At 39.7% G+C, this 144,179-nt stretch overlaps 1 protein-coding gene across 1 annotated transcript; it reads left to right on the top strand.

Annotated features, from left to right (window-relative positions):
- Positions 1-46,869: 46,869 nt before the first annotated feature.
- On the top strand, positions 46,870-98,116 carry sfswap (splicing factor SWAP). Its single transcript, XM_029444348.1, is given in 20 exon segments — positions 46,870-47,229; positions 48,884-49,047; positions 51,576-51,707; positions 55,349-55,425; positions 59,325-59,538; positions 59,661-59,761; positions 60,553-60,703; positions 63,619-63,755; positions 63,757-63,860; positions 64,178-64,309; positions 64,485-64,578; positions 71,991-72,075; positions 73,080-73,183; positions 73,291-73,420; positions 77,597-77,793; positions 84,234-84,661; positions 86,654-86,785; positions 87,212-87,352; positions 91,904-91,976; positions 97,367-98,116. Coding segments are annotated over 20 exon segments (2,862 nt in total). The 5' UTR covers positions 46,870-47,029; the 3' UTR covers positions 97,433-98,116.
- The last annotated feature ends 46,063 nt before the right edge of the window (positions 98,117-144,179 follow it).

Genomic DNA, 144,179 nt, shown 5'->3' with positions numbered 1-144,179 from the left:
GTGATGTAAATTTCCCCGTTATGGGACGAATAAAGGATTTCTGATTCTGCTACTGATTCAGGGACGCATTGCAGGTTGGCAGGTTATTTTGAAAACCTCCAAATGTTTGAAATCAGCTCTTTTATTATTTAACAAGTCTGTTTATTTACAAAGTTCATTAGAAAAGGAATTCATCCATCCATACTGGTTCAAGTTCATACTTTTTCTGTGTTTAATTACACTTGGTTGGGTGGAGGCAGCATTAATAGCGTAGTGGCGTACCACAAAAATAAACAAAAGAAGAAGATACTCTCTATGCGTGTATATTTCTCAGGTTATTTAAAAAGTGTACATACGTGCATGCACACATTCCGGTATAAAGCGACAACAGAGCAGAGGCAAATCAGCGAGACAGAGCTGACTGATAAGATGCGGGTTCGAGGTGAGCACCAAGAAATTGTATTAGTCAAACAACACTAGCATAACTACACTGTTGGCAGAAATTCATTATTTCAGAGTTTGTCCATGGTGAAAAAAAGGCACCAGCTGTGGCTTGAGAACCGTAATACTTTTGCCTCATCCCCGGATTCCAAATCGTAAAACTTGATCTGATGGTGTTGCCTGAGATTAGGTGGCTGATTGTCTGTCACTATTTTGAAGAAGCTGCTGGAGACTCTTTTATGCTGAGCCAAAGACGTATTTGAAAAAAAACAAGTACATTACTACTTACTGAGAAAGAACAGATAATAAAGTTTGTGAGTTGTGTCACAAGTCAATGATGGACCCAAATGCAGCACACAGGAAACCGAGGACAATTAGTAATGACTTTTATTATCAGTCAGGGGCAGGTTACGGCAGAGAAAAACAGATCCACAGCGGGATGATAATAATCCACAAGGACGAACCAACAAAAGAGATAAGTCGGGGCCAGGCAGAGGGTCTGGAAACAGGCCAGGCCAGGTTGGGAAACAGGCTTGGTCAGGGGCAGGCAGGATCAGCAGAAAAAGCGCCGGAATGACTTGCATAACTACAGAGTACAATCCCTACAAACCCTTGTTTGACAGACCAAGGTCTGTCAAACAAGGGTTGGAACTAATTAATTTACTTATTACTAGAGAGTAATAAGCACTGAAATTTTAAATTGATTTTCATTAATTGCTTTGATTAAGTCATGTTTTTCCAACTGGTCATGTACTCAATATCAAAATGTAATTATAGCTTTTTAATGACAAACATGGCAGACTCTGTCCACACACAATGGAGAAATGGAGGAAATAATTTTGACAGAGAGACTTCCCTCATCACAGTAAGGTAGATCAACCACCATGTTTTCTTTTCCCCTGGTCATAATGTTACGTAATGTAATATTAACTTAGAATTATATAATAATTACATTCTTACATAAAATGTAAGAATGCGGGCGAGAGACAGTGTGAGATATGGCAAACTCATGTAATCAATATTGAGAAATCAGTTTGCTGCATTTTTTATCAATCACGTTGTCAACATCATCATCAACAACATGCTAGAAAAGTGTGTGGGAGAAATAAGACATCTGAGAGAAGAGGATATTTCCATCAGTCCAGCACACAGCAGCCTGCCAAATCACCTCTTTTTCTCCTGAGGGTTAATTATTTTCTTTTTAAATAAAGAATTATTTTGGTTCAGATTCACCGCCTAACTGCCACATCAATGGAGACTTGCCCTGGAGTGTACACTGACACCGTTCCCAGATGTCTTGGCTGAGAAATAAGCTTATTGGAGAGTAAAGTACTATTTCTTTCTGCATGCCAATTGTTTCCCACTTACAGGTTACAGAGAACGCTGTGAGCCTTTTTTTGATCTGTCACACACTAAATCATGGAGGATCAACAAAAATAGAAATCTATTTCTTTTATATCATTCACTTCAAGCAATTTATAAAGAATATCCATGTCACTGCCTTGGAAAATATGTGCAAATGTAATCCAACTCTTCAAAAATGAATTTGATATCTCATAGAATCAGCAGCAGTGGGGGTTTTTTCAAGCTGTATCAATATTAATTGTGAGTGTTCATGAGCTATACCCTCTAGACATCCTAAATACATTAGTGATTACTATCAGATATTATGATGAAATACAAGTCCTTAATCTCTTTGCTTTTCAGATAAAAAAAGAGCAGCTTCAGTCTTTGCTTTTTTAACTAAGTTGTTTAAAAATACAGACAGTGCCTTCCATCTGTCCTGTGTCCTACTACTGTATGTCCTATGGTCACAAGAAAATGATAAGACAAGAAGAGTACATTTGTGGATAGTATTTAAAGGAACAGTAATGGTAATATTGTACAGCCTTGATGCACATTAATGTTGTCAGGGGTTTAGTGTTATTTGACAATGCCAGTAAGCTATTTTTTCACTTTGTTTTGGTAGAAATTCTCCAAGGTCTGATCACTGAAACAAAAATCTAAAATCCTGGAATTAAATCAAACACACAGATTGAAAATAGCAGACACACAGTAACACATTATCTGCCCCTCAGGGGGTTAACGCTGAAGGAATCACCCCCCTGAATTAGTTTACTCTCAATAATGTTTTTGACCTTAACTTAGTTTATTTTGTACCAAACCAAATGTCTATGTTTCTATTTATTAGTTTATTCAGTTCAAACAAGCTTCACCATCTGATGGGGTCTGTAAGCTTGACCAGCCTACAGGGTGCTTATCTAGAGCTAGGGCACACTGAGCTCCCCCGTCACGTTCCAGGACCCCCGTGGCTGTTTGGACCACAGGATGCCCCCCAAAGGCTGCTGGCAGCAGCAGAGGGATTTATTCTGCTAATGAGGCAGTGGAAAATAACATAATTACAAAGAGATTCATGATTCCTGACCCACTACAACCAATGACCTCCAGCTCACCCTCCAGACTTTACCTGGACCCTGGTGTTAAAAGATACTTACGTAATTAAGCTTATGGTTAAATAACATGGAGCACATGGTTAGAGACACATTGTCAGAAGCATAGAACAGAGACAAGCTTTTTAAAACTTAAAACTTTGTTCTATTTACTTATATTTCAATTTGGTAAATGTTCTTTCTTGCGAATGCATACACTGGATTGTTTGAGAATAGTTTTCTTGCATAAGGCATGAACGAAGCTATTTCATGTTCGCAGTCTCATTGTCAGTGATGAGTTGCTTAAACTCAGTCATCCATTTTTTATTTTCAAGCTAATCATGAAGAGTTTCTGACTGCACCTGCAACATTTATAAGCTCTCAGCAAACTCTGGATATGAATTACAAGTGGATTTCTTTGCATTCTGGGTCTGACACTGCAAGTGTGGTACTTATCGTGTAATTTAAAATTGTAGCCTGTAATTACCCTCAACACTTGATAAGCAACACATTAGTATCAACAAATGGTTATACACTGCTTAAGTGTAAGAATGGAACACCCAATTCAGTGCACGTACTCAAATGAGTATCAGTGGCGGTTCAAATATCTAATCTTTGTGAATAAATACATTTCAAGACTTGATTGAATGAGAATGCAGAAAGTAATGCAATTGTAATGAGGCAAGGGGACATTTACCCACAAAAATGAACAAAATACATGATATCTTACAATGCACCTGAGTGCTCTTTGAAAAAAATCAATGCAAAAATGTATCATTGCCCTCAGAGTTATTGTATAGATGCCTGGTTCATTAACATTTTTTCAAAAATAAAATAGATTTTCAATGGTAAAAGCAAGAATACCCACTTCAGCTCACAATCTTACAGAACTTTAAATTATTATTAATATGTTTTTGATTGTGCTACTCTAATGAACTCCTGAGAAAGAGCAAAAACAAGAAAGAATTCTCTAAAATCTTATTTTGACCTAAAGTTTTTACTTTTTAAACACCAATAATATCAACATAACATACTATACTGCAACAGAGACAGTGCCCTTCAAAAGATACACATACATAAAAAACATTAAAGTGTTTGTGATCCAAACACCATTTGCCTTGCTGACCTAGCTGTTGGCTGCTGTATCTGAAAACAGATATGAAATAATCCTGCTGTGGTTTATGAGGACAACTATTGAAGAGCAGGTAGAGAGAACAATATGTCTCTCTATGCAAGTTTTCTTATTCAATTAACCATTCCTTTATAAAGGTTGGATATATCTGATTGCAGATACATCTGAAAGACTTTTTGTATTCATCCTCTTCACATCTAGAACAGGTCATCTTGTTTGACAACCTCAACTAACGGCAGCGTTAGCCATTTATTTTTATTTTTCAGTCTCCAATTATTTTTTACTTTTAAATTGGTAATTAGTTATTTTCATGTTATCGTGTTAAAAACGTTGTTAGGTTTGTCCTATATGTCTGGAGGACACATTTAAAGTGACAACATGTAACTTCTAAAAGTCAAAATCACAGGATTGCTCCTCTCACAAATGGAAAGTTTAATTAATATGCAAATTAATTTCACCATTGCTCAATTCATTAGCCACAGGCTAGAGGTTTTGCTGCTACAGCCTTGTGTTATTGTATAAAATGTCTTTATAAGAGAAGTATGTGTTACAATAAATATTAAAATTAAAAAATATTACACTGTATGGAGGGTTTTAAGGGCCAAAACTAAATATATAAATACATAACTGATAGGGGCCTTGAGTATCTTCGAACCAGGTTACCTATGCCTTCGTACTACGGGAACAACAAATGTGAGCTGCTGTTTAGTAGACACCTGGAAGACTATAGCCAATCAGAGGCAGAGTAGGGGCGGGGCATATGGTCTTTAATACCTTTTCATTCACTAATCAGTCTTTAACTCGCCCTCTGACATTTAATGAATGAAGTAGACAGATTAATTTCTTTAGGTGCAGCAAGTTACACTATGGATAAATGAAAGTATATATGAATGAACACAATTTTAAATTGATAGATAAATGCGTGAAAAATAAAGTAAGTAAATACACAAACACATTTAACATGTACATATTTAATACCTTGTTTAATTGTTTTTTAATGTATTTATGGGGACAATTGAGCATTAAATTACATAAATATTTCTTCATTTATTAAATAATTTAATTATATAATTAGTTATGTATTTATACATATAGTTTTGGCCCTTAAAACCCTCGTTAATAATGTGACTATAACTGCATTATAATATAATGTAACAATTTAGGAAAATCTTTAGCTGATAAATTGGGGGAGGCGGGGATTATATCTGATCATGTAAAGCACTTTAAAAACATTCTAATAAAGTTAAGTTATTGTGATAATGACTTATTAGTAGCAGAAGCCATACTAATATGATTTATTTTAATATAATTTCTGAATATAAGAAATATGTTTTAAAAAGTGGGGATTGCAATATGATGCAAAGGGATTAGAATTTCTGGGGGAAATAAAATTATTTCTCTGAGAAAACTCATTGCTATGCTCTGCCTGTGCACCTCATATGGAAATGCATTGCTGTGACGACTGACAATTCATTGGAAAAATCACTCAGACTAAAAATAAAGCTCAAAGTCTCCCTAATATAAACCTCCTCCCTACCTCCTTGCTACTCTGCTACTTACTTGATACTTGTCATATCTAAGAAATGAAGGCTGCTCAAAGCCAGTATCTCATGTGAATCAACATTTTTAAAATATATGGATAACGTAGTCAATTATCGTCTCCAGGAATCTGTAAACAGACTGTTCTTTTTTGTCACTAAAGTCAAGTTGGCTAAAATTAGCATTGTCATTGCACTGGGAAGCACTGACGATGAATATTTTTCAGGAAGCTTCAATAACTGACATTTTCCTTTAGTATTATGGGGTTGTCTCATTGCATATCTGAAAATATGTTTATTCCCCGCAGTAGACCTTGTTCTGTGTACTTGTAAAAAAACAACGCCTACTTTCATACTCAATGGCTGCCTCTTCCTTTTCCTCTTTTATCTTCATCACATCCTCCTCCCTCTTCCTGTGGAGGTGTCCTTGATGATTTCCACTGCCCCTCCTCTCCTGGTGACTTTGCTGCTTGTCTAACAAAGTCAATTATAGGCAAATTTAGAAAGCTGGTTTGCATGGGAGTCAGGATCAGGGCTCGCTTAAAGACCCAGTGCACATGATTCATCAAAATTAACATCAGTTATAACTCTGCACTACCCTAAGCACTCCTAAATAGTTTGCTCTCTCCTGCTGTCACACACATGCAAGCACACACACACACACTTTGTCCCTATTTCATTTAAAGTTGACGTGATATGAGGGGACTTTCCTAGAGTTGCAAAGAAATGTAAAAGTCATAGTCTGGCACGGACATTATGAGACTCTCTCAATTGATGTCAGGCAGCCTGATACATAAATGTTTCAGTGTTTACTCTTTAACTAAAAATGTAGGTTCCGCCGATAAAAAGCAGTTTTTTGGAGCTATGAAGATGAGTCTTTGGTATAACTTGCTATAAGTGTCTAAACTGAAATGATACGGTTGCAGAAGTATGTCATTCAGCATCATAACTTCCCTGGCTGTTGACTAGCTATGTAATGCTGATGTAACTTTCAATCAGCTCTGTCAATCTTCTTCATTACTCACACATTTTTATTTGACATGCATACTGGTGTATCTGTCATGTTGATGCAACCTCATCTGAACACACGCATCAATTTAAAGTAGCACTGAAGAAAACTGAAACTTTTCTCCATGAAAAAAGCATGACGGTAGAAATATTACTGCGTCAGCCAGCATCTCATTTCAATCATCACAGTTGGTAATAGCATATATCAAAATCCTTTCCATTATGTTGGGTTCTCGTTTGATATTACCAGCCCAAGGTATGGCATATAAGGTATGAAAATGTCATATAAACTCGGTTCCGGTATTTTCGATTAGCTCAAACCTCATGGTTTAGATCAGGGGTCTTCAACGTCAGGCCAAGGACCCCCAAACTGATGTTGTATATATTGTATAAAATTGTGTTTTATATGAAACTGGGCATACTACCATGTATAAATATAGCTACCCTGTTATTGTGCATTCAATACTAAGCTATTCAATTAATACTGAATGTGTGCATTGCTGACTGAAAGATAACATATTCTGCATCCAGTTATCCGTTCACTACAAAATGTTGGATTCATGTTAATGTGTGGAAAAATAATTTGTTGGATTTTTTAAATTTATTTAAAGAAAATGTAAAACAAATGTAAAAGTCTAATTTACCAAAAATGTTGCGGACCCCCTGTTGAAGACCTCTGATTTAGATTATTGAAAACTAGTATTTGTTTTTTAACCATGGTGGCATATGGCTCTAGGGCAGGGGTGCCCATACTTTTTGGGCTTGTGAGCTACTTTTAAAATGACCAGGTCCAAGTATTCTGTATACCTGTATTCAAAAAAGCTGCGACGGGGGGTGTGCAAAGTTAACTCCTCTCCTTTCCTCCACTCTGTGTCTGACTGTAGATATGTGCGGGAGTGAAACAGAGTGGAGGAGGGAATGTGAATGCGCAAGGCAAGAAAAAAAAAAAAAGACTTTCATTTCTGGGGGCACAGGGTTCCATTGGGGGAATATGTATATTGTTTTTAACGGTGGGCGATCTACCCACACTACAATTGCGATGGACCTTTGGGCACCCCTGCTCTAGGGACTGCAATGTCAGTTTGGTCAAGACTGAAATACCTCAACAACTACTGGATGGATCTCCATGAAATTTGGTAAAGACATTCACGTCTTCCTCTGGATGAATTTAATTAACGTTGGTGATCATCCAGTACCATCATCAGATCAAACTATTAGTATCCAATGCTTTTTAATGCACAGCAGTGCTTTTAGCTAAATGCTAACATCAGCATGCTAACATTTGTCATATGAACCTCGGACAATATCTAGAGAATCAGGTCTGCACCTTGTCCAGAGTTTTCCTCTCACACATGTTGCACACAAAAGGAGATTGTTCGGGTCAGACACGTTCTCACTTGCTGGAAATACTCGAGCGAAACCCTGCTCTTCGCGAAACAGAGCTCAAAATTGTCTGCGAGCCATATGGCGTCATCGAAGAGCCATATATATATATATATATATATATATATATATATATATATATATATATAGAGAGAGAGAGAGAGAGAGAAAGCGCCATAGGTTCCCGACCCCTGCAATAGAGGAATCAAAACGCAATTGGAAATACACAGTTAGGGAGTAAAATATATTTTCTCTTTTCGTTGTTTTTTGGTCCTCACTTAAATAAGCAGACAACCTCAATGTCCTACCCTTCCTGTTTCACTTCACAGCTTTCTAAATATGCAGATAAGCGTCTCCAAGAAAGTTCTGCCATCGTAAAAAACCTATTTATTAAAGTATGTACCCCATGATAGCGAATGAGGTTCTACAGGAGCCTCAAAAGTCTTTTATGTAAAGGCAGCATTTGCTTTCATACACTGTGAGTTGCGAACCACCTTAATTCAGATGACAGTAAACCACCACCAGTTACGAGATAACTTTGTTAAAACATATCATCAAAAACAGAACCCTATTGCAGTCTTATTGGCCCAACAAACCATCTTTCATAGCCACTTATCAGAGGTCTATGGGGACTATGATATTTATGTTCTTGTTAGGACGTCTTCGCTGTAGAGTGCTGCCGATAGATATCGAGTAAGTCTCTCTTTTCAGTAAGTTGCCCACTTCTGCTTTCTGTTTTTTCACTTGCTGCCCCCATTTGGCCTTAGTTGAAGGAAAGACAACATAATCGAAAGGACGTTTGAAAGGACGTTTGAAAGGACGTTTGAAGAAAATGTTTTACGAATTTTGATAACTCTTTTACATCAAATATCTGGCTGATAGCTGTCAAGATCTATTGTTCAAATATTGGCCCGCCCACCATTAACATCCTTATGCCTGTCGCCAGCAGGACGAGAACAATGCTGAATTTATGATCCAGATATGGCAATATTTATTGTATATCTTCTTTAAATTTTGTCCGACAAACCGTTTTTCAGAGGCTCTAGCAGGCTCACTCTTAAAGCTAAACTAGTATCGCATGAAACTACACAAACTATGGAATCCATTGGTACCATGTCATGCTGGCTTGTCAGTAAGGATGTTAAATAACGCTCCAAAGTTAGGCGACATTTTGGCGGAGAAAAAAGTGGCATGCCCCCTCTGGGAGGGGGGCTTTGACCTCTCACCTCAAGATACCTAAATGAAAATGGGTTCTATGGATATGGACAAGCCTCCTCTTTACAGACATGCCCACTCTTTACTTATCCAATGCAGTTTGGGGCAAAATCAATGCAGTTTTTGTATGCAGTATCATTGAGTTGTTTTAGCCTATTCTAAAGATCGTTTCTGCATGTTGGGTTCCCTAAACAGTCTTGGAATTGCATACATTAGGTATGACTGGAAAGCTGATACTCCAGTCGTTTCAATGAGCCCAATTGTTAACATATGTAATGTTGTTTCCCATAGTAGCCATTTCATTGTTGTGAGACCATTTTTTAAAAACTTAACCTCACTGTATATAATTAGCTGTTTTGCACTGTAGGATAATAACAGCCTCATGACACTTCAGAGTCACAAACTGGAGACTGAGGGCATTAATGTGTGGCTTTTTTCCAAGGTATATTGATAATAAAGAGGGTTTCTGAGCAGCTTCCAGAACAAAAGTGCTTGCCATCTAATTGCTGAAAAATGCAATTCTTGCAGAAATCTTCCAATGTCAAATGTTTTCGATACCAAATCCCAGTGTAGATTTTTTATGGTGTTCCTCAAGGTCTTGGTCTCTTAATGTGATGTTTTGGAGGGATATTTGACCATTTTTATTAATTCTCGAGTTGTAGAAAATTGTTAAATTAACAATGGCATCAACCCAAATATTGCTGCAACAACTTATGAGACATAATGGAGCATGGCAATGGATATTATATACTTTTATCATTATGTTCTACGACCTTATACACATTCCCAATTTATGCTAACGTGTTAATTATTATGTTTGATTTATGACTAGAACAACTTAACACACTGCTAAAATGTATCTGTAATCTTCAGGCTCTTAGCTTTCAGATGATGTACACCACTTCTATGTGGTATATGCTACTTTATATCTTCTCCTGTTCCCCACCCCTACCATTCTGAAAAAAGGGCAAGGAATGGTAAGAGGCTATAGCTAGACTATTCAACAGGGGGAAAATAGCATGATAGTATCACACAAATAATGCAACTTTTTCCTCTCAAAATCCTCTCATCTCTCTTGAGCCTTCTTGACCATCTTTAATTTTCTCTGGGCATCTTTACCTCTTTCTGCCAGTCCGTCTCACTCTCTCTTCCTTCTTTCTCTATTTTGCATTCCCTCCTGTGGCAGTGAAAATCCCAGAGGCAGACTGCTGATGTGGAGGTCTTGTGCAGTAATAGCATATTACATCATTTCTCACACACACTGTCACTGGTTCCAAGCCAGCCCTGTCACTCAGTCAATCTATGAATGAAGACATAATCAATAGAAAATGGCCAATTCTATACACACACACACACACACACACACACACACACACACACACACACACACACACACACACACACACACACACACCCTCTTGTGCGGAATTTGTGAATTGGACTTCTTTGATCTCTTTTGAGAGCGACTTCAAATAATCCTTTGAAAATACATCAGTCTCACTCAGAAAGTAGAACAAAATCATTATTCTTTGCTAAACTGTAAAGAAAAACTGGTCATTGTAGTTTCTCAGAAAGGTCTGGTATGTTCAGTTAGCTTTGTGATAATAATGCCACACACCTTTTATACTAATATGCAATATCTAAAGAATGAGAATATGAATTGAAAACTTTCTCACGTTGAGATTTTCTATCAAGTATTCAGTTGTTTTCCCCTGTACAAATAGAAAAACAATATAATCAAGGCTTATACAGATTTGTTTTATTAATTATTGAAACCCCATCTCAAATGTCTTTACTGCTCTTTGCATCTGTCTCCCCAAACGCTCACCCATTCTCCCTCATATTTATTTCTTCATATGTATTCTCTTTGTTTCCTTTGTCACTGTGTAACTTCCCCACCACAAACCCTCCTCTCTCCTCCTCCTCTGCACACTTTAGATGTAATTGAACCTTCATCAGCACTCAGTTCAGTTCATTGTTAATAAATAATTCACATATTATTAATGGGTGACATCCTCCTCTGGTTTCAATTACATCTACACTGTCTCTTTTCTTAAGGGATAAAAGGAAAAACAAACAAAAGCAACTATTTAAAATGTTTTCCATTTTAACACATCAAGCACAGGACCCCTAATAAATGTGTTTAGCAGAGCACCTCGGCCACGAAAGTATCACACTTAGTCAGCGCTTTAAAGATTTGATCATTTCTGTCATTGAGAGCGGGATCAAATAACAAACAGATCCAATACCAGAGCATCTCAACTCAACATAACTCAAAATGTCATCAGCCGTTTCAATCAACATTACAAAAAGCACTATCACCTAGCTTAAATTAACTCATATTCAAAACCTATAGAGAATCAGCATTACAGAATACAATTCTGAATTTAATTTCCTTCTCTTCCTTCTCCGTCCCTACTTTATCCCTCCTTTATCCCTCCCTATCCCTTTTGTTCTTGTGTTGCCTGTTATTAAATACACACCCGACTGTCATTATACTGTCATATCAGTGGAGGTACATTGAGGCTTTATTAAACTTCCCTCCATACTCTCTGCTCAGGTGCATTAACAACATAAATTTAAATCTGCTGTAAATGAATACCATTAAATTAGGATGAATAATTGCTTCAACAGAACAGCTGAGTTTCAAATGAACTGTACAGATGGTGACGACTGGGCTCAGGATTACTTTACTTTGCACTTCCTTGACCATCCTTTTAACACCCTGTGGCCAGAAATTACACCGTTCTTTGTCACATTCGATCCAAAGACAAACACTTAAGGGCAATAATTAGCTCCTAGGTGATCTACGCTTAAAAACTCAAGCATTTGAATAGATAAATTAAATCATAAGACTAAAAGAATGATGTGATTATATGTCTGAATACAGCAGGGAAGGGCTTTTTGTCAAATACTGAGTTTCAAATCATTTCTTTTCTTTATACTGGTTCAATATCCTGATAACAGAAATCGCAGAAATATTTTGCATAACTACAGATCCTTGCATATGGAATATTTGAAACTTAAAAATATTTTGGGCTCTAACTTGTGTTCATATTGTTGCTGGAACATGCATGTAGTCACATCTCCGTTGTGGATATGTCTATGTGATAGGCAATTGATCACATTGTGCTCATAGCTCCATCAGAAAATCCAGGGTTGACACAAATTGATTACAACCTTCATGAGACCAGTTTACTATGATTGATGCTGTTTAGTTTTGTGAAGCCAGATATTGCAAAGATAAGACAAGCCCTTGTGTTGCGACACGTGACACAAACACAAAGATATCAACAATATCACCAACAATCTCTGCTGTACCAGTTTCCTCACAGTTTTGAAAGACTCGTATTAAGAACTACGGACTATCAGACAAAAAAAAAAGTCCTCTACAATTACTGTAAAAGGGGTATTTGGGAGGGGAAGAACACAAAACAAAGTGTGGGTGGGATGACAAAGTGGGCACACAGATTCTTCCATCTGAATAGCATACCATGGTAATGTTGTTTATCAAGAAAAAAAACCCATTAATGATCCACTTGAGGGACTTAAGGAGTGCTGCTGAAAGACTTACTAATGCTTCTAAAACTACACAACTGAAATCGACTAGTGTGTCATCAGGGGAACATCTACTCAAAACTGCATGTGTGAAAACCGCATTGTGAGAGTCACATTTGCTGCCATTTTCAATAGACAATGGTAGCTGACCAAGAGGGCTTTGACGCACATTTTTCTCATTCACACTTGTCAGTCCATCTCCACTTTCCCCCTTTTTATCTCGCTATCTATTCAGAGGTCTTGGTACCGCGGCGAGTGCTACCTCTTATCTCTTCATCTCCTCCTCTTCACTGGTGGAACAATGTGTCCTGACAGTCGACAAGACTCCGTCCCCTCAGGGGCAAAAACAGCTGTGACTGGTAACTTGATTAAGAGGTCAAAGATAGCATTGCATGTGGAGATTGAAATAACTCAGAGATAAAGAGAGAGAGAGTGAGTGAGTGAGTGAGTGAGTGAGTGAGTGAGTGAGTGAGTGAGTGAGTGAGTGAGTGAGTGAGAGAGAGAGAGAGAGAGAGAGAGAGAGAGAGAGAGAGAGAGAGAGAGAGAGAGAGAGAGAGAGAGAGAGAGAGAGAGAAATAAAAAGATAACAGCCAGAATGATAAATGACCAGCAGCCCCAGCTTTTGGTCCTTGAGAACACCAGATTGAGTGGGTCTCTTGGTACACATTCAGGCATTAACACAACGTGCTGAGAGCTCTTCAACATACAGTATAATACATGTGCAATCATTTTGGAATCAAACTTACATGGATTAATATGTTTTTCAATATCTATTGTTTTTGTTTGTTCTACTTTGCTTGGCTTAATACTATTGTCAGGGTCATGCATTCAGCTGTAACAAGAATGATTCCACAAAGTAATTTTTACGAGATGAGTTGACCTTCAGCTTGTGACATTGTGTGTTTTCAACATAACATTCAGAAAATGTACACAACTTTAAGGTCAAAACACTGTCTCCCACTTGTAATGTCAGCTCCTTTCTTCCTTTTTCTTTGTCAATCTTCCTTTTATGGCTCCCTAGAAAGATTTACCCCCCCCCCCCCCCCCCCCCCCCCCCCCCCAAGACTTTATTGTGTTCTCAAGTGTTTATTAGTATAAAAAAAAGGAAACCTTTGATAAAAGATGGAGGTGGTAGACCAGTTAGAATGAAAGATAAATCCTCTTCATTTCAGAGTCCTGAAACCTAACTGGTGTAACATTTTAATAACTTAAAAACAAATCAAATAACTCTGTTAGCCAGTGACACATAACAATCAATATACATAACAAGTGCTATATGTTTCAAATGTGTTAAGTCTATCCTAAAGCTACTTCTTGACAGAGACACTTGAGTGCAGCAGTGTAACATTGGATCAACAGTTAAGTATCAACACAATAATGATATCAAGGCTCAGGGGGATCAGGGATGAATGTCCCCCTGCTCCTTGATTTCGAGTCATTTGATGTTCAATTGAGACAATGCTATAGAAACTGCTAAATATGACACATATATGGTCACAAATATTTCACTCAAAGCCATCAACTCAATATTTTGCATTACCACAAGAACTATATTAGATAACTTGTTTAGTTGAGCCCCTTCTGTAGCTGGGAACACTAGGCTTCAAAGAAACACCTACCCTCCCTGGCACCCTACCAATACAAAAAGGAAAAGACGAGATAGATACTTTCCACAGATCCAAAAAAATAAAAGTTAGGGATACTATCGACGCTCTTTTAAAAATACTTTTTTAAACTGACAAGCTTCATGAAGAAATCATTTCACCAAGATTATGAGGCCACTCTTGAAAGTCTTGCTGTCTGCGCCTCAACGAATATGAAACTCCTTATGTCTCAGTTTCAGTGTTTGGCCTTTAAAATTAAACTGCCTTGTCAGTGATGTGAAGAGGACTTTTGTTGTCAAAAGGTCTCACATCCATGGATTAAACAATTGCCTGTGCAACTGTTATAATAACTATATCAAGGCCTTGATTTCAAAGGTCATACCTAATCATAACTACTACCAAACTGATTGGTCTGTTTGGCTATAATACTACAGTTCAGTATAGAGTGTATTGACCGATGTTTAATTCTAATCCCAGAGTACATAATTTGCAATTGATCAATACTGATATAAACAAGATATATCCCCAATTGCCTTCATGTGAGGAAACACTACATCCTTTTTTATTCTTTCGTACAGCTATATAGCTTTCCGATAAAAGGGAAAACTGTGTCTCATGTCCAACATTTCTGAATTGTGGTAATCCCCAAGGCCCAATTCTGGTACCTCTTTATTTGTTCCTCCTGGGACATAGAGTTAGGATTGATAATACTTCGGGTTTATGCTGATGACACCCAGCTTTACCTCTAAATCCTACCAAAATAGATGTGCTGGACACTCATGAATATTGTCTAGTAGGCAACCACAGGAGGTCACAAGGCTTTGTGCAGTAATCGTACAACTCAGGTTATGATTTCAAGACATCATGTTTTGACCTCCGAAAGCTGCACATAATTGTATCGATTCTGTGGGCAGTCTTGCCAATAAGGTAAAGTCCTCTAACTTTCTTATGTTTGTAGCAGCTTATAAATATCTGTCAATCAGTATTATGAGAGAGTTATTGATGCCTTCATCATCTCTGGATAGGACTTCTAGTTTAGCCCCTTCAGGTGTTTCTAAACTTTTTTAAGGCCAATACTTAAAACTGGTCACCATGTTGTCCACAGTAAAAATTGAATATGAAGTTGCCCCACTTCATAGAATAGCCTTCTTTATTAGTCTTCACCTTCCATGATGTCTTGACTTAAAACTCACTTTTATTCAAATGCCTTTGTGCTATTTAAAGCTCTATAAACTTAACAATATTTTATTCATTTGAACTTATTCTAATATTTCTATTTTTCATGTATAAATAATGAGTGTTCTGGTATGTTTTTATCATTGTAATATTTTTCTTATTTTCCAGGTACAAATAATTTTATATTTAATTCCCCATGGTCCATATGGTTTCTTTTTATTTATTTATCTGTTTGTTAAGAGTACCAAGTGCGTTTGCTTGTTTTTCACAAATAAAACATATCTTGGGAATTAACTGTTGCTTCATGTCCCTCTACTCAGAAATAACCAGCAAAGCTGTGCCAGACTTTTGCTGGCACAGAATACCACCATGCATTACACATTCCAAGAGTGGTCCTCTGAAGTGGTGAATCGTGATTTTACTCTTCAGTGGCGGAAGGGATTTTTACACTTTTATAGTTTATTTGATGGTAGGCCCAATAGTTACATGCCAGCCAAAGGTAATTTAAAAATTAGCCTCAGCTAATTATTTCCTTGCAGGTGATCTCCCTGGCTGTTTTTTGTCCTAGCCTATGTTTTTGGCCATTGTTTTGCTTCAGCTTTGCCGTCTGTTTAACACATAAGCTCTGCCTTCCCCATATCCAGGTCTTCGTGTAAACCAACGGGATCCTGTGATGGGCAGAATGAGGCTATGCTGGATATCCTGTGTTGTGTCGTACTGAGTCTGGAGACAGTAAAAACCTACAGTGGGGGCTCAGAGTACAATGGTTCTACTTCTCTGCATGGCATCATGTTACTTGGTCACTAACTGTTGTTACTCACAGTTGCAGTGTGGTGATATTGCCATATTGTAGCAAGAATCAATAGTGGATCAAGACCACGAAAGGCCCAGGTGCCAACTGCTCTATTGGGTCCTTTGTCCAAACCATGTAATTCCCTTTTTAAAGATGGGCACTTATGTTGCCTATGCATACAACAGGATACCAATTATAACATGCAATCACTTATCAGGATTAACCTATGGAAATCACCTGGAAAGATCCTAAAACTAACAAAAGCTGGCAACAATCATTTTAAAAAGGTGTTGGGCGCTGTTGTGGATGTAACATGCATATATACATATATAGCAAAAATAGTGCATTTTCAAAGCAGGAAAGCATGTGTGTCTGCAGCACAAACACATATACTAAAGCTAAGAGCCTGCAGTTTTTTTGCACACATCAATGTGCACACAGGCAACATTATGTTGCTATGAAACACTGTTTTTACTTTACCATGTGGGTTGTTATAGTCTTTAGTCACCCACCATTGGCTACTCATCAATTTAAATAGCATTCTGTGTGACTTGTACTCTGAGATTTCTTCAACAATCTGCTTTTGGTAAAACTCCCATTCCGCTTCTTAAATTGTTTCTCTTCTTTGAGCTTGGAGAAAGAGAACTTAGCAATCATAGCAGCGACAGGGATCTTTAAAAACAGGCTGTGTTTACCTCAGTGAAGGTAGAAGTCCTCACTGGATGATCCATCATGAGCATTTTTGCCAGACATTTTGAACATGTGTTGGCTGTGGAATTTGATTTGTGTGACTGGCATGCCCCCTGAGTTGTGCATAAAATCAGTAATAATTAAGTGTTCAATAATATAGTCATCCCTAATTTTAATGACATTGTTGTACATTGAAGTGCTGTTCACAAAGTAATGAAGTTAACCATACCTGGGCCTGGGTTAGGCCATACCCCCTGACACACTGAACCCCGCCCAGATCCTTTCCCTTACTTTCACCTGTTGTTGGTTATGCTCAATCCCATGACAACAAGAGCTAACATTACATCTGGATATGCTTCCAAAAAATGAATGGGCCACTGGAATGGTACCTACCACAGGTCTAGTCATGTATCTATAGTTCCTTTTTTTAAATGGTGAGTTTCTTTACTACAGTACTTTTTTGTTGCTAACGCCTCTGTTGGTCCTGTGAGGATGTACACTGTTCTGTGTATCCTCCAACACAAAAAGTTTTCACTTTCACATGCCTTTTCCATCTTTTGCCTGGACACCCTAAGGAGAACATTCTGCAGTGTGGTCTAGAATGTAAGCTGCAGCAATGCCATCAATCATTTTATATCTGAGTAATAGCAGTCACGCTATCCCCAACACGTCCTACCATAGTCCTGTAACCAACCAGTAGGAGTTTCTTGTGCTGTGACAAGGACATGATCCCTCACCAGCTTCTCATCCTGTCAGCATTGCCCATTGTGATTTATGGAGATGCCATAAGCCAATGCCTCATGTGTAGCTTTCCATACATTAAACTGGCAATGTGAAGCAAAACCTATGTACTGTAGATATGGATACTTGTCAGTGTCAACAATTAGGATATAAACATTATGGTTACATGTAGTTTTCAGACTGAAATACTTTGTTAGTCATCTACAAAAGGTGGTTAGATGACTAACTGTCATGACCCTCTGTCAATCACCCTGCTGCCCAACAAGCTGCTCTTAGGATGGCATGCAGGAAAATGGCTGATAAGCCCTGGCTGAGAGACTTTTTAAACACCCCGATTGCCAGCCTGATTCGCAACCTGCCTCCCAGTCAGCTAGCCAGCGGCCTGTTAGCATTCATCCACCACTTTATAAGCCTTAGTTTCCTGACTGCAGCCCGCCAGTCCTCCGGTTCCAGCCCCAAACCCATTCCTGGGAACTTGCCAGGCCCTGGAAGGTCCTCGAAGTGAGAATGTGAGAATTCCAGGCTTTTGGGAAAGAAACCCAGCAAGAGTCTCGGCTGCCCAGAAACCCTCAGGTTGGGAGAAATAACTCCACCATTGAAGAGGGAGTGGCTAAAACCATTGTGATGACAACAAGTCTGAAATGAGTAATACGATGCATTGCCTATTGTACTGTATGTATTTTCTATTTGAAGTATGCCAAATGCAACTATAGGATTAAGTCCTCATGAAATGTCGATGGGGAGGGCTATGTCCACAGGAGCCAGCCCGCCTTTGACACCCCACAAGTTTACTTTGCTATCGACTGATGAGTATATCCCAGGTGAAAAGTCCCGTAACAGGTCCTACTGACAACCAGAACAGCCTTTAGGTCGAGATAAGGACAGAACGGGTCAACGTTTCGAGGTGTAGGTTGGCTCCCCCAACCACCCGTGAGGAGTTGAGAGACCAAGGCGAATAAAGAGGGGTTTCCTCCTCTTCACCCTTCTGCTGAGTGGGCTCAAGGTTCGGAGCCCTCCTTTTCTGCAACTTTTGGAACTGTGCAGGAAGCTGTAGCGCTTCCAAAAGCTGCAGAATAGGAGGGCTCTCTTTTCCCAGGCACTAATCAAGTGCAAAGTGAGGAGCTGACGGGCCACAGCTGCAAGTTAAGAGTTAAGATGGGCCCAGTGTATTCAGACTGGCGAGGTCAGGGAGATGCTATGACTGAGAATGTGTTGACTAGGATTTGAGGAGCCATCAAGGTGATCCATCTTTAGGTAAACAAGCGATGGCATGCTTGTTTAGGATACATATCGAGGGAGAATGGCTGGTTGGCAGAATTGATGATGGCATACAATGGGACTACATCTTTGTATTTGCTTGTACTGTTAATTATTTATTCTCCTTGTACAAGTTATATCAAACATACAGTGTAAGACATAACTTTGGTCTCCATCAGCTTCTTTGTTTTCCTGTACTCTGATCATTAAGATTTTCCCTCAGTTTGTTAAATGGTTTGTTTCAGAGGCTGTCCGTCTTCAAAAACCTCAGCCTTTGTACACTTCAGCCCTTTACTGACACTGGCTGCAACAGTTGATGGCACAGTATGAACCGCAGTAAAGCACTATGAAGTGACCACACTTTTGCTTTCTTCAAAGGAAATAGGAGCCGCTCAAAGCTGGGATAGGTAAATGTGCTAAGGAAAAGCAAAATTGTCGGTATGTGTTCATTCTGTCCAGTGTTTCATTGTCACTTTTGAATCACAAACATTGATTTTTCACACATTAAAATTCATTGAAATAAAACATGACTATAGAAGAAGGTGAGTAATGGGGCTATGTAAACCAGAGTTTGCATTTAGCAGACAAGATATCATAGTTGCCCCAGATTGCTTTACCTATAGAGAAGGTTTGTGCTTTACATTTTTAAATGAGACTGCTTAAACTCAAAACTGTTGTGGTTCCTTCTTGTACAAGTATTGACTTTCAGTTCCCAGAGTGACCATTTGGAGCTTTTGGAATCCTCCAAAGTTAATGCACTTACATCCCCTGTGGGAGGAAATGACAATTCAACTGTTTTGCAGACCATTGACTGATAACTGCTTGAAAGCTTGTATTTCTAACTTTCCATTTAGTGTTCCAGTTATGCGCCTTGTAAACATTGAACACTTCTAAATATACTGCAGAAGAAAAGTGATAACTTTTAATAAGGATAAGGATGACACCATAATTAGATGACAAACAGTAGTTGAGAAGAAACCTTTTTCCCAGTTACTGCAAGTACTGTTTGAAGCAAACACAATAACTTTTGTTTTTAATGCAGCCATATGTCTAGGTCTTTTTTCAAAAGATCTTGATGTGCCAACAAACATCCTGTACAGTATGTGGCAAGCTGTATACAAACACCCTGTACCATGTGAAACCGGTACCGCTTATGCCAACACAACAAAGACATTGCTGTTCAAGCAGTTCTGAACAGCTTGTTCAGCAAAACAATTGTGGATTTAAAAAAAAGTGCTGGCAAAGGCTTCTCCTATTTTATTAATTACTTACTGGTGGTCATGTATGGATTAGTGAACAGGCCCAACGGGCACAGGCCCATGGGGCCCTTGACACTTTGGGCCCCATGGGCCTATGTGCATACAAAGTCACTCAAAGGGACACGTCCTAACCAGGAAGCGCCTCAAAATGACCACAAAGAAACATAAAACGACTACAAAGAGACACAAATAGACTACAAAGAGACCAAAACAACTACAAAGAGATGCAGAAAAGCTGCTAAGTCACAGAGAGACCACAAAGAGCCTCACAACAACAATAAAAAGGGGGGGGGGGAAACCCACAAAGATCATTTCATGTTTCAAATATTGTCTGAGTATTCGTTGCTTTTTTATTTTTCAATTTGCCTAGAGAATTGTAATAGAGGTTAATACCAATTAGAAATAAGGTACATTTTGGTTTTCTGTTTGGTGTTAGGAATTTGCCAAAATATATGAATAGTTGGATTAAAAAGCTAACATATTGGTTGTATTTAGAGTGTTAATAAATAAGATGCTATAAACAGATTTCCAAAATACTTTTTTATTTTGTTTGGGTCTTGTTGATGTATTCTGCTCCCACGTCTATCGATTGCTTGTATGTGTTTTATTTATGGTTGTATTAACCCATTATTGCTGTTAAAATTAGTTTTCAGGCAAATGCATATATAAAATAATAGAAATTAGCATGAAAAGTAAATGTCGTTCTCCCTGGGCGAGCATGCCCCCTGAACCCATAGATGTTGCAGGTTTTCTCTATCAACAAAATTTGAAACTTTTTTTGCCCCATATCTGTTTTGCATCCCTTATAATTATAATGAAGCATTTTGAAATGCTATAAAAAGTCATATTAGAACCATTATGTGTGTCTGTAGGCGATACAATAATGTTACTTAGTGCAGGTTTTAGGAGATCCTTCTTATTGTAAACATCGCTTTTGTGTTCAGTTGTTATGGCTTAAATGGAATACGTATCACATCAATAAAGCTGTATGTTATTTTTCTGTTTGCAAATTATAGGGTCTGCAGCTAAAATGCTTTTATGAAAACTGAATGTCCTTTATGTGTCTCTTGTGTTTCAAGGACGGATCGCATGCAATGCAAAATTTGCAAATTTGCGAGCTCCAGTCAAGAGACTCTTCTAAAACATTGTCCCTTTTGTCATGAAAAAGGTGCACATTGGCACTGTATTCACACGGACTGTGTATGTGCATTTAAAACACCTGGTGCATTACGATCTCACCTCAAGATCCTCACCTCAAGATCACACAACTGAGGTGCGGGGCAGTGCAGTGGCCTCCCAGAATTCCATAAGATTGTGACTATTCTTGTCAACACAGAGGAAGTGACATTCATTTGTAAAAAAAAAACTATTTCTTGGTATATTGAACCTTTCAGGTCACAGTGGTTTGTTGAAGGCCACTGTGCAGACATTGTCATCCTGGATCCAGATGTGCTGATGGATTATCACCCGCAGCATACTCAGTTGGTGGAAAGGTGATGGTGACCACAAAGACATTCATTCCCCATTAAAGCAACTGATGTTGTCTTGGGCCAGCTGTTTACTCTGAAAAGGGTCTATCAAACAAAACTAGAATCTTATTTATTTTAAACATGTATCTAAAATTGAAAGTATTATATCCTAGTGGTGCTGGAACAATTACTTGATTATGTGAGAACAAATCGATTAATTATTTTTGATAATTGGTTGTATTAGTGTTTTATCAAATACAAATATAATCAGTAGATTAATCTTGGAAAACCCAACTTTAAGAGAAACTTGAATGTGATTTTTCACTACAGTTTGAGGATCCAGAGTTTGGAAATGCACTGCAATGCAATGTAACTTGACAGCAATGTGTGAATTGCCAGCTGAGCGTGCAGTCCTGCATATTCTGTGGGACTGTGATTCATCTCCACTTCACCAATCCAGTGACCGTTCCATTTGTTCAGTCTCCTCTCTGTATTCAGCCAGTGTTCACTCTGCAGATATCAGGTGTAGCTATATCGATTCTATTGGGAGAAGTTGAAGGCTTGTCGCAGAGTGGCAATCTCCATTCCCTATCCATAAGTTCTTATATGATGTTGAACTGAAATTGCGTAAAGCCAATGACACATATGAAAAGATAAAACAAGGGCCTTGGTAGCATCGCAGGCTACGATGGATGGAAAAAAAGTATTAAATACAAGCTTGGAAACTACAGGTCAAAGCTGTATCATGCGGGCTGCATTGAGGTAGATGTAAACGAGAAAAGAAAAGGGGGAGATGAGGATGACAGTGTGTTCACACTGAAAAAGTCCAAATGTGGAGAGGTCAATCATGTCCCAGATTATCCACAACACCATGATGATTCTACTCTTGAGGAGGAAAGAGTTGCTCTGCTCGATAAAATGAATAGGAAAAAAAGAACATGACATTGATCACAAGATGGAGCTGAGATTTTCCCTTAGGCTGAGAGAGGTAGTTTAGCGGCAGCTATGGTATCAGAGGTCCAGGAGAGATGGCCTGCACTGTCTTCATTTACTAATTGTCTTATTCAAATGCTCATTGCAGCGTGCGTAATTGGGCAGGAGTCATTATAGTACATTGACTGTAATTAATAAATACAGGTTCTGCTGTTAGGGGTGGACAGACAATTGGCAAACTCTACTATACCCTGCCCTACCACTCGACTACAGGACCATCCAACACACTGCTCCCCGCTGCACCATCAGTCCCCACATTTTTAATACAAGTTTTTTATTGTTTTAGCTCGTCCCAAAGAGTGTCCCTTAATGCAACTGTCGTACTGAAAACAATGGATGTGTTATGGTCCGATTTTTATTGAATTGTCAATCCTCAAGATTCATGTTTACAAATGCCATACTTAGTGAAACTTTTTTGCCGGAAGTAAATCATAGTGATTTGGATGTTGAGTGTATGAGGTAATTATCCATAATCAGTGTATTACCTGCAGTAGATGGCGGTCGGCACGGCCCCAGTTTGGAGAAACCGACAGGAGTACCAGCACAGAAGCAAAGTAATGTACTGCTGTGGACAAGGTCATCAGCAAAATGTATTTTAGACACCTAAAAAAAATCAATATCAGTTTAAGTGAACGCTATATTTCGAATATTTTCACCACTTAACCTTGCCATCAGACAGCCCTTTGAAGCCGTTATCTATGCTCTGGTCAAAGCCACCAAGATGTTTTCCTTTTGACAAAATCAGGATTTTGACCTTGCAGATCACAGTAGTTGCTGGTCTACAGCTGCCTCCAACAATTACTTTGTGTTATTGTGTGACTTTGGTGTATCCAAACTAACTTGTAAGACACACAATAAAACTAACTTATCTATCAAGGCAGCAGTAGACCAGCAGTTCTGCAAGTTAAATTACTTTTTTTGTCAAAGGAGTCTGGTGCCTTTGAAGAGAGCAGAGATAACGTCTTCAGTTACCCGTTAGAAAGGACTGTCTGATGGCAAGGTGAAGCATCAAAATATTGTATGTAATATATATGTATATAGTGTATACTTAAAGATATTGCCCCTGTAATCAGCACAGTACTTAACTTCAGTGCTGGTACTGCCTCTTTTACCAAACAGGGTTGGGCCGACCGCCGTCTACTGTAGGTAATACACTGACTATAAGTACATCATATAACCCCACTTCAAAAAATCCAAACTATCCCTTTATGATAGCACAGATTTTGAACAAGACAGTTAACCAGGAATTTTCTGTACAGAAAAATCCTGACATTGCGGTTACAATCAAACTACATTGTTTTGTTATTGTGTTGTTCAGATATCTGAAGAATTTCATCAGATCACCAGCAAAGATCTCCTGGGGACTTTCAGTGCATCCCTTGACAAACATGTGCCTTGCCTGCTCAAACTGTACTGGGCTAGGAAGGGAGCTTTTGGACAAAAGATGGAAGACCTCCTGGAAAAGCTTGATAAACAGGTGAGTGAAGTGCCTGAAGCTAAGAGCAAAAGTTGAGGGAAAATGGCCTGTCACTTGCTTTGTTCAGCAGCCTAAGGAGCCGTGTCCACCAAAGTTGAAAATATGAAGTGTTCCTTCGTCTGGCATTTTTTAGGAGAAAAAATGCTTTGATGGAAAGGCATCAGTAAAAATGGATTCTTAGTCGGCTGTATTTGATCACTTAATCAATTTTTAAAATGGTTAGATTGTTTTTTTTAGGTTTTCTTTTGCTAGTCTTTTACCTAAGCATCTTACTGTGATCTGACCTGTGCTTTAGCCTCCTCATTACTGTAAAGTGTCTTATTTTTTATGCATTCACTACGGCACTATGCTAATTGATTTATTTGTGTGTTTTCCGCTGGATACTCAATAGACATCGGACATTGTCTCCCACCGATAGACAGTAGCACCAAATGTCTTCTAGAGTGTTTGGTAAATAATAGTAACTGTAGGAAATAAACTTACACAACAAGTAATATTGTTTAATGTAGTTAAAACATGTTATGGTTTGACAACTGATGCTAATCATTTTATGCATAATATACTTTGTGGGAGATTTCATTTTGAGCCCAGAGATGTTTTCAGGGATGAATTGGCCAAAATGAAAAAAATAAGAAATACACCTCCCACACCTCCCCCAGTAAGGTTCATCAGTCCAGATCATTTTGGTGTGAGGATTGGGGTTTTCTATGACTTTCACTCCTCTTTCTCTGCCGAGGGGCAACAGCCAACCCAATAAAGCTGGCTATTGTTGGTGTTTTTTGCCAGATAATACTTCTTTACTGAACTTGGCACAACAAGGTTGGTGGGTGATAGCAACCGTGTGCTTGAGTCGCAATTTTAACAATTACTTTAAAAACACTTCCAAAAGCTGAATGACAAGAGTCATTAGCATGGTACTAAAGCTAAAGTTGGAATCAGTGGAAATGTATTTTGTCTTTTAGTTGTTCATAGCACTCAATCATGGATCTGTTACTTTTCCTCAGGACGCTGAGCATATAACAGTGCTCAGAGGTGTATCTTTGGCCATCCTTATCGTCAATGAAGATGATGATACGACCATGTCATCAAATGTGCGAGATGTAGCTGTTGTGTTGGAAGGGACCATTGTACTGCATGACCTACCAGACCTCTCCACTGCCTTTGCATACCTCTTTGGCTTACTGTATGCCATGAACATTGATTATCCAAAGAAGATGAGGTATACATTTGAAGCAATTTCACACTATCTTTTACCAGCTTGGCTCTCGATGCTCGCAGCGCATAAGGTCTCTGAAAAAGAGCTTTTGCTATGAATGGGGACCTGACTTTGCCTGTTCCAGTGCATTGTGGTTAGTGCTCATGTAAAACTTCACAATCACTAATTTCAAGAATGTGAGTCCCCTTCTCTTCTGAAATACACAATCCAGAAATGTGTAAATTTCTGGAAGTGTCAGTTGCCACTTCACAAAAGGGACATATCCTGTGTTTCAACTGTTTAAGTTCATTGTCAGTGCTCAGGTAAAACTTTAGTGTATGGGTACACTTGTGCAGCCAATCATTTTCAGAATGGATGTCCTCTGTCTAAAAAAGACATTTGTGGCATTATCAGTATTTATTTTAGAAGCGGCTCTGGATTTAAATTTGACTGTGTTCTGTAGTGGTTGAGGCCCAGTAGAATTTGTCACTATATTCAGTCATCGAGGAACATTTTTTGAGCATCTTGTTTACTGTGAACAATATTCTAATGTGACAACAGATTTATTTATATTATTATTATTTTAATTATTTATTTATTTATTGAGCATTCCTTAAATACAATTACAGCAACATAAATGCAATTCTTAATTTATAAAGGCAACATTCTATCTCACTGAAGCAACTCAACAAGAATATACATTTGTTGAAGGTAGAAATACATAGCATTGAATCCCAAATTTGTAACATCCCGTCATGTATGTTAATTTATTTATATCAAGTTATTTATCAGGTTTATGTTATAAGTTTCATGTTTAGTTTATAGTCTATGTTTCGATTTATGTTTAGTTATGTCTCATTGTTCACTTGTTAAGTTACAGTCACTCATGTCTAGTCTCGTCATGCACTGTCTGTTATTGCACTTCCTGTTTTATTTTGTAGTTACCTTTCTCTCTCATTTCAGAGCCCTTCTTGTCATTGTGAGTTTTCCCACCTGTTTGACTGTTGCCACCTGTGTCCCATTAACTCTTGTGTGTGTATATATAGTCCTCGTCTCCCTTTGTCCTGTGCCAGTTCGTCTTGAGTCTTCAAGAAAGCCAGCGTTTTCGAACAAAGAACCATTGTAGCATTCTTTCCCTAGTCAAGTTTAGTTATGTTTTTTACAGTTCTCGTCTACTACGTTTTTTCCTCTTAGAGTGATTTTTTTGTTGTAATTTGTATTTATCAGTAAAGACCCTTTTGATTTTTGAAACCTTGTCCTGAGTCGTGCATTTGAGGTCAAGCCTTTGTGTCACGTTCGTAACAAAATGTCTTTGTTAGCCCCACAGGAACATCATAATTAGGTGAACAAGAAGTTGGCCGAACTTTTGTTTAAACTAAAAAACGTATTTAAATAAACAACAGTAGTCAAAAAGAGAAAACTTAAAAATCTATTGCATCATGTTTCCTTGAAAAGTTTTAGATTTTTCTCAACATTTTCTTTTTTAAAGTGTGGTAGCCAAAGAGCTTGTTAATGAGCCAGTGATTGTGTAGCATGAATGCTACTCATGGGGGTTAGTTATGATGTTGTTTTTATTTTCACAACACAGTGCAAGATTTCTTTAAATATTAAAACGCCTACACAGTGTCAAACCTTTCATTGCCTCGTGAGTGAATTATTATATACACTCAATAAGTGATGGTAATATTCCCTATTTGTTTATTTCATTACTGAATACCATTACTTCTGATCATTAAATCCCAGTCACATTTTACCACCAACAATATTTAAACTGTGTTATTCCAAAACCGACTGTAATTGCTGCACTCTGGCAAAACCTCTGACTCATGAGCCATCTCACTTGAGGCTGCCACAGCCCCTCTTTGCAGAGGGGGTTCTGCTTTAATACCATGTACTATTAAATAAGATGCTTATTTTGTTCTCATAGGGAGGTGAGCCCAGCGGGTGCTGCTCTCCAGCTGCGCCTCTCACATATGCCTCTCCTTTTCCTTCTTTTTCCAATCCCAGTAATGGGGGTGTAGCTGTTCATTTTACCATCAAGTATAGATTGACGGGGGTTATGGGATTTAGAAGCTGTGCAAAAGGGGTTAAGAGGTAGCACAGAGCGTAGAGCTAGCACTGTTTGTTTATATGAGGCTGCAAGTCACATAAATATGTAAAAATATGTCTGTGAGCATCCATTTGAAAAAGGCATGGGTGGGTGCATCTGTACATTAATGAAAGGGCTTTTCCTGTGAAACAGAGCAAGGCTGTGGCTCTTGACAAATGCACGGCTCATTGGATGAGCTGCAAGTTCAGCTATGATATAAGAAGGGTGGTACTTCTTTTAAGGTGGGAAACATGAAAAATTGAAAGACAAACTGAAAAATATAAACTCATCATTGACCTCTTTTGAAGTCATATGACTTTCATTTAAACATTGAAATGACACCTTTATTCCTTTTCATAATGTTTCCTATCGAACAGAAAACACACCCAGTGGTAATTCCAGTCACTCGGCTTCTTTCTTTAATTCTGTAAAAATGTGAGGTCAGGTAATATCTTATTTACAGAATTATCCGTTTATTAAAAACACCTACATCCCAATGTGACGTACTGCAATAACCTTGCAATATCTTTGTGAAGCATCTAATGCTCAGCTTTTGTTGACATAAGGGATTCAATAAGGGATTGTGATTCAACTCTGAGTTCAAAACTGGAAGAAATGTGTTGTATATACAGAGAGATGTTGGCAACGTTTGTGTGGAACTATGTTGAAAGGTATTCTGATATTTACTTTAGAATGACACCTGTCAGTCAGTCAGAAACAAGTAGCCCACTGTGATATAATATAGCATCAGTTCTTTATTCCAAGAGAGCCAGCCTGACCCAGTTTGTGAATCATCCCAGGCATCTATTTATAAATGTTTGATTATGCCAGCAGAAAATTTGCATTGTTCTTGTAATGTCGGATATGTAAAGACATGTTCCGGCACTGACAAGCAACAATAATCAGCATGGATTTACAAGGAAAACAGAACAGCTGGAAACTACAAAAGAAAACATCAGCACAGTTTAATACTTTTCCTCCAACTCTCTCTCTCTCTGAGAATCAGACAACCCATGCTGCACACATTTCCCTGGGCCTCCATTTATTTGTTTCTTTTTTAGCACAGACGAGTGCACACACAATCAATAACTGCTTTCAGCTGCTGCTCGTTCTTAAGCTTGAATTTTAGAAAACGGACACATTTTGTATTCTTGAGCTATCTAGAACCCTTCATTTAAACACAGCACATTATTTGCTTTCACAATTAAGTCTTACATTCACCAAAAGCTTGTAATGCAATGTTGTAGTAAAGCAATGATGTATTGCTGCTTGTTATAACTGTGTCCTTTACAGAAGCTCATTAAAGAGATGATCTGGAAGAGTAGAAACCCGAGCAATTTGTTTTGACAGTTTTGACAGTGTTGACAGTTTTGACAGGCCTGGTATTTGATGCCCAGTTGATGCATCGTGGTTGGCATAGGGCCCCTCCATTAGCAGGGCGCCAGGAAAGTCATGTGTGTGTGTGTTGTATGGAGGCTGTTGTTCGACATCGTGATCTCATCCCTACTCATCATATTTTGTCGTTTGGGCAGAAGCCCCCTGCTTCACTCTGATCACATCGGGGGTAGCCTTTTGCGTTGTATCTTGACGCAGAAGGTTTGCGCGTGGTTAATGTTGTCACACGTGACATAACCTTGCAATTAGTTTTAGGCAACAAAATCACCATGGTTAGGTTTAAGCAACTAAACTACACTGTTAGTTTTTGAATAAAGATCATGGTTTCAGACCTTTTCATCGGCTGACCACCATCATTTTCCTTTACCGCCTAGAGCCAGCTTTCTGCTCATTCATAGGAACTAGTGAGTTTCATTGTGCAGCAAAGGGTACCTGAGTATGATAACCAATAGTAACAGCTGCTCCATATGGAGTCAACATCAATTGACAAAATTAATCCCCAGCTATTGCAATTGATAGATAAAGTATCTTAAACTCCACAGGCACTGTAGCATATTGGCCATATTTCTGGTCAGAAGCTACTGGCACCTTCATACATCATGGCTTGACACATCATCCGAAAATCAATATGTGAAAGCTTTAACTGTAATTCAGAATGTCAAGAAATGTTAACTGTTAATATTATTAGCTAATTAGTAGAGAAGAACCTCAGATGGACCTTCTGTAACATGTTATCGAACAGATACAATTACATCTAAATTCTCCAAATAATTATAGACAGCAACTGATATAACTTTTTGGTAGAACATGCTGAATGTGTGTCAATGATGCATACATTCAAGCATATAAACTCATCTTCTTGCAAGGTTAAAGGTAGCAGGATTGAAATGTCAGCGAGGCTGTTACCTTAGAAACAGAATAAGGCTCTGCATGCAAACATATGCTGACAATGTGCTCTTGCTTATGTGCTGCACAAGCTTGTGTGTAAATTAGCATTTTAGGACGGTTGCTCATGCTGTGCTCTTAAGTGAGTCACATTGTGTGACACTAATATTTAATCAGGCCTACAATAATTCACAATGTTGCAAAGTTTAAACGCAAACACAAGTTGAATACCCTCTTCATATATACATGTGATGTGGGTTCATTCCACTCACATTTGATGATGTGCCTTGTTCATTATGTTCATTATATATGTTTAGGGACATAGTGCAGGTTTAGCCCAGGTACTAAAGGGGAGATCCTGTACAAATATTATATGGAAACATGCACCTGAACTTGGGTCCAGCTCCCTGTTTACTCACCCAGAGGCTTTAATTATCTTTCTCGGAAAGAGCCAAACCTTTTGCCCTTGTGGAGCTCAACACTGTGGAGACCAGATATGCTGAGATAGGACACCGCAGGCACTGGATACGCAATACACTTTTTCACAATATACAGTATCAATGAACACACTGTCAATTCCTTTGGGTTTGCTGCACTCCATTACAAACACACATGCAGTATACATACCACCATATGTATAATACATTGTAAGAGGCACATGCAAAGATGGAATTGAACATGCACACTGACAATAATTAATGCATGTATCCTTGTTATTGTTACTGTAAATAACAAATGAGCAATTAAGAGATATACAGTAGTGATGGAAGATCTCATTTTGCCAAGGGTGCAGCACACACTAGGATTATATGTGAATTTCCTTGAGGCAAAGCAATTTTGTCAGAGCACTACTTCAGAGATAAAATGTCTCACTCAACTTTCTTTCACATTCTTTTAAAATGGCCATCCCATTGTTTCTTCTGTAAATGCTCTGACTGCTGCTTAGATACAGCGCGCACACAAATAGGAAGAGAGAATGGAGAGGCAGAGAAGTAGCAAGGGGAAATACAGATACAAAAAAAAGACCACAAAGTAAGAAAGCAAGGAAAATAGGAAAAGACAAGAATGTTGAGACATTCAGCAAATCTGAAATATTTATCTTGATTTTCTGTTAAGAAAGAAAAGAAATCAACTCCAGATGCACCAAATGTCTTAGCTATCAAATGATGCTCTCACCCAGGTCTGATGAATGATTAATCCCACTTGATCATAAATTGGAGGTGTGTGGCTGATTATTAGCATAGGTAACACCCCTAAACACTATATAAGGGCAGGTGTTGTGCTGTGTGCAAATACTCAGCACATTCCCAAGAATTGTAGCGACACCAACCAAAAAAAAAGCTGTAAGAAAAAGAAGAACTTCATCAGTAGTGAAATGGAGGTAGTGTTCAATAAACTTAAACAAAGTAAACGTTTGATTTTCCAGAGCGTTTGCATTGGCCTTACAGGAAAATCAAAAAGTATCTAAGAGTAGTATGTATGCAATAATTGCATGGGTTTTAAGTCTTTATTGGATCAATGGACCAAAACATTTCTTTAGCCTGCAAATTTAATCATCTACTACTATTTTATAAGTTGTTAATAATATTAGTTTGGACATAATTGTAAATCAGATACAGTATCTGTGGCTTTAAAGATGTTTTGTTTTTTAATCTTAAGGCCCTGTCACACATATCCGTATGATAGAAACGTATGCCGGCGCATACGAAATATCGGCAATAGGTTGATATAAATTAAGGTTAAGTTGTGATCGTTTGAAGGACGCGGATGATATGCCGAACACGCCAGACATACACAGTTCCGTATGGCAGAAACATGCCGGCGTATATGAAAATTAGCTCAAAATGTGTCAGAGTTCAAATACGTCCAACTTTTCCACAGCGGTGTTGTAGCTGAAATATACATAACAAATACATAACAAATTATTATACGTATGTCAAACATTGATAGCGTATCACTTACTTATTTAAAACGTATCAGAGCGTCTGGCCAACGGAGCTGGAAAAGTGCCATCTGGTTCACGTCATGCTGATGCTGGAGAACGGCTAACATGCTGAACGCTAGCTGTACTGTAGAAACACGTTTAATAAGTTACTCCGTCGTCAGGCATCATCTTAACATAGGGTCGGAATAGGGTATCCACTCGTTATCAATAAATTGTCAGCCGACGTAGCCTATATCTAACGTACCTCTAACGTAGTCACGTAGGTATTTACGTATTATATTTACGTAGGTAAATATTCACGTACTGTATTTACGTAGGTAAGTATTCACGTACGTATTCCGTATTCATGTATGTCTAACTGTCACGTAAAGTCTGCATATCTTATGAAGCACACGTCGGGTACGTCCGGTAATTTTGAACATGCTCAAAACATCAGCGTTCAACAACGCACCCCAGCGTAACACCGCCTGCTCTTAACGAATATTGCTTATACCTTCCCTTATATCAACGTAAACCAGCGTGTTGCCGATATTTTGTATACGCCATATTTTTGTATATCTTATGCATTCGTCTGATACATTTTGTATTAGTAAGTGATACTCTATCAATAGGTTAGACATGCGTATCTGTATATGTCCGATCCGATCCGATGAAAAGTTGGACGTATTTGGACTGACAAATTTTCGTATGCGCCGCCATACGTTTCTGTCATATGGATATGTGTGACAGGGTCTTTAGCCAAGGATAACGAGGAGTTTGTTTGTGTGAGCATATATGTATTTCATAAATGTTTCATGATAACAACACAGCTGTAAAATAGAAAGTAATAAACACTCCTGCTCTCATTTAGAAGTGAAAAAGTACATCATTAAACTTTGTAGTATCTTTTGACTTTCTTTTCCTCTACACAAAAAAGAACAAGCTAGCCGTATATCACATTTCCATAATGCATGGCAAGATTAAGCTATTTACAAGACTTAATTACACCATCAAAACAAATTAAAAGTCTGCTCTCCATCAGTAACGAGAGGTGTGCCTTCCAAAAATGCATTATTGACAACAGAAGGAACAAATTAAGTCATAAATCAGCTTCTGTGGGGGGCGGCTGCCATGTCTAGCTGCAGGCTATAGATAAAAATACAGCAGGACGAAGAACAACAGGTGAAGGAAATACAGCAAAAAAGACAGCCGTGTTTTTATATCTGTTGCCATGCTGTGCATCATGTTGTTAGACAATTGACAGTGAAAAGCATCAGAAGAACATCATTAGAAAGTTTTCACTACAATCTGGAGTTTGAGACAGAATAACTCTCTTGCCTTAATCTTACCCATCTGAGTAGAGCAGTAGAAAAACATCATCAGCAGTCCACAAACATTTTTCCTTTCTGCCCTCTCTCTGGACCAACTATCCAATCTCAGACTTATTAGGTGTCAAATACTGTGTGCTTAATCATCACTGCTAGTCTTGTTTTCTCTGTGTCATTTTGACAAATGAAATACGGAAAATTACTTTACTTTATTCCAGGTGATTAATTCCACCATTGCTGCTCATGCTAGGATCAGCATTTGCTGACTGATTGACGCCCTGTAGGCAGCAGTGATTACAGTGTTTCCACTGCTTGCTCACTCATTACATGTGCATACTTCACCTCTCACCGTACAGTTCATCACAGAGAGACTGAAACACATGTATAAATTAATAAAATAATAGGATATTTTCCTCCAGTCATTGGAGTGTCCAAGATGCCAATTCAGTGCTAATTGGTGAGGTACTTTTTCAAGCATACAGAAAATAGCATGTGTTTACCGCATATTGCTTATTGAAGGAAATAGCCTCGATGATGCAGGGAGATATAGCTGCCCCCTCCATCTCCTGTAGCCCAGAGGAGATGCTGCTTCTGTTGCCTCTGGACGCAGACGGAGCCTGGGGGACTGGGGGAAGTTCAGATTCCACAAACATGGTTATTTTTTCCTCCTCTTCTCCTCCCTCCAACTCTTTCCAGCCTTGGTGGACTGTGGTGGAATCGTACACTCATTACTAGCCTGTCTATACAACGCCATGCAGCATCCTGCACAAATCCACATAATTGATCATTTGTCATAAACTGCTTGGAAAGGAAAAAGAGAAGAAAAAGGAGGAGATATGAGCGGAGATTTAATCCTTTTCATACATGTTACATTGGTGCCCATCAGGGCTGGTAGAACAGAAACCAAAATAAATATTATGATAACTGCTTTCACAAAGCAGCGACACAAACAAACAGGCAACTTTGTAGTCAGACAAGTACAAGTAATAAAAAAAAGGTTGCAGTGGCTAATGATGAGGCAATTTGGATCGTAGTTTTGTTAGAATTTCCAACCAAAACTTAGTGTGTATCGTTGAGGCTTAATGACGTTTAATTCATGTCTTACCTCATAAAACATTTGTAAAGCCTTTTTATTTATTTTAAAACCTGCTGTGTTTACATCAGCTTGCAGTCTTGTTCCTCTCCTTTTATTGGCCAATTAAAATACTTTGAGAGTCATTACTGTTGACGAGCAATATGCCCACTCGGTCAACTGAAATGTGTATCATGTAACTCCTCATTCCTAAAACAACGCTTTGCCAAGTGGTCCAAATATCTACTATATACTTTCAAAAGTACCCTTTGGAGATGTTTATCTCTAGTAGCGGTATGGAGCAGTGAATCTCTGTTTTGTTTATGTCATGCAGATGAATGAGGACGCATATGAACGAGCATGTGCACATGAACGAGCATGTGCACATGGGTGACACAATTCACAGTTCTGCCCATGGTATCTCACTATTCCACTAATCTACAGGTGCCAGGTGCCAAGAAACGCAGAAAAGAAGTTAGTGAGTACTTTCAAATGTCAGCTTTGCAAATGAGGAAGGAGATGCATTCAATGCATAACATAACTTTTGTTTGTTTCCAAGAAAACTTCAAATGGTACCTTTTACTACAACTGAATATTAGAATTAGTAGTTTTTTTCTTCCAGTTTTCCTCTTTGATGGCCTTTGGTCAATCAGTGTAATGTAAGGGCCAGCTAAATTCAATAAATCAATCAAAGTCCAATCAGTGATAAGTGTTTTATGAACATTATTGATGGAAAAGTAAATGAAGAACGATCAATCCATGCTCCCATTTCAGATGCATTTTGGGGAACAACAAATTACAGCGACCAATTGAAGAAAGGATCATGTATAGCAAAGTATCTTTGTTGAACAGACGGGTTTGAATGAGACGTATTGAGTAATAAATTATCAAGACACCAAGCTTACTTGCTCTATAGGATTACAACAAAAAGAAGTGGAGAGGGATAAAGACACACTGGACACAACAATTGGCTTTCAATTGATTGGTTCTGAATAGGATCTTATATATGATTTGTAAAGATACAATGCAGCCATTAAATAGTTCTCTCTTTTTATTCGTTTACACTTGTACAAAACAAGCTCTCAAGCCTGTCAAAGGGAGTCAAACCAAAGTGGTAAAAATTAATTATTTAGAAAAATATTCCCTTCAGCCGCAGCTGTGCAGAGACACCGGTGGCTGCTTTATATAAACAGTGTAATAGAGTGTGGATGCAGGACAATAAATCATTTTCCATGACAACTTCAACAGGTTGCAATCTAGAGTTGTTTGTGGAGGACAATGTTTCTTTCAGTCTTTCTGTGCCCTCAGAGGAAGTGTAGTGCTCTTTTCTATTGGGTCCAACTGGCGTTACCTTCTGTGGTTGTGCACTGTTTCAGTCTATTAACGAGCATGAGTTGTTAATGGAGATCTCAAAAACCTTTACTAGCGTTTTTTTGTTACTCATGAGGGATTGGACTTTGTCTGTTTTGGCTGTGTTTACTGCAAAATAGTTGCTTTTGAAGAAACACTGACCTTTGGCTCTTCCAGACAGGCAAATGCTACCTCACAAAGCTGGTTCCACACCTCTGAATTGCCGCCTTTATCTCAAATTCAAATGTGGCTTGACTTATCTGTCTGCTCTGTTTTCATTACTATGGACAGTACCTCACCCACTAATTTAGCCATAATCAATTCACCATGGCACAATCACACGTGCGACAATGTAGGTGAGTGACCATCACCTGCTCACGCGAAGCAAAGTTACAAATTTGCAGCACCAAGCAAATGTCTTTTCGCCTCCTCACCTGCATATAATGGAAGGGAAGTGAATGGTAATTTTGCGCATATGTGACCTGCCCTTTCTCAGCACAAACGCTTACTTTCTTAGCTGTTATTATTTTTGTTTTTATGCACAAATTAAGCCGTGGGTCTGGAGTTTATATTTATGAAAAATAGTGTCAGAAAAATGGCAACAAATCTGGATGGAATTAACACAGCTATTCAACTATAGAAACCGTTACCAGAGCTTTTGTGTCAACTGAAATCACTCTCTTCTAATTAGTTTTGGCAAAACAAAACAAGAACTCAGCTAATATGAACACAAATTCAGGCTATATGAGTGAAGTAAAACAAAAAGGCAGTTCAGTATGATGATTATCATCATCATGAGAGAGTGAAAGATGTTAAGTGGTTGGAAGACAGGCGTAATCACTGTTATCGTGGGCATGTGTTATGTGGACATTCACACGGTATTCTGTATAAGGCATGCTTACTTTATAGGAAAACCAAATCTTACTTTACTCAGCATCACCCTGTTGTAGAAATTGTGTCAGACTCAAAATCTCTGCTTTTCTGTATCAGCAAGATTGTGCGGATGTGTTTTGATCAAAATTACTGGACAATAGCATTTTCTATGACGGCGGTCCCCATTCCCATTCAAATTCAAATTGGCGTGTATAATTATCTGGCGTTACCTTTTTTTCCACCAAGGCCTCGTCCAAGCAGTGAAAAGAAGCACAGACAAAACACAAATACAGAAATCACTTCAAAAAAGCAGCATTGTTCAAACTTTTGTCTGCTCTTGCAGACTCATTACTCACAAACCTTAAAACCCTTGTTTGGTTGTAATACTTGTATGTACAATAACTGTGGTCCTAGAGCATTTTGATCATCTATATGTCTTGAATATGTCTTTGACTGTGACAACAAATCACAGAACTTAACACATTAAGCATTTCTTAACCACTCAACAATGTACTGTACTGTAGATGTCAAAACTAATAGAAGATCTACCTTCTAATTTGGTTACCTTGCTTTCCCACTCAGCAGTATTGTTGCCACTATGTGTCCGCCACAGCAGGTCATCACACAGTGATTTACTTACATAAGGTGATTAAGATGTAAACTGAATGATTGAATCATGTCCAGTATTTGAAATATACCACCATTCTGCCCTCCAGTGCTCTCTCGATCACAGACTGTCAGGCTGTCATTCCATTAGACTCCAACAAGGCCACGATGAAGGATGAGCCCTTTGCAGTGCACTGACCACAGCCCAGTCAGTGCCACTGAATTGTCCTATTTATCATTTGCTCAGGGAACGGCTCACAGTTTCCGCCACTATCTGTCTGCTGGCTGTCCCAGTCTGGTGATCATCTTTTGAATTCTCTGTCTGTCTCTCCACCTATATTTTTTTCTCTGCAATTTTCTACTTACAAAAATAGTTTTTTGGCAGAAGCAACAGAGACAGAACGTTTATTTTCCTTTCTTGTTCTCTTTCTGCTATTCTGCATCTCTGTTTCTATAGGATGAAAAAACAATATTGTCCGAAGATTGATTATATATTACAGACGTAATTATTCCCAAATTCTTTAACATTTTAACAATAACTCGCAATATAAAGAGATGGACATACTGTATGTATGCAGTGCGGTTGAGGACGTGGAGGTTATGGCTGTTACTAGCAAAATAATTATTGATACAAAATAACTGGAGAACTCCCACAGCCCAATCCCTAACAAAGCAAAATCATTTTATAATCTCCAAAATTAAGACAAATATGTTTGGCTGGTGGTACTACTCGAAAAGTCAGTAGGCTTTACCCTCTCTCTGGGGACTATGCATTTTTGCACAAAATGTCCTGGTAATCCGTCAAATAGTTGTTGAGATATTTCAACCCAGACCAAAGTAGTAGACTGATAGACCAACCAACCAATTGACTGAGATTGCCATCTTTAGATAGAAATGACTTCCATCCAACTTGAACTCAAAATGGGGAAACGTTTTCCTCAGTTGCCTGCTCTGTGATCAGTGTCAAATGAGGTGTTTGCAGTCACAGATCCTTCCTGTGATTAAATTCCTTGGACTTGCTTCTCAGCGAGTGAAATGCCAAGCCTGGGCTTCATGGAGGCATATATATATATATTCTGAGACAGTGGTCAGGATAAAAGGGGCTTTACTACGGACTAATTCGATCCTACCAAGAGCTACTGTCACATAGTATTTCAATTACTCATGGGAAAAGGCCACAGGAAAAGGTCATTTTGTTGAAAGAAAGCTTCCTTTGATTATTTAAATGTTACCTCTAAATAATAAGTTTTGATTACTCCCAAAATAAAACTTTAAAGTTCATGTTTAAGATCTGCTGTCTAGTAAAAGACAATCTGGATTAAATTGATGTATCTAAATGATTTTGACTGTGAAGAATGGATCATTCTGAGCCAGAGACAGGAACTCAAAGTGCAGAAGTCCGGAAGGCAATGATAGCTCTTTTTATTTTAGTGTATAATTTATATCTATTGACAAAAGCATTACTTAGGATTCCTTGCCCAATCCATAAACTACATCCTTCCATGAATGAATTGAAGTGCAAATATTGGTTGATAAAATGAATAGAACTGGATGACAATGGATACTGAGCCTCATGTTTCAAAGATTACCTGATTCTCTGCTGAGAATCCAATTAGCAAGTAGAAACTTCTATAACATTATTAATGTATTCACTTTTTTTTTAACAAAATGAATACAAAGTTCTTCTTTAAGCTGGAAAGTTTGAGATGAAAGACATAAACTTGGAGAAAAAGAGACGTACACAGAAATTTACAGAGAAATGTAGGACAAGTCTGATTTAAGGGATTGTGAAAAATAAATGAGAAAATATAAAATACCTACACCAACAGGAACATATCAATTTACAAGGTTAACCCACAGCCACATGAATCAAATAAACACACACCCTGTGTGTAATCTGACAATTACCTTGGTGAATAAGAGCGAGACTATCATTCAATGTGTCACATTTTCCCTTCAAGCCACATTAACCTAATCACAACAGAGATCACATATGGAACATATTTAATATATACCTATTACTCTTCCCTCGGAACGCATGTCATTTTCCTTTCTGCAGCCAGACTGCATGTCATTCTGCTGAAATGCTAAATATGTGTATAAGGTATAGCATAGTATGTGCATATGGATGATTGTGTTGACTGTCTAAACACACAAAAACAAAAACACAGACCTAAGGTGCAAGATATTGATTCATCCTCTCGAGAAGCTTCTCATCTTTCTCGTTTTTCATCTTCTCATTATGTCTGTGCACACGGGCACTCGCTGGAATTTCTGTGTTTATGTACACCGTGAATCACTTGAAGACAAATCATAAACACCTTAATGACAGACCTACGTGGCTAATAAAAGCTCAAATCTTTCTTGGGTAAGACTTAATCACTACATTAATCATACCAGATATTGTGAAGAAAGCAGATAAACAGCGCTAAAGGTACCAAGCTCAAAATATCTCATTTGCACTATTCACACAAAAAAGTCCTGATGGATTAGCAGGGCCTCATTTGAGAGGGACATAAATATTCATACATTAATTTCATACTTTGTTTAACCCCACTTTCATGGGTTGGCTCTGTGTGAAATACTGATAAGAGCCCCGGGGTCCCATTAAGCCTCTGAATAATCCAATAAATCCACTTGCCTCCGCAGTACAATCAGTAGGCCATTTGTTCATTTTTAACAGGGGGAACGGACACAGCTTGTTTCGTTTACCTGCGACGAGCAAACCGCTAGTCCAAGATCCCAGACGAAACAGACAAAACGTGCGTGACTCAGAGAAAGAAATCGCAATTACATATCCATCTGCTACTTCTGCACAGTACAGCGCCATGGATTTATCAATATACAGCACAATAAAGGCGCAGACTCACCAGGGATGTCAGGCCGTCGGTGAGTGTGTGTTACCCTCGTTTTTCGAGGTGTCCCGCAACGTTGGCACCAATTGGCCCTTGTCGGCAGCTTTTTGGCCAAATGAGCATGTTTAATCGGGAGTGGAACCTTTCAGGGAGAAAAATAATTCCGATTGGCTGTTCGGCTCAAGCAAATTAGTGCCCGAGAAAAGAAACGGAAGTGAGGAAAGCAAGCAAACGACTAAAGTCGAGAGGGGACACACAGACTGTTCTTCTCATCTGTCATCTTCATCTCATCATTCATCGTCATTCCAATAAACAAATATCTTTTACAACGTCATTGTCATCTGCAATGAAACAACGGAGGACCAAAAGATCAGCAAGATTCAGGAGAGACCAGCTGCTTTGTTTCATGTATGTATAACAACAACGGTTTGTATTTCTGCATTCTTAGGTCTTCCTGTTTCCATTTTTGAAAGACCAATACAGACTAATGTCACCTGCTGGTATGGAGAGATATTTCCTTTCATGCAGGGGAAAAACGATTGTGCTAGTTGGCCGTTTGATGTAGTCTTTACGGTGTATTCAAGTGCACCTTTTGGCCCAGATACAGGCGCCATTAGTCGAATGCTAGTTTTTTGCTGTCAGTTTGGTGTGTCATGGTCTAAAGGCTGCTGATATTTCAGAGCCATCGTTGGGGCCATACATTCTAACTTGCACAAATCTCAGTCAGATAGAGGATCAATGAGTCAGGCAGGCTAGACTAACATATTCAACTAAACAACCCCTTTGCCCCTGCAAACTCTCTGCTACTGGGGAATGAAGAAGGAGGATGGCAGGTCAGCAAGGGTGCATTTCGGTAATTTTGCTAACAAGGGGGATGGCAGACTCGTCTTGCTCCTACAGTAAAGTGACAGGTGCCGCATCAAGACATTTATTCCTTGCTGCCCCATGTCCTGTCCAACCTGTCACTCATAGAAGGGATCACCTGGATTGATAACACGACCCTTGACCCTTAAGTAGCGCATGAGACATGTCTGGTATCTTCTATTGGTGTGATACTGCATAAAACAGGTGATCAGGAGAGACAAAGGATCATTTCTAATAGCGTTGACTGAAATGAAATCCGACTGTTCAAGACGGAGAAGAGCAGACTGTGCTTCCAGCAGTCGGCTATGATCACCGCGTAGGTAAAACAAAGCATGCTTAGTCATAAGAAATTGTTCAATGCATGGATGCGCTTTGCTGCAACAATAAATTCAATTTTCATATACAACCTTTTTATGCAAGGCCGTAGATTTTTCTTTCCCGTCACCCAATTGAGTTTTGACAAGCTGTGCCAAGCAAAACAAGAAAAAACTAAGTGTCTAAATGTGGAGGGATTTGCATTTTTCATTCACGCTGTCATACAGTCGGTTATAGATATCACTGTGGGGAATTGGAAGATTTATATTATTCTCTGCAGATGCAAATCTATCTAATATGACACTTTAATCCTCTCAGAGGAGGACTACTCAGCAAGATCAAAGACTAAGAGCATTCAAAATTTTCCATGTTGTTGCTGCAGTCTAATGCCCTAATTCTGAGAGCTGATTACTGAAGCATTAGGTTGTGAAATGAAACATTAATACCATTGTTTAGATATATTCTCCAGCTGTAAGTATTTAACAGCAAGTGGCAGAATAATACATTTGGACAATGCAGTGGTCCTTTGACTGCATCTTTTGATAAATATAAAGAACTGTAAAGAGAATATTTTTATTAAATTGCATTCCCAGTTCCTCAGCGTTGACTCACAGCAAAGCCTTGTTATTGAAGCTCTGTAGACTGACTATAAAGAACAGGCACTTGGCTGAGTCCAGAAATCTTGCTATAATAGCTCCCTTTGAACTGTACCATAGGGTTTATCAAGACAGAATGGAGTAAATTACTTTTTAAGATCCTCCACAAATACATTTTGTGTAATTTACCTATACTGAAGAGTTGATGCTTTAATCCATTGGGGTTTTAATGCACTGTGTGAATGTATACAGAGGCCCACTTCAGATACCATATAAATGATGCATATCCTTGCAAAAGGAAACTGTAGAGGATACAGAGGTGTGCTGTTAGCCCATGGGACAGGAAGCACCATTCACCTGCCACCTAGTCTCAATGCTGAAGTGGTGATTGGATATATTTCAACAGGTTAGAATGTAGCCAGTGCTTGAATGGCAGATTGCTGCCAACAATGTGTGAGTGTGTGTGAATGGAGAATGAGAGGCTTTGGATAAAAGTGCTCAATAAATACACTCATATTTACCATTCACTTTCAACTTTGAAAAGTTACACGGATATGTGTAATATTAAAACCTGGTCTTGTGGGGTTATTTAAAAAAACAAAATGTAAACAGATACAGTAGAAAGCATGGCAGAGTATACATACATACTTGCTTTTAGACTGTGTTCTCTGTTAATGCTGCACAATAATGGAACTCTATTTATATACAGGTAACTTCTTATGTCTGTGGACTGTAATTGTTACCTATTAATGTAGCACAATGTTGTCTTGTATAGTGCATATGTCTATTAACATTACTATTCCCAATTTTATGTTTTGCATGTTGTAATTAGAGCCTGACAATGTATCTTAATGATGTCCTTTATATGTACACTACCTAATCAATTTCTTTACTAACTATATTAATCAGTTTATATAACTGCTGCATCAACAGTATTTTGGCTAGCTCTGTTGTATTTACAGCAATTTTTGTTAATATGCACTGTTCCTGCCAAATAAAACAATAAATAAAAAAACTAAACCATGCCTTCAAAGCAGGTAAAACAAAATCCATAAATCACTAAGAACGGTATGTCCACATTTACTTCACGGGTCTTACAATCATGGGATGAGTAAGATGTGCACCATTGCAATGACATTTAATCAATAATATCAACGTGCAATCTTCCCATCTGTGTGTGCGTGTATGTGTGTGTGTTTGTGGGTGTGTGTATGTGTGTGTATGTGTGTGTCTAATTCCTGTCCTGCTGGACCCAGCCTACCAACACACCTGCTTGCAATCAGCTGATCACCTCTCCTGGATCACCCCACACCTGGTGACAATCAGCTCATGAACCCACAGTGCATCAGCCCGGGCTTTCGTTTCACACATTGCCAGATTATTTTTGGGACTTTTTGGTTGTTGCCTATGATAGATAGTACAGCAGAAGATAGACAGCTAAAGGGGAAATAGAGAGAGGGGATGGCATGCAGCAGAAGGGCTACTGGTTGAATCCGGGCTGCTGTTAAGGACTCTATGTGGGAGCCCCTTTGTTCCAGTCTCAATGCTATGCTTAGGCCCCTACTCCAGTGACTCTAGTAGATTCTACTCGTGTATTTGTTTCCTCGTCTAATGCTTGTTTGTTCCCTGCACTCCAGGAATCCTATTTGCTCGACTGCCTGCTTGCCAACTTATTCCCTTTGCTTTCTCTGCTGCCACGCTGACTAGCTACTCTCCATTCCCCCCTCTCTTTCCTGCCATTTTCCAGCCATTCACTCACCTTGGTCAGCTTCAGTAACTCTTGCAATAAACCTGTTACATTGTACCTGCTTTCTGTTTTGTGTTCTGCGTTTGGGTCCACTTGTCAACAACTCCGAACAACCACAGGGTTAACTTAGCCTATGTAACTGCATGTCCTATATTCTAGTTACACACAAATATTTCATAACAAACAAAAATATCCATTGTGTATTTGTACAAGACACACAACTGTTTCCACTGCAGCACTAAACAAAACATTTTCTGGATTCTTTGCTGCTTTCTGCTTCTCTTGCTCTTTGTCCTACTTGTTTTACACTTTGCTTTCAGGATTGTGTTACTCTGAACCTATGGACAAGTTTTAACAAAACACTGTGGGGGTTGTAAATAATAGAAGGGTGAGATAAAAAGCTGCAAGGGCTACAAAGCCGATCTTCTCTATCTCCTTTGTGCAGAAAACCAGCTCAGCTGTATTGGCTACTTCATTAGGCTTATTCAGGTTTTATGCAATGAATATTTTGACATTAAATAGCACTATTGTTTGTGTGCATGCATACAAACACTAATTATAGTATAATAATCTGTGTGTGTGCAGATGTCAAGGTACAATTCTCTGAGCTTGTTTAGCTCAACACAAACTCATTTACTTTCTAGGCTTCTCTGCACTTGTTGACAGACCATTTGGATTCTCCGCATCCGAACCCACTGCACTTCCTCGAGTTTAAAAAATCTCCCTGCTCCTCTCTCTCTCTCCCTCTCTCTCTCTCTCTCTCTCTCTCTCTCTCTCTCTCTCTCTCTCTTTGGATGTCTTTAATGCTTGTACTAAAACCCAAAACAGGTCAAGTTTAAGGTGTTCTTGAGCTATGACCATTGAAATGACGGGGGTAACTCTCCAGTTCACCTCCACAGTAAATGACACCTGAAATTATTTTTAACCTGCTGTAATCCTCATAAATGTGGATGAAGTCGTCAGTGATATCACCACTTTGTGTGCTGAAGTGGTTCTTTAAATGAGAAAAAAAAATAAGAAAACTGCTTTTCCCCCTGCAATTTTCATTATTTATTCACACACTGTGTGAGGAAAGTGCACAATTCAGTCGAGCGAGTGTCTTCCTTGTGGCTGATATGCTTTTTGAAGCACTACTCCAACAAATGAGCGTCTTTACGGAAGTGTATAGCCATTGGCTCACTTTAAATATAACATGTTATACATTTAGTATGCTGATGTATACTCTGGCTACAAACTAAGCTGAATTGCCACTCGGTTCAGACAACTGATCTGAATTCACCTTGAGTGTAAGTACATATCACATTCACTTAGACAACAGACCAGAATGGGGAGTGAGACAAATCAATAGTCAATTAAAGATTTATTTTTGTGCTTTGTTTGCAGTGACAGGTTATAAGGAATCATATTATTCAATTTATTTTAATGAGCATAATAATTGACCTTACTCGCCCTCAATGAAAATGAATCTTGAGTGTTTTGTAAATGTATATAATATGCATGTAGTACTTTCATACATTCTACCTTTATTAACTGGGATTGTTATTCATGTGAACACTTATTCAGACCTCTCCTCCGTCACACATCCTTTGGCTGTGTAGGTCAGGAGCTGTTGCTGATGAAAAGCATTTCAAGACGTAAACAAGAATGGCAGTTAGAGAGTGCACTAAATGCATAATTTCCCCGAGTTGGGAAGTCATTCTTCCGACTTTGATGTGTTCATGAGCTTTAAGTCGTAATGTGGATAAAACATGAGATGTGTTTTATTTTATTGCTCAGAGCATTTAAATTACACCTTGAGATCTCATTCCGAGTTGTTGTTCCGACTTTTCATGAAAATCGGGTCAGCAATTTTTCCATAATCCTAAATCCAAACAAACCGAACCAAAAAACAACCTCCTTGGCATAGGTTACAAAATAAAGTGAGCAATGAGAAGATGAACAATAAGTCCATTAAAATCATATTTAGAAACCGGTTTACACAAGTCTTCTCCACTGTGCTATTCATTCCCAAATATTGTTGGCTACATTGCATTCATCAGAGAAAACAAAAGACAGTGACTGCTTCAGTTCCACCATGTGCCCTGCCAGATTTGTGTAAAAGATTATTGGTACAGTTGCATGCTTGAAAAGGACATGGACAGAATTGGTAAGGCTTAAAATGTTTTCCACTATTGATCTTAGTTTCCATGTCTAAAAATACAACTGAAATGAAACTCGATTGTTTATTCCAATTTAGGGACACAACTCAATTACAATCCAAACAAATCTAGATCCAAATTTTCTTCAGACGTCTTCTGCATCTGAAAACAATCATAAAATCTACCGATCGTCTGCTATTAAGGTCAGTATTTCTCTATACACTCTTGGCTCCTCTTGTCTAAAAATTACAGTTTGCACTCGTTTCCAAGCTTTTCCCTGCTCTTCAATAGTCAGAAAAAGTACCAGTCCATTGCACTCGCTGATTAGCCCTCTCTTCAGTGCACATCACCTATCCAATGCTGAAATAATCTGCCCAACTAAGGATGGAAGAGTACCGTTTATGATCTAAAGACACTTTGTACTCCACCATGGAGGTGGTAGTCAACCTAAACACATGGCCTCAAAAGCAGGGGCATCAACATGTTCAAGACTCAAGAAAAGGAGAATTGTCTCTTTATATATTTGATCTATTTATGATAACTAAAACATGTTAAACGGTTTACAATATTACCTGATATTACCTGGTGTCAGCATGTTGACATAGCCCGCTGACATGAATAGATATCATACTGCCTGGAAGATAGAAAAAACAAGGATGTTTTAATGAGGTTTTGAAACATGGAAGTCTATCAACTCCAATTAAAATCCCTTATATGGTGCTATGCCAACAATGATAATGAATTCTACTTTGACCCTTATCTTGAAATGTCACTCTGTGCCAACTTTAGGTGTGACATGATCAGCAGTTCCAACATTGACCATTAGCTTTTTCCAAAAATTGTTGCCTGTCCTGGAGGTTTGGAAAATTCCAAATAAACACATATAAAATCAATTATGTAGTTGCCTATGCAGTAAACTCGTTATAACATTTAAAAACAATAGGCCTACTAATATAAGTAGTCTACATTTTTTCATCACTTCACTGCCGGCTAGGTATACCTAATGCCTATTAAGCGTGTTCTGATTGAAACCCAAAGCTTCGTATTTATGTACAGATTTACACTACAGATGTTGAAATGTGGCCTCAAACTCATTGGAATGTGGGTTGCTTGATTAGTTCAGTTCCCCTGTAACAGCACAGTGTGGGTTCATTTCCCACCAGCACATTCGACAGATGTAAAAAAAGACTACACTAACAAAAATACGACTCGTATATATATATATATATTATATAGCTATATATAAGTCGTATTTTTGTTAGTGTAGTCTTTTTATATATATAATTTGTATTTTTGACTAAAACCCTACGACTGTACAAATAATAATAATAATAATAATAATAATAATAATAATAATAATAATAATAATAATAATAATAATAATAATAATAATAAACAAAGTTACTTGTAGATGTTAATATTTCACATAGCGGTAAAACTGTCGAAAAAGTGCAGACCTCACCGGATACAGTTTCATTTACTTGCTTTCCAACATGGCGACCGACGGCACGTAGAATTTTGTTTTGGGGTATAACACCACGGATTATCGTAACATTTGGACTACATGAAAGCTATTTGGTTCGCAGAAATCTATCACTATACTGTCATTGCTATTTTATCTCGCTAGTCAATTTGTTTTCACGAGTAATTGGGGGATGTATCGTCGTGGAGCGGCAAAGAAGGACCACAACAACAAACCGGTGAAGAAGGACGTCAGTGACAGTGATAAATATGCCGACCTCTTGGTGTTCGGCTATGCCTGCAAACTGTTTCCAGACGACGAAAGGGCCCTTTACCACGAAAATGGAAAACATCTTATTCCATGGATGGGGGACAAGAGCATCATGATTGATAGGTCGGTTGAACAAACTTAGACCGAAACATTATGCTAACCATCTATCCTGTCCGTTAGCCTGTTTCAAAATGCAAGGGACCACTTGGAGTTTGTCTTGCAGAAGCTTGGAAATACCTGCAACTGGCGACCAATGTTTTATTTCTTGCTTGCTAACTTGTTTTTGGATGTCCTGAACTGACTACAAATATATCTGAAGTTTCTAGAATAACATGTGAAGATGCAAATCCCTGATAGTGTTTGCTAACATTAGCCATGATGCTGAACTATCAATATACACTTAGTTGCCAATTTATTAGTCACACCAGCTAAAACTTCTGCAGTGTAATACACCATTATTACAAATGTCGTGGACAAGGCTTAGTTAACATTACTGTAAAACCGTTAAAACAAAAAGGAAACGTAGTAACCTTCATGAAGTTTTTTTTGCAGAGTTTTTCTTAACTGCATTAGTTTGTGCTGTGTAGCTCCTAAACTGGCAATGCCATGTATTTTGGAGACAAAAACGAAGATATTTTAATTTCATAACCTTTTAAGACTGCACATGTTAGCTTTTAGGTGGGCTTTGCATCTTGACATGTTGGGAGAATTTCCTCTGGAAACCTTTACTAAAATGTCTGTCAAAATGGAGTATAACACAGAAGATGTTTCCTTCTTTCTGTCCTTTTCCAATTAAGTTTAGCAGAACATGCCAATGTGTAAAGAAAGCAAATGACTTGGGTTTTTATTATGTGGTGCTAAAATCCACAAGGCCAGAGCAAATTCTAACCAAGACTAAAGTTGCAGCAGTTAAGGTGATTCAAAATATCACAATGCCTATGTGAAGCAGTTGGGTTCGACTAACTAACAAAAGCTTTAAAAGTGCGTACAGATCTTCTACAAAATATTGCTGTTTTATTACAACCTCAATCCAGAACATCTACTTACCTACAACAGTAGTCTAACCTTAATATAGAGCATTTATTCTTTTGAATCACCTTGATCTACAGTGGCCCAACTTGTCTTTCATTTGTACAGCCTCTGTATGTGTGTCTTTATCACATAACCCAGTTTTTTCCCCAGCAAGGTAAGCTAAGGGTCCTGCCAAACCCCGAATGCCAACTACAGCACCCCATTTCTTTGTCTTCATGAAGAAACTGCAACTGAGAAGTGGCGTAGAGGGACGAACCCTGGAAAATGTCGTCCATTTGGGTTCTTACGGATAGGTATTTATGTGCTCGGGTTTGTGTGAATGTAACTCTCTTTGCAGATGTAGAAGTAATGATGAGTGTTACAGGGGGGAATTGAACCCTGTAAGGTAAGAGGCGAGTTGCTTTGTTTGTTTCTCTTTTGTTTTTCCTTTTGATGTAGGGTTGTTGGTTTGTAAGTCTTGTCCAAGAAGGAAATAGCAGCAGAAAGCTTGCTAGGTATCTTAAGAGCACTATCGACAATTAAGCCCGAGGACTTAATTAGTGCATTATTGTGTTGTCTGTATTTTGAGAAACTTTCCCCTTTTAAGTATTTTACAAGTATACTCCCTCATTACAGACTTACAGAGGTAGAACATTTGTTATGTAAATGTTGGGTTTTAGGTCCCCCCTTCCTTGGTAAGTAGGTCCATTTTGTGTATAAAAGGCTTTGTCGACTTCCCTCTCTAATCCCGGTTATCACCCAACAGATACGATGGGCGTGGTCATTTACATGACCTTTCAGAGTATGACAGCGGGTCATGGAATACATCCTACCAGCTGTCGGAGGAGGAGGCCAGGATTGAGGCGCTGTGCGATGAGGAGAGGTACCTGGCCCTGCACACTGACCTGCTGGAGGAGGAGGCCAGACAAGGTGGGCAGGCTGCTAGTTCACGATGACACATCTTAATCTGCTGTTAATGGGTCACGCTGGATAATATTTAATTATACATCTGCTTTCATTTCCTGAAGTATTCATGGTTGTTCACATGTAATAAAGGCAGCTAGCTTGCAGAGGATGTCGTAATCCTTTGGGTATTTTTGTGGGCCTATCATTCATCAGTCATTGCTGTTTACTCTGTATAATATACTTTTATAAAAAAATATGTATTCATACTATTCATTAACCATTCAAATAAACAGAATGGAAGGACTTCTAGTTAAAACATAGCAAGAAGAATTATGCCTAAAGGCTTGGTAAAGTGCTGCAACATATCCCTCTGTTGTTTCAGTGGCATATGATAGTAAACACGGGCATATGTTGCTACTTTCATTATCATTAAAAAAATATATATATTTTACAATAACTTGAAACAGATGTGCTGCATGTAGTGTTTCTAGCCAAGGCTAATTTGCGACCCTTGTCCCTGGTTAGACCTTTCTACTAAAGAAAACGGTGACCTCATCTTCCCCAAAAGTACATCAATACAAAATAATAAGTGAATCGCTTTATAAATAGTGAGATTCATGATCACACAAAAATTACAATATTTCCATCATATTACACTCATTTGATGTGTTGCGTAAGTGAATGTGTGTATGTTCCCTATCTGTCATTATGTGTCTATATGCATAATGTTTATAAGTATGTTTGTGCATGCATTCACATACTAACCCTAACCCTAGTCCTTTTGAGTTGTATGTATGTTTGTCTATATCTCAGTCTCCTTGTACATGTCCATGTGTCTCATACTTCCTGCTCCCAAATCTTTGGCACGTTTTTTTATTTCTGCCTTCATTACGGATGTCTGGCTCTACTTTTGAAATTCAAATGTTTACTCTCTTCTCAGGCATTCAGTTTTTGAATTAATGTCCTGAAAATGTTTAATCTCGGTATCCTCTTTTAACACTTTTCCCACACACTAACACCTAGCAACAAAACGAGAAGCCTGTCTGTACAGACAGAAAAGCAATAGCTTTACACTTCAATCGAGGCTTCTTCGCAACATATTTTTTCCAGGATGAATTTTCAACAGAGTGACATCCCCTTCTATGGCACTTTCAGCTTTCCATCTCTTTAAAAAGAACTGACTTTGATTGTAGGCTCCACAACTGCTATTTCTATGGAAATCACTTTCAACTCTTGGATGCTTGCATCTTCGTCGTTTTACATTATAATGAAACAGGCTGTTTTGATGAGAAAGCACCCTTCTGAAAGACACACTTAATGACTGTAATTGAATTTATAAGCCACAGTTTTATGTGAAATATGGTGTCTTGTGCCCAAACTGACAGGACAGAATGAGTCGGTTAATGGTTTTTGTCACACACTCAGTGCAGAAGGTTCATCCCCCAGGCTAGTTTGCCCTTGAATTTGTAGGACTGACCCCATTCACTTAGGCTATTACCCATCTGTGCACGTAAGAGACAGCAGGAAAGCATTAGAAATATTGATATTTTTAGTGACAATTTTGCCCTTGCTTTCTTTAATAAAGATATGGTTCGCCATGAATTTCAATAGAAAAGGGTTCGTGTCTGGGGCCAAATAACCATGTACGTATATTTCTCTTTCTAAGTTATTCTCTTTCTGTCTTTTCTATTGATCAGTGTGCTTGTACAAGGACTTGCGATAATAATAATAATTTTAAAAAAATCTGCTCGTCATATGTCATCAACAACATTATTATTTTACTATATAATGGCTATTGTCAGTTATAATAAGACTATTTGATCTAGTTATAACTATATAAATGCCAATAATAGAAAACCTGCGTTTTGGTCACAATAGCAAAATATCTTACTTTGGAAAGTATAAACACATTTTTTCTACAGGACCCTATTTTTTCAAGTATACAGAGTTCTCTACGGCCTCGGTGTGTAACGTGATCTGACCCAACTAAAAGGCCACTTTGCAAGTTTAAAATAAACAGGACCAGGTGCGATTTACATACCGGGATGTGGATGAGTGAAATCAACAGTTGCTAGCAGCTAGCCGGAATGAGTCGCGGTCTGATCTGGGCTCGTAATGCATAATATTGCCTCCTTGATATTTGGACGGATGCGACCTTCTTCAGGACCTTCTTCCTGTGTGGGCTTTGTTTGTTTTGTGCCATTTTTCGCCTTTTATTAGACAAATGACAGCATAGAGGCAGACTTGAAACGGGGGGAGAGAGAGGGGTTTGACATGCAACAAAGGTCTCAAGGCAGTATAAAAAGATAGTGAACCAAAGGGAAAATGCTACAAGTTTTACCACCTCATCCACTGATTCAGGCCAAAGAAGAAAACTATACTGTAGGTTTGGAAGTGCCATCAAAATGTCATCAAACATTTGGTACCACACAATGGATAACATTCCTAATGAGGGTTATATTGAAATAGAATATCATGATCAGTTTCTGCGATCTGATTAAAAAAATTGTAGTAAATGTTTCTCCATTGTGTGTTTCTCTTGTTTTCCACAGAGGAGGAGTACAAGCGTCTGAGTGAGGCTCTGGCCGATGAAGGCACCTACACTGCAGTGGCCTTCAAATACAGTGCTGACTACTATGATCCCTCTCAGCCCACTGAGGAGGAGGATGCTAACAGGGAATCCGGTGAGAACACATCACTCACAAACCCTCCGATGGATATGGAGTTGTTTGGACAAACACACAAATACTTACATATGTTGTGTAGGAACAATGCTCCACAATGCAGCGTTTAGTGGTAAAGCTAACACAGTGGTGAGGAACACAGCAGGTCTGTCTAATCTATTTCATAAATTCTTTTTTTTAACTATTCTAATCCATGCGACCATCTGCAGACACACATTCTCCAGGGGGCTGCTGAAGTAAGATTTATACAGAGCACACGCGTGTGAATGTGTCAAACATATTTATATTAAATTCAATATTACACAACGAGACCATAAAAGTTTATTAGAACTATTTGTAACAAACTTCTATTGAGGACCTGTAGTTTGTTGGTACACCTCACGCCAGTGTCACCCTTATGTACGGGGTTCTGGTATATGCAAGTCTGGTTATTAATAAATATTAATAATAATTAATATTAACAAACCTATTAATATTTCTAAAATCATAAATAGGGGTTGATGATAACAATACAATGAAGTAGGTGCGTTAGTTCAAACAGACATTAACATGGCTATCGTAAGGAATTCATAATCATCGACACAATTATTATTATTATATTTAATATTATAAATGATATTAATTAGTATAGTTAATTTACATTAAGCCCCCTTAATAGAGGCACCATCTCCTCATCACAAGCTCTGAATCTGAGGGAAATGATAGCCAGTTAATGTAATCTCATAAAGTCTCATAAAATATACTAGACAATGAATTAGGAAATATGATTTATAATTACATGTATAACTATAAACAAAATTAACATATGAATAGCAATTTAATAGCAAAACAATTTATTAATAATAAATGTCAAAACACACAATATCTAATCCTAACCAATCAAAAGGGAGTATATACACGAATGTGAGAGTGTGTGTGGAAGAGAGAGAATAGAATGTGTTCGAGGTCCCGTGAGCGTCTCTCCGTGCTTTGTGTCCGCATGCACAACCGTGTGTAGAACCAAGGGGACAGCTTTGTGTGTGTGTGTGTGTGTGTGTGTGTGTGTGTGTGTGTGTGTGTGTGTGTGTGTGTGTGTGTGTGTGTGTGTGTGTGTGTGTGTGTGTGTGTGTGTGTGTGTGTGTGTGTGTGTGTGTGTGTGTGTGTGTGTGTGTGTGTGTGTGTGTGTGTCGCTTTTGTTGAAAGGGCAGATTATTGTTATTATGAATTATTGCGAGATTATAATGTGTATGATAATGGTGCCGGGTTAAGAAGATGGTTAGTGTGCATTCAACTCTGTCTGTGTTTACAATACTAACACATCACTTGGCGAAACAACCTGATGTTACTCAGTAGCTCAATGCAACAGATTACACAATACAGTTCAGTGAACGAAAACCTAATCAACACATGTACATACATTTACAACAGTATAGCAGTTCTATGCTTAGTTAGTCGTGTGAAGTTAATGTATACTAAATAATATACTGTGCCCAGTGGAGGTTCAGTTCATGACTGGAAAGGCTACTTAGCTCTCAGCTCTTAGCTTAGCTGGCGAATCCTTTGAGTTGAAGAAAATGAACGTGTTTTCTTTTGTGGTGGCGTGTTGCCAGTTGAGTGGTTGTGTTATTGGGTGCAGATCAGAGGAGACCAGTCCGTTTGTTATGTTGCAGAATACAGTTAGCTCCTTGCTAACTACGGGTTGCTCCTATTGTGAAGGCTAGTCGACTGTGGAGAGCCGCGGCTACTAAAATAGTTTTCTTTTGGAAAGACGCTCGCATCCTCTGCCATTAAAGGAGAAAGTCATCCGATGCTGCGGTGGCACCAGGAGGGTCTGTTGAGGGAGGAGATAGAACACATGGCTGTGTTATGGTTTTATCAGCTGAGTTTTTACACCTACGTGCAAAAGGTGACGTCAGGTTGCAGGATGTGGAGGAGGGTCTTAACACAAAAGATCATGGGAAATTGAGTCCAATAGCTCAACATCCATACTGTGAGGATCCTAACAAGTTGTAGCATAAAACTATTTTAGCCATTAGTGGGAGGAAGTTTGACATTTAGACTGCATATCACCTGTGAACCAGGTTTTGACGCTGGTCTAGGTCGGTTGTCATACATCGATTTCCAACTTGACACACACACACACACACACACACACACACACACACACACACACACACACACACACACACACCTTTAAATATTTGATGTGGCGATAGCTGGAAGCACTTTGTCCCAGCCAGTGGCCTGACAGTTAAGCATACTTGATGCCTCTCTGGAGAGTTTGTAGAGCTGAGTCCAGAGTATGAATACATCTGCCACAGCTCCAGACACCAGTTGAATCTGTCCTTTGAGAATAAGTCAATAAGGGTCATATCACACTGGCTATTAACATTTTAAAGCTGGTTTCAGTTGAATCCCTTGCTACAGTGTGTGTTTGTTGTCACAATGTTCGCCTTCCTTCTCTAAAGTCTTTGACATGATCACAAATACAAAATCATGAAAAAGTCTCACATTACAATGCAAATGTTGTAACCTCAAAAAGAGTGTTTGGGGTGACAGATATGGAGACACTTCATCACAATATTAATCCAAAATATCTCCTGAGTGAAAGCCAAATAAGCCATAAGGTTAATTGCAGTATAATGTATATCCTGTTGTCTGTCTAATTTTGTCTAATTGTTACCATCACTTCACAATACATGCAATAATTTCATATCCAGTCAAAACAAGAACTTATTTATTTAAATGTACCCACTTCACCTTCCCTGTAATATCTGAATCACGCATATATATCGATCTATTTGGAACTATTGGCGTTCCTATCCAGCGAGGCAAGCAGAGTGTCTTCTTGTCTCCCTGTATGGAGCTGCTGAGTCATTGTGTGGCCATTCTCTAGCGTTTTAACAGTTTGTGACTTGGTCACAGGGTAAATGGGAAATATGCTACCTTAAAAAAAGAATTAGAGTGCACCCATTTAGTAAAGTGTGATAAACATTGAGTTTTACATAATACGCCACTTTAGAATTAGCAGTCAAATACAAGCTAGTCGACCATGATAATGATCCTGTTATATAACTGAAGTGATGATTAAGAGCATGTGTTCTTTCAAAATTGGGGCACAGTTTGGAAGTACATTATCTTATCACTTAATTGGAGTTGAGACGTGACATAAGATGCGGTGAACACTTAGACACTGCGTGACTTTCAGGCCCTTCCAAAAACTGATATTAAAAGTGTACCCATGGCACACCTTTAACAACAAGCCAAGTGAAATCAGTAGGAATGGTGAGAAGGCTGACTTCTTCTCATACATGCTATGTCTTAAATTAAGAGACTTGTCTCCTTCATTACTGTGAATAACTGCCATAACTCCACACAGTACAACATTACAAATATTCATCTAGTTTCCACCTGACCTGTGCATTTGTATCAAGTGCAGATGAAGTGAAATGATGGAAGGTGAAGAGTGTAGCTTTGTACTGTGTTATATTTTGTATAATGGATGGAAATGTGGAGGGCATGTGGTTCATCCACTTTAAAAAAATGTTAAGCACTCTGAAGTTACTGCTCAACTGGTTATATATCCAGCAGGGTATATTTACTTTTTGTTATAAAATAGTTAATGTCATTTTTTCTGTCCTAATATATCTTCACATGCATAGAAGAGGCAGAGGCTGAGGAGAGTGAGGAACCGTTCGTTGCTCCCCCGGGGCTCGCTGTCCCTCCCGATGTGGAACTGGTGAGTATTTAAAAGCCAGCTGGCTAAGTTATGTTGATGGTCTATTGTGCTCTTATACACAGTAATAATATGCAGAATATAAACATGCATATGTTTTCTTTTTCTTTTTTTATAACCTTTATTTTACCAGGATAGGAGATTAAAAATCTCTTTTTCAAGAGCGTCCTGGCCAAGATAGCCAGCAGCATAGTTACAGACAAAAAAAACCATTCACAACACAATCACAACATTAATTAAAACATTTACAGACATAGCGGTCTGCTTCAAGAGTTGCTTTAAGTCTGTTCAGAGAGACCAGCTCTCTGAGTTTCAGCTCATTCTGCAGCTGGTTTCAGGCAGCCGGGGCAGCGTAACTAAAAGCTCTTTTCCCAAGTTCTGTACGGACTTTTGGGACAGTTAAAAGAAACAAGTCCTCGGAGCGAAGCCGATATGGTCCACTACATTTCCGACTAATGTAGAGTGAGTTGATGCATTCATATAAACAACATCTCCATAGTCCAGCACAGACAGAAACGTCAAAATAAAAACAGGACTTTTTTCTAAAGTAAAAACCTCATTTTATTCTTCATTTTTTCAAAAGTTCTAAAATGTGAGGTTTAAAAGAAAGATAATTGTCAATGATAATGCCAAGATATTTGAACTGAGACACAGATTCAATCTCAGAACCCTGTGAAGTGGTGATAGGACAGAGTGTTTGGTTTTTGCTTTCGAGATCATCATGAGCCTCGTCTTTCCAGCATTTAAAACAAGTTTCAAATCACACACAGTGTTTCCTCTAGGTTTACTGCTTTGGAGGGGCGCTCACCGTGCGACGGGGGGGGGGGGGGGGGGGGAGATTGTGTGTGTGTGCGCACGTAGGTGTGTGCGCCAGCTGCGAAGCCCCGCCCTTCGCAAAACGGAGACGAAGGAGAGAATGTGAAAGCGCAAAGTAGACAGCACAAACTGAAACGTGCACATAAATTAGATTAATACCATAAGCGTTTCGTTTATTTAATAAAAGAGCACCTATCAATGTGAAAAGTGAGTTGTGAATAAAAAAAATATTATTTCTTTTGAAATTCGAGAAAAAAGAAAAAAAACATCTTGAACCATTGTCCACCTTGGTTCATTGTCTTGGCAGGGCGCTGCACCCTGCCAGAACAATGGTAGGGGAAACACTGACACAAATTACATTGTACAATGTTACAGTCTGGAGCTGACCAAGAGCCTGATTTGGGAAGGACGCAGAGCAGTAAATTACTGTGTCATCAGCATAAAAATGAAAATTTGCATTTAAAACATTGTGATTAAGATTATTTATATAAATGATAAATAACAATGGTCCTACAACCGATCCCTGTGGTACACCCTTGGATACATTAAGAGAACTAGAAGTTATACCTTCTGCCCGCACACACTGATCTGCCTGATAAATAGTTTTCAAACCAACAGACAGCTTGATCTGAGAGACCTATACTGTAGAGTCTTTGTGACAATAAGGCATGATCTACTGTATCAAAAGCCTTGGATAAGTCAATAAAAAGTGCTGCACAATGTTCTCTATTGTCTAAGAAATTTATAAAATCATTTACTACTTTTAAGGCGGCCGTTGTAGTGCTGTGTTTTTTCATAAAACCATATTGAAGGTCAGATAAAATATTATTAGTCGTTAAAAAGTCCTTTAGTTGACTTACCAATGATTCCAGCACTTTATTTAAGACAGACAATTTGGAGATAGGTCTGTAATTGTTTAGGAGAGTGGGGTCATCCCCTTTCAACAGTGGGAGAACAAAAGCAGATTTCCAAATAAGGGGAATTTCGTTTGTCTCCAGGGATAGATTGAAAAGATAGGCCAGGGGCGAGGCGAGGAAATTAACTTTAAAAAGTGTGGCTCCAGATTGTCTGGACCTGCTGATTTTCTTGTGTCTAAACTTTTAAGGGCTTTATGCACTTCTGTTCAGTAGGTTTACACAATAACGGGAACATTGGCAATCATTCTCTTATTGGCAACTTGGATACTTAAACTAGAGCATGCTGGGAAATACTTGGCTTTCCCCTGATCTAAGAGCTGACTATTGATTAATGTTTTGATTTGCTTTAGTTTGACAGGGACAGGAACAGTAATCAAGTCTGAACAGTCTATTTATATACAACGGCAAACTGATATAGTGACATGCCATACATTGAAATCAAAATGTATATGTAAAATAATTGAGTAATATGGAGGTTAAGCCTTGAACATCGTCGTTATGATTACAGTGTGTGTGTGTGTGTGTGTGTGTGTGTGTGTGTGTGTGTGTGTGTGTGTGTATCCCATTATTATTATTAGGCTACCCTGTCATACAAAGAAAACATAATTAAGACAACAATTACTGGAGACTGATCACAAGCTGAATAGATTGGTCTAACGTTGTTTTAGAATCGGGATGTCTACAGGATGTAAAAGTTTCTGTGACTTCTCTGAAACTGTAGAACGGTTGACTGTTCAGGGTTTCTCCAGAAATAGTTTGAGGTGGTGAGCCACCCCGATCCTGACACATCTCGTCATTAGATGACAGTCTAATCAATAACCGTTCAAGCATCCACTGCGTGACATAGCACCTGTTCTTCTTTCCCCTTAAAATGAAAAGGTTATGCCATAAAAGTGTATTAGTTTTTATGATGTTACAACGCCTCTGCTACAAAACGGCACACATTCGCTGTATGTAGAAATATACATCTATACATAGAGGCGAGGCTTCACATTCATATAACATCCAACGATAGCAGCAGGTAAGAAATAATAGATTGAAACATGTTAAATTCATTGCTGTTGCTTTGTTTTGCAGTTTTTTCTGTCAAGATAATCTTCCTTCAGGATCGGCTAGTCCACAACCAGAACCCTTAATGACCCCCTTCAGCTGCCACTTTCTAATGCATGAGAAGAAAGACGAACTTTAATGTTATGGACTGTGTGCATATTCAGTATGTAGCAAGCTGGGTATAAAACAGCCCAAACACCCTTGTGCATACATAAAGAGCATAACATAGATATGCTGTACATGATATGCATATAATAGTAGCGTCTACTCCGAAGATTGTGAGGGAATAACCAATTCATACTTTCAGGATGCTGGCATGCTTTACGACCATAAAAGGACAGTTATGTTTTGCTTTGGGTCTTTGGCGTGGCAACACTGTAGCTCAATTATATAGGCGTGGCAGAGGATGCTTTCCTTGTGTAGATCACGTCAACATAAAACAAGCATTTAACACACCCTTTTTACCTAATGGTTATGTCCGTAAATCGGAGTGTGAAAGGCCCTTGTATGTCAGGAAGTCCTTGGCAGCACGGAACACAATAATGGTCTGTTACTGTTGGACACTGGCATCTTCCTGGCCGCTGTCCTGAAAGGTAGTATTTATTATGACTCTCATCTTGATGAGATATGCGTGTTATTTTGGAGATTGCTGCACTTCTCTGCACTCTTTAGGTAATGACAGTGATTAATCATTAAAAGCACACAAGGGGGACAATAATGAATGAATAATGGACTATTTCTTGTTCCGCTGATTACCACCCCATGTGTATTTTCAGAATTAATGTCAGCACAATGAACATAAGAGTGCCTGGCATGAAAATGCCTCAGAGCCAAAATGTCTTGTGTCCTTGGTATAAAGAAGCCATTTATAAACTGCGCATTGCTTCCTAATGTTATGTGCAGCTGTCAGGTTCACTCGCGCTTATGTGTGGAACACATTCTTATTTTTTACTTTTGTTGATGAGCTTCATGAGTGCTTCTACAGGAAATATTTCCTGTTTTTGCACGTTAAAAACTTTTTTTTTTTTTAAACCAAGAAATTGGTCATGGAATCAGTGCTTGCATTAAATATGTCAGTTTAAAACATATGCTAATTGTTTAAAACCTTTTTTTTTATAGCCGGCAACCATCAAGACCCACAACATCATCGAGAGGACAGCTAACTTTGTGTCTCAGCAGGGGGCTCAGTTTGAGATAGTCCTGAAAGCCAAGCAGTCCGGTAACTCCCAGTTTGACTTTCTCTGTTTTGACCATTACCTGAACCCTTATTACAAGCACATCCTGCGGGCCATGAAGGAAGGTCGATACAACCTTCTCAAGAAGCAAGAGCAGGGTGAGTTATTGAACGCAGACACCGAATCCATCCACAGGTGTCGTGTCCTTGCATACACAGTTCATACATACAGTATGCTCATTATTTTTTCTTTTTCTTTTCTTTTTGCTTCCCCGCTGTAGAATCCCACTCGGATGATTCAGATGAGGATGGGGATGGCAGCTATCTCCATCCCAGCCTGTTTGCCCCTAAAAGGTGCTCCCGCCTGGAGGAGCTGGTGAAGGTAATGTAAATAGAGTGTCAGCCACCCAGTGTGGAGCTTTACTTGTTGGATACAGTTGCTACTCTATAATGCGACACTGTCCTGTACAATCCTGTGCACCTTTATAACATCACATTTTAACGAGGAGAGAAAAACCGCACAGTTATTGACCTCGAACATTTTGCAGGGGATTTCTTTCACGACTTATGTAGCTTAAGAAGTACAAGAATGGTTTTGTCCAAACTGAAAATTTATCATAAAGTATGCTGTGTTTCTAACTGGTAGGTGCACTGCCTGCCATGTCAATTCCATGTACATGCTGTTAGTACTGCCCATGTCTGTTACTGCATTCTCTCATAACTATTCTGTTTCCCTGTCTTCAGACTGTTAGAGTGTTTTGTTAGTTATTTTATGTGCATTGCCAGGACAGCCATTAGTCTTTAACGGAGCAGCAAGATTGGAAATATGTCTTTTGAAGGAAACATAATGAGTTCATTTTTTATTAGCAAGCTGTCTGACAGTTGTCTTCCATCAAGAGGGCTTTCCTTTTTAAATCAGCTCTAAAATTCTACTAAGGATTCATTGTTCATGTTTTACTGCGTTAACTGTTAAATTCTGCATACATGGCACTGCATTTAATGATTTCTGACTTCAGAGAGCCTTGAATATTTGGAGTATGTGTTATATTATTACTGTAAAAATGAGTCTGACTCCTTTAATACGCATGTGGTGTGATCTCAATGGCTTAAGTATTCCTTTTTACAAAACAAATACAGACTGTTTTTTACCAAACTGGCCTTCTTCCTCTGCAGCCTCTAAAAATAATGGACCCAGATCATCCTCTTGCAGCACTTGTGAGAAAAGCCAGACAGGAAAGGAATGGCACAGCACCAGTGACAATCAAACCAGAGGAAGTGACAGACCCAGCTGCATCCAGCGCACCAGCGCAGTACACTGCTGACTGTGAGTATAGATTTGATTTTTTTGAGAATAAAAGGATCTTGATATATGAAGACTCTTATATTGATCATGCCATGTTGGATCTGGTGTACTGTTTGTTCCCTCTTTACCTTTTCATCTGAAAAGTAGAGTTGCTCTTGTTAGTCCATCACTGAGCACATTAAAACTGCATTTCTTTTCTGAGAGTACATTTAACCACAGAATACTGGCATTTGACTTCCTCCTTTTCGGACCATCTCCCAGCGACTTAATGCTGAGAGTAGTCTGTAATTGATGCAAAGACATTTTCAACACCTTTCAGCGAAGGGATATTAAGTTTAGAGTTGTTCCAGGAGAGCTGACCTGAACTAGATGTCAGATCCACACTTGGGTTCTGGGTCAGGGCTCAGGTTACACCTAAATTGATGTATTTTCCTTGATGTTTGCAACATTTCAATTACACCTGCCTGAGCCTGAGAAGATTTGATAAGACAGCGAGTTATTGATTTGAATGTATCTTATTTAGTTTAGAAATTGTGCATGTTACATGAAAGGGAAAAGTATAGTCATCATAGTCCCCTTCAAGAATTGGACTCTCACCGCTTTGACAAATGCTGAACGTGCAGTAAGTTAAACGGATATACCAGAATATAAATGTAAGGCAAAACCTATACACGGCACCAGAGCAACAATAAATGCTCCCAACATGAGTTTAAAGTGTAGCACACAATTCAAAAGTATAGTAGGGGTCACATTTCTGCGTGACACAAAGCTCTCTCCCACTGTCACCACAAAGTGTCGCTAAATTCAGAAATGTTAAAATCTTACACGTAGTGATTTGAAGCATCTCTTCTAAATTAACATTGCAGGTCTTTGGCACGCTCACCATATTTAATCGCCTTCAGATAGTCTTAATTAAAATGTTCCCGAACTTAACCGCGTCCTTTAATAAGCACTAGATCCACAACTACTTGTGCAGTACAATAGTGAACCTCTCCGGCACAGAACTTGACAAATGTGTTATTACGAGCTACTCCATAATAATCACATAATATGACTCACGACATTCAGTCTAATGTAATGCCTCGATCGTTCCTGTGCATGAAGTGCCGGATGAAACGTCATCTGAATGAATGACGAAAACAAAAGCACTTCCATTAAACACAAAATAATGCCTGCCTTGTGTAGTACACACTGTATGCAAGGCCATATGTGTATCCGTCCATGATGAATCAATCCACCCCCCTCTCCATGTTATTCATCACACTTTCACTTAAGTACTCTTTTCATGTACTGTACGTGTTCATCCTCCCCTAAAACCGTTGATTAAATAAACCCATTGTCCCTTCGAACAAGTGAGTGTTAACTTGCAATTTATCCATCCTTGAGACAGATGTGGAGGGTGTCCTTTGACCTGATCGTTGCTAAAAAAAAGAATAGGGTTGTTGAAGTGAGTAAATTGGTTGTAGATGAACCAGCTGCTTAATTTTGTTGATATGCGTTATTGCTCAAAACTGGGGCTGCTAATTGGCCATCCATGTAGCTATACTACGCTTGGTCCAATGAAGCCTTCTCTTGTCTTTTGAACATTTTTTATTTTCTACTTATGGTGGTAATACGTTTTTTTGTACTGGATTGCCTCCCTTAATTTGTCGAATTGAATCACTCTCTCGGACACTCGTGGATATGAGCACGCTAAAGACCTAACAACAAGAGCAGCTCCATAAAACTCCGGTTAACTTCAACATTAAGGTCAATCTTTGAAATATAGCTGATCATCCATCTATCTAACGGAACAACCATTTAACTAAATTAATTTTTTAACCTTCCACTTACACACCTTAAGTCTTTATCTCAACTATAATACCTGTCACGTTTGTAAATGAAAGCTCCTGCTGGGGTTTTTTTTCCTGACCGGAGAAAATTGGATTTGTCATTGAAGTCAACCAGCTCAATGACTAATGTGCTAATATCACACTGTCTCCACTTTGACACTGACTATTTATTCTGTCACTGTCCCTGTATCGCCCTCTTCCTCGTCACCTCTCTCTTTTCAATAAAGGGTCTGTGTAATACAAACCCACTGATAAGGGAGATGACCCTTCCACACTTTGATTTCTATTCTATTCCCTCCACTGATTTAAATGAATTACTAGAGACAGACATATTAAACGTAACATAAAAACATAGCTCGACAGTGAACAGGACAGTACAGTATGTAAAACAGCCACGACAATAAGCCGGCTTCAGCAACAGAAGACCCCCACACATGGCTCACATTTATACGTAAAATTCAAAGAGACAAACCATGGGGTTTGGGGTCAATTTAATTCTCTTAAAAGGGAACTGTTGCTATGGTCATAAAAAGGCTTTATCTTTGTCCAGCTTTTCCTGCCATGAAAATGTAATTTCAGCGCCGTGACTGAGCACAACTGTGACATCTGTGTTATTTATAGGCTCACTAAACAAGCCTGGTTTTTGACAGTTTCCATTTCCAGTGGCAGGCAGAAGACATTGCCCTGACCTGTTGATGTTCTTCACCAAGGTTGAAATAGAAATATTGCCAAGGGAAGGCTCCGAAATGAATTAGTAAATCATCCCTTAACTCTTTGTGAACACACCATAAGTTCACATGAAATTGTTTCTCTGTACATCTCACTTTTCAACTTCACTAGAGGGGATCAACACAACAGTAACGTCCTACACTACAAGTCATTACAGCACCACACAAACTATTGCCTTTTAAGAACCCTGTAGAGTTGAATCAACAGCTGTGAAAGTCAATAGAAACGGAACATTACGAATCTCTCAAAGCTAATATTTCCTATTGCATGGCTGTGGCATTATGTTATGCAGTTTCTGTCCACATGGATTAGGTACAATTAAAGCATTTCTGGAAGGAAATGAATGTTATACGTCCCCTCCCCATTTCTTTACAGCGAATGCAGCAGCGATGTACTACGGATACTACATGCTTCCTGATGGAACGTTCTGCTTGGCCCCGCCTCCCCCAGGGATAGATGCCAGCTCCTACTATAACAGTATACCCTCAGCTGTCATAAGCTCCCCCCACTGTGTCTTCTGAGGCTTTGCCTACACCCACCCCCCCTGAAACTGCCACGACACCACCTGCTACTGCCCCTTCACAGCTCACCAGCCCTGCTGCTCCTGCTGCTACCAGGTAGGAACTAATGGACATCCCTGTGTAATACCAATTTCTCCTGATAGTTTTGGTGACATTTACTTTGAATTTCTAGTCTTTTCGCTATTATGCTTGGTCATATATTGATACAGTAATTTCATTACAGAACCTGATTTCTAGTTAGTCAATGTTTTTAACAAAACATCTTCATGTGTGTTGTTTGCTCTAGGCTCAGGATATGAGGAATCAGTCACTTAAATTAAACACTGTCATTTGATAGAGCATTTAGACCCAGGTAAGAGTGTTCTAATAGCTGAAACTTTTCTCTCCACATCTTTAATTTCCCCCGAAAACAGTTCCACACCGGCAACACAAGCCATCATTCCCCCACCACCTGACACGCAGCCAGTCATAGACAAGCTGGCTGAGTACGTCGCTAGGAACGGTGTTAAGTTTGAGGCCAGTGTCCGTGCCAAGAATGATCCCCGGTAAGTCTTACCAGAAATAAATCTGTTGCACTGGTCACATCTTGTTTGTTTTAGGACCTCTTATCAGTAACTTTCCCTTCAGATTTTGCAGAGCCTCTTCATCATCCTCCGGCTTATCGTTTAGTGCTCACCTCTCATCTTATACAATATGTGTTCTTCCCTCTGTCTACTGTAGGTTTGACTTTCTGCAGACTTGGAATCAGTACAACACCTATTACGAGTTTAAGAAGAATTACTTCATGCAGAGGGAAGGAAGAGGCTTTCCAGAGGTATTTCAAGCTTTATATATATATTTATATACTTGTGTGTGTGTGTGTGTGTGTCTGTCTGTGTGCGTTTGTGTGTTTTTATGCTTAAGAATCAGACAGACCCACTCCAGCTTCACTTAATATTCAGATTCTCATCTTGCCACCTCGGGTCAAAACAATTTAACACTTAAATGTGTTTATCACAGTTGACTAGTACAGCTACCACATTGGCATGAACTTTGGTGTGCCCCACAGTTAATGATGGATGGATGTGGTGACTGTTTCGCGCAGTTTTATCACAGCTGATACGAATTATACAATCTACGTCAAGCACTTATTAGCTTAATAACGACTTGCCAAATGACCCATGAGTAACGGCATTGGTGCCATGGATATTGTTGAAGAGGAGTTTTTAAAAAAGCTGGTTAAATACATTTTCAGTAAGAAATGTCAGTGTTATTAAAAAATAATATAGATATATGGAGGACAGGAATATTCACATTTAGATAGAAAATCTCTTTTAGTAGGGAGACCTGGCCTAGACATCAGCATAAACATTTTCATAGAAATGAACAAACAACAAACAACAGACTTAAAATAAAAAAGCCAAAAACATATACATAAAAGAAACAAGCAACAGACTTTAAACAAAAAGCTAATTACATCCAACAATAAATGAGCATCTCTTATTAATCTTCTATCACTGAAAAAAAAAAAAAAGATAATTCTGCATATACAACCCACAGAACCAAAATCGCATGCAGTGCCGTAATTAAATGATATTAGTGTGCACAATTGTTGGAGGACTAACACGCATGTGGGAATCAGCAGAAATGTGGCTTTAGCCCATCAAATTAAAAATGTAACCCTCATAGAGTACGCATTATTAAAATGTCCCTGACTTTCCTAGAGAGATACTTTCTTCATATTTTAGAATTAATCATTAGGTTTATTTTATTATCTTAATGTTCTATTCATTATTTATTTATTATATTGTCTGAATTCTGTTGCTCAGTAGATGCTTGCTATTGGCAGATAAAACCCACAGATGACCTTCACACGTAGGAGAAACACTGTTCTCCCATTTGTCTCCTGTCATCACTGTTCCCCACACCTGTATGTAATTATGTTCAACAGCATTTGCAGCCAACGTTTAGACATGGGAAAAGGTTGCCTAAGCATTCACTGCACTTACAGTCAACCTTGAAATTAGCTGCTTTTTGTTGCTGATAAGCTAGAACAGGGGTCACAAACAGGCGGACCGCGGTCCAAGTCCGGACCCAGATGCCGACCTATACGGGCTATTTTATTTGAATTCTTTTAGCTTTGCGCATTCACATTTGCTCTGCTCTGTATCACGGAGGGCGGCGCTTCGCACACGCCTACACACACAAAAAGAGTGGAGAAAAGGAGAGGAGTGAACTAGAGAATCACCGTCAGTGTTGCCAGCTCCTCGGTAAGGAAAGTTGCTATTGGCTGTCCAAAAAGTCGCTAGAAGTCGCTAAATGACATCATCGCCTAATTTGCATAATTTACCATTTGCATGTAATTGTAATGGACGCTGAGACAAAAAGTGACTAAAAAGCACCCTAAATATGTTTCGAATTACAAATTAAGTTTCTTCTGTTGATTCTTGTTTTTTAATTTTGCCTCTTGAGTCAATTGTTTTACTCATTAATGGCAGCTTGCTATGGGTGGAACGGTTATAAGGCTTTTGTTTGAGTTGTCGTGTTTTTTATATCACAAATTTTGAGGTAGAAATCAGCTTTACAATACAGGCAGCCTTTGAATTGGTGAGCTAGCTATATGTTTAGCTGATGTCACAGAGAGGCACACACACAGTGGACGAGGGGAGTAAATGACTGAGGCTGTGTGAGTCAAATGCAGTGATTTATTTTAGTAAGACAGTGAAGAAACATTTACAGCGGCGGCATTGCGCATGCGCGATTCAATTGCAGTCTGGACGCGAGAAAGTGCGGGTCTCTTCTCTGCTTTGACTGCAGCTGCTGCGCGAGGCTGTTGTGACACTGACCGCCTGTGAGCGCTTTGGGACTGCGGAGGGTTCACGGCAGCACCCGCTGCTCAGTGAGGACAGTAACTGCAGAACGATACGTGCTTCAAGTCTCCAAAAGTCTTCATTAACACCAGAAAAAGTCGCTAGATTTGTCGCTAGTAGCTTTTGACAAAGAAAAGTCGCAAAGAGGGTTTGGAAAGTCGCCAAGTTGGCAACACTGATCACCGCACTCGTTTTTAAGGCAATGGTTTAGCGGTTCAGTAAACTCACAGACCAATTACATGCGAGTTAAGCCATGCCACGTGATGCTACACAGCCAATCAAATCTGTGCATTCCAACCGGCAAACATTGCGACTCTGAATACAAACAGATGAGAGGCGAGTGACAGACGGAAATCGAGTTAGCGATACAGGGAGAGAAGACGGAGAAAGGGAGAGACACAGAAGAAGAGACGAGTGAGCGGCAGACAGGGAGAGAAAAATAACTACTCATGGCGCTCTCCAAGAAGAGAAAAGTCAACATAGCTTTCAACCCAGAATGGACTCATTCATGTTCATCCTTCCCACTGGGAGCACAACACCAGCGTCTCTTATACTCAGAGACCGTGGTGCTCATTAACAGTGGTGATGTGAAACGCCACTATGAGGCAAAGCACAACATTTTTGACCAAACAAACTCACTCAAGTCTGAACTGAGGGCACAGAAAATAAGCACTCAGAGCCCAATATGATTTTGATTTGTATTTGTGACAAAATAAAGCAAATAGGCCACCTGTCAGCATCATCAGCCACAGAGAACAGTTTAACCCAGGATGAGCTAGCCTGGGTTAAACTGTTCAATTGTTAAGATGTGTTGAGACTGATTTATTCTAACATTGGTTCAGAGTTAAATCAGGATGTGAAACAATTAAAGAAAAAGGGAAACTCAAGCTGCTGCTACACTTTATTTTATTTTTCTACGATTTAAGCACTTTATTATAAGATGCACAATTTTTCAAAAGCTATTTTATTTATTTTCTCAATTTTATTTTTAAATGCAGCCCGAGAAGAACATTATACATATCTACAGTAATATATATCTGTATAGTTCAATGTTAAGTGACAATAAATATTGTTTTAAATGTTTTTAAGTTGTACTTTCTTTATTAGATTTGACAGTCAGTTGATGACGTGCAGACGTTGATACAGCTACTAGGCTATTTCAATATATATCACACTAATTCATAACGCAAGTTAGACGTTATGATGCTCCGGACCTTTGCTCGTGGAAAATTTCTCTAACTGGACCCCTACAATTAGAAGTATGCTGATCTAAAATATTGAGTATTGTGAATAAACCCTCCTCCATCCAGTATTGTTTTCAACCAGTTTTTAACAAGTCTCTCTTGTTTCTGAAATCTTATACAATCAAAGTTCAATATCTTGAAACAAAGCAGATTGCTGCATCACCTCATTTTTTAAACAAATGGATTGAGTGACTGCCTCTTTGCAGACTTTATACTTGGTGGCGTATCAAAACCTCAATGACCTTAATTAGCATCAATACCAACAGACATGCAGCACGGTCACTGGCTCTGCTCCACACCGGCACATGCCTCGTATGCCATATGGTGTATATGGGAATTTTGTTGAAATTTTAAATATTTCTAATACAGACTCAGTTTATGGTGATAGGAGGATATTGCACACGATGACCAGCTTCCATGAACTATGTATCCCCTTAGTCAAATCAAGTTGGACTTTCCAAACTTAGTCTTTTAGGTAAGGAACTTCCCTCTTAGTGTTTTAGTGGACAGTGGTGGCAGTAATGACAGTAACACAAAGAAGAAGTTTTTACTTAAAAAGACAGTAACATTGGAAGATACCCACTTCATTGGACTAACTCCGACTGTTGAAGCCTCATATTCCCTCAGCTAAACTTAAGAACTTCAAAACCGGTTTGGTTGCTTTAAAATGAGCTGTTACGACCCGGCTCGGCAAGGGAAAAGGGAGTAACATATAACCAGATGTTTATGGTAAATAAAGTATATTTATTAATATAATATGGACAATTGGCAATCAATTGCTTTTAAAGAGACAAATAGAAAAAAGGAGGGCTCTTAACACACGGGCCGCGAGGCGTCAAAGCCAAACTAACAAAAATTAAAAACAAAACTCAGGGTGAAAACTGGATCAATAAGAAATACATACAAAGGCATAAACAGCACCGGAGCACCTAGCGTGCTTAGCAACTCTCTGCAAACAGCTTGTTCAACACGCTGAGGATCAAACTTATCACAATCTACAGACGGTGAACAGCTTGCACGAAATACGAGACACACTGTGCCATGTTCAATACACAATATACAACATTCAATACTCTATATAAGAGCACTATAGTCTCAGACCAAACAGAAATGGATATGGCTGTGAACACCAGCAGCCTCGACTGAAGAGCTAGCCAGGCAGTTGTAGTCTTCTGGTCTCTTCAGTGTGCCTCGGATTGGTGGACCGGAACAGGTACACGCCAATCCAACTCTGTCTTCATCAAGTTATCGCTGCAGCCAATCAAGGGGCGGGGGTCACACATTCTAATCTGCATACATAACAGGGAAACAAGGTGCATGCATCCACAAAGTAATCCCCGCAGATAAATAAGGCCGTGGCCGTAACATGAGCACAACCAAAGGAGCCACTCATTTAATTTATACAATTTCATTAATTTCATACACGCAAGAACAAGAGATGCATCATATTTTCCTCCGTACTGGTGATAAACCGTTTTCCTGCCAATGTCCCTTTTAAGAAACCGATCTAATTACACCATTGAAGATAAATGGACTGTGCGTATTGAAGCACATTCACCTGGTATCCTAATTGTTTCTCTATCAAGCCATCATCCCTCTCAGACAAGGAAATTATATATTATTTGAGCAGCCAAATAGCTGGCTAGATAGATGAATAGAGGTTTCTTATATATGTATGCCTATGTATACTTGCATATATTCAAGGTTTGTTGAGTCTGCTTTGTGAAAGGAGAAAGCAAGAAGTAAGCTAAAAAGTTTTGTAAGGAGCAAATTTGTTTTCTGAGGTGCAGAGGAGTGTGGCCCATTATGACACAGCTCAGGCTGCTCCAACAAGCAGCTGCCCGGCTTTTTCCATCAAGAAACCTGCCTTGTGTTTGTGATTTGCGCTGTGGGTAATGGGATGCAAATATCGCTGCTGTCGGTCAGTGCTATTATTTAGAGTTTCATAGTTAATGAAAAAGCGAGAAAGGGCTGAAATCAGTCAAAGCAGACAGCAGCAGGATGTGTGGTTGCTGTTGCATTGTATCATTATCAATACAATCTTTAAAATCTTCAGAATGAGGCAGTTTTGGAGTGGATAAATGAAACGGCTGTGTAAAAGAATTAGCATTTTGTAAATAGGTCAAATCATCAAAAGTCAGCTTCCTTCTTTGCTCATGAGGTGTGTAGGAAGCCTCTGGTTTATGTTGTTGTGCTGGGTTTAATGTCATTTAAAACGATGCTTTCAAACTGCCCTGGCATCTAAACGAAGTCCTGCTCCACTTCAGCAACTCTTCCTTGTTTGTTTTGTTAGCATTCAGCAGTGATGTGGCTTTGACTCTGCGTTTGTGGCTAGTATGTGAATTGAAGCCTCAGAAAAAGGATTGCATTTTAGCCAATGAAAAATAAATAATTATGTGAGAATATTATAACCGGAAGACAAGTTTAAACGTTCACTAAAGGCTTTGAATAAAGTCTCAACAAGACAATTGAATTTGAGCACAGCAGTTCTCATCCCCTCTGCTGTCAGATTATCCCTGAATGATTACATTTAACACATAAAGTACAATGTTTCATATTTGACTGGACATTTTTCTATAATCTGACAGTTTTTCTTTTGCACTGAATTGACTTTTTTTAAATGTAACAATCACAATGTTATTGTTGAATTTATTTTTAAATTGAGCTGACAGTTTAATTGTGTTGGGAGGAAAGACGTTTTTGAACAAATCTCTGCAATGAAACAAAGCAGAAGTCCCATGCACAACAGTGTAATTCAGTTAGAGAGGGGGCAACCACAGGCTACGAGGAAGTGTCAATCCACCTACCAAATGGTCAAGCTGCTTTTGTGTCTATTTCTTTTTCATCTACATTTTTAATTTGCGGCATGCATTTTTTTATATTCCTGTAAAGCTTGTGATCTCTAACCAGCACAGGTTTTGCAGCCCCGCTGTGCCCCGGTGCATGTTTTCATTCAAATAAAAGGATTATTCCTTCTGAACTGTCCTGTGTCTACAGCAAAGCATGCAAATCAATTAACTCAAGGATTCTAAAGGCTAAGCTAAAGACGTGAATGCACAATCAAATTCCAACTGATGATGCCGGACGCTTTGGAGTGAGTTTCCTCCCGCGTCTTTCAGAGTTATTTTCCCCGCGGCCTGGGTAAAGTGCTTTGACTGTTGAAAGCGCACTGTTCAATTACAGCTGCATAGAAGGAAGCTGCCTTTGAAGCGTTCTTCAAACATGGTAAAAATGTTCCTCATGAGGCATTGGCCTCATCACCGCTTTTCCCTTTTATTCCATCAGAAGTTTAGATTTGGTATAGCGGCGAAGGGCACTCGATACACAGGTATTACTACAGGGGGTTTCTCATTATCTGGCCTGTACACACACAAGCCAGCTCTAAGGGCTTTGTGAAGGTACTTTTTTTGATGGGAGGCTTGACATACAGTGGGATATTAGAGAGCCAATTGGAGGCGTTTGAAGCTATGTAAGCAACTAATTATACTTCTGAGTGGCAGAGAAGAGAGTAAGAACTAAAAGCAAACAAATAATACTGAAATGAATCCTAAGAAGCAGGCTGGTTTGAATTAATGTTCACATAGATTTGTATGTCATATTATGCATACAAGCGTTATCTTTTTTTTTTGTTCCAATAAGACGATGTTGATCACAGTTCAACATAAAGAAATGTCTTGTTGTAAAGCGTAAGAAAGCAGATGAGTGATTTACAATATTTAAATACGATGGCTTTAGTTTGAGTGGAAACATTTCACATCAATCTGCTGGTGATGCTATACAATAAAGCAGCATTCACACCAAACAAAATATTAAAATATTTTGAGAGGTTTCCTCACACCTACGTTTTGTACATAATTGGACGTACATTATGTTAAAATGAAGGACAGCCATGGAATCTCATTTTCAGCACCATCTGTCTCTTGTCAAAAATCCTCCTGGTTTACCCATAATGAAACACTTCAGAAAAATACAATCAAGTTCTGACATGCTATGTAGAAATGGTGTTGCCTCTGCTACTGGCTTACTTGCTAACAGTGTGTACTGGAAATGAGAAAATGGATTCAGATAAGTTTACAGTGTATATTTTCTCCTCTTTCTATCTCTCTACTTCTCTCTCTCTTTCCTTCATCCAGAGTGAGGCAGTAGTAGATGAGGATGAGGATGTTGATGATAAGCTTCAATCAGACGCATCAGCCCAGGACTGCAGGCTGACTAAAGGTACTACACTAAACACGAGAAACAAAAGCACAGAACATAGTACAACTTTTACTTCCTCTTCTTTAATTCATCCGTTCGGTAAATGAGATGCAAAGCCTGCGGGTAAATATGTGTAGATGTGAGTCCACGTGCACATATTTACTCTAATGTGTGTGTGTGTGTGTGTGTGTGTGTGTGTGTGTGTGTGTATGTATGCGTCATGTGTGGGTGTTTACACTATAGCTGCCTGTGAGTGTTGGTATTTATTCTAGCAATTTCATTTTGGTAATATCAGACTGGAAATGTCTATGCAAAGATGAAAGAGTGTTCTTACCACAACTGCATCATGCACATGCAAATGAAGGCACGTATTCTCACAGGCTATTTCTTGGGTCAACAGGCCAGAGAAAAATAATAACTGGGAGAAGTGTACAAGTAATCTATCCTGACTTCCACAATAAGCATCAATGTCCTATATTAAGGTTATTTCTTTACTCCTACTCGACTCTTTCATCTCTCCTACAGCAGACGCATTTGATTACACAATAGAAATCAATATGGCGCAACAGTGCAGCCTAATATCTAAATAGTTGCCTGTTTGTCTGTCTGTTAGGGTTTCTCTTTCTACATTGTTCTCTGCGTCTTGTTATGTTCGTTTTTGTCGGTCTCTTTTATGTTTCTTTTCTTGTGAACTCTCTTTGACTCTTACATGTTCTTTGGTTCCCCCCTTCTGCTTCTTCTCCTTCCTATTGTTCTATCTTTTTCTTCTCTCTCCATCCATCCCTCTCCTAATCCGTCACCCAGGCTCTCCTTTTCTTCTTTGTCCTGTGCCTGTTTTATGCAATCATCATTGTGAGGAAGCGGCCTAATTGCTTTAGTCGATGTATTTTTCATTTTACTCTGACTTTGTCGAACAAAAGAAGGGCAGGATGCACTTGTCTACCTGTTATTAAGATGTACTCTTCCGAATCCTTTTTGTTCTCTCTAAATTTGATGTCTGCTTCTGTCTCTCTGTGCCATCACAGCCTCTTTTGCCCCAATCTGTTTTGCCATCAAGGCGAAGGAAAATGACATGCTGCCGCTGGAGAAGAACAGAGTTCGATTAGATGATGACTCGGACGAGGACAAGGTCTAGATCAGTTTGGTCTATTCAATATGGATTGAAAATAGATTCTTAAAAAATATATGTTAGTACCCTGCCATTAACAATACATAATCATATATTTCTGTCTGCAGTTGTTGGAGGAGCAGGGCCTGAAAGCTGTGATGGGTGCGGCGGCTATGGTCGACAAGGACCCCGCTTCAGCTGGTGCACCAGAAGAGAAGAGACCCTCCCTCAGTTTGGAGGAGTTGGGGGCAAAACAAGGTAACATTATTAAATAGATTGTTGAGAAATGCAACACTATACAGGAATATTCTTTTGATTTTGAATGTGTAATTACTTTATCAATTGACTTCAAGTTGAAGTTCAAATTTAACCTGGAGACATTTAGACTCTTATTTCCCCGTTTCTTTTATCACTGTATAAAGAGAACTGGATACAGCGTGGGGGGTCGGGGCCCCGTTCATTCCTAAGAAAGTTGTTCAGTGGCGCATGAAGTTAAAATAGCTGGAATTTTGAGTATAAAATTACCAGATCTTCCGCATCCATGGGGCACATAGAGCATGCACACTGGTGTTTGCCTTAAACCCTCTGTCTCGGCTCAGTCGCATTAATGGAGGAGGGAAAATAACTCTGGATTCAGCTAGTGGCACATATTACAATTCTTTTGACCTAATGATTGAAATAAGCGCTATGCAAGTGTTTGTACTGGGAAGTTGATTTACGGGATTTGCAATTCCACGGTTTGGCCACTACGAAAAATAATAAACCAAGCCCCGAGGAAGAGCGCCGAGCTTTGATTCAGTCTGTCAGTTTGTACGGCCTCATTCTGCCCGTGTGATAGACAGACTGTTCATAAAGCATCTGCGCTTTGTTATGACCAAGGTCGTTCTTCCCCCTTAGTTCTGTGGCTGTTTAATGTGGGGGAGCTAGAATTAAACTCTCTGCATCAGCATATAAGTACAGGTGCTTACGAGACATCTCCATTACACCCACCGGCATGCTGTTGCTTTGTGGGAGTGTTGCAATTGCAGGGAAAAGCAAAAGGGGAAGTGTGGAGATGATAAATCCATTGAGTCTGAATTATAAATTCTCTCAACAGGGTGTACCCTGCAGTAAGACACGAGCAGTGTGGTACAGCAAACAACAGTCGTGTATCTCTCTAAAGGCCTAATGGAGATGCATTCTCTCTATTTCTGTCTCTCTTTTTGTTCAGTATTTTTTGTAGAATATTTCACACTGGCTCTCCTCAGTCTTAAACTAAAGTAATGCATCAGTGACTTTGCACTCAGAAACACTTGACATATTACATCAGAATGCATTAAAGCACAAAAAGCATTGTTTGGTGCTGCACTCTGCTCGCTCTGATCAGGATTTTTATAGGACCTATAGCATTTTAAATATAGTAACAACTCTCACTGCGCCGATATAATAAGATCACCGCCTGGTCGGTGAGCTTTATCATTTCTGTCAAAAAGCTCCTGCAAAAGACACTGAAAAAAACCATTTCTCCTAATGCATGTTGCCAATGTTATTTCCAAGGTTAAAATCTCTAAAATATTCGTATATTGCAATGTATGGCTATTCATTTAAAGAGTAATAGTCTTTTGTACTGAAAGCCAGAAGCAATTGCACTTGAAGTTGATTCATTGCACCTTGTTATACTTTTACACCTCAAAGAATGCAAGCGCACCCTTTTAGCTTAAAACTAAATATTGGACGGCTTCACCTTCGTCTGCGTGCCTCTTTAAATGATCGCAAAGCAGCTGAAATATAGAGACTGATATTCCAAAAAAGACATTTCAACATCTCTTGTCAAACACAAACTGACAAATCGCAAATGTATTTTGCGATTATCAATTATCCATAGGCTCGTACTTGTTAACCAGACGCAGAAGCCTTCTATGTCAAAGGTGTAAAAAGTAAGATTTGTACCGGCATCTCTCAAAATAACCATCATATGTCCGTGTGAGTTGATCAGTACTGATGACTCAATGATCACTTGAGCAGGGGCCAGGGTGTCTGCGTCTCATAGCCTCCTCTGTAAAAGCCAGACATCTCTGTTGGATCACTTATTGTCTCGTTGTGTATGTGTCTTTCATCATCTTTGGGAATTTAGTACTTTGCTCTGTGTGGTATGCAAGCTAATGCGATTTCATACAGTAAGTAACTGTATAATGAGAAATGTCTGTGTTTATGTTGTTGTCTGGAGTTGTCATAGAGTAACCTGTACCAGCTTGTACTTGAGGTAACACTATTGTCTTCAGTACGTAACGTACGTATGAGGCTCCCTTGCAGAGACACATGATCAAGGTGGCAATGGTTCAGCCAGATGCCCTTAAAACAGTGTTGGTCTTTTAAAGACACTGATTTCAGCCTTTCATGAGCTCTCGAATGGCAGAGCAAAAGTGTAGGAATCTCCCGTGGACCAGAAACACATGTGCAAAATACAACTTTGAAAGACGGACGGACAGACGACATCGAAGGTCCTGACAGGTCCCATTGAGGTTCAGTGGAACAATCTCAGACTGTAATGTTCTGTCTCTGAGCTGACAGACGGCCGGAGAAAGAGGCTGTAAAAGCCTAATAAATAGCTGACTGAATTGGATTTGCTGTGTGGCAAAGTGGCTGTCAGTCAGCAGGCCTAACTTGATCAGATAGCAGGAGAATCAGTGGCAGACAGCAGAACGCTAATCTGTATTGACGGTCTGTGAAACAACCACACACACACACTAAATGCAGTTTCCAGCGATAAGTACATGAATCGTTTAGGTCGCTGCCGACATTTCCTCGTGAATGTTTCCTAGTAGTGGTAGAAGACTTAAAATACCAGCATATCTTCATAAATCAATGTGGAGATTATTTCCTGGGATGATGTTAGATATACTCTAAATATATACTTTCAGTAGTTCATTCATTGAGGGGCTCACAGAGACTGTCATTGGATACTAAAACGGCTGATTTCTTTATACCTCAGGCTTATGTTTACATATGTCTTCTTATTTACACAATTGTCTCCTGAGGGAGACAATAAAAGTAACCTTAAAACTTTAAAACCCCACCAAGACAGATACAACTTTTGGACATATTGGAGGATTTAGCAGCTATTTCTTAGAGCCAGATAGATAGATACTTTATTAATCCCGAGCGATATTTACCTAGGAGTTGGTTGAGACCAAACATAGAGCTGAAAGTAGAATGACTATCGGTGGTGATGATAACTGCCTCCACACGACCATGATGCCTCCACACGATGTTATTTTAGGTTTAACTATAATTTTCATCAGTTGCTTTATATGTTTTCTTTTTTACTTATTACTACAATAATGCAAAACAGAGAAAATCAGAAAATTCTAACATATGAGAATCTGGAACCGGAGACTGTTTGGCATTTCGCATTATAAATGACTTAAATGACAATAGGAGCGAATTATTGTTTTTGTCGTTCGACTTATCAGTTAAGCGTGTCATCTGTTCAGCACTTCATATGAAATTATAAATGTTTTACTGGATAATACTTAAGATAAGCAAGATTGTCGTTTGTGATAAATTGCATCAAATGAATCTATTAATACATTAATACAGAAGTCAGACTCAGGACTGTGTATTGTGTCACTGTCTGGGTTTCAGATTGATTCTGCTTCACTTGACTATTGTTCACACTCTTCTCAAATATGATTTGCCTCGGCAGCTGGCCTATTTTTAACCCTGAAGAGATAACAGTAGCCCCAGCGGTTGCATAACTTAAAACAACTTGTTTTCAGCGAGCATTTGCTTTATACTTCACTGTCTTGTTTGGTTTCCTCTGTCTCTCTCATCCTGTTTCGCTCTGTGATGCGTCTCATTGTTGTGCTCTCTTTACCGATCTATCCCCCGCCCGTCTCTGTCACTTCATCTCTATCCCTCATCTCTCACAACCGTGCATATTTTCCAGCCCCAATTTCCCTCGGATGTCTGTCTCCTCTCCTCCGCCCACATGTTCCCTCCTACTTTTGCCTTTTCTGTTAAAAATAAAAAATAAAAACTTGAATTGCATGAAATTACTTACCACCAGAGACTTAGTCAGGCCTTATCATTTAAGGCAGGAACTTTGTCAATCCACAGCAAGTTATTTCACTCTTCGTCCTGACTGTCTCTCTGATATGTTTTAGTTTCCTCACACTCTCATGTTTCGCTCTCTATGTCTCTATTTTCATCTTTTCTCCTTTTTAGTTCTTCGCCTTCCAAAGACAATTTACCTGAGGTTAGCAAAAAGCTGGCAGAGTGAAAAGCAGATTATAACCTCTCTCTCTCCTTTTCTCTGTCTTTTCAATCATGTTCTCCTCTCTCATAGCACTGTATTAGAGGTATATCTAGCTGCGGGTCAATGACTATGATTCTTTTCATTCACATCCAACAATCTCGCTCCTGTTTTTACCCTCTCATCTCCCCCGCCCTTAGCCAAGCAGAAGCTGGAGGACCGTCTTGCGGCGGCAGCCAGGGAGAAGCTGGCCCAGGCATCCAAGGAGTCTAAGGAGAAACAGCTACAGGCGGAGAGGAAGAGGAAAGCAGCGCTCTTCCTACAGACCCTCCGCGGGCCCTACGCTGGGGAGCCTGAGGCCAAGAGAGCTGAGTTAGACTCAACTGCACAGTTAGAGGTAGGTGAATGGTTGATGGGGCAGGAGCAGTATTTTTCATGTGTTTTATGCGTCTATATGTTTTAATCGAGAAGCTTAACAAAATCACCCTTGCTCAATTTGTTGATCCCAAATCACAAGCAAGTCCCAAGTGTCATTTCAAGTTAGGTGTTGGAACAGGCACGGTGTGTTCTATTGCTTTCTCCAGAGCGTGAATAAAAGTAATGCTGTAGTGAGAACGTTTGCATTTAATGTCTTTCTTGTAAAGGGACACTCGTTCCTGCTAGGTGCTACACTTTTGAAGACTGGACCTGGTGTCGTGTGCCAACTAAAATAGCCTCTGTTTTTGAGATATTTAGTTGAAGGAAATGTTCTTTCATCCAAGCCTTTATCTCCTCAAGGCAGGTGTTCAATGATGATGATGAGAATGATGAAGATGTCTACGGTGGGGCTGCATGTGGCATCGGGTCGGTTTTTATATATAGCTGTGTGTCATCAGCGTAGCAATGGAATGGTATTCCATGCTGGCTGATGACACGGCCAAGGGGCAGAGTGTAGAGGGTGAACAGAGTGGGGCCGAGAACCGACCCTTGAGGGACACCACAGCTTACTGGGTGCATCTGCGAACTTGCACCTCCCAAAGATACATATTCTGTTCTTCCAGAGAGGTAGGACTGGAACCAACTCAGAGCGGAGTCAGAGAGTCCGATGGTGTAGTGGAGGCGCTGAAGGAGGATCTGATGGTCGACCGTGTCGAACGCTGCAGTCAGATCCAGGAGGATGAGTAGAGATGGGAGAACCAGCGTCAGCCGCCATCAGCAGGTCGTTTGTGACCCTGACCAAAGCTGTTTCGGTGCTGTGGGCTGAACGGAAACCGGACTGGAATTTCTATGACTTATGGTGGAGAACAACTGCTTGGAGTTTCCAGGGTTTTTATTGATGATATTGGAGTAGAACTGTGTCCGTGCGTTTCTGAGTGACTCTGAGTAGGCTTTTTGGTGTTCTTGAAAGGCTAATCTATGAACACGGAGTCCAGATTTTGTGAAACTCCTCTCCAGTACACGCCCAGCTGCCTTCATGTTCCGTAGCTCTGAAGTGAACCAGGGGGCTGAGCGTGAGAAGGTGACTGTCCCGAGTTTTCACCGGAGCGTGGAGATCCAGGATATTGCTCAGTGTTCTATTGTAGAAATCCACTGATTCACTGACTGTTGTGAAGTTATGTGTCATGGTTGACAGGCCCACTGTTTTCCTCAATATGCAGAAGTATGTCATTTTAGCACAGAACATACCAAACATTTTGAACTATCATACAGACTTCCCTGCACATTTGACATAACCTGCCACTCTGTGTTTTAATTTCGTAATTTAAGGTGTTTTGTACCGCTACAATCATAACATTTCGTTCTAAAATCCTCGAATATGAACAATGCAGCTGATTTGCGTGAAAATGTGGTTGTTTTTTTATATGTAGTTGGATAACTTAAGGTAGAAAAATGACACCCGGCAATGCCCCAATGATCCATAAAAGTCAAAATTCAAACATGGAGCCTTCCACATGAAATTGTTGGCTCTACTTTCGTCCGCTTATTTATTTTTTGTTGTTGAACTGCGGTCAAATCTTTGGTCAAAGTAAATGTTCAGTAAAAAGAAAAATCACATTTCCTACCGATGGCTCAGTAACCTCGTACTAAAACAGCCTCAATCTTTATGTATGAGAAAAAAATAAAAAACATGTACCAGATGGCATATTCTGTTCATATCTTTTCTATGATGGTTCATTATTAATTATGTGCATATGTAGTTGCAGCAACCTACAGCTACAGTTTGATGCTGTCTGTGTGTGGCTGTATTGATGGAAGCTTTCAGTTTACGTAACCATGCAATAATAGATTAAGAGATGAATGTCTGGTTGCAGAGATCTTCATGTAAATCAGTCACATATACGTCGTGGATATTGGGATACGGAGTACATTTAAAGGTTCCATATTTGGAGCAGATAAAGTATATCACACATTGTTAATGTGCTGCTATTGAGCAGAATCTGTGCCGAGGCTCACATTAGACTGCTTTGTATGTGTTGTACTGTATGAGCAGCTTTATACCTGTGCTGTGACAGCAATTTAAATCAATCATTGCTCAAAAAGGAGGTCGGATTTGTTTGCTGAATACGTACATCACTATGCAGACTAGTATATTTTCCCAGAGAGGATTAATTCTTTCCAAAAAAAAAAAAAAAAAGCTTTTTTTGTGGTCTTTGTTGTAGGTATCAGTTTTTCTTATAATTTCATCCTGCAGAAAAAATTGTATGCAAGTTCTATTAACGCCATAATGTTGTGTGGTCTTGACTACTATCAAGGCAAGGCATCACAAGAAATTGGGGCAGCGACAGGTGAAGAATTGTTTTGCTTTAATTTGGACGATTTTATTTATTTATTTTTATTATGTTTTAAAGTGATTAAACAAGTGCAAACCAAAAGTTTGGAAATATAATATATTTTAATATTGTCTGAAAATGATCCATTCCAGTAACTATCAAGAATAATCAAGATTATTATTGGAACGTGGGATGTCAGTGTTGTTACATTTTGTTTTTGATTGAGGCTTTTGAACAACTAACTAAAAGGTTAATTTTGTTAGAAATATAAAACTCAAAATGAAGAGAAAAACAAAAATCGCTAAAGTCCGACGCCCCTTTGAATTGATTTGCTTTGGCGCTGCATTTCGAAGCGCTATCCATACAGAGGTGCTGACATTTTAATGTTTTGTGTTGTAAATGTCTTGCCTTTTACTTAATTTTGTGTTTTTTATGTTTATTGCTGCATTTCTATCAGGTCTTCGTTAAGTTCCCGTTCTAAATAGTTTAATTGGTGGTCTCTATGAATGCCGATCAGATGACGTGTCAATTCTGAATTGAAATGTGTTCAATACTCATTTACCTGCTTTCTCGCCTGCTCTTTAATTTGACCTGAAGGGGAAATGTTGCTGATAATAAATAAATAAAGAAAGATAACAATGGAATCAAAGAAAGCGACGTTATTCAGTCCATCAACTTCCCTGCTCTCTGTGTTGGTATCTCCCCAGAGAGAACGCAGGATATCTCTGCTTTGAAATTCTCCTTTGTCGAGTATCATTTGAGTGCATCAATAATGTAAATTTGAAAAGGCCTTTTGTCTATATTTAACACGGACAAAAAAAGGCACGAATTTTGAAGAACGAATGTTACCTGAAGGGAGATCAGAATGGCTTTAAGTTGATTAGCCCTAACTTGCAGTGAATATTCCGGCAGCAGTATTTTGTAAGTAGTTGATGCTTTATTTTGGAAGGTCATAAAACCGGATGGTGCAATATTTCAAGGCTTTAGATACTATAGGTTTGAGGACGAATGTGAATGTTGATGTCTTTGTAGTGTTGGCAAAAATGCGCCAACTTGGATCTGTTGCCATAAGCTCATCATGTTGTTTATGTGACAGCACTGTCGTAGCTAGAGTTAGCTGTCATGAGTACAAATAAAACCTGGTAAATAAGCTGTACAGGCCTAGACCTCTTTTCTTTTGTAAGTGACTCTTCTAGTGTGTCTGCATGGCAGTTTTTAAGGGGAAATCCACATATTTTATACTCGTCTGTTTACAGGTCCTGGGGAATAGAACTGCTTATCTATAAAGAAAAATTGTATAAAGCCTTTTGTGAAATCTGATAAAATGTGTGTGGTGAAGTCACTTGAGTCGGATGGGGCTGAAGACTACAAGTTACTACAAAAAAATACATCTTAGGGTGTGAAGCTTAAAGCACGTGAGCTCACCAGGCCTCTCCTTATCTCTGCTTGAGGCTTTGGGCTAAAAACATCCGGTACCAACATCCATCTTTTGCATTATGGGTAATCGAGGCATCAGATTTTGACAAAGAAGAAGGAGGCATGGAATATATATATATTTATTTTTATATAAAAGACGGTACCTCCAGTTCTGCTGCATCGATTTTGATAATTGTTTTTTTACTGTCCGTTGTAAATCGATGGAGCACTCTTTCAAACCCCTTTCAGTCATGGACATAGCGGCTTCATCTCTCTATTAAAGTGATGATTTTTTTTCTCAGTCAGGCATAGGTGACTTTTTACATAAATTGTGTGTTCGTTCAGACACGACAGGACAGTTACCCAAAGAGCCCCAATGCTCAGGAGAGCAGCGGTGGCACTTCTGAGAACAGCAACAAAGGGTATGAAGGAATACGAGTGTTCTCAGCTCTCACAGGCTGCCGTCAGTGATGGATTTGAAAACTTATTTTGCAGTCGAAGCCTTAATTAATGACCATTGTGAGCATAAGGGAGGCTCGTCTGCTCCTCACAGTGAATTTGTTCTAAGTTAAGTTAAGTGCTTTAGTAAAATACAGAGAGGCAGGTCTGATTTATTACTGTGACTGTATGAGCTGTGTTTGTTTGTGGGACATATCTAACATGAGAGGAACCTCCTCGTCTCATTCACAGTGTTTTATGGTAACTGCTTTTATTTACTTTTGAGCATTTGGAGATTTTAATAAAGTGATGCATTTATTGCTGTAATTGTAATCACGGCAAAACAAATGTGTGTTGAATATCTCGCTGTGAGTGTTTGACCTTGTGCTGCGTTCAATACAGACTTGTGCCGCGGTGAAAGTGATATTGAAAAGTCTGACTTAGTAAGATTGCCCTCCTTGATAGAAGTAGTAGCTGTAGGTATGTTCTCATTATATATTATTATCTTCCTCTATATTGAGAGAATGTCACTCCTGGGTGTTTCTCATATCTTCTCCTCTCCTCAGTTTTCCATGTCTTCTCCTCTCATACCACAGGACTGCACCTTTTTGTTATTGTTACTTCTCTTCCTGTCCGAACTTCCGTATCTTGCCAGAGCAGGTGTGAGAGCGCAGACATTTTCTCATCGCGGCGTTGGGATAAGCTTCCCATATGTCAGTCCTAATTTTAAATCAAACTCTGCTTCCTATCACTTCATTATCTCTCCCATAGCCCAGACACCAGATAGTGTGCAAACAGAAAGGTGTAATAAATATTCTTCCTCTCTCTCTCTCCTCTTCCCTGCCTGCTTTTAGATACTTATTGATTGTCTTCTGTCGGGAGTACTTTCTCTCCTGCGTGTACTTCTTCACCTCATTTGCTTTCTGCTTTCATTTTCTTTTATTATCCTCCGTACCCCCTCTACTTTCTTTCTGTCCCTCCCCGTCTCTCTTTTTATGCTCCACCCATCACCCATTTTAGCAGATGGGGATGATTGAATTGAAGAGATTGGTGGAGATTGGTGGCCCACATTCATTTCCTTTCTGTCCTCCGTGTTCATCACTTATCTCTGGGGTAGTCACATCATTTATGTTAATGTTACCATATAAAGTATGCCATTTGATGTATTTCTTTATCTAAATGCCCTTTTAGTACAATGAGTGCATACATATGTACCATGTGGTGACCCCAGGAGCAATCTGAGACCTAACCCTGGAAGATAAAATCTGACCTTATGAAGATTTTGTGTCACATTTAATCCCCTGATGGCCTGAAGCCGTCTTTTCAGAGTGAATCCAGCAGCAGGCCAATCTAATATGAGCAGACAGACCCACATTGGTGTAATTAGAGGCACTTTGCAGCTGACAGTTGTAACTCAGCGTGTAGCCAAAGGGCTGCACTATGTTGTGTCATCCACACTTTTTAATTAGCTGAGTAAGGATTTTCTTCCTTTTTTTTTTTTAAAAGGATATGATTAATAATTTCCCAAGAGAGTGTGGGCTATGACTTTGCCAACTAGTTTTAACCCCATGCCTCCTTTTAGTGCATGAAATCTTCTTTTTTTTAAATGTCCTTTTCTCCACCACTTTCTTTCATTGAAGCTGAGAAGAAATCAAGCACATAATATACGTATTGTTTGTATTTCATTCCATTAAACGTTTTTAACCAAAGTATGTGTGACAATAAATATTAACATTTTACAAATACCGATTTAGGAGGAGCACCCAAATAAAAAACTAGAATCCCATAATGAGATAATAAAAGCAAACTGTTATGTTCTCTACAAGATAACTGAGAAAACGTTCTCCTTTCACTCATATCGAGTATTGCTATATTTTATTTTTTTACCTTTACCATCTGAGTTGTATTACCCTGTAACATTGACAAGGCCACGGGGGTGTTGCATAAATACATCTCTAATCTCTATACACAATCAACCTTGTGCATCACCTGCATCTCAGGAAGTAGACGAGCCCCCATATTGATTTTCCGCAGATGTACAGAGAGATCAAGCATTTGGGAATTCATTCAATGTCCTGCATGTCAAAGAGGGAGAGCGACTGTTAAAAAATAATCAATACGTGCTTTAGTTTTTTCTTTTTATCTTTAAACCAATTAAAAAGAGAAGGTCAACCATCCAGATGTGTCTGTCAAAAACAATTCCTTCACTGATATTGTTCCTCTCTGTTTCTAGCTGCAAGAAGCCCTCTCTGTCCTGTCTGGCCCTGCGCCTCCTCAAGTGTCCTCTGCTCCGGCACGTCAGGATCAAAGAGCCTCCGTGGAGAACAAAGGAGCGCATCGCAGCAGGGAGGCCCCGTCCTCCTCATCCACTCACACTACCTCCAGAGGAGCGGGAAGGGACCGGGACCGAGACCGAGACCGAGACAGAGTTAAAGATAGAGACAGAGACAGAGTTAAAGATAGAGACAGAGATAAAGAGAAAGACAGAGAGAGAGAACGAGAAAGAGAGAGGAATAGAGATAGGGATAGAGACAGGAACAAAGGGAGGGACAAAGACAAGAAGAAGAAAAAACACAAGAGGAGGTCAAGATCGAGATCGAAGTCAAAGTCGAAGAGCAAATACTCCCTTCCCAGTGCCTACAGGAGAGCCCGCAGGTCCCGGTAAGACACTTAGGCTGCATACTCATTTAGCACTGTCACTGGCGGGGCTGGGAATCTCTTAGTATCCAACAATTCAATTTAATCTTGATCTCAAGGTGCTGTGATTGGATTACATATTTTCTCACTGTATGACTATGTCGTGGTAACTTTTTCGATGCAGCGAGGACAAAAGACTGTGTGCTTAGTGCAGCCGTCCAGCTCAGATACTTATTGGACTCTGCTGCTGGTCGCTACAGACATTGGGAGTAGCACTAAATGTCTTCTATTGTGTTGTTGTTATTTTTGTGATTTGCTGCAGAAATAATTTCCATTTGTGGGACAGTAAATATCTGAACTGAACTGAATCAATCTATCTTTTAACTTGGCACCAACACGAGCAGTCCATGTTGTTCGTATTCTCAGGGTTCATGCGATGTAAACTACAATGTTACGTTTTGAGAGCGCAGACCTCCGCCGACGCCGCATGTACATTCACATGCTCTTCAAATGGTTCCCTCGACTTTAGCGTGTTCATGAGCTTTAAGTCATAATGTGGAAACAACATGGACGCTACAGAGAAGATGTGTTATATTTTATTGCTCAGAGCGTTTTCCCAGTTGCCGTTTCGACTTGAGGCGGCGTTCACGTCTCATTTTTACGATTATTTTCGACATCACATGAACGCAGCACAAATGCCCTTTCTTGCAAAGTTAACGAAAATGAAGCATCATTTGTGTATCCGCGCTGTGATTCGGGTCCGCTCCAAAATGTAATGCGTTCTTCCTTGGTGCAAAATACACCCGTCCACCAAGATCATGAACATGTGTTCAGTAGTTGTTCCGTAATCCTGCTGACAGACACACAGACTTTTATCTTTAAAAAGTGTATTTTAGTTTCTTTGGATAGAAACTTACCTCGTTGAAGAAGCAAGTCTGATTGAAACAGCTGAATGTATAAGACATTTAATATGACCAGCTGAGAATATAAATATAAATCTGGTTTTATATTCCACTTAAGCTGAACCCTAAATGCATAGAACACTGCACCCATATGAGCAAAAACATGAATATAAGATTATGTAGGCTGTTCTCTCTGTTTCCTGCTAACGTTTTCTTTCTCATTTCCTGCTTCTCTTGAAAAGAAAAAAAACGTCTATGTGAAATGAATTGATGAAACAAATGCAGGGGTAAAAGATCAGGAGTGGAGGAAAAAACAATGTAGAAGAAAAAAGATTTGATAAAAGAATTAACTGGAAGAGTCAGAGGTTGAGGGCAAGTGATCAAAGGTGGAGATCGGCTGCTTTGTTTGTGCCGTTTATCTGTCAAATGGGCCAATATTTACCAGGCCGCTTTGTTAAGCCACCCCAACACAGGCGGACATTAACTCTGCGGTCCTTTTCCCCCCGGCTTAGAAAAGGGGTTCCTCCTCTAACCCTGCTTATTTAATGTCTAGAATGCATTGCATGTCATTCACAGCCAGTGAATAAAGTTAATCTAGCCTTGCTCTTTTATGCAAAGAAATCAAGAGAAGTGAATTAATGTTGTGCATTATCCATAAATAATTAACACTGTTTACTTTTCAGACTAGTTTAGAAAAACAGTATTTACATATTGAGAGTCCATGTGATATAATGTAGTAATAATTCACAGAATTATTATATGTGTTTTTGTCCTGTGGCCCAGTCGCACTGTAATGGACTGTCTTTAACCGCCCTAGTGTTAATTATACCACATTCATGTCTTCCGATAGTCTAATGCAATCACTGCAAATCTTGCTCAAACCCTTTTTGGCTATTCTTGGTTTCAGGTTCCTTGAGAGAGAAACTATCCTGATAGCTTGCTTTGTCTCTTCCTCTCGCAAATTACCCTCCGTCATTGTCTTATCACTTTCTGTTCACCCTCCTCTATTCTTGTACTTCATTTCAAATGCATCAGCTCATCTACCAAGCTCCGCCTTGTGTAATTTAATGGCCTCTCCCCATCTTACACTTTCTTTGTGCTCCTGTCTGGCCAGATCCCGCTCACACTCCCCTGGGAGAAGGGACAGGGGGGGCCCCTCATCAGAGAGGAGACGTGAGGACAGAGAGCGGGAGCGCCATCATCCCAGCAGCAGCGCCAGCGTGCCCAGGGGGCATTCGAGATCCAGGTAAACCCAACAGCGAAAGAACGTATTATGGGTCTCCACGTACAGCTGTGTGTGTTCTATCGCGGAAAAACATTGATTATTACACCTGTCAAGGCAGGCGGGTGCAACAACACTCTCAATAAGGTGTCCAGTCTTGATGTGACTGTGTGTATATCTGCTCTGCATTGAGCAATGGTGAAGATTGTGTCTTTTAAAGGTAGAGTTAGCCAACATACCTACAAGACAGACACTTAATCCCCAAATGACCTCTGATGGAAACGGCAATGGACAGCTTGTACTTGCATGAATTTAAAGTAGGGCTTTGCTGAATACAAAAGCACTGCCCTCAGACAGCAGTACACGCCCTTTGATATATTGAGCATTGTGTAGTGTTACTGCCTGAATCTGAAATGTATTAGTTCCTGCTCATCCAGTTTTCCCTTTTAGGTCTCCTCCTGAAAAAAGGAAGAGCTCTGTGTCATCCTCAAGACAGTTGCAAGCTGTGGGTTCCTCTCTCTCCCCTTATACCTCACCCAGCAGAGTTTTGTCCCCATCAGCGAGCCCCGCCTCCAGCCTGGCCCACTCCAGGTAACCCTCGACAAGCCTGTCAATCAACCAGCTAAGAATTTAGATTACCTTGCCAGCTGTAACTGAATGTTTCTCCACTAAAGAAACCAAAGTGGTTGTTGCGAGAACTTGCGCTTGAAGCCAACAAGATTTAGGAGAGAGAAGATTTATACAGTTTAAACTCCTCTCGCTTATAAATATGTCTTATTAAGAGTAAAAGATTGTTGCCTCCAGGTCGTTGAAGATTCCTTCTCCCATGAAACCAAAAGAACACATCTAATAGTTCAGTTATTGGCAACCTGTCAAAACTGTGCTGATACACCAAGGCCAAACTGAAGAGGGTGTGTAATTCATTTCTAATTTTTGTAATGGAGTCTAAACAAAATTGACCGTCGGTGATCCCCCTCCTATGATACTGCATTTAGCAACCGTAACTAGGCCTGTCAAGCTTTGGATTTCTCCACTTGTTGAAGTGGTGTGCATGGGGCTGTAGTCAGAGTGATACAAGAGTTTGGAGGGTGGTGTATTTTCATTAAACCCTTAGAAAATGGAGTGGATTAAACGGTGTTTACTTCCTCTAAGGTAAGCTGCAGGCGGATCCATGCAGAACAATACCTACAGTAGTAACCTGACCCAGTGTTACTTCCACGGGGACATTTCTACTCGAGCAACTCCAGCCAAACGTGTTACCTGAGATAGCACTACGTTCATCAAACACATTACTCTTCATCCTAAAAGCATTCAAGTGAAACGTACTGTAGTGATTGAAAAATATGAACAATAAAGTATAAATGTAACCTTTCTCTCTCGCTTCTCCAAGTGTAAGCTAAGCAGCCAACTGTTAGATTTAGCCTGATATTAAGTGTGTCGCCATCACAGTGAGGACTATTTTTTGAAAGGATTCTTGTTTTTAAAACGAGAGACAGAGACTGCATTTTTGACCAACTCGTGGCGCTAACAATAGCTTAATTAGCTACATAGGTACGGCTACAAAGATCTCACAGCAGCAGTTGTCATTCCATCTGGCAAAATCGGCAGTCGCCGGCTAGAAATGTGAATTCTATTATTATCTACCTCCGTGTAAAATGCATCAATTGCACCCATTGTGTCAAAAGATGGAGGGAAAAAAACCGGTGCTTAGCAACCAGTCAAATAATGTATGTACTGGATAGCTGCACTGCTTCCCCATTCAGGAGTCTGCTTCTGAATGAACACCAATTCATGTAGTCTTGTCATTTTCATCCATGTGTAGTGTGCCATCGTCAGGCAGCAGTATCATCTAAAAACAATGTGTCGAATACAACTGTGATAATGGCTCTACTGTAGTGGGTAAAACAAAAGTCGGGCCTTGTCCGAGGAAACGAGAGAGACTTAATCTAAAGAGCCAGTGATATGATGGCTAAGAGCTGGCATCTTTTCAGCTTCAAGGTCGTAAAGCACAAAGGCATTCATGGCAACGGGCACAATGTGTTCTGACACTGGCTTCTGGCTTGGGGTTGTTGGTCTGCTGATTTCAAATGTTCCCAACAAAGAAACAATTAAAGCTGCATACATTAACTTCGGAATATTAGAGGACAAAATGTAGGGCTACAAAATCTCGTGGCTTTCCCACCTTTCTCCTCCCTCTCTGTTCCGGTACAAAACCCATGCCCGCTGCACTACGGGAGCTGAAGGAGGGCAAGCGGCTTGCAACGCGAGCGAAAACGAAATCAGTCGTACTATCGAGAAAGGAGCAGCACGCCGAGCGTTCTTGTACCGTGCGGAATTGTCGGCGAATAGAGGAAGTGATGAGTAGGGAGCGAAGAACATACGGAAGCTGGGAAGTTAACGGGCTGATGGAAAGGGAACACAGAAATGTTGCACTTCCCTTTGCATTGGGCCACATCACTGCAAGCAAATGTCAATGTTAATTCATGCAGCTCTCAAATGTGTTCACATATTGAAGCAATTAACTTCTCCAGAGCAGCCGTGTCAGATGTCTCATTGCAAATGCATATCATTAAAATCGATGTGTAGCTACATGGATACCACTGATGCAATGCATTAAGGTGAAGGAGTCTCAGAACATTGATAGAAAGCAAGATGGACGAATTCACTCCGTGTGGTGGAATTGTGTCCAGTGTTTAAATCCAGAAGTGGAATTCTACGACGGAAATATTTTCAGTATCCTAGAAAGTTTAGGGTGGATCCATGATGAGGTGACATCAAGATTCTTAGCAGTTTTATGTTCTGCAATCATCCGATTTGGAGCTTGTTTAGTTTGTCCGACCCCAGAAGAATTTTATTGTATAGATAAGGTGAGTTTATCAAAGACTTCATTTAACAAAGATATATATTTTCTTCCTTGTGCGCTGTACGCCCCTATGATTCAGTGGAATTAGAGAAGTGAGCACAGCAATACATACCAGCAGGAGGAAATTATATCCAATTTGACAAGGGGGGTTTGGAAGGGTTAGGGTTATGGAATATAAATGGACTAATCGAGTATCTTTAGTTCATCACTACAGTGTCAGCGTAGTTGTAATTGTCCTACAGGGAAGTTTGTGACGAGGCTTCTTGAGTGAGCGTGTTTTTCGCTGCTTAGTTTTCCATTATTACAAACAGAAATCATGAGATTAAAAAAAATGTATATGTTCAGTGTAATTTATATTGAAATGCAAATAATCAGTTGTGTTATTCAAGTATTGTAAAGAAAATTGCAATTCTTGAGTGCTGCCTCTCGAGCTTATTAGAAAAATCATGAATATATCTCTTAAAGCAGTTTTGGAGAGGAAGGCATTTGCAGGGTTGAAAATGATTTTCTTTTCTTCCCATAAACCCATTACAAAGCAAGAGTATGCAGGGACAAAGGCACTTCCCATGGCTCTGTCGTGACTGCAAAATCATATTTACTTGTATATTTTTAAAAAGTTCATGGAGAGAATAATGTCAGTCGAGGACAGCAGAAGATCCTTGGGAGTATTAGCCACGCTGATGTCAAGACGATGTGATAACGCTTCAAGGCCAACGATGGTACCAGGGGATACGAGTGTACAAACTTTGTACATCAAAAAGTCTTGAAGAGTTCATTGTCATTGCATACAAACTCTTTTGGGTGTCACCCAAAACAATAAGGCTAAACGCTGTCTTGATACAAAATCTCTCTTTGGTCCGTTCCAGTCGTATAAACGACCAACATCGAACCAGTTGCTGCACCTTATGGAAAGCTCTTACTACAGACCGTGTGATCCAGATCGCATCTTTTTCAGATCGTGTCATGCACCACAAAAATGGAAACGCCTGTCGGCCAAATGCAGTGCAGTGCAATAGCGCTGCCATATCGTATAAAAGGAAGAAACTCCTTTTTTATCATTATCATAGTTTCCAGAGTTTTGGTCATCATTCTCATCAGTTATTAAAATTTCACTCTGTTAGAGGGAAATAACTCTGTGGGGAAAAAAAGTAGATGTCATGAAAGATGCATTTTACAGATAAATGATGTGCTGAATCCTGCCTCGGTTTATTCTCTCTTAAAGTTTCCATATAAACGCTGTCAGAGCCATTTTATGTGGTATGATGCATTTCTTAAATGTTAATGTGTGTATGTGATTTATGGAAATGTTTAGCAAGTAGTGAACAGAAATGTTTGGATTTGTTGAACCCAGAACTTTAAAAAAAATAACTCTGATGTTTTCCCCAAAACCATATCTGAATGATGACATACCATCGAAGCTTAAAGGCTCCTGTTTGCTTATAACTAAGGCATTTCATAAACCACAAGTGTTTCTGTCCAACAACACCCCACATCACCAGACGAGGCACTTTGCAGAGGCGAGAATGCTTACATTTCTCTTCTGCTCATGAATTCTGTCGTTGTAATTTTCTGTGTTTTTCAAAGAGCACAATTATTAGAGCAGCCACATGTGAAGGTGATTGTTTCTCAAGATTTTTGTTATCAAAAATGTTCCTTTCTGAAAGGGATGGAACTAATGCAGCGTACTATAATAATCCCAAATTATGTATTTTACACAGGTGCAATACACAGGTTTTACTCACACACACACACACACACACACACACACACACACACACACAGATAAATGTTCCAAATTGTTCCCCTTTTTTGTTTTTGTGGACTAAAGTTGGAAAGCTCCGTCACATCAGCAGCAGACTGTTGTGCACTTTCTTGTCACCCATTGTGTTCAATCAACTTGATGTGCATGCAACCGATTCTATTTTTAAAAATCTCTTGATAAATTATGAAATTTGAGACGGTAGAGAGTTTAAAAGCTTTGGACAGAGACTATGAAGTTGAATGTGAAGCCTGCGATTTTGGCATTTGTGCCGCTAGTCTGCATGCGTATATACTCGTCTGCGTTTGACATTTTATACGTGTTGGTTTTGGCTCTGGGTGGATATTTTAGTTTGTACGGGTCACATGCCGTTCCTCTATCACCTCTCTGTTTCGTCCCTCTTCTCTCTCTTCCCAGCTTTTTGATGTCTGTCTAACTTTATAAAATATTCATGATATCTTCTGAAATGTTCAGTTAACATGATTGGTTTTCTCTTCTTTGTCTTCTCTCCTCTCTACAGGGGCGGTTCTCTGGAGAAAGACAAGGCAGTGGCTTCATCCATAGTATCCTCTGTTCAGTCCAAAATAACTCAGGTATTGTTCTTTTGCTTTTATCCCAGATATGTCCTCTACTGAACTTTACAGCCTAGAGGATACACATACTGAGTGCTGTACAACTGAGAGTCTTCCCAGCATGCAAAGAGGAAGGAGGGGAAGTGCTGCCTTGTTTTTGACTTGGACCTTCTTTGGGAAGAAAATGTTTCTTTTGTTGTATCTACATCTGCTTTACCTAATGCATGCGTGTTCAACACCTCCATGCATTATATTTGTATTAAGTTGAATTAGTTTGAACCTTAAGGAACTGTCTGTCTTATCTTTTAGATTTAAGCATGTGTTTAGCTGCACCTGCATCTTGTAGGTTAGATGACCAGAAGTCATTTTCTACTACACAGGTGGTAGCCACTGAAGTGTCCTTCTCATTGAGTAGTTGGCTGTGCACATAAGGCTTTGGGTGTGCATCGTTGTTCGTAGAGTTTGTGTCTTCATGTCCACCTATTTATTTACTGTGTGTGTGGAACCTGCGGGTCTGAAAAGTACCGTAAGTTAAATGCAGAAGTGCCTTAAAGCTGCCTGTTGTCTAATGGCTTACTACTGGATACAAGTCTATGAGGAAATTACCCGACTTCTCACTTGATGTATTACCTCAGTAAACTTTTTCCTGACAAGCTTATGGTCTCAATCACTAGTTTCAAGTCGTCTTCAATACATCATGATGTTCATTTAGTAAATTCTGCTCCCATGTAGAGTAGAATAGGCGATAAACCAGCGGTTCCTTTAGGGCTGGGCTGCCTTGTGATTTACCACGCCGCTGTCCAGTCTCAGTGTTGTCCGTGCTTTCGTCCTACAACGTTAACCCTTTACACGGTGTGTTTTCCGTTCATAAAAGTAAATTGTAACATGTTGCCTTAAATAGTCTTGTTCATCGTTCACCCTCTCGTGTCACTTCTGGTCCCAAAGAACCAAGATGGCGACGGCCAAAAGGCCAAACTTGAGGCTTCTCTGTGTGTGTGTGTGTGTGTGTGTGTGTGTGTGTGTGTGTGTGTGTGTGTGTGTGTGTGTGTGAGAGAAATTATATATTGTATCCAATGTCAATATGAGGAAATCTAACACATTACACCTGCAGTAATACATATTTTGTGAATTTAAGTTTAGCAGTTAATCATTGACCTTTTGAAAAAGTGATTGACAACTTGCTTGTTCTGGAGCTATCGACTGTTATTACATGGACCTCATCAGCAGACAGAGTTTGCTCCGTGACAAAGAACTGTAGGTGTTCTGTCTACCTTCTTAACATTTAATTCTTGAGCTTAGTAGCAGTCGACAAAACAGTCTGATCAGGTCCGTGTGATTAGGTCAAAAGCATCAAAATCTTTGAAGCTAACAGTCCAATCTGCTGGAATATTCTTAGGCTGTTGTTCCTGCACCCCATCTGGGAGCGTTGCCAAGCATTTAGGAAGAAAAGAGGCTAAATATTGGTTGATGCCAGTTGAGCGGCTGGCGAATGCGGAGACCTTGGCGAACCTGCCCCTGTCAAAAATAGTTTCTTCGGATGTGGGATTTCAACTCTCTGCAGAGGAGCTAGGCAGAGCTAATGTGCTGTCTTTCAGCACTTGTAAATTCAGACCAAAGAGAGGGGCTGCCACTTCTACTGAGGGACAGGAGGTTTAGTTCAAGAGGGTGTTCCGCCAAAAATAAAGACTAATGAATTAGTCGACCTCTACTCTCCACAGAAGCCGAACATCCTGTGAGACATCGGGTTAGCAAATTCCCCTTCAAGCGGCTATAATCCATATTTTCATATATTAACATATGACGATGTGAAATGGGTCGCTCGTACTGATGAACCTACAGAAAATGTTCACCTCAGTCTGCGGCTCCCTGCGGCTTCACTACTATTTAATCAAACAACAAACAACAAAAGTTGCTTTTGGCTTGATGACTTAATGTCACAGAAGCCACAGTCTCCCGTCGAGTGTCAACGATAGCATAGACACTTCCATACATAAATTTACAGCAAACACACTCCAGGCTCTGCATGCAGCCACTTCCTCACAGTTGGTATACAACCAAAATGTCACACTGATAATGCTTTGTGAATTGTACTTGCCACATCTGTTGTATGCGACACATTAAATGTAGCGGAGCGATGGGCCGCGTCTGGGTGTTGTTCATCCACAGAGCATTGTGTTCCTCATACGGGTGTTAGAGCTCACGATAACAGGAATATTATGTCTGAATAAGTGGTACACACACATCACTCACAATGTAACATCACACACACACACACACACACACACACACACACACACACACACACACACACACACACACACAACTCACCAATAGATTCTAACCCCGGTGCTCATTCTATTCTCCCCGTTTGGAATTACAATGTCCAATTTATGCCTGTTTATTATGCTGCTTTCAGAAATACAGCTGAATCAAATGCATGCTCATGCACCAGTGATGGAAGAAAGATACGCTGTAGGATGGGCGTAACGCTTTAGGATGAACAGATGAAAGGAAAGACAGAAGAGTGTAAACAGCAACATTCATTTAAAAGATATTTTGGAGATTTCTTTTTCACCTCATAGGAACGTTTGCATCATTGCTCTCTTAAAGGAGAAACAAGGCTCCACAGTGCTGTCTATACAAGCACATACTACCTTTTAATCAGTTATCATTAAGACATTTAGTCACACGCTGTTTTCTCTTCAGTTTACTGAGGGTTTTTTATTATTTATTTTGTCTGGCTTGCCTCTTTTTCTCCAGCACTTATGTGCAATCTTGTGATTTACTTAATTGCGACAGATGTGGAAACACGGAGAAACATCACTGAGGAAACATTTCCAAATCAATTATAATATTCTTTGAATCCTTAAATCAATTCCAAGATGAAAGACTCTACTTCCCGGAACTGTCTCACAACTTACTATCATGTGTGCTTTCTTTCTTCTTCGGAACGGTAGCATTAGTCAGCAACTAGAGTAATAAAGCTGTGAGGTAGAAACAGTTATACAAGTTGTACAAGAAAGCCGCTGTTTCATTGAATGTGGAGAGGTTTGCAGTCGAGGCCAGAATTCAGGCAGCAACTGGACCCAAGCTAATGGAGGTCAATAGAGAATGAATGGAGGCGACACTGGCTGTTCTGTGAACACTAGTATGACTTACACAGAATTTGAAAAGTTTTCTCTCTCGTGTGTGTGTGTCTGTGTCTGTGTCTGTGTGAGAGACACAAAGTGTGCGTTTCAAAGTGCGTGTTAACTCACCAGATACAAAACCACACATTTCACATCTTTTTTTTTTATTCAAACACCGTATTTCTTCTTCTCACACAACTTCATTCTCCTGCCTTCATCCCAACAAATAAGGGAGCTTGTGAAAACATGCTGTTGCAACATTCACAGATTCACAAACCACTAACTATTTCTACCCCATCTGTGATGTTTTACAAACACATATTGAATAATTCAGCACATCCTCATCTGCCTAATGGTCTCCTCTTCCCTGAGGGGGCCTGGTTTGCTATTCGCCTCAACCCCGTCTCTCATTTTCCTCCTGTTTGCTTTTGTTCCTCCGTCTACTATTCCCGCTCCTTCTCCTTCTCTTACTCTGTTTGATAGATGCTTTGTGCACTTGGATTGTAGTATTTTGTTTTATGGAATTCTCTTTAGATCTATAACATCGTGTGTTTTTTTTTTTTTTTTAAAGTTAAGATAACGGAAAGATAATCTGAGTTGTCTTCAAGCATGACAACAGATGAAGAGAAAGTGTGTGTGTGTGTGTGTGTGTGTGTGTGTGTGTGTGTGTGTGTGTGTGTGTGTGTGTGTGTGTGTGTGTGTGTGTGTGTGTGTGTGTGTGTGTGTGTGTGTGTGTGTGTGTGTGTGTGTGCGTGCGTGCGTAAAACTGTTGCATAGCTCCCTGGAGATATTCCCGTTGTTTTACCTCGTACTGTGGCTATGTTTGCAATTAGAAGCAAACCTGTGAAACTATTTAGGATTTTTAAGCTCCTGTACTTTGAGCCTGGACTAAAGCGAGTTCATTCCTCAGCATGAGTAATGTTATGTAATCTTGTATTTATGTTTTATAAAGTGTTAGATCATTTTAAGGACTATTTAGGTCAACATCCTATGCATTGTTTATTGGTATTCTTCGTTGGAAGTGTTCTTCTTTCTTTCTTTTCTTCGTATTATGTAACCAGAGTTGGCTAATCCCCCCGCGTGTGACAGCTGTAATGTTTTTGTAATGATCTATTAATGTAATACCGTTTCTGCTGCACTTTCATTTGCCAAGACACTTGCAGCTGACAAGAATCCAACTGTACTTTGAGAGACTTTCCACTGCGACGTTAATCATTTGGAGCATTGTTTGTTTGTCACATTCTGTGTGTGTGTGTGTGTGTGTGTGTGTGTGTGTGTGTGTGTGTGTGTGTGTGTGTGTGTGTGTGTGTGTGTATTCGGATACACCAGGGTTTTAGAGAAAAACAGCCTTTTGAGTGATTTGATATGACAGCTCCTTCCCTCTGAGATTACAGCAGTTAATTTGTTTTGTCTGTCGGGAAAGCTCAAGGGTGGATTACCCATGCGTGTATGAATCACTCTGGGGATGCAAATTAACACCTTTTTTCAGCAATGTAAGCATTTGCCCCCTGGTCAGCAAAATGAACATTTCTACCTGAAAAGGGAGGACAATAATTTGGCATTTTGACAGCTCCCTACATGCTACTATCTACTTTTCTCTGTTTAGCCGTTATTTTCTACACATGATTGTTTTTGACTGCAGATATAAGGCTTTAGGGAGGAGGTGATGTAGCCAATGTTCTCAGTGCTTACAGGGTTTCATTCTGTACTTAAAGTATGTCATATGTTTAAAGATGTATTAAGGAATACCTGACAGCTTGAGAGCAGGAAACACACTCCAAAACAAGTCTTAATTTACACCGGTATATTAACCTTAAACATGAGGGGGTTGCTCATGGTGGTAAAACAAAACAATGAGCTGAAAGCGTCTGAAGGCAGCGGATTGGGGAGTTGATTCTCAGTGGGAACAGCAATATTGTAGCAGCTCGCTACATAGGGGTTTAAAGTTATAGTAATAATAACATAAATGTTTTTTTTTCCTGTCAATTACTTTACAATAAGATCCTTTGCTCACTGTTTTTCCCTCAATACTTTCAATTGATTTGGTCCCCAGCTCAGCATTCATTGAAGAACAATTCGATTTTTTTTCCAGCAGTTCTTTATTAGAGTTTGAGAGGAATCAATAGATGGGTTTAAGTCCAACCAAAGCAGAATGACAAAATATATTGGTAGAGGATTTAAAGGCATTGCACACAATCCGATATATATATATATATATATATAGCTCTGTCGTATATAAAATGATAAACTCATCCCATCTCCTTTTGTTTTCTCCTTTTTCAGGATCTGATGGCCAAAGTTCGAGCCATGCTTGCCACCTCCAAAACCTTCGAACCTACCGATTCCTAAAGAGCGCACGGCTTTCTACTGGCCACGACAACCTCGGCCAATCAGCGACCGGCATTCTCCGATTTCCTGGAGATTTAATTGGGCCGGGATCTGTTTCACCGAGTTCATCCTCGATTTATGATTTTATTTGGATTTGAGCGCCAGCAACTTTCAGTTTGGCCACATTATGTCTTCTGCAGTATTGTAAGAGTGATGTTGAGGCATTTATTAAGCTGAAATATCTGCTGTCACACTTGATCTAAGAGCTTGTCAGCTGAGACATCACGTCAGCAGTTTTGGTGCAAATGTGGAAATAAATAATCCATATATTTTATTTTGTATCCTGTTTTAAATCACTCTACCTTTCTCCCACATGGTGACTTCACAGCATTGCATAAAGCTGCTGGAGGTCTGTATTCTCTCCTTCTATGAAGGGTTGTGTTGTTTTGATAAAGTCAATTCCCTCCTCCCTCATTTACTAATCTCTGCTTTTGTTATCCCCTCTTATCCCCCCCCCCCCTCCCCCCACCAGCTGTGCTCTCCAGCACCTTACATGTCTGCTTTAGAAGCCCTTTTAATTTTCTACTCTGTGCTTCGGCTCTAGTGTGTGGCCTTCTACTTCTGTTCCTGGTTTGTACTGTAATGGAATATAATGCAGAACAACTTTCTAATCGAAACTGTCAATAAAGTTTTAATTATGATTTACTTGTGACCCTTCCTCCTTTCATGTTTTACCTTTTGGATCTGAGTTCTTCAAAACTCTTTAGAGCAACAGACCCCCTCCCAGTCCTCTTCTTCCCCGTCCTTCATCTGGGCTACACTGATAAGATGGGAGCAGTGATGTTTACTGCATCCCAAACCTTCACCTCCATTGACTGTACTCCAGTTTAGTGTCAAAGCAGCATTGCTGATAAACCTGACAAACATAATGTTGATCGGCTGATATCCTTCAAGTGTCTGCTTCTGCCCCCCGGCAGTTAATGTGTAAGTAGACTGGTACAGCCTCATACGGGATTAAATGTTCAGAAAAATATCCCTTTCAAGGCCCATGCAGAGCTTTAAAATTAATCCATAAAATGTCAAAATCAATGAAAAGACAGTAAAACATGGGAGATTTAGTCCTCTCGCTCGGCTCTCGGTTACAGTTTTGCTACAGCATTCTGGTGATATCCTGTTTTTGGTTACAACGGGTAAAGAGCACTACAGCATTGCGGTGGCTCTAAAGGTGCGTTAGGTCAGGGCCAGATGCCCACGGTGGGGTCTAATGATAGAATACATCATCTAACATCGGTACTGGGCTTCTATAGCATTGCTCACCCAACTTGTGGCACATTTGTATTGTTAACTAAGAGTTTCTCAGGTGCTTCTTGTAGGTTTAGGACAAAATGAATACTATATTTCACAAAAAGATTTGTGCAGGAACAGCTTAACTTTAAGGTACAGTGGTACATCGTCAGCATAGCAATGTCTTCAAATGCATATTTTGACATATTAAGAGAAAAAGAAATGGTCTTAGCTCACGGACTCGAGGCACATCACATTTAACGGAGGACTGTGGGAGACTTCCAGATAAATGATATTCTGATTGCGATCAAATTAGCTTCAGTTAAAGTAGTCCGGTGCCTTGAGTTGCTCGGGGTCTACCTCGCATGTGAACCGACCCTAAAAATAGCAAAGAAGTTGCACCAACTACTCCTCTTAAGGGGAGTCGGTGAGATCCTGCCCTCCACACCTTTTTACAGATGCAACATCAAAAGCCACCCAGCTGCTCCGCTGACCTCAGGGCTCTACAGAAGGTATACTTCACACTTCCTCTCACTACAGCTGACTAAATAGTCAGTTCTCCCTTTCAAACCCCAGGCCATGAGAATGCTGAATATCCTCTCCCTACTGACAAACAAAGTGCTGACGGAAACACAGTTTGCTGCTTTTTGTTTTGTTTCCACATTATTTCCCCACACTATATTAATTTGTTGTTAGTTACCTACTTGGCAAGTTAGAATTTCATTGTTATATGTATATGAGTTCATAGTGTACACTAAATGTAACACCGCTCCTGAAATCCTTCCCACTAATAATTGCATAATACTTTTTTTTCCAGCTGGTGGACAAAATAACAGAAACTGTTCAATATAATATAGACTAGTGAGGTCTTGAAATACAATTAGCATGTTCTGTTCTTGTTTGATCATCTGCCACAATTCACACTGGCACTACTTAACTTACTATTTAGTATATAGATATATAATGCAGTTATTCCTATATTATTATTATTATATAAGTGAAAATTGAATTGGTTTAGCCTGCCATTGAGATTTCGCACCGGGTGAACGAGCAGTGTTTATTCACATTAATATTGCATAAAGTCTACAGCAACCGTTGTCTCCAAATTCACAACTACATTGAAGAAAATCAGTAGTTATACGGAAACAAGTGTAGAGTGAAGATATTTTTAAAAAAACTAGTACTTCTTACTCTGTGAGTCAGTCAATAATTAGCTGAATTGAATCACATCCAGAGTGCATATTGGATACAAATACTTGCAATTAAAAATGTTCATGGGGAAATCACTACTAATGGCATTAATCCAATTATGTAACATATTTTTATGTTATTTTATGGTGATGATGTGCAATTTGACAGCCAACTTCACCACTGAGATCCTCGCAATACACGCTGATCGTTATCGTTAAGACGGCTAAACGCACTTTTTAAAGAGAGATCTGTGCCTCCTACTAGGCAACAGCATCTGAAGGCTGGGTGCTATGTTGTGCTGTGCCTGACCCACTGAGGCAGTGCTACTCTATCAAGACGAATAGAGCGACACGTGGAGTAAAATCCAATCTCAGAGCCCTCACTTTACTTTTACTTCTTGTGTTTCTCCACTTTCAAGAGATACAGCTGAGCATCTTATGGAAAAGGTCAAAACGAGGTACAGCCATACTGTTGGAAGCCAACCTTTTTTCTGCCTTTTTTCTTCGTACATGAGTTCTTCAAGGCAAGCTGAAAGTAATATTTTTTTATCTAAATGACAAAATACAGTAATTGCATCACAATTGCAACAACTGCAATAATGTATGTATATGTCCGCCTCAATTGTGTGGATCCCTGTGTATGCTCTCTCTCCGTCCTTCTCTTCAGACACATTTCCACTTTCCCAGACGCCCTCTGTGTTATTACTTAACCCTGCATCACCTCATTCCCCTCACCTGAGCTTCCCTGCTATCTCCCCACTTGCACCTCATTTCCTCATCAGCTCTGCAGCACATATATCAGCCCCTTTTCCCCGGTCCCTTGTCAGATTGTTGTGGTTTTTTTGTTGCCATGTTTATTTGCGTTCGTGCCCCTTGTACCTGTAAACCTGTGTCTGTTTTTTATCCTTATTTGTATCATCAGCTGGTCATATAATTAGTGCACTGTCCCTATCTGCATTGACTATCTGTATTTGGGTCCTTCTCCTGCTGCAACATCGGAAAAGCAAAGATAGCAAAGCAAAGTTTTTGAGCTACGACCAAAATGTGGCCTGAAACAGACGAGGTGAAGATTAATTAGCCTAGAAAGAAATGCATTTGGCTACTGAAGAGTCAATGACGGTACAGACAGTCAATAAAATAGATTTTTCAATCACCACAACCACGAGAGGTCCTTGTGCATACAGTCATAAATTAGCACAAAACATATCAGGCTGATGGGTCCAGTTGTATGCAAGATTTGCTTAGACAGAAAGACAGACACATACATGCATAAACTCGACCGAACGCATGATCTCTCCACATACCTCACGGAGATTTTAAAAAGTGGATCTCAATGTGATGCAACAGGAGGAGTTTGCAGAGAACCTTCGGCCTAGCCTTAATGTTTTGTTTTTTTTCAAACACTGCACTGTAGCACGTTCTTAAAAAAGATTTCATAAGCAGCTGTTTTCCACCAGCTGTCTAAAACAAAAACACCTGCTTGAACATCTCTGATAATGGTGCAGCTAGATTTGCAATATCTTTGAAAGTTTCCGCCGAGAATGTTCAACAACACCTTCCTGCTGTTTAATGTGTCTCGTCTCGTGCTCTTGATCGCGCTTAATGAAGTGTTCTCTGAAGACATTGATAGGCTACAAATAATCTATGGAAAGTTTGGATGGCATCACTTTTGGTTCACTTAGTCCTTTATTTTTAAGATTGTGCTTACATTATCACAGATTGATCAATTTAGCACATTTGGGCAAAGACCATGAATAATACAGAGTTTCTTATCGTTCCTGGTACAATATACAGATAAAAAGGCATCTATTTTAATCTTCACATTTTTACAGAAATGAGAAACAGCTCTATGAATAACAAAAAGGAGTAACTAGCACATGCATAAGGAAGCTGTTAGACATCATTGAATTCATTTATATGCCAAACGTACTGTCGGAGGTCAAGTAAAGTCACAACTGTACAACTTGGGGAAGACAGACAGACGAACGGACAGTAAGCATTGTGTTCTTTAATTGCAACAATGGCAATTTACAATTAAAGCAAAACGTCTGTGACTTCATGGTGTCAACTTGCCTGGGACTCCTTACCATCAGTGGGAATAATAAAGCACCTCACACTTTATATAACTGGATGTTGTACCACATGAATAGCCAAGGCTTTAATTATTATCAATCTGTATTTTGGTGTACAACTGCAGAAATCTGTCAAGACGACGTACCTTCCATGATAAGTTTCTGAACTGATGAATAAAATAAACCACATTGGCATTCCTTATTCCTATCATCTTGTATCTCGCATGGGTCAAAAATCCAGCAAGCACTTCATCTGACCAATCCGACGTGTGTGAAAAGACACTTATTTTATTATTTTTGCCCTTTATCTGTGTGTGCAGCTGCAGTGGCTTTGATAAGGCAGACGAGTGATGCCTTATGCAGCAGTTTTCAACGGTTAATTGTGCGCTACCACTGAGGAATAGATAAGTAAGAGCAACAAGCAGAGTCTAGTGAGAAAGATTTATATGTGGCATGAGCCCTTATCCCTTTATAACCGACGCAGATAGTCTTACACTCCTTCTAAGCACGTATGAAGTTTGTGTAACGTTCAGCTCTTTTAGTCCATTTCCAAATGTCAAAAGGAGATGAGGGAAAGGTCGTCGATACAGTAGACCAGTGTTTTCCTCAGCATATCTCACTCCTTTACTCATTGGATATGTTAAGCTTCATAGTTGGCAAATGGTTGTTGATTAATCTGTAGTACCTGTCTCTATAAATCAGGGGTAATGCCTGCAAGGTTCAAACATACTTGTAGGATTAACTGTCATAAACTGGCAAAAGGCTGCTTAAACTGAGGGTAGTATATTTTAGCGTTGTATAAACAAGGTAATCCTGACCTCGATAATTTCATGTGGAAGTTCTTAAAAAGTCTAGGACTTCCTAAACATGTTGTAGTTCAGCTCAAACGTTTAGCTACAGGTATCCATAGCAGCAGTAGGCTATGTTGTTTGCTAGCAGTTCATTAATGCTAACTGGAGAAAATGATTGATAGCCATTGGTTATATCCCTTTAAAACTGTTATAATGCATATTTTAATGTTAACAATGGATCATATGATGATGGGAAATTGCTTGTAGTGATGGACCAACAGAAAATGGCGTGACCCGCTTTAGCATCTTTCAGCTCATTGTTTTGGTTTCATGGCCCGTAACTTTATTGTTTTGATTCACTCTAACCTTTCTCAATAGCGTCGCTTCCCTTAATCCAAAGTAGGCAAAGAATTAAAAACCTGCTGAATGGAGGAAAGACAAAGTTAGCAACTAGCTGGTGAGCATAGTGCAGCATTTAGCTGCCGCACAACCAATTATCCCCAGAAAGTGGAAAAACAACACGGAGCTGGAGGAAGAGTAGATGTTGGATTGAAATACATCAGCTGACAAGAAACATACCTCCAGATGAATGCTAATGTTTCCTGCTGAATGGGTATATATGAAAAATAAAAAAAGCAATTAATACAGGGTTTTTTGTTGTTTTCTTACAGGGTTTTCTTCAAATTGCTTAACCTCAATTTGGAAAACGGGGCAACTTTTTTTTACTGTATGGCACACACATGGTGCATATGATCTGCTTCTCTGATTGAACAGTTACACACTGCCGTGCTCAATCTAAAACACTTTTAACATTTCTACTTTTTTAATGATATAGTCTGGGTTTGATTTTATGAATAAAATATATGAAAATATTGAGCAAACACAACACACAAGACCAGTACTGCAGTTTATCCACATCAGCCAATATATCCATGCATTTTGCACTGATAATCAGAACATTCTAAATATAGTACATGAACACAGCAAACACATTTTTGAAGACACAAAAGAAAGCATGAATTACAGGTTGTTTGATTGCAGGAGCCAACGTGGAACCCACACTCGAAATATTATCTAATTGTAAGAAAAATAAAAAAGCGATTTCATAGAGAGGCAGACAGAAGTCTTGACAATATGCGTTTGAAGGATACATCCCAGATGTCAAACTGATTCAGCAGAGCGGTATAGATGTGTGAACCAGGTCGGAGTTGGCTTATGCTATGCTGTGATTGGACAGTCTGCGTTTGAGGGGCGGAACTTAGCAAAGGGTCAATTGAGTTGTTTTGCTCTCTGAGTGTCGGTTTATGCAGTAATAATTGTTGCTTTAAGTGCCATTTTAATGTGTTAGGAAATGAAAAAAAAACAGTTATACAGCCTCCTTTTCCCCCTGCGGTAAGTGAGCACGGTGTAATTTATTGTTAGTGTTTGATCATAGAAAATAAAACATTTTCCTCCCTCTTGTCCACTATCAGAACATCTCCAGTAGTATCACCAAAGCCTACATCAAAAAGAACCAGACCAATTACTGCAATCCAGTTGATCCTGACACCCAAAACATACAGCAAAACCCCTCCAGAAAATTCCCGTTGAAACATGATGAACTGAAATCATGTTTATTTTTTAACATCTCACATCTTTGGGAGACAATAACAGAAGTCTAAAAGCCTTGAGACTAACAATAGTGTCAATACTTCTTACTGGACGCATTAGTGCAAATAACCAATCAAAAGAACAAAACAAATAAGTCATGAGAGTTATGAGAGTAGTCACTTCTGTCTTGTCTGTTCATATCTCCGTCAATACTGTACAACCACAACATTAAATCACAATTTTATATGTGATCAAATCAAGTTCATCACATCTGCACTGATTGATTCTAGACTAAATTGCTGCCTGGCATTAGACATTTTATTAAGTCTCCCTGGCAGGGAGAGAGAGAGAGAGTGTGTGTGTGTGTGTGTGTGTGTGTGTGTGTGTGTGTGTGTGTGTGTGTGTGTGTGTGTGTGTGTGTGTGTGTGTGTGTGTGTGTGTATGTGTGCGCTCAGGACATTGAGAGCAGAACAGGAAAGCGCGCAGGGCAGCGAGAAAGTGACTCAGGCAAGTAGTTAGAGAGAAACATGAGGGCAGGGGAGTGATTTGTTTGTTTTACGGGCCATGAATGCATCATAATTCAGCGAGACATCTGAGGAGATGGCGGGGAAGTTTGTGTTGTAGAGGACGGGTTTCATTCCAAAATGCAATTGATGTTTATTAAAAAGAATAATACTCTATATTCATGACTTCATAGCCAAACATTAAGATGATTAAACCGTCAGTCTAATCTTTTTGTGGGTAAGTATTGAGCTTAATCTGCAAAATCGACTGCTTTAACTCTTTAAGTGACATAACCGGGATGAAATGACATGATGTTGATCTACCTTATGATTTCCAGTGTGTGGCTTTAGATATACTGCTGTGCGCATGGTTAAGGACTCTAATATATTTCAAGGGGCACTCAAATGGCTTTGACAAATGTGGTCTGACCGCCAACTAGAGGACCTGCCGCACATAGAGTGAGGGCACCTTGGCCACAGACCCAGACTGAGACACAGTGGTCTAATTAAGATATGTGGTAAGTAGGAAGGGAGCAGACTGGCACAAGTCCCAGTGGTAAACAGCGTCTAGGATGAGACAGATGTAGAGATTTCCCCTGTGTCTCTCTGTCTGTCTTCAGTGTTGGGGATTAACTAGTTATCTATTATCAAATTACTAAATAAATGTAATCCGTTGCAGATACTATGAAAAAATCTGTAATTCAATTAAAGTTACTAATCAAAATATTGGTGATTATGAATAGACTGTATATAAGAAGTGGACATAGTCACCGTGACGTCACGCATTGGTTTGTGGACTAAGGTTTTGAAGCCTCGAGTTTGCTATTTTTGCCGTCGCCATTTAGTTTTTTGGAACCTTAAGCGACACGAGAAGATCGAGCTAAATGCAACCGAAAGCTGAAAAAGGCATTTTAGGCGACTGAAAATGTTAAAATGAATGAATTTTAAATACACTGTGAAAGATGTGAGGCGAAAACACGGAGAGCACAGCGAACAACACTGTTATAGTGACCTGTCAATCACAAGGTAGCTCCGCCCTAAAGCATACGCAGCTTCATCTTCTATTTGACTTTAAAGTGGGACCATAATTTACTAAATGAACATCATGCTGTATTGAAGAAAACGTGAAACAAGCGATTGAGACCATAAACACATTAGGAAAATGTTTACTGTGGTAATAAATCCAGAGAGAATTAGGTTAATTTTTTCATAGACTTCTATTGAGTTATTTTTGCAACAAGTGGACCTATCTATCTATCTATCTATCTATCTATCTATCTATCTATCTATCTATCTATCTATCTATCTATCTATCTATCTATCTATCTATCTATCTATCTATCTATTTGTCTATTTATTTCATAGACCCTCTGTCCTCTGATCCTACGTTCTGTTTACCACTGGCGAGACCGAGAGTCTGAGAGTCCTTTCACATTCCTCTCTGCCTTGTCGCCACTGGTCTTAATTAGACCACTACGTCTTTGTCTGGGACAAAGGTGCCCTCAATCTTCACTTAATGCAGTCGCTATACCGGGTGGCTTAAAGTCTTTCCCACTCACACAGAGGAGACTATTTGCTTCGTAACTTCCCCGTCAGACCAAGTTAATGTGTTTACTGTCCTTAATGTTCTTCATTCATTCAGCTGCAGCGCCCTGGATATTCCTCCGTGATGGGTTGAGCTGAACGGTCCATTTTATTTAATATGCGTTGACCTGCACGGTGTTAATGCTTTGTCATCATAAAGTTGTTGTTTTTAAACTCTGCCTGACTGTTAGTATAACCATAGACACAGCTTCACCACTAAATCTTTTGGACTAAAGGAAATTTGTAGTGTACAGTGCCTGCGCCTTTACGTGACTTCCCACAAACCTGCATGTTGTAAGATGGATGGACTGGCACGGCTTATGAAATTTCATCCGTGGTTTGCACCAGATATATGTTCAGGAGTTATTACGATCATATTCTTTAATGCTTGCAGAGAGCGCCGCGCTTCATTTTGGCATCCATGCCACCAATGAGGTTGGACATTGACTGCTCGAATTTTGGGTGTAATTCCTCTGCCTGCCACTTTCACTTTGAGTTTATAGCTTTGTTGGTTTACTCACCCATTCTCTCTTATGTGCAGTCTTGCTCTTTCTCTTTCTTGTTTTTTTTTAACAATCATGTATACTTGCAAACAAACTGCAAGTGCACATGCTTGTGATGTTACCCTGTATTCTTCACTGCTTCTTCGGTGTGTGTGTATGGTTGTGGTGTCGAGGCGTAAATTACTATTGACATAGAGTTATGGACCATGGCTTTGGATAAAGTAGCTTATAATAGGTTTTTGGCCTAAACCAGTCACCTGTTCCCACTCAGGCCTCCCTCGTTTTTTCATCAACCTCCCAGTGTACAGAGAGCCAGTCTTCAGTGGCACCACGTTGCCGGTGCCTATGCTGTCATTCTGCCGTGGCATTTTATCCATTCCTGTCTGCTACCCGTTGCCTGACGGAAATCAGTTTTTTTCTCCTAAATCTTTTCTTTTTTCTCTTTTTTGTTATTGTTTTTCTGCTTAAGTTGAGGGGAGGTCCGTTGTATAAGCCTGTGGCTTCTTGACCTCCCCTGACACATTTCTTGCTTTTTTCATTTTCTGGATTTCATACGGTCTGTATGTGATTCAGCGAGATAAACCTTTTTTTTATCTGTTGTTATGTTATCTGCTGTTATTTTCATATTGCAAAGTTCATTTTGAAATAGTTTGAAACCTTTTGTGAAGAAAAAGTAACTATGTGTAGAATTAGAACATGTCTGACTATTGCAACTCCTTGTGCTATAATCCAAACACTGTCACAAGTGTCTTGAACAGCGCTGCATGCTAACTGCACATGATATCGCAATTCCATTACACTGAATATGCTGTAATCAATAAAGAGCACTTCCGGTTCCCTCGTATCAAAGTTAATGGCTATTTTGAATGGCTTTTTGGTTAGATGGCTGAAATAAGGTATGTGGTAACACAAGCTTAAGAAATGTCCACCTTTTTGTTCTACGACATAAAATACGTCAGTAAATACCCCGCTTTTACGAGTCTTAAACAAAGCGGTTGCTAACATGTGGAATGTGATGTGAGACTACAGAGGTTGTCAGGGAAATTTAAACTTCATCAAGCTGAACATAGTCCGCCTTTAGCTTAGTGGCGATGACGTTAAAGTCTTGCGACCGTGGTTTATAGTTCAAGTATAGCAGAGCGTTAGTTTTTTACTTCTGCCGATTGCATTTACGCTTTAAAAATCATAAAAGTGGTGGTACTTTGTGAAGATTATCTTGCTGAACAAAATGTGTAAGTAAACTGTTGTTTGCCACAGAGCTTATTTTATCTGCATTGGCCACGGTGTATAAAATCCACATATGGCAGAAGGGCTACTCGGTATCCCTGTAAGATAAGATTGCGTCTAATAAAATGTTTTTAGGTTTGAATCTCAGTTCAAATGTTCTTTCGCAGGGCTTTATTACATCATGCAATATTTCATGTTCACCACACCTGACTGCTGCAAAGACCACATCTCTGTGGAAGCTATTGAAAATGAAATGCTCAGGAGTAAATGGCGGATTGTTGTGATAGATAGGGATTGCATTCAGCTCTCCCCAGCCAGATTTTCTGACCCACTGCTACTGCCAGAGTTTAGCTTTGCTTTGGGACCCAAAAGCAAACGGCCCATTACCCACCGTTGTGCCTTTAGTCTGAGCCACAGATCTGTAAAGTCTTCATGTTTCTGTGAAGGTACCTGCTTCTGTTCCTGCTTCAAATTCGCAGGATTTGAGTGTTTATCCACTTTGTACTGTTTTTGTCAGAAATGACAAAAAAAAAACATTTGTTAGAAATCACTCAAACATGTGTAGAGATGCAGACGTTTAGATTATGTACTTCAATACCAGCAGTGTGCCAAACTCACACAAACACACCTGTCATCACTCCATTTATATTTAGTCACATCCCTGTGTCTCTGCAACAGCAGGATAAAAGCCCCTGGGGTGTGAAAGTCAACAGTTCCTTCTTCTTTTTTTCATGCAATGTAGAACAAAGAGTGTACCAAGAATCCCAAAAACTATTCGTATCTTTAAATAGGGGATTTAGAGGACTGTCATGGCTGACATACTTGACTGCCCAGTGCAATTACTATAACTTGAATCATATGAATCCTGTAATCTAATCTTGGCTCCAGTGGTGCCGTTCAGTTAACAGAGATTGTCCGCAGTGACAACTGTTATAATTACGGTATCATTACAACTCTCTTGTCTGTTTTCACAGTGGGCTGAATGCAAACTGGAGCTTTCTCCGACAACAAGTCATCATCTAGGTTTATGTTGCTACCTCAAATTATGATGTACTGGTAGCAAATGACACATTATGTTAAAATAGTTCTTTGTGCTTTTCTGTAAGCACAAGCCCTTCTTTAAACCTGTCTTAGTTTCCTGGTACTTCATGGTAGTGTAGTTGCAGCTTTGCTACGAAGAGATCTGTGCTTTACTGTCTTTTTTTGTTGACTGATGTTCAATCCTGTCATCTTTTGAAGACAATAAGCAACAAATAAAACATAAAAGCACTTGCTGCAACTTATGAAGCTCGTTGCTGCGAGTTTACTTGAAGGCTTCTCAGATGAGTGTATCATCAGTTCAGATCTTCTCTCATCTGGGCTGAGGTGGATAAGCAGCAAGAGAACAATATTCGGAAACACTTCAGTAAGAAATCAATCTCAAAAAATAAAATAACAAATGGCAATTATGCTGGCGGACAGTTAGGAATGTTCAATTGTTGAATGTTGAGTTGTGTTGAGATCTCAATTAATCTCAATTTTTAAGCCAACATGGACGAGATTTCTTTTAAGTGCTCAGAAATTTGATCGTTTCATATTCCATAACATTTAGGAAAACTCCATCTGCTGAGGACGATCGTGTGATAAAGCTCCATAACAGCTTTTAAGTCACATATCCTCATACGACGGTTTGTATATAATAACAAATTGTACTCATAATTATAATTGTACAAAAAAGTCATTTTTTGTGCGTTCTTCTCCTAATGTCCAACAGCACGAGTCTTCACAGGCAACAACTTGTTTAGCTCAGGGAACAAAACGTCTTGGTTAGGTTGAGGAAAAGATTGTGGTTTGGGTTAAAACAACTACAGAAGTGGCGAAGTTACGTGACAAATTAATAAATTCTGGTTTCACATTGGACATGAACAACTTTCTGGGTGAAAGTTCAGTGTTTTTGGGCCCATCGATCCACCCGGAACTCCCCCCAACACTGACATCTTTGCTGTTTTTACTTCCTGTTTCACAATTACATGGAATACATACATATTGATTTTGTTGGATGTATACAAGTCACAGTGCGTTACATTTGGTAGATTTCGCTACAGATAGTGTATGAGAACACACTAAATTGATCTTGAAGTGAGGTTGTTTTGTCATCTATCTTCTATAAGAGTTTTAAACCTATCCTATAATAATTCTGTAGTTATAATAGAAACATGTCTTGTCCATTTCATATCAAAGCTAAGTTTTGTAAAAGCAGAGTCAGTTGCAGTTTTACAGAGCCTTTTCTTCTCCCGGTCACAGTTTGAGTCTCAAAGTGAAAAAGAGAGTAATGAAAAATCTGACTTTTAGTGAACTGAATTCTTCGAAAGGGCAAGTTAGTCAACAGCTTTGTGTTTTCTGGGCCACATTTACATTTCAATTGGATTGGCACAGCTCCTAGTTTCAGAGAGGTGAGACACAGAGTCAATGAGCAGGGAGAGATTTGCGTCTTCTGGTCTTTACTCACATTTTTATTAAAAACAAGCAAGAAGCCGAGCACAGGATTCATTTTGTTCAGCCGGTGTTTGACCTTTTGTGGTTTAATTTAAGTCTGTGCCAAAGTATTCTTTTCAGACTGCACCTAGGATGCCATACGTGAGGCAATTTAAAGATACGAGGCAGACGGTCTCACTCTGCTGACCAACACTCGATCCCCATCTGCCGCATAAAACATGGAACAAGTAGAGAGATATCGAAGAAGATTTCAGTGCCATTTGTTGACACTGACACAGAAATCAGAAAAAATACTAGTGTTTACCGTGGAGAAGATTTGGTATTGGTAAGGACGCTTGAAGGGAGAAGATGAAGTGGAATCTCCTCTTCCCTACTGAGAGTTGCTGTTGTTGAAAACCGTCAATGAATATAGAGTAGGCTGCTATTTGGGAGCTCAGGATAGCACAATAAGTATGAAGTTTGCGGTTGAACGGTTTCTTATTTTCTTGCTGTGACTTTGTGTAATTACGGTAAGGATTGTGCTACAAGATATCATCAACTGCGCTCTTATTTGGGCCACGTCTACACTAAAACGTGAGTTGAGTTCAAAACACGGTTGGCAAGTAATTTCCGATGACATCTTTTTTAAAAGGTTCATTTTTCCTCATTCATGCTGTTGTATGTGCACTTAAGTTATTTTTTTATTATTGTGCTCCACATAGAACATATGTAGGAATTATGCTGTAAAATATGCTATAATGTGAAAAAATGCTTATAATTGTATGATTGTGTTTGTTTTGTGTAAGGCACAGCGGCGGATGAAGTATTCAGATCCTTTACTTAGCATTTACAAAGAACCTCACAGTTAATAATTAAAAATACATAATAGTGCACAGCATGAAAACACATTTACAATGTATTAAACGGAAAAAGATACTTTACAATAAAAGCAATATAACAAACAAAACAAAATCAAAAGATAATTAAAATGGCCTTTGAATGTGATTACGAGGATATTTAAATGAATTTGAAGCACACAGGAAGACAATGTAAGTGGGCCAGAATGAGGGTAATATGTTCTCTTCCTTTAGTGTTTGTCAGAAGCCTGGCCGCCGCGTTCTGAACCCGTTGAAGATGAGCAGTTGTAGGCTTGCTTAAACAAGGAAATAAGGAATTACAGTAATCCAGGCATGAAGAAATTAAAGCATAGATTAGTAAAAGTACCAATACAACAATGTAAATTACAAGTAAACACAGAAGTTTTAATTTACTTGACTTATCAAAGTAAAAGTACTCGTTCTGCAGTAAAATATCCGGTGAATGACATATTATTATTTATATCAGTATTATATTGTTCATACTTTAGCATCCATGTGTAAGCAGCATTTCACTGTTGTAGCGGGTCGAGGTGGAGCTTTGTATAGTTAGTTTAGTCCAGTGGTTCCCAAACAGGGACATTTTGAGGGGTCAGGATCCCTCAAAATGTAACAATATAAATCTGAGGGGTCATGAGACAATTAATGTGAGAGGAAAGAAGAAGAAAGTTTTGCTACCAAAATCTGTATAGCTTTTTTAGAATCCCTTTGATGGAACTGATCCCACCTCAAACGAGAAGGAACTCCAACCAGACACTGAGAAAAAGGTTTGGAGCAACTGCATTTGTATTTGATGCATTTCATTTTATAAATGTATTGTCTCAAATTATAATCCAAAAAGTAACTAGTTACTACAGCTGCCAGATAGAAAAGTGCAATATTTTCCTCTGAACTGTATTGGAGTAAAAGTAGCACACAATGAATATATTTAAGTAAAGTACAAGTACCTCAAAATAGTACTTAAGTACAGTACTTAAGTAAATGTGCTTTGTTACTTTCCATCACTGGTAAAACATGTAGGTCATAACATATTAGTACTGTATGTTGGGGATCTTATTAAACAGCCATACAAAGATTAATGTGATATGAAATATGTATGAAAGTGATGCCAATCATCAGGGAAAAATACAAAAGCACTTCATGTTCACATCAATCATGTACAACATAAATTATTTTTGCAAATTGCAGACATACATCTAGTTCCACTAAAGAGACAACTTGTGTTTCTGCAAAAGGCCTCTGTAACCCAACACAAAACGTGACTATAGTAAGAATATCTGATCTACATCACAGCCCCGACACAATCTGTTATCCAGGCACATGCTAAAACATCCTCATGCGCACGATACAGGCAGACAACAATCATTCCAAACAGAATAAGAGAGTGAGCGAGTCGTATTCTCGCACCAATTTTCCCCCTGATTTCAGAAGGGACTGTTGATTGCAATGCAGAGTGGCACATAATTTCACCCAATAATGCATTGCCTTGTATTTTGGCATTGATTTCCCTGTCTTTAGAGACAGAGGGTGAAAAATTGAAAGGGAAGGGAAAATAAAGTCAGAAGTGTGGAGAGGGGGTAGTACACATACATAACGAAAGGTTCCAGATATATGAGAAGGACAGACATAAAGAAAATATACTCCGTGTTAGTGTAACGTTAGGCTTATAGTGTACCCCGTTAGTCAGAATCAGCACAGAAATGTGTCTTAATGTCACTGCTGCAGTGGCATTTACCATGAGGCACTATATGCTTCCAGGGAGAAAGGAGCAGGGCTATATATACATTAAGGGATGGACACAATAATAAGAACACCTCATAATGCCATTCAGTTACAATAATGGAACATATTAAGACCTCAAGAAAGACCAGAATAAACCTGACACAAGTGAACACTATGAGCTTCAAAATTGAGTATTTATCGCATCGCTATGTAGAAAGATGTACCTTACATACATAAATAATCATATATTTCATATTCATATCTTTTTTTAATTTATTTTTCCAAATTTTGGACATTGTTGAGACATTTTTGCGAGATTTTTGAGACTCAAATTTTTCAAATTGCCCCAATGGTATATAATAATAATAATAATAATAATAATAATAATAATAATAATAATAATAATAATAATAATAATAATAATAATAATAATAATAATAATAATAATAATAATAATAAATGGATAAATGCTCCGACGAGTTATTTAGGTTATTTCAGAGAGCAAAAAAAAAAAGAAATACCTATGTTGTATAGGTGTACAAGGACTTAAATATCCAGGTTTCAGGATCAGAATCAGAAATATTTTATTGATCCCCTTGGTATAAAGTATAAGTATAAAGTAAAGGGATTTGTAAAGCTGCCAGGACACCTGGCTCACCAGCCCTTATCTTTCCTCACACCCTTGCCAAGGATTGGCACATTTATCTGAAACACCATGGCTCTATTCCCACTACACCACGCGAAATACCACTAAGAAATCCCGGCTAACATATGGACGTTAAAAAGGTGTTGACATAGCTGCCCGCAGAAATACCAGAGTTCTATGTAAATGTACTACAGCATTAAAATCAATGCCATGTCAGTTTGAAATAATGTGAATTTGTGTGTGACGTGGGATAATGTAAAATCTCTATAACTATATCATATAAAGCTGCTGCCTGCAGGTCTATATGCATCAAATCCTCATGGGGCAATACATTGAAAACAGCCATACCACTGAGTCATACCTATGTACTAAACATAGACTCACATACAAACTCATGTCCAGCTGTACTGTACATTAAAGCACCTATGGACAGTGCTGAGCTTTATTTTATTTTCTCCTTTCAATTTAATTTCTATTCCACAGCCAGCTGAGTGCCTTCAAGTGCATGCTTCAATTGTTTCACTCCTCTTAGTGGAGCTACACGGCAGGGAGACGTCGTCCCTGGTGATGTTAAAACCACTTACTAAACTTGTGCACTCTGTACGCACAAGTGTAGAACTTAGATATTCCTTTTTTGTTCTTCCCATATGTTCTTTATTATGAATGAATGTTTCTCTTTCTTATCAAGTTCATTTTCTAACTTTTGTCTCCTTTTTTTTGTTGTTCCTTTTTGTCTTTCTAACTATTTGTTTCTCTGTGGCACTTTGTCTATTTTTGTGTTTTATTCTCTCATCACTCTCTCTGTTTGTGTCTTCACTCCTTTGTATTCTGAAGGAATATGCATCCCAATCCATCTAAATGTTATTCTGGATAGCTGCTGTGTGATTTTATCTGAGAGCATTTCTATTAACGGCTTCAGCTCGATAGGATCTAGCTATGTCGCCTATTTTTTGGGGGGGCTTTTGTATTCTTTCTCCATCTTCTCTTTCCATTCCAATGCAAGAAAGCCAATCACACTGTGGAAGAACACAAGGGGAAGGAACACTTGGGTTTCTGCCTGACTGCGGCGACAGCTGCAGTAGCAACAGCAGCAACGCTACTGTTCCTGTTTCAAGCCTACTTTTATCATCTCCTTGGCTGTGTGTCACAGAGAAACAGCCCTGCTTCTCTGGACCCCAGTCATTGCAGAGTAGCCATTGTTCCACTAAAACATAAACTGCTTCATATCCATCCTCTCAGGCTCTAAACGCTGGAACATGGCAGAGCTGTCTAGACAATGGCCCCTGAATAACCGTGACGCTGGATGTGCAGACAGCTGCACTAATTGGAAAAGACCTCTAATGAGTGGAGCTGAATGCCTGACCATGGGCCACCAAGCCTGAAGCTCGGGAGTCTGCATTGTCTTTCTCATCTGAAGGCTTTGGACGCGACCATTTTGGCATTGTCTGTACATGTCTGCTCACATGCGGGGATTTACTGTGAGAATATTCATTTGGGAGAGCAGGTCATTCCCACAGTGCACATCCTATCATTTGTTTTTGCCTGATTTGCATTCACTGTGAAGGCTATACTCCTGTTCAATGATCTGCCCTCTCTGTGCCTCCTAACTACCTTTCTTGGAATGCTCATACAAATCATTTTTCTTTTTCTTTTTTTACTTTTTATCAAAGAGTTTTTATATTCCTCTTCTATTGCTCCCCCTTCTCCATGAATAGACGTGCTTAAGGACAGCTTGCTGAGGTAATGCAGTTTTTTTAATAATGAGCTTCCAGTCAGCGGAACAGCCCAGTCACATCTAATATCTCCTAATAAAAGGAGAGTGGTTGCTTCCCTCTGCAGGGAGTGCAAACAGCTAAAACTCCCACGGGAACACTAAGGAAACTAAGGGTGCCATGTATCCAATTAACCTCTGACCCTAAATATTCTATCATCCCATAGACTTCCTTTTGGCTACCAAACGATTAAAGCAAAACATCAACCTTTTTTCTCTTTCTTTCAACAGAATTTCATCCTCTCTATGTTACGGCTTCTTCTTTTTTCCAAGCAGAGCAGCAGTGATCTCTGATATTACACACCAGCCTGTCCACATTCAACAAAGAGTGGGGTCGCAACCTGTCTCAGCTTCATTCTGACTGGCAGCCATATGACGGCCCTGCTGGGTTTCCTCTTAATAGTAGTAATGTGCATTTGATCTGGCTTTTGACCAAACCAACCATGTGTGTGCCTATAACAGCATAACCTCCACCACCTACGTAGCAGCAAAGCAATAACAGACCTGTGACACTTAGCCCCTCTGTGTTTTCTACAGAGAGTAAGGACTTTCTGTTTTTCCTTTTCAATTTGATGACAGCTGCATTTACCCGTTCCCTTGCTGCACTTTCTTTATATTGTTATTGTATAAATACACCCGGTTGTCCACTGTTAAAATATTATGGTTGTAATGGCTCGTCTTGACAACTCCTCAGCTCTGTAGTGTCGGTGAATTAGTGAGGTGAGCTGAGAATCAGCGTCCCACAGCAAGCGAAGGCTTTCTTCAACCAGCTGTGGTCTCCAGCAGACAGGACCACTGAGAGTTTAACAGCCGTGTCAGTGGTTAATTAGAGAGCCAGACCAAAGGAAACAGCTCGTGTTCCTTGTTAAACATGCCGAAGGCCATGAGCTGACTGTGCATACTGTCTGGGGTTCAGCAGGTCAGACTGGGATGATGAAGTTTCCTCGTAAGTGCTTCCTGAGTTCAAATTAGGTAAGGGGTCTATTAGTACCATGTGTTATTATTATTCACTGGCTGAGATTATGTCTGCATCAACAATATTACATGAGACAAATATCTTGGCCACTTGAGTTCTACCCTGAAAACTGTGTATATCCACTTAGCTAGGGTAGGATATTTATTTTAAAAGCATTTTTTGTTATATTTGATGAAATTGTTTTTATATACTGGCAGCAATCAATAGATCAAATTAAGGATTCCCTTACCTCAATACTTTGTACACAACAAATCAGTGTTAAAATCAGAAGGAGGAGCGCTAGTGACGTTAGCTGTTAACAGCACTGTCATGCTTGGCTAAATGATGGAGCTAACAGCTAATGCTAACATAGGTTGCATTGAGTTACATTATGATGCGTTCAAACTCTATTCAGTGAAAATGACAATTGGGCAAGATAAATTATAACGTTATCATGATGTGTCCAATTGTAATCTTGTAAAATGTAGTTTTTGCCAAGAAACTTAAATAAATACTGATGTTTTAAGAATATGTTTTCTCAGCTATATAAAATAGATATTAGAGAGAGAATAGCTCCAAGCAGTTTAAAATACATAATGCTTTGTCGCCTTGAGAGGTGATGCAGCTCAGAGGTTAACTACTAATTTAACAATTTAAATACAGGTAAACAAGAACACATGGTATATTTACATTTTAGTATTAAAATATTAATGTACTTGATGTCAGGGTTTTTGGACTGCAGTTCCTCTTTGGACCATGTGGGGTCGCCACCGTTCATTTCTGTGTGTCATGTGCTTGTCTTTATTGTTTCATTGGTTGCACCTGTTCCTTGTTTGCTAGCCTTTATAAGCTGCCTGTTTTCTTCTGTTCATTGCTGAGTCTTGAATTGTTGCCGGAGGCCAAGTTTGTGAGTTTTTGATTCGTCTCTTGAAGTGTCTGTTTTTGTGTCTTGAGTTCCTGAGTTAACTGCATTTTTACTCTTTAGTTCTTGAGATCCTTTTGCTGCCTGCTTTTCGGATATCCTCCGTTGATCCTGTTTTTGCCCAGACTTTACCTGTTAGTTGTCTGGATGTATTTTGAGTTTTGTCCTGCCACCTGTTCTAAAAGTAAAGACTTTTCTGACTCACTCCAAGCCTGTGTCTGTCTCTGCACCTGAGCCTATCACCCCAACAGACCCTGTCAGCAAGACTCAGCCATGGAACCTGGCTCAGCAGAGACAACTAACACCCAGTCTCCGCCGGCACCGACGTCGGAGGAGCAACTCTACGCTGCAGTTCTAAGCCATGATGCTACAGTGCGTCGTCACGAGGCTCTCTTGTCCCACCAGCAGGGGGTTCTGCAGAACCTCCAACAGTCCCTTGTGGATCTACTTGCTCGTCTGCCGGACGCAAGGACACAGGGTCTACCATCACCTCCATCTACTCCACTGACGCAGTTCAGCAGTCCACGAGACGCTGCAGCTTGGCGGTACTCGCCTGTCCCAGGCAGAACGGAACCGGAGGATGAGGGAGAGACGCTGCCTCTATTGTGGAGGCCCTAACCACTTTCGTTCCTCATGTCCCGAGCTTGCGGGAAAAGCCCAGCCCCGTCCAGGAGAGGGAGAACTGTGACGGGTGCGACGCTTACTCCCTCAGCCTCGACTTCGTGCCTGCAGCTCCCGGTCACCATCTCCTGGGAGAACCAACATCATCCTCTTCAGGCCCTCATTGACTCTGGCGCTGCAGGGAATTTCTTGGATCTCACCCTTGCCAGGGCCCTTCACCTGCCCATCTCCAGGCTGGACCATCCTCTCTCAGTGACCGCCTTGGATGGTAGGCCCTTGGGACAAGGTACTGTGACTCATGTTTCCTCTCCTGTTGTCTTGTCTATTTTTGGCAATCCTCACGAAAAGATTCAGTTTAATCTTATTAATTCTCCCGAGTTCCTTGTTGTGCTAGGGTTCCCCTGGTTATCTCACCACAGCCCTCACATCAATTGGTCTTCAAGAACTGTGGTTGAGTGGGGTCCCAATTGCAAGTCCTCCTGTCTCCTCACTAGAGCTGTGCCTCCAGCCCCTAAGCTTCCTAGCTCTCTCGAGTTGTCCCGAGTCCCCTCAGAGTACCACGACCTAGCTGAGGTATTTAGCAAGAGGGCCACTTCCCTGCCCCCTCATAGGCCCTTTGACTGTGCCATTGATCTCCTTCCAGGCTCTTTCCCTACACGAGGTAGGATCTTCTCCCTGTCACCCGCTGAGACCCAAGCTATGGAGGATTATATCAAGGACTCCCTGACTGCTGGGATCATTCGCCCCTCGTCCTCCCCTGCTGGTGCCGGATTCTTTTTTGTTGGGAAGGACGGCGGCCTCAGGCCATGCATAGATTACAGGGGGTTAAACAAGATCACGGTGAGGAACAGTTACCCCTTGCCTTTAATGACCACTGCTTTTGAACTCCTCCAAGGGGCAACCGTCTTCACCAAATTGGACCTCCGTAACGCCTACCATTTGGTCAGGGAGGGTGACGAGTGGAAGACGGCGTTCAACACACCAACGGGCCACTACGAGTACTTAGTGATGCCGTTTGGCTTAACCAACGCCCCGACAGTGTTCCAGGCACTCATCAACGAGGTATTGAGAGAGACGTTGAACCGTTTTGTCTTTGTTTATTTGGATGACATTTTGATTTTCTCCAAGTCCCTCCATGAACATGTCCATCATGTCAGAGTCGTCCTCCAGCGCCTGTTGGAAAGCCACCTCTTTGTCAAACCTGAGAAGTGTGAATTCCATGTCTCCAAGGTATCCTTTTTGGGCTTCATCCTGTCCAAAGGGAGTCTCATCACGGACCCCAAGAAGACTCAAGTTATCCGGGATTGGCCCCAACCCTCTTCGGTCAAGGAAGTACAACGGTTCATTGGCTTTGCCAATTTTTATAGGAAGTTTATCAGGAACTTCAGTGCTGTTGCTGCCCCCATGACCGATCTCACCAAGAAGAAATCTGGCCCCTTTAAGTGGTCTCCAGTGGCAGAGCGGGCCTTCCAGGATCTGAAGATGAGATTTTCCTCCGCCCCCATCCTTACCTTACCCGACCTCTCCCTCCCCTTCATGGTTGAGGTGGACGCCTCGGATGTGGCAGTGGGGGCTGTGCTCTCCCAGCGTCCGGCTGATGGCAAACTCCGTCCGTGTGCCTTCTTCTCTGCTCGCCTTTCGCCTGCTGAGAGGAACTATGATGTTGGAGATCGTGAGCTCCTGGCTATCAAGATGGCCTTGGAGGAGTGGCGCCACTGGCTGGAGGGGGCCCAACACCCTTTTGCTGTTTGGACCGACCACAAAAACCTGGAGTACATTCAGAGGGCCAAACGTCTCAACCCCAGGCAGGCAAGATGGGCTCTTTTTTTAATAGATTTGATTTTGTTTTGTCCTTCCGCCCTGGTTCGAAGAACCAGAAGCCTGATGCACTCTCTAGACTGTTTCACAGGTCAGATGATGAGAGTTCCAGTACCCATCCTCCCGAGCTCGAGGATTGTGGCTCCTGTCCGATGGGGAGTCGAGTCACTGGTTCGCCAGGCCCAGAAGAGGGAGCCAGACCCCGGGAATGGACCCTCCAACCGGGTATTTGTCCCAACTGTGGTGCGATCCCAAGTTCTGCAGTGGGGGCACTCTTCACGGCTTACCAGCCACCCGGGAGCACGCAGGACTCTGGAGTTTGTCAAGAGGCGGTTCTGGTGGCCTGGCATGAATGCGGATGTGAGGTCCTTTGTTGCTGCTTGCTCTGTCTGTGCCCAGAGTAAGAGCGCCCGTACCCCGCCTCATGGTTTTCTTCACCCTCTACCCATCCCCAAGCGGCCCTGGTCCCACATCTCCTTGGACTTTGTTACAGGCCTTCCCCCCTCTCAGGGAAACAGTCATGTTGGTTATTGTCGACCGCTTTTCCAAGGCGTGTCGGGTCGTTCCCCTGCCCAAACTCCCTTCGGCACTAGAGACCGCCGAGGCTGTGTGCCAGAATGTCTTTAGGTTCTTTGGTCTCCCCCTGGATGTGGTCTCGGATCGTGGGCCCCAGTTTACCGCGCAGTTTTGGAGGGCCTTCTGCAAACTGATTGGGGCTACGGTCAGTCGCTCCTCAGGGTTCCATCCTGAGTCCAATGGTCAGACTGAGAGGCTAAATCAGGACCTGGAAACCACCCTCCGATGCCTGGCCTCCTCCAATCCATCATCATGGAGCAGGTTTGTGATATGGGCTGAATATGCACATAATACCTTGTGTTCTTCTGCTACAGGTCTCAGTCCCTTCGAGTGCCAGTTTGGTTTTCAGCCTCCACTCTTCCCTGACCAAGAGACTGATGTGGGTGTTCCCTCGGCCCAGAGCTTTGTCCGACGGTGCAGGCGGGTCTGGCGCAAGGCCCGGTCTACCCTGCAGCGGTCCGCACGCCAGTACCAGCGCCATGCCAACCGCCGCCGCAGACCTACACCACCGCTACGTCCGGGGCAGAGGGTCTATCTGTCGACACGGGATCTTCCTCTACGGGTGGAGTCCCGCAAGCTGGCGCCACGGTTCGTGGGGCCCTTCAAGATCTTGAGGAGGATCAACCCAGTGGCTTACCGTCTCCAACTTCCTCGGTCCATGCGGGTCAATCCCACCTTCCACGTCTCTCGCCTACGCCCTGTCGCCACAAGTCCTTTGGTCCCTCCAGCTAAACCCCCTCCGCCCCCCAGAATCGTTGATGGTGGCCCTGCTTATTCAATCCACCGCCTAATGGATTCTCGCCGGGTGGGGAGGGGCCTTCAATACCTAGTGGACTGGGAGGGCTATGGTCCTGAGGAGCGGTCCTGGGTCCCGTCTCGGCATGTTCTCGATCCGGGCCTCATCGAGGCCTTCCATCAGAGCCACCCTAATCGCCCGTGTGGGAACGTCAGGAGACGTTCATAGGGAGGGGGGTCCTGTCAGGGTTTTTGGACTGCAGTTCCTATTTGGACCATGTGGGGTCGCCACCGTTCATTTCTGTGTCATATGCTTGTCTTTATTGTTTCATTGGTTGCACCTGTTCCTTGTTTGCTAGCCTTTATAAGCTGCCTGTTTTCTTCTGTTCATTGCTGAGTCTTGAATTGTTGCCGGAGGCAAAGTTTGTGAGTTTTTGATTCGTCTCTGTTTTTGTGTCTTGAGTTCCTGAGTTAACTGCATTTTTACTCTTTAGTTCTTGAGATCCTTTTGCTGCCTGCTTTTCGGATATCCTCTGTTGATCCTGTTTTTGCCCAGACTTTACCTGTTAGTTGTCTGGATGTATTTTGAGTTTTGTCCTGCCACCTGTTCTAAAAGTAAAGACTTTTCTGACTCACTCCAAGCCTGTGTCTGTCTCTGCACCTGAGCCTATCACCCCAACAGACCCTGTCACTTGAGGCTTAGGTACAGAGGTTTACTTGTGGTTTTAGTTTAACATGAAGTATGTAAACATTTTCGTTACATGCATTTTCACTTTGCATGTATTTGCAAACATTCACCACCAAAGTTTTCCAACTATATATTCAGTGTGTGCATGTAGCACGTACAGTAAGTATTGATAAAGTGTGAGGTTTAGGTACTCATTTTAAATCAATGGAATAAGTCCAGCGGAATAAAAGTGCACATTACTTCCATGACTTGACGTTTATGACAAGAATAAACTGCCCAAAATGTGTGTTTACAGTGCCTAATTTATTCATGAAAAAGTTAATATTTTACTTACAATTGTATTTAGTTAGGAGCATGGGTTGATTTGAGAGTACAGTTCATGGAGAGTTCCAAGTATGGGCAATGACAAAGAAACACATGCTAACAAGCTTCTATCATGCACATGTTTGCTAAAGGGTGACCATGCTACACACACTCACACGTAGTTCCCTCTCTGATACCACTCCACCACTGTAGCTCCACGGCCCACAAGACAATTGTTTTGTGTAATGACCCGCTGTCCTGTTACTCTTGGCTGATCCCTTTCTACCATCCCCGGGGTGTTTTATTTTGCCAGCCTGATCGAGCCTGTGCAGTCAGTTGGATCCATCAAACGAACCCAGACAAAGAATCATAAAACTTTAATCTCGGATGAATTGTCATCTTGGTTCTCTTCCAAAACCACATTAAAAGGGTGTGTTCCAGTTGGTATGGATGTTAGTTAATACTATTCCACTCTCAAACCTGATGTTCCAAATTTGTGTTAAATTCACAGGGGACATTTGGCCCGCCAAAAGAAAAACATTTAATTCTTGACTTACTAATGACTTGAATGACCCTTTCAAAAAGGTCACATGGAATGCTTTTAGCTGTATTAATTCACTTTGGATCAATGTCGTACAGGTGGCCGTTCCAGGACTTATTTGCTGTGCAGCAGACTACACACTATCGACTCATAACCTACACACCTTTTTACATCTCTCTAATATAATTGTATAAGTTGAACAGGTTTACACTGATAGAATATCAACAATTAATAAGTTAAATGTTCACAATCATATAAAGATATTGTAATGTTTAACCTACAGGCTGAATAAGTTAAATGTTCACAATCATATAAAGATATTGTAATGTTTAACCTACAGGCTGAATTAAGCTACAGGGAGATGCCTTTATAGCAATTACATTAAAAAAAAAAAAGTTTATTTGATTATTAGAAAAAGTGGAATGTGTGGACTTTTTTTTTCAACAAACAGGGAACGATGAGGAGTGACTGTGCTGCTGTGAATAGAGTAAAAAGGTCACTTCTCTTGAGAAAGGAGGAAGACCATCCCAGAGAAATGAGAGTAATGGGGCTGATAGTAGAAGAATGCTGTGTATGACTGCACCATAGCCTGGAGGTAGCATCCCTGGTGAGGAAGGACCTTATTTCAACTGTGACATGGAGTGCAAACGCACAGTAAAGGATCACATTGTTGTTGAATCATGTTGACATGATGTTTACACGTTGAAATTGAGACTGAATATTGGGCAGACAGAGATTCAACTGGAGATTTTAAAGGACAAGACTGGAAATATTTTATATTCTTCTTAATGTCAACAAATCCCATGAAAAGACAAAGACCAACATTAAAACAGTTAAGAAAAATAAAGAATACCGATAATGTAGAAATTACAGCTGTGCATGGAAGTCAGTGGACAGAAATAAAAGGAGCACAGGGTGTCATCAGCATAGTGACAAGTTATGTGACATAATGACGGATGTTTATTACCTCCACCAAGGAGTTTTTCTTTTTGTCTGTCTGTCAGCAGAATTACGGAATAACTACTGCCCCGTGTCTCAGCTGTTGCCGTGCCCCTGCAAATCTCCTTTTGTTTCTTGTGTTTCCCTCTCTCCTGTGTTTCCCTACTTGTCCGTCTCCCCCTGTCAGTAGCTGTGTCCCAATTCAGCAGTCGCAGCCTTTAGAGGCTGCATTTGTAGACCGTATTTGTGGACCTCGACAGGAAGAAAGCCAAATCAATTATCAGGGACCTCGTCTACCTCAGCCATAAACTGTTCCGCCATCCGGCAGCTGGCGTATATACTTTTACTTACTGTTTTACAAACTGTTCACATCTCTGTGTAAAAATATATACATGTATTACTTTTCATTATGCATATACATTTATTACATTGTTGTTTACATTAATTTTATTTGCAACTTTTTTTTAAATTATATTTGTTTATATTTTTGTCCTTTACCTTGTACTAGTTTGTGATTCAGATTTTAGTTTTACTTGTGTGATTTTCTTTAAATAAATAAGATGTTCATTGCAAAACGGCTGCTCCTCTAATTGTTGCGCACATAATTAGATTAAAGAAGTTGAAATATAAATGATATGTTTTAATCGTTCAAGCTGAAATATGTTTTGCTACTGTTGTTTCTTTTGCTCATAAAGGAAAACATGAAGCTGCAGAGAGACACTGGATAGGCTCTTCCCTCTACTTTAGAGGTTAGTCGTAAAAATAAATATTGAACAAAATAATTAAAATACAGTTATTTTAAATACTGTACATTGTTTATTTAATTTATAGTGGTCTTTACAACTCTTTACAACATAATGTACATAATAAGTGGAATAATGGGGTGCCTACAGGTCCTCAAACAGTGTTAAACTAAATTGTATAAATATTTAATGTATATTTTTGTTCAGCTGAGCAGGGAGTCTCTGGTGGTGCAGCTCGACCTGGATGTGCTACCACAATAAAATAAAAAACCTGGTGTCTTCTGTCAGTGGGACTTTATCTGGGCTGATTTAGAGGAAGAAGGAAACTAGAAACTGTTATAAACAATAGCTACATGTTACATTTTGAGAGCTTAGATAGATAAAGATCCATCTGTCCATCCTCCTTTAGTTAATTACGAAACCATTTTCAATAATTACAGTATGGTTAGGCTTATTGTCATTGCTAAATGACATTGGCCATACACATTAACTAACTGTTGTTAACAAACTAAAGTTAACATTACTGTTGGCTAAAAGTACACAGCTAAATCAATCTCATCTTATTATCTTATGATGCGGCTTGTGTCTGTGTGTGGCGTGGCCGTGGCTTCCTCCTGGGACACACCCAGTATCTGCTCACCTGCCATCCATCGGCTCATCAGCTCTCGGTATGTAAACCCTGGCTCTTTACCCACTCTCCATTGTTTCAGCTACTGTGGTAGTTATTGCTTCAGGCTTCTCTTGCAAATCTAGTGTTTTGCTTCTTAGTGTATATCCCTGTCTAACAGGGTTCTCTTGTGCTGCAGGACCATCTTCATCAGCCTGCCTGCCAAACTCCCCGCCTGCTCTCCAACCCTCTCCTCTGCTACCTCTGGCCATCCCTCGCCATTCTCCCCAGTTCTCACAAACAGAAGGGTGCAGCAAGGGGCCAAGGAAGAACCCATTACATCTTTGGAGTGGATCTGAATCAAGGGGCAGATACACAAATTATGTTTCACTTTTATTAACTTTGTGAGCAATTGTGCTGCGTTCATGTGATGTCAGAAAATAATCAGAAAGATAAGTTTCCGACTGAGAACATTTACATGATCGGAATAATAACTCAGAAATAGCTATAAACGTGTTGTTTAAATGCTCTGAGCAATACAATACAACATATCTTCTTTGTAGCATCCATGTTGTTTCCACATTACGAATTGAAGCTCATGAACACACTCAGGAAGTCGGAAGAAAAACTTCCCAACTCGGGGATTGGAAGATGTGAATGCACCATTGGCCTTGATGGATGTCTGCGCTCTCCGAGTGCATTCTAGTTCAACTGTAAAGCTCAGGTCGTGATAAGACCATGGGAAAGGAAACTTGGAGAAACCATGATATGATTATTTTCAAGTTATTATCTGAATAAAAATACTTCCACATAGAGTATTTATTCTTTATTTGGTGGGAGTGTGTTGCAAAGAATAATATTCCTCATCAAGTCAACTGAGGTCAGTACGTTTTAGAATATGATTAAATGTAAGACGCATCACTGAAAATCTTATTTCCATAAAACTTAATCTAAACGAACATGTGTGAAAAGGATAAAGGAAAGGATCCTTTATCATCTGTGAGCACCAGTGGTGATGAGCCGCCTCCTTAATATGGTGTGACTGCAACAGCAAGATTTGAAGGGAAGTTGATAAATTAGAAATGCAGACATTAATACATAATACATCTGAGACGTCTTATAAAGTCATTGGATTTTTGTCATACTCTGACAGGATGAAGAAGATAATCGTTTTTTACAGCTGATTGTTAAAAAGTCACATCGGCGTATTTCTCACAGTAAAGAAATCCTTAATTTTCCCCTTTATTTTCAACTCTCTATTATGTCTCCATCCTACATTATCTACTCCTCATGTCCCTTCCTCCTTATCTCATCTTTTTCTTTTATGCTTCCTCCATGGTCCCCACTCTTGCTCTCTCTATCTGCAGGGACCTCAGGGGATGGAGCCTTAACACTCAAATACTGGTGTCCCCCTTGCCTTGGGCTCCTTGATTTCTTCAAGCGTTCCAGCCACTGACTTCCACACTCCCTGGTCACCTCAGTTTATGATTGAACCCTTATTTCCTATCTGAAGAGTGGCCTTTGTGACTTCACAAAACTAAGTTTTCATTTCACTAAATTTCATGGCAATCTACCCAATAGTTGCTGCAAAACAAAAACAAGATGTCAACAGTGGAGGGTTTATTTTGGTTTATTTTTAACTTAGAGATCAGTATCCATAGAACAGGATGCATTATCACAGATCTGTCTGTGGTTGCTGGCACGCAAGGGGGTATAATTATTTTCAATTCTAAATGGAAATGTAATCAAAATATAATGAAAGCATCACAAGTTTTCATATGAATCAGTCTGCACTTCATGGTGCACTGGTTTAACAGTGCGGTGAGAATAAAAATAGTTTTTGTAATTCAACTTGAGTCATACGCTGGTTTAATGAGAACAGGAAAGGTTTCTCTTTGAGAACCGTGTCTTAATTAATTTCAGTTGTCTCTTAAATAGTTGTTTCAGAATCTTAAAGGCAAAGCCTACGGCGGAGATGAATACCTTGGTTTTAATGCAGACAGATAAGTGCATCTTTACACGGACAGCCCTTGGAGTGTCCTTGCAGATGCATAAGACCAATGAATAGCCTCTACTACAATAGCTCTTATCTGCTCTGTGAAACAGGGCTGCATGCAGAAGTTGGTTGCTACGAGACCCTCCCACAAGAACTGAGGGAAAGGGAGAAGAGCAGTCAAATCCCCTCCTCTGATCCCATTGATGTCTAAGCTTAACTCTAATTGAGGAGGTGCTCACTTGACAGAGCATGAGTCCCTCCTATATTACTCACTTAAGTAGCTCTCCCTTGAGCTGGAAATGTCCTTTACTCCCCAGTGTTCTGCAGTCAACTTTTAAAAAAACAATTGTAATTTGGGCTGAATAACCTCGACGACTTCTGATCAAGGGATCGCTGCAAGAAAAATGAAATAGGCGAATGAGTGTTCTATGTTTACTGCCACCCAAGTGAAACACATACTTTGTATAGCTAGATCCCCACCGAGGCTGGCATTGAGTTACAGATGGACGAGTTCAATAATTCAACGTCGATATAAAGGCATGGCTGTAGGGCTGTTAGAGTTTGTGCTGCTATTTGTCAATTTTGAGGTGCTGCATGTTGACATTCATGGTGATTTGGTTAGGTTGTAAAAACGATCAGAAAAGTCTGTGTGGAGCTTGTTTCAGCTTGGGATTTACTGACGCTTGGGGGTTTAGATTTATGATGGAGAGCTGATTTTTAAGTTAATGGTCTGTGAGAGATGACATTGTGATTCCAGTTAGAGAAATGGCATAAACCATAGTTTAGGACAAAAATGGAGAACTTCTAATTCATTCAGTGAACAAAAAACTACTTTTTTGGGGGGTAAAAATGCAAACATGCTAGAAATCCTTCAAACTCTTTATGCCTGTGTATTGTTCGAGACAAACAAAACGACAGCATCTGTTGCTTGTACAAAAGCTTAAAACAACCTATGTTGGAAATCCGCGTAAAACCGACCTCTTGTGGTCATGGAATAATAAATGTCCTCTCTCAGAAGTAAAGGCATTAGCATTCATTTGGAGTTGTGTTTTCGGCCATCAAATTAATATAACTCCAATATTGTGGTGCTAGAATAAAATGGGCCACTTTATCTACTGAGATCTATGGCACCATTGAGTCCAACGTGCTAACTCACACAAGCGGTCAGATGATTAGACAGTTATAGACAAAGTTTAGACCAAATTATTTGTAAGAGAAAATGAAAGTAAACGGTTTTACCCAAGTTATCTGGTGTAAACATTAGTTACAGTTGGCGGTCCAATTTCAACTTTCACCCACTCAATTTAATTTTGCCCTCCCAGTGTCTTCGATGACCGACTATCACCAACATTGCAGATGCACTCACCTTCAGTTTGACATCCCAATAAAGTGGATTATATAATCTCGTTGCCCCAGAACACACTCTAATGATGCTGCAATGTTCTTAAATCTCAGTAATCATCATAACAGATAGAACTGATGGCCAGAGCAATACAAATTAAACCCAAATTGTAATAAACCGCAGTTGTCATTAACCCGTAGAGATGGCAGATCAGAAAACACTGAGGACTTGGGTTGCTTCTGTGTGATTGTCACATATTCATTTAATGGACACATTATGGCTCAAATAATGTCATAAAGATGAATCATCAAGGCTCTGGAATTTAAATTAGGATTTTATTAGCCTTATACTGCTCATCATAGCTCAAACTGCCTAGGAAAGGAATGAAGGAGTGAATAAAATGACATTTTAAAAAGCCAAATCAGTGTGCTGATGTTAAGCAGGGGAACACTTTGACCACTCTGTCACACATCCATCCATCCATCGTCTACCGCTTATCCGGGATCGGGTCGCGGGGGCAGCAGCTCCAGTAAGGAACCCCAATCTTCCCTTCTCCGGGCCACATCCTCCAGCTCCGACTGGGGGATCCTGAGGCGTTCCCAGTGAGGAGATATAATCTCTCCACCGAGTCCTGGGTCTTCCCCGGGGTCTCCTCCCAGCTGGACGTGCCTGGAACACCTCCCTAGGGAGGCGCCCAGGTGGCATCCTTACTAGATGCCCGAACCACCTCTCCTTTCAACGTAAAGGAGCAGTGGCTCTACTCCGAGTCTCTCACAGATGGCTGAGCTTCTCACCCTATCTCTAAGGGAGATGCCAGCCACCCGTCTGAGAAAACCCATTTTGGCCGAAAAATGACACATTCACACGACAACAAACTCCTCTTGTCTGCCAACTCAACATGAATATGCGCAGCACAGGAACACCAAATTCCCTCAACTTTGTCGACTATCACAAAGAAATGTATTTCGCTCCAGAGGTACATCATTGACATCGCTTCATTTAACAACTTCTCACCGGTGAGGGATTTTCATTGTTGCCCTCAGCTGGAAAAAGAACTGTACAACACTGTACAATAAGACACTTAATCACAGAGACTAGATCAGTGGAATAGAGTTATTCTGTGCGCTACCAGCGCCAGGGAACGGGATAAAGGATGATGCATTCCTCTTAGAGCCTGTCGGCAACTGATCCTTCTGAGGCACAGATGCAATCATGAGCTTGCTTATTTTCAAGTAAAGTCACAGTATTAGGTTACACATGCAGTCAAGAACATAGTGACACATGCTACAAATTCAAGATGGTTGTCCAGCTACAACTCATCTCAGGATTAAGGGATCAAAAGGTTGTTAAGTGTGTACATGCAAGATAACCTCAGTATGTGTATTTACGGTATGTGTACGTGGCAGCATAACACTGCTCAGCGCTAACATCAGAGAGGCTTTATTGTCATTCATCTATATACAGTGCAGTACAGTACAAAGAGGAACACAATGATGTTTCCCTGGACCTTGTGCAAAACAAAAGAATAAACGAATGAAGATAAGGTGCAAACAACAAGATACAAAAACAGGTATAGAACAAGAGCAACACCGTCTCTAACTAAATTATGTTCCCATACAATTAAACAGCATTCACAATTACGTTTCGAGGAAAACTTATTTTCTCCCGGATTTCGATCATAGTTTTAAACACGTGGTTAACGTTGTAAATTGAAACACAACTTTTTGGTTAGGTTTAGTAAAAGATCACGATTTAAATTAAGTAAGTTTTTTATGTTATTGAAATCACAGACGTAAATTAAAATAGGTCTCAGTCAACGTTGACTTTTTGTTTCACACGGGACAGGAACACCGGCAGTGGATTACGATTACGATGTTTTAAACACGTGGTTATCGTTGGGAATTTAAACAAAACAAAACAAAGACGCAACCAAAGTACTTGGTTAGGTTTAGTAAAAGATAATGGTTTGGCTTGAAATAAGTACGTTAGTTACGTTATTTAATTTACAAACGTAAATGTAAATGTAAGTCCCAGTTACCAGGCTGAACAAGATACAAGACAATGTACAAACGTATAGTGCAATAATTGAAACATATAAATAGTATAATTATAAATCCAGGTATAGTAACTGAATGTAAACAACTCTAACATCCCCTTAATATCTGAATCTATGGATTATATGAGCATTTTATGGAAACCACATTGGCTCTTCTTCTCTGCTTTTAGTTTTCGGCAGATGCATCATGCCGTTGTTATTGTATCTCAGATTCATTCCACCCATGGCCATTGATGCTAACCTAGTGATGGAGCCACCAGCCCATCACATCTATTATTCAAAAAAACATATGTTAGCAGCTGTTTACAGACTCATTAGACAGAGATCATACAAAGACGTAGAATATATTTCAGTCGTGCAGTATGGATGCCACAGCTCTTCAACGTCGCCATATAACACAGACTAAATGGGAAGGATATAAACAGATGTAGCCGTTTTGCAGAGTCTTGTTTTGTCACATGCTAGAATAATCTTCTTTTGCCCAAATCTCCAAATCTGAGAGTGATTGTTTGTAACATTCCCTTGCTGTTCATTTGAAGACATCTGATGAATGCAAAATGATCAATGTGTAGCATTTGTAAATTGTAAATTTAATTTGTTCGAATTCAATTTAGAGAGGAGCAGACATAAGGCTTCTGTTGTAAGTAATTTTGTAAATTTGGAGAGAGGATTGTGATATGTAAGATATTCCTTTTGTTTGATTTCGTTGTCATGTTATAAACAAACCAAGGCATACACACAAACACACATGCAGGATCTAACAAGGGGAAGCTCCGATAATTTATTAATGCCATGCAAACATGTTTTCAGGCCTTAGTTTGCTTAGCTGCCATTTGAAACCTTATCTTTTCCCTCTGCTGTCTAGACCATTCAATACAAAATTAACAGGATTGATTAAAGTTGTAATATGTATGATTCTCTGTGTACATATATTTACTAAATTTGGTTTCTGATTTCCTCCCGCAGGATGATAGAGGTTATCTTTCATTGTGACTGACAACATGATATAGTATTATAAGAGATTAGCTATGGTAACATAAATAACATCAATGACATAAGCGTTCTATATAAATCAGATTAAGCACAAGTGAATGCTGTTACCACTCCGATGGATTACTCAATAATTAATGACTGAGGTAGTGATTCTACATACATCTCAAGCTGGATCCATCACATAAATTCCCAAAAAGGCAACCCTGAGATCATAAGGGTCAAATGTCTCCAGACGGTCTCCAGATCTCTACCCATAAACACAATTGGAGGTTCAGAAGGCAAATGTGCACGGCTGGTTGTTACCGAGTCAGCATCCCCACACAATGTTTCTGGCACCTTGTTAAATCTACGCCTTTCAGAATATTGTTGTGAGAGGAATGCATGGGAAGAGACATAGAGCTTTATAACTCATGTTTGAATATTGAGTAGTTACAGAACACTTTTTTAGTCCAACACCAAGGCAGACACCAGGATAAAGTGACTGAGAGGGCTGTTAAAAATTGCTACGGAGCAATTTCTTTGCATAAAATAAAATGTATCCATGCAATAGCTCAGAAAGGAAAAATAAATTAGGGCTACTGTTTCAAAATTAAAGAATACATTAATCCATTAGAGCACTCATATAACAAAGTAGCAGTAGCGTCGACAGCTCAGAATGGTGCTCATTTCTTTCATCTTTGTTTTATTTTCCACAACTGTGGACAGGTTTCCTGAGGGGCTTCCTGTCCATCCCAGTAAGGCTGGGGCAGAACCTCTGTTGATTTGAAGGTAAAACAACGTCCAGGTGTTGAGGTTGACGCCTCTGGCTATTTGGCTTAAAAGGCTCAAGCTTTTCATGCGTCTTTAAATGCAGATGTTTTGGATCTGGATATTTGTCCTCCAGGAGATTCAGTCTCTGCTCTTGCCTCTCTCTCTCTCGCTCCCTTGTGTGCATGCTGTCCTTGTCTCTCCCCCCCTCTGTGTGCTTAAATTGTTTTCTTCTATCTGTGTGTACAACCCTGTCTCCTATAAAAATGACTCCCAATACAATACCATACAACTAAATTGTATTCTTAATCACATTTCGAGTAAAACGTGTTTTCTCCCTGATTATGGTCGCAGCTTTAAACACGTAGTTAACGCTGTAAATTGAAACAAAACAAAGCAAAGATGCAACAAAACTCCTTGTTTAGTTTTACTAAAAACATCAGGGTTTGGCTTAAAATAAGCATTTTTGTTATGTTGTTGAAGTTATGGACGAACATTTTGTCGTTGACCTTTGGTTTACGGGACACAAACAGCGGTCTCCTGGGTGAAGGTCTGGTGTTTGTTTGACCCATCCGTCCAAAACAAGCCACCTTTGATTTTGATTACAAACGTACTTGTAATACATCAAAAATAAACGTAAAATACATTTCCCCTCAAAACGTAATAGACAATGCAGCTTCATTGTATGGTAATGTCATTTTTGGACACCAGGCTGGTGTGAAGGGTGTTCTTGAGCTTTGGTCTTGTGTGTTTGTGTAGTCTGTCCTCCATACTCTCATCAGGTGTCCATGGTGGAGACGAGGTTGTGTGGTTCAGGTTATATCTGTTTGCTGGAGGGTAACTTGACTTGACTTAGGTCAAAGATTTTGGTGGTTGTTGGTAGTTCTGTGTCTTAGACACTCAGGTAAAGAGAGGAGCAGAGCTGTCAACTGATCACCACCTGGCGCTGAGTTGCCCTTATCCACAAGGTCTTTAACTCCCACCTCCAGAGAAATTTGTCTAGCATCCCAGGGGAGGGTAGGCACCTGGCTGCCTACTCGATACACATAGAGCAGTTATATAACACCACGCAGGAATTATTATTCAAAAAGTTTCAAGCACATAGCAGTGACTAACGATATCATTTTTACCTTTGTTGATTTGTCTACCGAGTTCCAGGATGCACATGTAAACCGAGGTAAGCAACACAGAGATACAGAAAAGATACAAATGATGGGGAATCTTTCTGCTTGCTGCTTGGGTTGTGGGGGTTATGGACTTTATTGCACATGCTCTTTGATGCCCTTCCTGTCTCCTCAGACACCGGAGTTAGTGGTATAATTAAGAGTAGAGCCCCAACCCCCCACTAGTCCTTTCTGGTACGCTCCGCCCTGCTATTTACTTGTATCCAGCTGCTAATTAGTGAAGTGCTATGAAGAGGTCATCCAATCAAATCACTGGACACATAAATCAAACTCTTTTTGCTGCTGGCAATATCATCAGAGCCACTTTTGAGCAAAGTAGTTGCTTACTTACATGTCTTTCAATGTTGCTGGGAGTGTGCTTCAGTACAAGGATGTTTCTATTTGCAAAGTGTCCATACATGCGTGTGCGTGAGCAGGCATGTGTCAGTGCCAATTGGTGTGTGTTTTTGTTGGCAGGTCGGTACATACACGTTTGTGGCACTTGCTCTGCTCTGTCGCACAAAGGCTGGGCCCATTAACCAGATTCATTTGAGTGATTGGATGAACATGGAAGGATGGATGAAGGGAGAGGGGAGGGAGAGAAAGGATGAGACGGATGATGGACAGCTGTGTGGGAAAATAAAGAGATCCGAGAGGAAGAAGGGAACAGAAAAGGTGAAAAATAAAGAGAGATGAAGAGAAATAGCGTAAGAGGAGGACAGGCTCAAGTGAGAAAGAGACAGAAAGAGAGAGTGAAAACAGGTAGGCGTCAGCGGAAGATTAAAATGTGAAACATAAGGAAAGAAGGGGATATGGATTTGGGTTCTTCTTGTGGAGGATAATGGCTCCCCTCTCATCTCTCCTCTATTGCTCACTGAAGGGCATATAAGTGTCTGTGGGCATATATGTATCAGAGTCTGGGCAGCTTAGGCAATTTCATGGAGCTGAAAAAGATGATGGTAATCCAGTTAAATTGAAAAATGGGAATGTCTATGGATCCTCATTCATCCTGTAATTAATCCTTTCTTACATTCATGCATCCAGATAGTTTATATGATTAGGATTGACTGAGGATAATACTTCCCCTCAGTCCTGCCCTGCTGAAATACGACAAGCTGTGATCTACAGATTTACATTAATTTCAAGCTAAACATAAAAACAAAATAGGCCCTCCAGTATTTAATGGAACAGTTAAATTGAGTATCACCAGGGCAGACAGGAGTGTTGTGTCCAATTTTGGACTCAACCAGTTGAATGGAGAAAATGTAACTTGGTGACATCCCCAATTTGTTTACACTGCGTTTGTATTCAACATAAAATAATAAAGTGTTGGGTTGAAGATAAGGTAAAATATAGCCAAGGCAAAAACTGTCAAGAATTAGTGGTAACATGTATTTGAAAATCAGTGAAAGTACTCCTGATGAATGGTTCCTTTTAGAGTGTTGGAGTGGATTGATGCACATAAGTCATGTTGTCTTTTGTGCCTAGAGGTAGATCAGAAGATCAACACCACTCTCATATCTGCTAGAGGCAGGAGACGGTTAGCTTAGCTTAGCATAAAGACTGGAACCAGGGGGGAAAGTTTTAGACATGCCTTTACTTTTGAACAAAGCTAGCTGTTTCCTGCTGTTTCCAGTCTTTATGCTAAGCTAACCGCTTCCTAGTCTATATTTACCATACAGACATGAGAGTCATATGTCTCTGCTCGTGTAACTCTTGTCAAGAAATCAAAATGTACATGTAAAGAACTAACTGTCTCATATTGTAAGCATGTGTTCAGTATGAACATGAAGCTAATGTTCCAGGTGGCATTCCTGCATACAAATTCAATACAAAGACACTGGTAGACACAAAATAAAAAAGCAAGTTCACTTAATGAACACTCCAGTGTCCAGTCTTTGTTAATGTGAGCCAATACATTGAGGCAACATATTAGCTTTACATTCAATGTGAATGTAGATTTTAAAATAAATTCAGTAGACATGTTCACTATGGATTAAATGTAGCTACTGGCCTTTTTTTTGTAATAGAAAGTCCGGTGCCGTTTTAGAAAATCATTATGAATTCTCTCCATGAATCAGAATCATTGTCATCCAAAGGGTGAAAAACCTTTTTTTTATCCTGTAATGATCTGGGAAACATTAAAGCAGCTCCCTTTAGAGGTGTTGCTACTAAGTAGCTGAAGGCGATGAGCTGTAACTCAACAGAAACCTTTTCCTTCCTAAATATACTCTCTCTCCACTCATTTGTGCCTAAAAGAAAGCACAAAGGGCATTTTCTAGATTTATGAGGGACAACAACTTCTGAGGGAAGCTGCGTGAAGATTTCAAGAGGGTTATGCTTTACTAAATCTAAGAACTGACATTTTGAAGGTCTGACCCTCCTGAAGGGTTCATTTATCTTTCCAAAGGCATCACACATTTTCTTTGGGGGGCCAGTGTGCTCTCTATCTCCAGTCAGGTACTGTAATCATGGAAGCCTCTTGAAGCATTTCTAAATGCTGTCCTTTAAAGTCTTTTTAACAAATAATTGACCATAAGATTTGAGTGACTGCTTATTTATATAGAGTGACCTCAGATGCTATTCAGACTCTTTACCTTTTACTCAATTTGAAATGTCACAGACTTAATCAAAAAGGCATTATTTGCCGATAATCTACACATAATATCCATTAAAAAAAGCTTTATTGAGTGGATAGGATTTAGAAAGGCAGAATGTAACTAAATAAAGTCACGATGCATTTCAGAGCTAAAACGTGTCTTGCTGTGAATGAAATGTGTGTAGAATTGAGGCAGAAATCATCACAAACAAAGATAATAACAAAATTGCTAAAACATAAAAGGTTTTCAGGAGCACAGTGGACTTCATTGTTGTACTGTAATGATCATAAGTATGTAAAGAAAAGTGTGGAACTTCCAGTCTTGCTGGACTGGCCGTCTGGCCCAGACTAAGAAGGAAAGTGTTGGTCAGAGAAGGAATTGAGTCCGCAATGGCCACTCTGTGCATCTGTGCCGGGCCCTGCAACAATCAAGAAATTGCGGTGGAGTGGCAAGACTTTGAACAGCCAATAGCAAAACTGAGATTTGTAAGGCACTTTCAGACTTGGAGCATGAGGGACATTCTTCCTTGCTTTTGTGCCAAGCTATATACATCTGTGGAATGTCCGGGACCATGAATACTTTTGGTGGAAGAATGGAGGACCCTCAAGTAGCTCAGGGACAGGTATCTGAAAATCCTAAAGCCTGGACTTATAAACCTCAATAACCACTCTGAAAACGGCGACAAAATATAGAAAAAAGGTAAAAGGATCCAAATGTTTTCAAAGGAAGCTGTGGATGTGGTTGATGCCATTGAAGTATTGATTCTGCAAAGCAGTCTTTCAAAGCTCCTGGATGATTTATCTCTCGCTACAATTGACTGAAAATAGCCAAAAATATTACTTCATTACTGGTTCCCATGAGCAACCTGAAACAAAGAGTCACATCCATTGAACACAAACACATAAACAAGCAGAATCTATGAGCCGGACCGGACCAAATGGAATTTCAACATGAGGAGCTGAGTGAATGTCCGGTCAGTGCTCCCATTGTCAAGAAAATAATATTAATCCTAAAGTTTAATCAAATGAAGTTGGTTGTTTAAAGCTTTAAAAAAAAGAACCTGATCACTAAAAATGATAAATAAATTGCAGGAAGAGCAGGGACAGAGCCGTGTGCTCTCAAGCAGCACACAAACGCTGCACTCTGTTTACTTGCACTCTGATGATTCCATTAATGTTAATTTAAGGGAGAAATCAAAAGAGGAAATGGAATATTTTAGAATCCCCAGAGCAGTATCTGAACTATGCTCATAGGAATAAGTGATCAGGGAAAAGGTTAAGACAAGTTATTCTTATGTGCATGGGTTGAATTTCTAACGCCAGACTGACAGATATCTGACAATCACTGAAAATAACACTATTGTTTTATATATATATATATATATATATATATATATATATATATATATATATATATATAAATATATATTCATATGTATATGAATATGAGTATATCTTTTCTTATCAAGTAGTAATTAGGGACAAGGTCAAAACCTGATTTTAATTTATTTAATGGGATGACTTTAAGACACATTGACAGACATATTTTTGATATTTTTTGTATCAATTGTGACGACCTTAGTGAACCCCATTGCGGACAGACAAATCTATGAAAAATATAATTATGTTGAATGATTTTCCACACTTTTTCTATTGAGAAGTAAGCAGTATTATAATGTTTAAATGGCAGTAAGTGACTTAAAGTACAAGCAGCAGAAGAGCATGCAGATAACAGTGAACAAGTGAACAAGAAATTGACATATTTATGGACTCAAATAACAGCAGCCTGTAATTAATGAGAACTACAACAAAGCTGTACTGTAGAGAATGTTTCACATTGTGCAGCGATTTGACAAAACAATGCAAGATGTGTGATCCAAGACACTTTGAATGTGGGGTGACTTCTGGTGCCAGATGTGATGGCAGCAGCATTTTAGAAACAGCTGCATTCCTTGGATTGTTGCATTTGTGTAAAAATTACAAAGAAATTAAATGTTGAACAAATAAAATAAGAATAAGATCAAATAAGAGCATTGTACAAGCAGCAGAAGAGCATGCAGATAACAACATTGCCTGAAAAATGTTGCAGATTCAGAATGTGGCATGAACAAATAAAATGAACTCTAATTTATTTGTCACATACATGATCATGCACTTTGCTACGTGTAGTGACATTTGTGCCCATATCCAGAAACAAACAAATAGCAAAAGAATAGAATAGAATAAAATAAGCCAAATGAAAAAAAAGCATTTTACAAAAGAAACAATACAACTGTGTCCATACATTGACAGCCTAAACCCATTGTTTCTTGGCATACGTTCATAACACCTAGTGAGGATCATTCAAATGCCACAGTGTACATGAACATTGTAGACTGGGTTTATTCAGGTTTATCCATGGGACTAAGATGCTTTCTGCAGAATGATGCACAGTGTTGCAAAAAAACTGTCTCCAACAGAGCACTAAAGGCCCACTGCAGGTGATATATAAATGTCATGTATCATCGTCTTCTTTACGTTGTCATGTACTTTGTTATTAAAACCAAGAGCAAATAGCCAAGAGGTATTGTCATGCAAATGTAAAATTGTGATTACCACATTGTAAGTCACTGGCCGTCTTCAGCTGATCTTCAGGTGGGAGCTTGTTACAGCAGGATTGATATTCATGAGCTCTGTTCACTGTACAATGTGCTCGTTTTCCGAGAACTTAGAAGAGATAAACACACATAATATGACATGACTGTATCTCACACATCACAAATGCAAGGGCAGAAACTAATTGGCCCGGTGTGGGGTGACTAATATTTTCCTTTATAATAAATACTCAAGGGTGCTGCCTGTAATAAAGGAATTTAATCATTAAAACAGTACATTGTTTTTATGCACTTACAGTATGTTCTTGGTGGTTTATTTCTGATTGTCTATATGCCTACGATAAGCTGCCATAAGTAATATATCTTTCACGACATCAAGGGGCAATGACTGCGACACAGAGAAGAGCCTTTTCAGCTTTCTTGTTGCATTTGTATTATTATATTTGAGAATAGTCGGCTCCCTTCAAAGTTGTCACTCCTCTAACTCTCACAGTTTTTGACAAGGACACAAACAGTAGCAAAGAGCTTGCAACCAATGTAGTACAGTCAGAACTTCCTGCTGTCTTTCCCCTTATCAGCATTTGCTAAACTGTCTATGCCAAACCATTTGGCATTGTAAAATGCTTCACGTAAGTAATGGGCAATGCCTTATGGGCACTCTTAAAAACAATCTCTATCTCGTTCTTCCGTTCCCACTCGTGCGTTTATTATTTCACTCTATTTTCTCATTTTGTCACATTGCCTCCTCTCCACTTTAAAAAAAACAAAATATCTTTAAGGAAGCAATTAAACTACTGGAGAGTTAAAATCTTAATATTTTACCAAATCTGCACCTCTTGCACTCTGTGCAAAGATAAGAAAAAGACAACGCACTTAATAGAATTGCAGGTCTTTCAACACGCCTCTGTGCAAACCTGGGTTCTGCAGGAAGCTGCAGGCTGGTCATTAAGCTGGATAACTAAAGAGCTATTAACCCCACCGTTTTTATTGTTACTTGCTAATATTAGAGCCTTTAATTGGACTCCTTGGGGTGTTTCCATGGCCTAGTTCTGTCTGTTCCATAGAAAGAGAGAAAGCACTTTGTAGATAGCCATGTACCAAGCTACCAGGTTTAATTCTAAGCAAGCCTTTTAGGGGAGGGGACCGTGTATTTAGTTTTGTGCTGATAATAATGATAATAGACTCACAGGGCTTTATTATTCTTTCCATTTATTTTTGACTGTACCTTAAAGATTCTTTTAAGTGGTAACTCTTGTACCAATGTCACCTAGAGAAATCCATAACAATTATTCTTGATAATCAAAGCACTTGTACTTTTCACAGCAGCAATCCTTTGGTTGTTGAAAAGAGTGTAACCTTGTAGCACTTAGGTACTGCCTCACATACAGAGAGTATGCAAATGTGGTAGGATTGATCTTTTCTTTGAACTGCTCTACTTGCTAAACACTAGTTGCCAATGTTTTTTATTGTCTTGCAGGCGAGACACAGCAGGCCTTCAAAGGCAAGCGGCGTTCACTGACAAATACAAATTATGGGAATGACATGGGCGATGGAATAGCAGGATGTGTGAAGAGCAGATGAAAGGGGAATATAGAAAAGAAGAAGGAGGGCAGGGTGACTAGACCGTTGCTTCCATGATGCATTGCTTTGCCGCATCCCCTATGGTGCAGCTGTTTGTTATCTGTCAGAGTCCCAGCACCGTCGAAGTGAGGGAAAAGCAAGCAATGCTAACCAGCCCTCCCTGTGTTGACACTTATTAACATTGAAGAATGGAAGCTGAATAGACCACCCAGACTGTACATTTCAAAGTGATACTAATAAGTATTTGGGGAAAAGAGGGAGCTGAAATAGGCTGGAAAAAATGAGAAAGTATACTATATAATGTTACATTAAGGATAATTGGGAAAAGGGAAAGAGGACGATTGGGAAAAATGACATATAGAAAAGCAGCAAGTGATTTAAAGCCCTCTATAGCAAGTAGGACCACCGTCGCTCATATTTGTAATATATCCCAGTTTGTAAACTACATAAAGAGAACAACTCGTTTTAAAAGTTCATAGAAAGTTACAGGTCATTATAAGTTTCTGTAATGGAAAATGAAAGGGCAATCAGTCCGAACATGATGTGTTTGTTGCCACAACTAGAAGGAGTTACAGTATGCAATTTATTTGTGTGGGAGCTCAAATCGCAATCACGGACCCTCCGGGCAGAAATACCCATCGGAACTACAATCGACTCTGGTTAGCAAGGGAAGATGAGAGATACAGATCTACAGCTTGTAGATCTATATAACCTCTTGACCTCGCTCATTTAAGTACCGTATCCCATTCATGCTGTCGTTCATTCAGACCCAAGGGAAAGAAAGAAAGGAAATGGTAGCTGTTAAACTTCGGACATTCATCTTTTTTACAGCGGCAGAGCGTGCACGCAGCAGTCCTCTCTCAGCCAGGCTGTCAGATTTCATTACATCGTGCTGCAACTCGGCTGTAGCCACAGATTTAATCAAGCATGTAATCATACTATTGCTACTAACAAAAAATGGAAATGCATTCTGTGATCAATATGCATGTCATGAAAGTAAAATAATGTGGGTGCACACTGTGCCATTAGTTTTATGACCACCCTCTTACAGGCCTCTTAAGGTTTGACTACGGTGGCTCTGAAGTGCAAAACACAACGGCAAAAAAGAAAATACAACAGCGAAGGAGAAAACACAACGGAGAATTATTCCTCTTCGCTGAGTGGATGCAGTCTGGCATTGTGTACTTCTTCTTGCTGCCTTTCACATTTCAGGGTTTTAACTTTTTTCCCACCGGTTTTGTGGCAAGTACAAATCTACTGTGCAGTGAATAGATGACACTGATATTATATTACCGTATATAGATAATAGATAAAAATTCACTTCCCTTTCTGTCTGAACACATCTTTAGGTTGTCTGAGCAATCTAAGATGCTTAGTGTGTAACCTTGAACATGTCTAGTTCAAGTTCCTCTTTTGCCCTTTCTCTCCTAATGTTTGCCGTCTCTATATAGGTAGTGTGCAAACACGTGACAAAACTGTGTGACGTATGTGTGCGACGCCATTTTGGTTGGAAAACAAATCAACAATGGCGTCTAAAGCGAACAACAACAACAATACAACTCCGACTTCTTCTAAGTATTCTAAGTATACAAAGGCAAGATACAGAGAAAAAGTCAAAATTTGCGGCCTTGACGCGTACACGCTAAAGCCGTCGGATTATATTGAGGATTTAGACTCATTACTCCCCATTGAATATTCGGATATTGTGAACTATGTTGTGCTACAAACATTGTGGGCAACCAACGCACAAATGAAGGCATACAAGAGCTTAGATGCTTATAATGTCTTTGTTTCTGGCTGGGTTGGTAGTCTTCTTACCAAACCACTGAAAGATGACAGGGTGCTCGTCCATGCCCGTGTAAATCACTCTCAAAGAGCTTGAGATACACCGCTCAAGCCGTGGTTTGTGAGTGAGAAGAGCGGCGATGTTATCCTCGCACACTGTGATTGTATGGCTGGATTAAGCAAAGCATGTTCTCACATTGGTGCTTTGCTTTTCGCAAGTGAAGTAGTCTCAAGAATAAGCCAAACAAAAACATTCACAGAAGAAAAGAGCAAATGGCTGCCATCACATGTAAAGAAAGTGCCTTATTTACCCTCAGCGATATGGAGAAGTAAGGTGTTACAGTGTCCGGGTATATCATAAGCAGCCGCAGTCTTGGTTGTGTATACCAACCAACATGGCTGACTTCTGGGTTGGGAAATAAGCGTGACGTCACATGCACACAATCTATTGAAGCAAACTTGAACCAAATTGTCGATTCCTGCCCAGTGTTCTGTGGAGTCTGACAAGAATTTAACTAAAAGGCTTAGGTTATTATAAAAAGAAAAATCCTTTTAATTACAGCTCATTAATTACACTTCTCTCTGCACAATGGTTTACCAGGCAGTGTGTATAATGATAAAAAAAAGTTGTTACACATTGTTAAGGGAGCAGAGATAGATAGTGCATGTAGTGCCACTGTGGGAAACTGGAGCAAAATTGATAATGTTTCAGTGATGAATGATAGTGCCAGCACACCTGCGGATCCTGTTAAGGAGCGAGGCGAGTGCTGTTGATCTAAATCATTGATGGCCCGCACTGATGGCTCACGCTGAGGTCCTACCGATGAGACGCACACGTTCTTAACACAGAGCACGTTTTCCATTAGAGAAGTCACTGAAACAAAGTGGGAGCAGGTGTTGGGCTCTTTTTGCTTCTGCGACCGATGTAACACTGACAGTAACAGACACCATCTTTAGAGGACAAGGAGGGAAACGTGTCATGCAAATTCAAGCGTTGATTCTCTGAGAAATACACCTCAAATATTTCCTCCTTGCTAATGTTTACATGCCAAATTATTATTTGTCTTACTTACTTTTGTAATCTGACATGTCTTGAAGTTTTCTCCTTTGCTGTGTAATTTGTGTCAGTAGCCTATGTATGGGTTTTAAGGAGGTTGGAGTAGTGTGACAATTTAGGAAATTTTCCATATGCTTTCCTGCCAAGAGCTGGATGAAAAGTTACCACTCTCTTATATGTATATGTTAAATACGAAGCTGGAGGTAGGAGATGACTAGCTTAGCTTAGCATAAAGCAGCTGGAAACAGCTAGCCTGGTTCTGTCCAATAATAACAAAATCTACCTACCAGCACATCTAAATCTCACTAAGTAATACATTAATTTGTTTAATCTGTACATTTAAGTTTAAAAGTTGGGATCATGTTCTGGACTGTTTCTTGGCTGTAAGAAGTGACTTCCTGGATTCTCTACTGGTTGCCTGGACAAGACCTTATAAAGTATTGTTGTTAACGGAACTTTGATTTTTCAATGTATTAAACAAACAAGATATAATATGTTAATTAGTGAACTTATGCTGTGCTAGCTGTTTCGACCTGCTCTCATTCTTTATGCTAAGCTACGCTAACTATCTCCCGGCTCCGACATTGAGCTTAACGGTGAAAGTGGTATCATCTTCTCATCTAAAGCTCTATAAAAAAAGGATTTAGTAGAATAGCTCAACTGAAATCTGTATTAACCCATCGACTGTACAGAATATGGACATATTCTCCATGATATCACTGATAGGCTCCACCTAATTAATAAAAAAATGGGCAAAGAGATGGATCGTTGTGGAGCCTGAGGTGGGTCTGGGTGCTATAGAGACCAAACACGTGTCTATTTCTGCTGTAAAGTTGGGCATTTTAACACAGGGATAAATGGGGATTGACTCGCCGTTTTTGGAACTTCCGCATTGATTTATTTTTCAGAAGCGGTGCTTACCGCTTGATTTCACCAGACAATGCTTCATACATTGATTCTTGTTTCAATTTGGTCCGTCCTTTATGTGTGGAACAGGAGCAGTTAATAATGACAGAATTAGAATACCCGACAGGTTTGCCCCTGATAAAATCTAACAAACTTTATTGATCTCACAAGGGGAGAGTTTAAAAATGACACTCATGTAAGACTTAGATGGATACCCTGTTATTTGCAGAGGACAAGGAAATAGATGGAGAGATAAATACCCAAACGGATAGCTTTTATGATGTTTTTA

The sequence above is a fragment of the Cottoperca gobio genome, chromosome 12 (assembly GCF_900634415.1).
Source record: "Cottoperca gobio chromosome 12, fCotGob3.1, whole genome shotgun sequence".
Classification (NCBI taxonomy): domain Eukaryota; kingdom Metazoa; phylum Chordata; class Actinopteri; order Perciformes; family Bovichtidae; genus Cottoperca; species Cottoperca gobio.
The sequence above is the reverse complement of the archived record's forward strand: the minus strand, read 5'-3'. Positions and strand labels throughout refer to the sequence as shown.